This window comes from Myxine glutinosa, chromosome 4 (assembly GCF_964187855.1).
Source record: "Myxine glutinosa chromosome 4, kmMyxGlut1.1, whole genome shotgun sequence".
Classification (NCBI taxonomy): domain Eukaryota; kingdom Metazoa; phylum Chordata; class Myxini; order Myxiniformes; family Myxinidae; genus Myxine; species Myxine glutinosa.
In genome coordinates this window covers 203099625-203243803 of record NC_136264.1, presented here as the reverse complement: position 1 = coordinate 203243803, position 144179 = coordinate 203099625, and the positions used below count along the sequence as shown (strand labels likewise).

Genomic DNA, 144179 nt, shown 5'->3' with positions numbered 1-144179 from the left:
TGCAGCTTACACACAACAGTGCACTTCAACCTATTCAGTATGCAGGAGCAATCTGACGGTCGACACGTCCTTCTGCATGTGCATGAGATGAGATTCAAGACGACATCTGGAGCTGGTAGACCCGCCATCCATCGGATTGTGAGCGAACCGCCATCATCGAGTTCCCAACCATGTCCTGCTGATGGTGTTGGGACGTCTGGTAGGTTTTCAAGGCTGCGTCGCCAGATAGCCGCCTGATAGTTGGCCCTAAGCGTATGCTGCATCAAGGAGTCTTCACAAGGCGGCAATTGTCCAGATTCGATCTGGCCCTTCTTTGCACAGAACATGTGATAACGGAGCGAATTAACACCGACGATCTTCATGTTCTTGGCGTACAGCTGACACGTGAAGGCCTGAATGCTATTGAAGACGTCTGTTGGTACATTCCACGAAGATCCCAGATCTGTGAATGCTTGAAGATACAGCTCATTCGCTTGCACAAGCTTCAAAGCCTTTATCTTTCCTTGGCTAGCCAGAGCACTCACAGTGTCACACCCGCTCCATGCATGAAGCCCTGGCAATGCACTGCAAACTCCAGACCCCAATACCGCAGCCAACTTTCCAACGTCGATCATTCTGACTCGAACCTTTGTTCCTCGTCTGATGAAGAGCTGACTATCGATGGTTCTGCTGAGATGAAGACTGATGATCAGAACGTCGGTGTCATCTGCCACTAAGATGATCGTCTTGTAGTGGGTAGCGGCGTGCTTTGCGTGGAGAAACATACGCGTGTCTGCTTCCTCGTGGCTACATTCGAGTGCTTGCACCAACTTCCACCTATCGCGGGTCAGTACCAGACATTTTTCACCACAGGTGACATACAGTGTTCTGTTGCCTAGCTTTTCGCGATTTGTTTCATGTTTCCACGACTCCGCCAGAAACACAACCAGTTTCTCCTTTGTCTGGCTGCAAGCAAGGAGACGCCGCCAGTTCATGATTTTGTGTGCGGGTCTGATCTCGCTGAAACTGATGCCTTCATTTGAACCGCGGTTCACACGCTCAGCTGCTTTGATGGATTCTTCTGTGTATGTGTCAAAGACAACATCGATGCGCTCACTGCCTTGACCAGCGTGAAGCGCTGCAGCAAGGATGCGGTCAGATAGTTCTTCGAACGTGTCGTTCTCGCCATGCATCTTTTGTATGAGAGCCATCGCATCAATTATTGTTGCACTTCGCTTGTCAACGTTCTCGGCTGGTTCCACAAGACCTTCCATGTGTTTCGCAAGTGCAGCTTTGTTCGTTTTTTTCATTGACCCATCAACGTTTGCCAAAGACCATGGTAACGGCCCTAGTGGGTGACAAAGGACAAGTTGCATGTCGAGGTTCCTTGTCTTGGCGATGAGTATCATGGTGGCAAACAGTTGTCTGTCAGCTCTCAGGACGATCTCCTTGTTTGTGCCCTTCACAACTTTCTGCTTGATCTTACCAAAGGTCTTCAAGTTTAGCTTGTTCAATGTGTCATGAAAGCCTGTTCCCTCTTCAAGACGTTTCTGGAAGCTTTGATACGCCGCTTCCCCCTTTTGCAGGGTGTTGAGTAGGTCATTAGAAACGTCCTCCCTCGCAGCCGCTCCGGTAGATATACTGAGAAGACATGACGGATCATCGGCGAATGGATTGGTCCAGTCATTTTCCAGTAGATCACAGATAGCTGTGACGCCAGACTCATCACGTTTGATGCGAGAAGTAGACAAGTCAGGGTGCTTGGCGTGAGATGTGTCGCTGCCATTCACAAGGATAGTTTCTCGTAGTTGCCTCAGTGCAGTAGCCCGATTTTCTGCAGTTAGATAGTATCGTGACACAGCCCCTTGTCGAAGACTAAAACCTCGTGTTCCTCCAGCTGTTTGCGTATCTTTGTTTACTGTTTCTTCTGTTGTCTGATCAACAGCGATTCTGGCAAATGGATTCCCTGGTCTAAGCTGTACGGAGAAGTAGCCTTGATTGAAATGCCTGTACAACTCGGGGCATGTTTCGTGGAGTTGCGTCATCTGTGCATAGTACACTGGTAGATATCTAGCATAGTTCACCTTGTTCATTGCGAAACACCAAGGGATCACTCTTCTGACACAAGCCAAGTGAAGCATCCAGTCGCCTTCTCTATCCGCACGAATCAACCCCAGCAGGGTCTCTACCATATCAATATACATCATCCAGAAGCGAGCCAGGTCTCCATGTTTGCTTCGCAGAAAATGTAGGTATTTCGCGAACATGTCAAAGCTCTTTACACATGAATCATCATCGAGAGCAGCAGCGAGAGTCTCGTGGCAAACAACCTCCTTGATGCTGCGAATTTTGAGGTCAGTGCTTCGAATCTGGGGTTCCTTGTCAGGATGATTGCTTTCTATCCACACCTGGAAGCCCTTCCAAATGATGCGCATTAGTGCCTCGTACATCAACTTGTGGTCGCACAGCACGGTTGTATTGCTTGCCTTCCAGAACCCTGTTGATGGAACCTTCAGCGATTACTCCTGACTCAACAGCTACATCCCGAAGGCCTGCATCTCCAAACATTTTCCCAATGCTCGACATGAAGTTACAGATGGTATGGAAGTTCCCCATCATGAGCACGATTCTTCCATATCGATCGACATCTTTCCATGCTATTTCGGTCGCCTTAGCAAATAGTGCCTGGTCTAGCACCACCGGTATACGCTCAAGCTGAAGTGATGACATGATGTTCAGAGCTTCTCTGAGGATTTCTTGCACTGTTGCCATATCTGTGGCAGGCGCGTTTATAGTCGGCAGGTAGCCAACTACATCTTCCGTCACCTGAACACGATCTCTAGTCATGATGTTGAAACCAGTCCACGAACTGATTGTCTGGTCGCATGGTTCCAGCATGCGAGTCATAATCCATACGTGATTTCGGCGCTGCGCAAGGGATGTTGCGCCTGCAAGAGTGTCAGAAAGATCTGCAGGCTTGATTGCAGGTGGGCCCTCTCGTTTCCCACCGCTGTATATTGGAACTAAATCGCTGGATGACGGGATAGATCGCTTCTTATCTGCTTTGGATACTGCCGATGGAGGTTGGGGCGGCAAACACGAATGCGACTTCGGTTGGACGATGATACCGTTGACGCGATGCGATGTTCCGCCACCACTCAGCGATTCCTCTAGCCTGTCGATGTTATCGAATGCTAATACAGTCGGGACCGAAGGTTGCACATGTGACGGAAGTGGTACTGTATCTTTCTCCACACTTGCTAATTTGTCTATGCATAGCGCTGTCTCGATTTCTTCCAGAACTGTGTACGAACATCCGTGCCCGAGTCGATTCAATATTCTGATGACCTCTGTATTACCAGTGAGCGTTTTCATGACCCACGGAAGTAGGACATGCTTCGATGTTCTGATGGTACCCCGGTGTACAGCATTGATGATATCTTGAGCCATCGACCATACCAGTGTGTCGGCACGCGCAGAGCTACCCCCACTCCCGCAAATCAAAGTATGCAGAAATACACGAAGAGAATCTGGTATCTTCACGTAATCTGAAGTGAGTTCTGCTGGCTGAGGCGGCCAACGTTCATTGTAATGAGCATCTTTGATCTGGTGTCGCAGTGAAGTAGCTGCACGCACAATGTTACTTTCACCGTCCGTTCGTTCAAATGCTTTCACTTCTGCTTTCAGGTTTACGCACTCTGCAGCAATCTCTCGCTTTGTCAGATTATCGGGCATCAAGTATACACGGTGTTTCACATTGAAGAAGATGAGCGATTCTCCAAACTCTCTTTGTAATGTGCGCTGCAGATTCTTCTTGATGGAGTCACGAACATCAACTGAAAATGTATCTGAAGACAGGATATCTGTTGCAACATCAACTATTGGAACAATCCTCGGGTTCAAGAACAAGTCAGTGCGAATGAAATTGAATATACATCGTATCATTTCTTTTTTCTCGATATTATCTTCAATGTCAGTTTCTACTTGAGGTTTTTGGGGCCGTGTGTAGTTTCTATAGCAGGAGAAGTGGTAGTGAGCCTCAGCTGCAACCATATCTCGTGTAGTCAATGCCAAAACTCTCTCATCATTGCGAGCTGTCGCAGCATCTCTTATTGTCTTATCTGCTCGAAGTTCAACAGCCAAGACAACTGTTTCACGGGTACGACTGCCTTTTATGAATTTTGAAGCACGCTGGCAAAAAATGCATTTATCATCGTAGACCGTTGAAGTTGATCCTGTCTCTTCCCGTGATGATCGCCGTCGCACCGCATCGCCAGTATCAACTGAAGAACTTCTAGCTGCATTGGTCAAAGTAGCTAGGTGGTTTTTGTGAGTGAAGTCTGATCTACAAGCCCTATGGTATAATATTGGAATATTAGGAAGTTCAACTGCGCCTTCTTGGACTAGCTTTAGAATTGGATAAAAGTTTCTAACTGCGGCTGCGTCACACAATGTCTTCCAAGAACTGTTGCCCGCTGCCTTGCTTAGTTCAGAGAGTGGCGACTTCTTGCTGCACAGGATGCACGTTCCGGACTCAGGTTCAATCTTCGCCCGTTTCGCCTCGACACCGGCCATCTCAGCTGAAAGAACAAAAAGACTGACGTTAGATTACTCCGATATCCGAAAAGCTCGCCAGCTTACATAGACATACTCATCCAAGTCAGTGAACATGTTAGATGGCGCCACAATACAACTCTATAATAGAGTTGTATGTGGCGCCATCTAACATGTTCACTTTTAGTTCTTAAGCCACCCACCCCCCCCCCCCCCCCCCCTCAGAAATTAATCAGGTCACCGCAACAAATCTCAGACTGAGATATAGAATATAGAATATAGATATAGAATAGACTGACGTCACTTTCGGCACTGGGTTCTGTGGGTTGATTATCGGCGGGAAATTCCAACTGACATAGTTTCGGTTTGTGGAAAGTGCATGCCTTTTCATATATTTTTTGTGTACACTCGTGGTGGATGATATGTTTTAGTTTTTGAGTTATTTTTATAGACAGATAAACGGTGTAGCACAATGCATAATTTGGAAAATCATACCAGTGTTGTTTCACTAAAAAAAGTACAAGTCTAATAATAAAATATTGAAAAATATATGATTTTTTTTCGATAATTGATTTTTATAATAATTAATCTAAAACAAAATGCTTCATATTATTTTTTATTTAGACGGTACACATCGGACGTATATTTAGTCGTCAACCGCACATCGATAGCTAGTATAGAAGTCCAGATACACGTGCAACAATGTACCCCACCAAATGGGCATTTTCGAGCTGGGTGGTTTCAAAGATGGCGTCCATCCGGGCACTAAGCTACCGTTCTCAGATGTCCATCACACCTTTTCTGACACTTGAGACATTGGTCTAATGGAAAATCATAATGAGAATTACTCCCCCCCCCCGGAGCATTCACTTCAAAAAATGGCCGGTTGGCTCAAGGACTATACCATCGATGCTTTACTTGCATGCTTACAAGTATACGCTACCCCTTTCACCCTCACAAAACCTGGCGTTCCAACGCCGTCCGTACATTCCACCAACGCTCTCCCTGTTACACACCTCACCTCTCGCGCACACTTTGGTCCACACCTCTCCTCCGTTACGTCCTCCGTAACACTCACCATGGGCGTGCACTCTTGCATCCACCCACTAACGCGCTCACATGGGCTCTCCCACACCCGCGCCATGACCAACTCAGGTGTGCTTCCTCGCACACGTTCCACCACCACCTTACTCTCCGTGTCACACTCCGTACACCCCGACGTGCATTCTCGCTCGCACTCGGTTTCACACTCACACTTTATAGCACACCCACTCGCCGACGCACACTTTTTTTTCCCACGCGTGCCATTTCCACTCACACGGGACCCTTCACCAACGCCCGGGTGCCATATCGATCCCAATCGCGCGACAATTCTTTTGTCGCTAAACATCCATTTACAAAATCTCCCAGCACAATACACAGCACGACTCACCTTCGGGGTTCTTCTTCCTCCCTGCACCAAAACCTGCAAACTTCCATTCGGATTAGGCACAGCATCGTGATGTGAGCAGGGACTTTGTACATAATCCATTTCTCCCTGCAATTCCCGGGCTACCTCCGTCATCTCTTCAATTTTTATTCCCGCTACTGCTTTTTCTTTATTAACCTCGGCGACCGTTGGCTTTAATAAAACACCCTCCTCTACCTCAGCGGTCGCCGGCTTTTCCAAACCCCGTGTCGCGATTTCTACCCCCGTCATTGTACCCGTGCTTTCCTCCGCTTCGCTCAACCAGCGCTTTTCGACCCGCGTTACTTCCTTGTGCACCCATGGGACCCTTTCGCCCACCATGCGATCCATGGTCTCCCCACATTTTTGCATGCGGTCACCCATTCTGTTCGTTATTGCTTCAATTTGGTTTCCTATCCTGTTTTCCATTTCTAGCATGAGGGCCTCCATTTGTAGCACAAGGTTCGAATCCAACAATACTACGGTCACGGGCGCGGCAAAATTTGGTGCCGCTGTAACCACGTGCGCGAGAGCGCCATTTTGTGCACCTGATACCCCCTCAACCACACCTTCTTTACTCTCCTCCACCACTTTTCCCACTTCTTCCCTGGGGTCCTGGGTCGATTCTACCCCGTCTATCTCTCCCACCGGCATCCCGTCGCCTTGACCAGCCATGGCGCGATTTCAAAATTCAGGTTTTGTAAAACAAAACAAATTTCGGCCGCTCCAAATTTTGACCAAATTTTTTTTTTTTTCCTCTATTCGTTTTTTTTTTTTTTAAATTTGGTCGGGCCTCGAATCCCACTCCCAGACACCAATTGTTACCCTAATGGTACAATTGGTGTTCCAAAATTTGGGCTAAATGAATTTAGTCCCAGGTCCGAATCCGACACTCCTGACACCAATTGTTACAGATCGCGGTTTAAGATGTTAGTTACCGAGCGGTTTGGTATTGCCGCGACCTAACAGGATCCCCGACTCACCCGATTCCACCCAAACGTTGGCCGGGTCGCACCACAGCTAGTCAATAGGGAAAAGACAAAGGCGACGAATGCAAAGAGGAAAAAGAAGGCAAGAAAGGTTTGGAAATACGACTGAATTTATTGGCTATTTACACACAAGCAAAAAGAAAGCAATCAAGGTTTATTTACAACACATAAGACGCAGGTGACACAGTGCAAATACTAGCTTATAGTTATACAGACTTAACTTATTCCCAGGACGGAACAAACAAAAGACACTGACTCACGCGGGGAATGACAGGAGGTGGTCCGTTCAGCTGGCAAAGGCAGCCGGTTCGGCTCGTTCAGCCGTCGAGGTTCCGTTCCGACCTCGCGTCGTGGTTTAAAGCGAACACGACAACCGCTGGAACCAACGTGGTTGCGTCGACGCCACGACCCTCTCGCTCTCTCAGTAATGATGGGATTTCCTCTCAGGCAAGGCACGATCTCTCGCGTCAGGCAACCCTCTTGTGCTGTGCACTCATCACCTCTGTTGGTCTCAAGCCTTCTCTCTTCCCATCTCCTCATGCGCTCTTGCTCTGATGACCCAGCTCTTTGTGACCCTCCTTGTCTCAGCTCAAAGTGCATCTCTCTTTGGACACGCCCTGCCTTGGGTTATATAGGCCCCCGCCCCTCAACCTTTTCGAACCTCCCCGATCGCTCTTCCTCCGCCCTCTCTAGCCAAACCCCTGGCTCATGGTTGGTCGAGTGGGGCTGGCTCACTCCTCCCCTCTATGACGAGGTGGAGACACGCCTTTCTTCCCCGACTCGAGCCTCGTGGTCAATGGCGGTTATTGGAGGGGAGGTAATATGGGCAATCGAGGCTCGGCAATGACGAGAGGGGATGTAATATGAAATGGAGATTTTGGGGATGGGAAGGAAAGGGGATCTATTCTCTTTCACTGGTGCAATGGAGTATTTCAATTAATGGAAGACACAGCCTTACGCTAATACACATAATAAGGATATAACTGTCAAAAAAAAGATATATCGTGTCCTGCATGTATGTTTTATGGACTAACTACGGGAACGCCCTTTGACCTTTTATACAACCACAACGGAGGGAGGAGGGGTGATATTTTACAACAACCTTTTACAACAACATTTTACCACAACAATAAAATAAAAAAAACATTCTCATATCCACAACAATATATATATATATATATATATATATAATATATGTATATCAGAGAGTACGCTAGTCCTCGATGTAGGGATGGCGCAGAAAAAAATGACGGTCCCATCTGCTACATACAAAACTAAACTTGGATTATCTTCTTCAAAAACTCGCTTAGGCTACATATGAGAGCCTACCTAGACTGTTCATTTGATTGTCGAGGCAGGGATCACTTTTCAGTTATCCAGACCAAGGCAAAAGCAAAATAAAGCAAAAAAACGAGATCTGTCAAACCTGGGAATTCATCTTGTTGTTCATAATAATAATAATAATCTTCTCAAGACGGCACATTTCCGAGCTGCCTCTATCAATGGCCATGATTCTGCTACTATGTGTGTGTATATATAGTCATACATACATACATGTGAAGTGATTGATGCTGTGAAGAGGAACAGGTTGAGATGGTTTGGTCATGTGTTGAGGAAGGATGAAAGTGACTGGTTGAGAAGAGTGATGGAAATGAATGTAGAAGGAAGTAGAAGACGGGGAAGACCGAGAAAGACTTGGCTAAAGATGGTGGAAGAAGAAATGCGGGCAAGGGGGTTAACAAGGAGAGATGCAGAAAATAGGGCAAAATGGAGTAGATTGTCATGGGGACCGCAAGGCTAACCCCCGCTCTAGCAGGGAAAATGGCCTTTTAAAATGCATGTTGTTGTTGTTGTTGTATACATACATATATATATATATATATATATATATATATATATATATATATATATATATATATATATATATATATACAGTATATATATATATATATATATATATATATATATATATATATATATATATATATATATATATATATATATATATATATATATATATATATATATATACAGTGGAACCTTGACTTACGAGTTTAATTCGTTCCGTGACCGAGCTCGTAACTCAAATTGCTCGTATCTCAAATCAAATTTCCCCATTGAAATGCATTGAAATGCTATTAATCCGTTCCAGCCCGCCAAAAACCACACCAATTTTTTTTTTAATATACAGTATATATAAAAATATCTCGCGCTTTATATTTCACCTGTATGCAGCATACAAGTTGGCAGGATGGCCTGGACTGGAGGTACGCACACTTGACTCTAAAGTCTAAACTGTCCAGCCTGGGTTTGAATCCCGACCCAGCTATAACCTATCATGGGTGAATCACAGGCAGGGTGATTCATCAATGTGTGTACCGCTAAACTGGGCGCCCCGTTTGCGTCCCATTAGTTGTTGGATGTTAAGGATCTCACCGTGTTTTCCACAAAGAGAAGGCGAGCTATCGCCGTCACTCTGAACAAGTTGTGGCCTGGCATGGCATGAACATGAAAACATGAACATGAAATGTTCGACATGAACATGAAATTTTCCGAAATAACCAAAATGCGAAAACTAAAATGCATCGCTATACGACAGAGATACGTACTGTACTTGAACGGCAAGATAACCACGTGACCAGAACCTACCTGGCGGCGTAAACTCGAAATAACCAAAATGCGAAAACTAAAATGCATCGCTATACGACAGAGATACGTACTGTACTTGAACGGCAAGATAACCACGTGACCAGAACCTACCTGGCGGCGTAAACTCGAAATAACCAAAATGCGAAAACTAAAATGCATCGCTATACGACAGAGATACGTACTTGAACGGCAAGATAACCACGTGACCAGAACCCACCTGGCGGCGTGAACTCGAAATAACCAAAATGCGAAAAAAAAAATGCAGCGCTGCACGACAGAGATACGTACTTGAACGGCAAGATAACCACGTGACCGGGTGGCGAAAGCTCGTAACTCGGATCTCGGCTCGCATCTCAAAGCAATAAACTGCCGGAGCGACGGCTCGTATCTCGAAAAACTCGTAAGTTGGGGCACTCGTAAGTCAAGGTTCCACTGTATATATATATATATATATATATATATATATATATATATATATATATATATATATATATATACACAGGGTGATTGAAAAGTAACTCCCTATTTTAAAATACTTATAATTTAATTCTTAACTATAATTTTTACAAGAAATGGATATAAGAAGAAAGCGTATAGCATGAAGTTTTATTTAAAATTCGATATGGGCACCAGAATTCGCCACCAGCTTCTCAAGCCGCCCAGGAACCGCGTCAACTGATTTCACAAGGAACTCTTGTGGGATGGAAGACATAACTTCTCGTATTCGCCCTTCAAGTTCTTCCAAAGTCGTTGGTTTGGTACAGTAGACTTGCTCTTTTACCCAAACCCAAAGAAAAAAGTCACATAGTGTTAAGTCAGGGCTCCTGGCTGGCCACTCATACGGACCACGACGACCCATCCATCTCCCAGGGAAGTGGGCATTCAGCCATTCACGAACAACAATAGCAAAATGTGGAGGAGCGCCATCTTGCATGAAAATCAAATCTTCAACATTCTCCGAAGCACTGATAATTGGCCAGATTTCGTCTTGCAGCATGGTGAGGTACCTTTTGGCATTCATGGTATCGCGAAGAATGAAGGGACCTGCAATCCTTTCCGAAGTCATTCCACACCACACCGTTACCTTGGGCCGATATTGCGTTTTTTCAGAAATAACACGAGGATCTTCTCCTGCCCAGTAATAGCAGTTGTGACGGTTCACAAACCCACCGATGTGAAATACCGCTTCATCAGACCAGAGGATATTTTTAAAGAGATCAGACCAATCTTCATACCAAGCCAGCATCACCTCCCCAAACTCCATGCGAATGTCGCAGTCTTCAGCAGAGAGTGCTTGACGGCTTCCAAGCATGCCATTTAAGCTCCTTTTTGAGCACAGTTCATACTGTGTGAAAGGAGAGCCCACTTTCCCTTGCTGCTTGTCGAATTGACTTTCTTGGGCTATGTGTAAACATTTCTTGAACTGCTTACACTGTCTCCGGGTCACTGGACTTGGAAGGGCGACCGCTTCTTCGAGTATCAGATACAGATCCTGTAGCCATGAGTTTTGCATGACAATTCTTGATCGTCTTTGCCTCAACTTGAGCATGTGCTCCTTTAATGGTCCTCCACCATCTTTGCACTTGAACAACGGATTTCCAAACTTCGTAACGTGCCGCTAGCTGGGCACGCTCCTGCAGGGTAAGACGTCCAGCCATGTTTGTAGGGCTTCCGAATTTCAAACAAAAAATAATCTGAAAAAAAACCAACACAGATTAAATTCTCATACATTAAGGAACAAACACTAAAAATTTGAGAAAAATATTACAATAAATAAATAATTTCTAAATATTTTAAAATAGGGAGTTACTTTTCAATCACCCTGTATATATATTGTTACAGACGCGGTTGTGGATGTTGGTTTACCGAGCGGTTTGGTATGACCGCGTCTGCACAGTTTACCCGATTATACTCGAACGTTGGCCGAGTCGCGCTACGCTAAATCAATTGAGGAAAGGACACAACGGCTGGGTTAAAATGACACGACACCAGGGGTACAGTTCTCAAGACCTCCGGAGGAGGTTATAATATTTCGGAACGTTAGATTACAAGGACGAGAGAGACAGCATAGGAAGGTAGGCACTTAAATACGGTCTTATAGTAGCCCCGACAGACGACAGATAAACGGGACAAGACTGACTCACACCGGGATTGATGGCAAGGAAGGGCAGGTAGTCGAGGCTCAAGGTGCACCTTGGCTCAGGGGCAGAATCGACCCGGTCCGGTCCAGAGATGCGGGAGGTCTCTCAGCGCTCGGAGGTGGCGACTGGTTCTCTTTACTTCAAGCTCGGGGCGCATCTCACGTCACGTCCGGTAAGTGGCTGCGTATATCCGGCGGGGAGTGACACGCCCTCGGCTCGTTAGCTCCGCCCCAGATGGAATCGGCCCGCCGCTTCTGATTGGGTGCTGGGGGTTACCGGGCTCTGTCCTTGACGAGGGGCCGACAGTCAGCCCCTTCGTGGTAACCCCGCCGGAGCACTTGGGCAATGGCGGCTAACCAAGCCGGAGTGAGGACGCACACTCCCCGCGCGCTGTTGTTGTAGTTGTTGTTGTTGTTGTTGTTTCATGGGGAAGATGGGAGGAGGTATGGGGAGGTCCTAAACTCACTACTGGTGCCATACAATCACATTCTGGTGCAACGAAGAGTCAGAATTAATGGAAACGAGTCCTTAACTGACATAGACGAAGAATAACTAGCAAGATGTCCGAAAGTTGTCTACGTGAGATGCGGTGAACCTGGGCACGACATTTAATGGGGGAAAAGGGGGAAGGTCGGTTCTACAGAGTGTTGTTTACAGACAATGGGACTAGGGAATGGGGGATTGGGGATAGTTGGGGAGTATTGGGGAAATAGGGGAATATTTACAAGCGGATATGGAGGCCAAATCCCATATCCGCAACATTGCACCCTTCTCTACCCTCGGGGCGTCCCGACCCGATAAATTTTTACCTATTTTAGTGTGGCACTCAGATGTAGTTCCCTCTACTATTAACTCTACCCTGAGTGCGACAGTTTTACAGATATTCACAATTGAGTAAATATGTCCCCCTGCGACGTTGCACCCTTCTCCTCACAGAAACACACCCACAAGATAACCAAATCGCGGAAAGAATTCGCAAACTAAACATACAGCCGGTAGGGAGCATTATTTACACAAGACTACACTGATATTTACACTACGATCCAGGACCTGCTTTTGGAGGAACACATGCAGATGTTATGCATAGAGAGAGAGCACGCATGCCAGCATCGATACACCAACCCACGAGTGCTCTGTGGCCTTACGGCCTTTAATAATGTGCAGAGCACCCCTTCCAAGCACCAAAAGCACCACCCCATCATGTACAATCAGCACCATCCGGTGCACCAATAAAGTGTTTATAAATCACCGGTGGTGTCGCAGCCGGCCGATGTTCTGCCGCTGGTCTTGCCTTCGTGTGGTGCACTTGGTGTTCTGGCTTCCTTCAAAAAAATTAAGAAAGGCGCCAACCGCGTCCATTTCTAGGTTGTGGCCGTCTGGTGGCCAACTATTAGTGGTTCACCTGTATGGCATAGGTGCCACGTTGACCCATAGGTCCATCAACGGGTGGTGCTTGCCCGCAAAAGACTGCGGTCCATGGTGGGCGGCCACAAACATTGCGGTCCATATGGTGTATCGATCCCGGCAGCAAGCAGCGAAAGTGCAGGCCCACAACTGCGGAGCCAGCACCTCTCTCTCCTCTCTCTCTGCCCCAAAGTCAGATCCTCGGAGGTGGGAGACAAAAGAAGCAGACAAGTGAGTAAGGTGGTAAGGGCGCAAAAGTGCACGCAATGTAAGGTAATGCACACTGGGGGCACATGGGAACCAGGTGAGACAGGTACGTTCCTATCGTACGCGCCCCCCCCCCCCCCCCCCCCACCAGGTAACCTACATGGCCCCTCCCTTACCCCTTACAGTATCCACAAAACACAACACTATCCATAAACATCTATTTTACAAATCAACAAACGTCCCTACTGTCTTCCTCGTTCCTCCCATAAACCAAATTCGTCTTCTCTCCCTCCTAACCAATCAAATTTGCCATTTTCAACTCTCATCAAATTTTGCCATCTCCAACTCAACATCATAATTTGCCATCACCAATTCATTATCAGTCCCTCCTAAGGAGGGAGAGATGGAATCACCCCAATGTCTCATCCACGTCGTGATGCGTCTCACAAATCCAACTGCAATCCTTACTTCCTGCAACACAAAACAAAGAAAACACAGGTGTGGAGTCATCATCACCACAGGTAAGTGGCTGCGTATGGTGCGACAGGTTCATCAATCCTAACTATTTCCTAAATGACTTCAACAACTTTACATTACCCGGGGTCTTTCTCCTGCCAAACCATTGGCCCTCTTACACTATGGGTTCTAAAAACCAATTCCCATTGACCAAACTGTGGTGCTTTTCAATTTGGGGTCTCACTCCCCCGATTCATCTCCCGGTGCCCTCGCACAATTTCTGGGCTGTGGCGTGTACCTCTCCCAGCGGGTCTACCCACCTGCACACCTCCACCACTGCAGTTGCCTCCGAGCTTACCTGCTCCTTACCCTAACCTATCTACCTGGGGAAGGCCCTCTGGCGCTCTCCCCACTCGGTGCCCTCTCTGGCACTGGGCTACCCGGGTCCGTCCTCCGGATCCTCGGGCCCCACTGACACTAACGGCTCCCAGAGCCCACCTGCGGCCTCACCTGGCCGACATCCTCACAGTGGTGGAGTGCCCAAACCAACTACACACACTAACAGGCTACACGCCCAGCCATTTCCACAACACTAATGCACCCATCCACAATACCATTCTGCAACCGCACCACAAATGCCAATATCCAACCACAATTTACCTATACCCTCTACCTAACACTTACACTACCCGCCCCGGGTACTCGTGAAAGGGGTCCACTCTTCCCCCATCCACACCTTCGCACCATGCACACCACTCAGTACCACTTACTCCAACCCTCTCCACACCACTCATTCTCTGCTCCATATATTCCACACACCTGTACTTGCACACCTGTGCTCTCACACCTGGTGCCACCTGCACCCTTCTCTCCCCAAGCACATTCGCGCTGATCCACAACACTCACTACTCATCCACTGCTCCACACACCTGTCCAGTTCTCACACACACGGCATCATCTCATCTAACTACTCCCCTCTGAAACTCGTGCTTCCCAGTCGTCCCTTTAAACTATTGCGCTCCCTCGTCATTATCAGCCATACTAATCTACCTGCGTCCCCACTACAGGTATCAGTCACTAACTAACCTTAACGTCACCTAATGTCATCTTCGCTAGATCCCTACACACGATATATAACCTAACCCACCCGGGCTAGTTTTCACTGCCATACACCCCATAAACTATAGCGCATTTGCCCCACCTTGGGAAGGGTGGCAGGGATGCCACCCTTACCCACCGGGCCCATCGCTCACTACCAATTTTGCACATCAAATTTCAACAAATCAAAAATTTGCCAATCCTACTCATCATCTGCCAATCATTACTGCCAATCCTTTGCCAATCATCAAATTTTGTTTTTCTCTAATTTTGGGTCCAAAACACTATCCTCGTCATTACAGTCTACTTACTAATGCCTCTCGGTGCGCCAATTTACCTCTAAAGCTCGGCTGCGTACAGCCAAGCCATGATTGCGGGTTGTTTGGTGCCAGCGGCTGGATACGTCCCGCATTCGGTGCAGGGAAGGAGGTTTACCCGGGCCGAGGTCCCACGCACCCTCTCGGCACGGAGCCATCCCATGGCCCGATCTCGACCTGCCGGAATGCCTCAACAAAAGGTGGTCGCCATGACGACCCTTCCTATCCAGCTGCCCGCTCCGCCTAGTGGAGCACGGACGCGGCCGTTCAAAGCGAGGCCCGGCATGCACCGAGGGCCCGCTTCGGCTAAAAGTCGACCTAACCTCTAACCTGGTTACCGTCGATGCTTCACCTGGATTCTTACACGCATACGCTACCCCTTTCGTGCTCATACATCCAGCCGTCTCCATGCTCCTCGTACCTTTCCTTACACACCCAGGTACTCTCATTCCACTCACAGACTTGGTCACACACCTGACCACCGAACACCTTGGCACACATTCGTCACTCGCACACCTTACCAACACACCTCTTCACGCCCCTTCCTCGGTCACCTCCTCTGTGACAATCACAGGGGTGCTTTCACTCGCACACCCAACCACGTGCCTCACTACCAATTCCAGCGTGCATTCCCACTCACGCTCTACCATTCCAGGTGTGCTTCCTTTCTCACCTGTCACCACCAACTCACGCTCCGTGTCACTCTCACTACTCTCACCTCCATTCTTGACAGCGCACTCACCCTTACTCTTGACAGCACACTCTTTCCTCATGCACCCGTCCGTTACACACCTCTCTCGCGCACACTCTTGCGCACACTCTCCCGTCACACCCTCTGTAACACTCACCACAGGCGTGCATTCTTCCTTGCCTTTGACAGCGCACTCTTTCCCCATGCACCTGTCCGTCACAAACCTTTCTCGCGCACACTCCTGCGCACACTCTCCCGTCACACCCTCTGTAACACTTACCACACCGCGCTTCCATGTGCTCCCTTGCACACGCGCTACGACCGACTCACTCTCGCCAGCACCCTCACTCCTTGGCACGCACTTTTTCCTCACACACCCCAGAGTCGGACTTTCTCGCACACCTCCTTTTTCGCACACCAGACCTGTCGCACACTTCACCCACGGCCTCTCACGAACACCCGGGTCCATCTCGACCCCCAAGCTTCTTAAATCCCCTGGCGCATCATACGCACGACCATATTGGTCACCACTTACACCGGGTCCTCTTCCTCTTCGCTTCTCCTCCATCACCTGCGAATCCCTCATCCGGTTAATGAGCACATCATCACGATCCGAACACAGACTTCGGACCAATTCTTTTATCTCCTCCTTTATCTCTTTCTTATCCCCTCTCCGTCGCTTCTTAATTTCGCTCACCCCTTCTTCCACTTCTTCTAATTTCTGCCTCACCTCTTTTATTCCCCGGTACGTCTCCTCAAGCTCGTCCTCCAAGGCTACCTTGACCGTTTCCATGTGCGTCCTCACCTGCCGGTCCTTCGTCTCCATTACCTCTATCACCTCGTCCAACCTCGTTGTCAGTCCCTCACGTACCATCTGACATTCCCTCTTCGTCGCTATAAAGTCTTCTTTTAGTTCATTTTGTGTCGCTTTTAACCCTCCTATTACCGCTGTGTTCTTCTTTACCTGGTCCGTTAGTTCTTTTTGTCCCTCTGTCAGTTGTTCTACTTCCTGCGTCAGGTCCTCTATACCCCCTTGCAATTTTACAGTCCCCTTTCTCACCTCCTTCTCCATGTGCTCCTTACAGTGCCTCACCTCCTCGCGCACTCCTCCAACCTCCTCACTCACACCTCTTCTGATCTCCTCTCCCATCACTTGCATCTCCTGCCCAGATGCCACCCTCATCTGCTCCATTTCCTCCCTGTGAGCATCCAGTTTGGTCTCTACCCCCATTCTGACCCCCTCTATCTGCTGCCCCATTTGTTTAACTTCCCTTTCCGCTTGGTCCCTCATGTCCCTCAATTTGCCTTCCATCCTGTTTTCTAACCCCTCTAACCCATTTTTCACTCCCTCTATCTGATTCTCCTGGGCAGCCATTCTATTTTCTACCCCCATTAACCCATGTTTCACCCCTTCTATCCCATTGTCTAACCCCTCTAATTTCTTGTCTAATCCCTCACCGGTACCCCTCGCTTCGTCCCTCATTACCCCCATTTGGCCCTCTAATCGCTCACTCTGAGCATCCATCCGGTTCCCCATTTGTTCCATAAGGGCCCTCATTTGCAGGAGGAAAAGGTTCGAATGCACCAGCGGCGCTACCACGGTCGCGGGCGCGGTCGCCGTGGCCATGTGCGAGGCGCCATTTTGTGCGTCTGCTACCCTCACTGCTTCGCTCTCCTCATGTCCCTCATTTTGGTCCTGGATCGACCCTGCCTCACTCTCCTCTACCGGAACCCAGCCGTCTTGGTCTGCCATAGCGCGACTTTCAAAATTCGGGTTTTTATTTTTTTTGTAAAACACAATTAAATTTCGCCGTTATAATTTCGAGCGCGGGAAACGCGCTCCGGATCGAATTCTACTTCCCGACACCAAAATGTTACCCTAATGGTACAATTGGTGTTCCAAAATTTGGGCCTAACTGAATTTAGTCCCAGGTCCGAATCCAACTCCTCGACACCAAATGTTACAGACGCGGTTGTGGATGTTGGTTTACCGAACGGTTTGGTATGACCGCGTCTGCACAGTTTACCCGATTATACTCGAACGTTGGCCGAGTCGCGCTACGCTAAATCAATTGAGGAAAGGACACAACGGCTGGGTTAAAATGACACGACACCAGGGGTACAGTTCTCAAGACCTCCGGAGGAGGTTATAATATTTCGGAACGTTAGATTACAAGGACGAGAGAGACAGCATAGGAAGGTAGGCACTTAAATACGGTCTTATAGTAGCCCCGACAGACGACAGATAAACGGGACAAGACTGACTCACACCGGGATTGATGGCAAGGAAGGGCAGGTAGTCGAGGCTCAAGGTGCACCTTGGCTCAGGGGCAGAATCGACCCGGTCCGGTCCAGAGATGCGGGAGGTCTCTCAGCGCTCGGAGGTGGCGACTGGTTCTCTTTACTTCAAGCTCGGGGCGCATCTCACGTCACGTCCGGTAAGTGGCTGCGTATATCCGGCGGGGAGTGACACGCCCTCGGCTCGTTAGCTCCGCCCCAGATGGAATCGGCCCGCCGCTTCTGATTGGGTGCTGGGGGTTACCGGGCTCCGCCCTTGACGAGGGGCCGACAGTCAGCCCCTTCGTGGTAACCCCGCCGGAGCACTTGGGCAATGGCGGCTAACCAAGCCGGAGTGAGGACGCACACTCCCCGCGCGCTGTTGTTGTAGTTGTTGTTGTTGTTGTTGTTTCATGGGGAAGATGGGAGGAGGTATGGGGAGGTCCTAAACTCACTACTGGTGCCATACAATCACATTCTGGTGCAACGAAGAGTCAGAATTAATGGAAACGAGTCCTTAACTGACATAGACTAAGAATAACTAGCAAGATGTCCGAAAGTTGTCTACGTGAGATGCGGTGAACCTGGGCACGACATTTAATGGGGGAAAAAGGGGAAGGTCGGTTCTACAGAGTGTTGTTTACAGACAATGGGACTAGGGAATGGGGGATTGGGGATAGTTGGGGAGTATTGGGGAAATAGGGGAATATTTACAAGCGGATATGGAGGCCAAATCCCATATCCGCAACAATATATATATATATATATATATATATATATATATATATATAGTTACAGACGCGGTTTTGGATGTTAGTTTACCGAGCGGTTTGGTATGACCGCGTCTGCACAGTTTACCCGATTATACTCGAACATTGGCCGAGTCGCGCTACGCTAGATCAATGAAGGAAAGGACACAACGGCTAGGTTAAATGACACGACAACAGGGGTACAGTTCTCAAGACCTCCGGAGGAGGTTATAATATTTGTATGCAGAGCGTTGAGATTACAAGGACAAGAGGTACAGCATAGGAAGGTAGGCACTTAGACACACTTATCTTATCCCCGACAGACCACAGATAAACGGGACAAGACTGACTCACACAGGGATTGATGGCAAGGAAGGGCAGGTAGTCGCTGGACAGCACAAGGTGCACCTTGGCTCAGGGACAGGATAGCGCGGTCCAAAAGATGCAGGGAGGTATCGTCGCGCTGGAGGTGGCGTCTGGTTCTCTTCAAGCTGGGGGCTCATCTCACGTCACCTCCGGTAAGTGGCTGCCTATATCCAGCGGGGAGTGACACGCCCTCGGCTCGTTAGCTCCGCCCCAGATGGAATTGGTCCGTCGCTTCCATTGGGTGCGGGGGTTACCGGGCTCCGCCCTTGACGAGGAGCTGACAGGGAGCCCCTATTTGGTAACCCCGTCGAGCACATGGGCAATGGCGGCTAACCAAGCCGGAGTGAGGACGCACACTCCCCGCGCGCTGTTGTTGTAGTTGTTGTTGTTGTTGTAGTTTCATGAGGAAGATGGGAGGAGGTATGGGGAGGTCCTAAACTCACTACTGGTGCCATACAATCACATTCTGGTGCAACGAAGAGTCAGAATTAATGGAAACGAGTCCTTAACTGACATAGACTAAGAATAACTAGCAAGATGTCCTATAGTTGTCTACGTGAGATGCGGTGAACCTGGGCACGACATTTAATGGGGGAAAAAGGGGAAGGTCAGTTCTACAGAGTGTTGTTTACAGACAATGGGACTAGGGAATGGGGGATTGGGGATAGTTGGGGAGTATTGGGGAAATAGGGGAATATTTACAAGCGGATATGGATGAAGGCCAAATCCCATATCCGCAACATTGCACCCTTCTCTACCCTCGGGGCGTCCCGCCCCGATAAATTTTTACCTACTTTAGTGTGGCACTCAGATGTAGTTCCCTCTACTATTAACTCTACCCTGAGTGCGACAGTTTTACAGATGTTCACAAATGAGTAAATATGTCCCCCTGCGACGTTGCACCCTTCTCCTCACAGAAACACACCCACAGGATAACCGAATCGCGGAAAGAATTCTCAAACTAAACATACAGCCGGTAGGGAGCATTATTTACATAAGACTACACTGATATTTACACTACGATCCAGGACCTGTTTTTGGAGGAACACATGCAGATGTTATGCATAGAGAGAGCACGCATGCCAGCATCGATACACCAACCCACGAGTGCTCTGTGGCCTTACGGCCTTTAATAATGTGCAGAGCACCCCATCCAAGCACCAAAAGCACCACCCCATCACACAGTCAGCACCATCCGGTGCACCAATAAAGTGTTTATAGTCACCGGTGGTGTCGCAGCCGGCCGATGTTCTGCCGCTGGTCTTGCCTTCATGTGGTGCACTTGGCCTTCTTGCTTCTTTAAAAATAAAGAAAGGCGCCAACCGCGTCAATTTCTTTATTGTGGCCGTCAGGGGGCCAACTATTAGTGGTTCACCTGTATGGCATAGGTGCCACGTTGACCCATAGGTCCATCCATGGGTGGTGCTTGCCCGCAAAAGAACTGCGGTCCATGGAGGGTGGCCACAAACATTGCGGTCCATATGGTGTATCGATCCAGGCAGCAAGCAGCGAAAGTACAGGCCCACAACTGCGGAGCCAGCACCTCTCTCTCCTCTCTCTCTGCCCCAAAGCCAGATCCTCGGAGGTGGGAGACAAAAGAAGAAGACAAGTGAGTAAGGTGGTAAGGGCGCAAAAGTGCACGCAATACAAGGTGATGCACACTGGGGGCACATGGGAACCAGGTGAGACAGGTACGTTCCTACCGTACGCCCCCCCCCCCCCCACCAGGTAACCTACATTGCCCCTCCCTTACCCCTTACTGTATCCACAAAACACAACACTACCCATAAACATCTACTTTACAAATCAACAACCGTCCCTACTGTCTTCCCCGTTCCTCCCATAAACCAAATTCGTCTTCTCTCCCTCCTAACCAATCAAATTTGCCATTTCCAACTCTCATCACAATTTGCCATCTCCAACTCAACATCAAAATTTGCCATCACCAATTCATTATCAGTCCCTCCTAAGGAGGGAGAGATGGAATCACCCCAACGTCTCATCCACGTCGTGATGCGTCTCACCAATCCGCACAGCAATTCTCATTTCCTGCACACAGAACAAAGAAAACACAGGTGTGGAGTCATCATCATCACCACAGGTAAGTGGCTGCGTATGGTGCGACAGGTTCATCAATCCTAACTATTTCCTAAATGACTTTAACAACTTTACATTACCCGGGGTCTTTCTCCTGCCAAACCATTGGCCCTCTTACACTATGGGTTCTAAAAACCAATTCCCATTGACCAAACTGTGGTGCTTTTCAATTTGGGGTCTCACTCCCCCGATTCATCTCCCGGTGCCCTCGCACAATTTCTGGGCCGCGACGTGTAGCTCTCCCAGCAGGTCTACCCACCTGCACACCTCCACCACTGCAGTTGCCTCCGAGCTTACCTGCTCCTTACCCTAACCTAACTACCTGGGGAAGGCCCTCTGGCGCTCTCCCCACTCGGTGCCCTCTCTGGCACTGGGCTACCCGGGTCCGTCCTCCGGATCCTCGGGCCCCACTGACACTAACGGCTCCCAGAGCCCACCTGCGGCCTCACCTGGCCGACATCCTCACAGTGGTGGAGTGCCCAACCAACTACACACACTAACAGGCTACACGCCCAGCCATTTCCACAACACTAATGCACCCATCCAAAGACCATTCTTTCACCCGCACCACAGATGCCAATATCCAACCACAATTCACCTATACCCTCTACCTAACACTTACACTACCCGCCCCGGGTACTCGTGAAAGGGGTCCACTCTTCCCCCATCCACACCTTCGCACCATGCACACCACTCCGTACCACTTACTCCAACTCTCTCCACACCACTCATTCTCTGCTCCATATATTCCACACACCTGTACTTGCACACCTGTGCTCTCACACCTGGTGCCACCTGCACCCTTCTCTCCGCAAGCGCATTCGCGCTGATCCACAACACTCACTACTCATACACTGCTCAACACACCTGTCCAGTTCTCACACAGCATCATCTCATCTAACTACTCCCCTCTGAAACTTGCGCTTCCCAGTCGTCCCTTTAAACTATTGCGCTCCCTCGTCATTATAATCCACACTAATCTACCTGCGTCCCCACTACAGGTATCAGTCACTAACTAATCTTAACGTTACCTACTGTCATCTTCGCTAGATCCCTACACACGATATCCTAACCCACCCGGGCTACTTTTCACTGCCATAAACCCCATAAGCTATAGCGCATTTGCCCCCAATATGGGAAGGGTGGCAGGGATGCCACCCTTACCCACCGGGCCCATCGCTCATCAATCCCCCAGTCCTCTGGCACTAATAAGCCCCCCTTATTCAGAGGTACTGGGTCCCGCCTCGGCATCTAAAGCCGAGGCAATCCACGGGGGCGCCTGCTCGCCGGTGTAAGGCCTTATCCGGTCGGCGTGGACGATCCGAGGGAGGGCTCATGGCCCCATTTTGATCTTAATGACCACGTCACAGATTTGCGACAGGACGACTCCTGGGCCTTGCCAGGGGGAGGTGAGTTTTGGGCACCTTCCCTTCCGCCTCCGGGGATTAAAGAACCAAATCTTCATCCCCGGAGCGTATTGACTCCCCTGGCTCCGGTCGTCGTACCTGCGCTTCATCTTTTCCCCCGCCAGATGGAGTTGGCGGCGGGCGAAGGCATGGACTAGCTCCATGCCTTCCTCTAGGTGACGTGCGTACCCCTCCCTCGGCGGGTTAACCACTGTGTCTGGCACGGGACCGCATAGCAAAGTCGGCGGGAGCCCGTAACTCCCGCCCATACATAAGCAACGCTGGACTGCATGCGGTGGCCCCGTGCTGGCTGGTTCGGTAGGCCATGAGCAATAAGGGAGATGTTCGTCCCAGTCATCCTGACGGGTGGCGGTGAACAGTGCCAGTTGTTGGATTAGAGTTCGGTTGAATCTTTCCACCATCCCGTCAGATTGAGGTCTTAAAGGCGTTGTTCTGGTTTTCCGAATTGACAGGAGACTGCACACGTCTTTTAGCAATTTGCTCTCAAAATTTCGTCCCTGGTCGGTGTGCAACTCCTGTGGAATCCCATGCCGGCACACAAATCCTTCCACGAAGGCCTGCGCTACCACCCCTGCTTCTTGGTTGGGGAGGGCGTAGGCCTCCGGCCACTTGGTGAAATAGTCCATCACAACGAGGATGTACTTATTACCTAGGCGGGTGCGGGGTAGTGGGCCTAGGATATCCATGGCCACCCGCTCTAGGGGGGCCCCCACCTGGTGTAATTGAAGGGGGGCCCTCATCCTCCGTGCTGGTCCCTTTTTGGCAGTACAGGCGTCGCATCTCCGACACCAGTCCTGTATGTCGCGCCCCATATTCACCCAATAAAACCTCCGGCGTACCTGCGATGTCGTCTTTGTCCTGCCCAAATGGCCGCCGGGGCGGGTACCATGCACCTGTTGCAATATATCGGTCTTAAATTTATTTGGGACTACCACCAGCCAGGAAGTTTTATCAGAGGGAACCTCCACCCACTTGCGATACAAGATGTTGCCTTTCAATTCCAGGGTCTGCCACTGAGCCCATTACGCCTTGGTCTGTGCCCCGAGGGGGGTGACCTCTTCCCCCTTAGGTCTTTGCCCCAATTTGACCCAATTGAACACTGGCCCCAGGACAGGATCCTCCTGCTGGGCCGTGCTCCATGCCAAAGTTCCGAATTCCTCATCTGCGGTTAGTGGCAAAATTGGCCCTCTCACCCGGGTTGCCCGGACAACGAGGGTCGGGTCCGAATCGCCCAATTGTTCCCTCTCCTCGTGTCTCGCACAAAATTTGCAGTTTTCCCCCAGACAAGGACGCCGAGAGAGTGCGTCCGCATTACCATGGGCCTTCCCGGCCCTATGGGCCACATCAAAATCGTACTGCTGCAACTTTTCCAACCACCTTGCAATTTGGCCCTCTGGTTCCTTGAACCGAAGGAGCCATTGCAAGGAGGAATGGTCAGTTCTAACCAAAAATTTCCGCCCGTACAAGTACGGGTGGAAATGGTTCATGGCAGCCAGCATAGCCAATAACTCTTTGCGAGTGACGCAATAATTTCTCTCGGGCCTACTTAAGGCCCGACTATAATAACCAATCACTCTCTCCACGCCCTCCTGTGTCTGAGACAAAACTGCGCCCAATCCTTCCTGGCTCGCATTCGTGTCCAGGGTAAATGCCCCGTTGCTAGTGGGGTAAGCTAGAAGGGGTGCGGATGTTAGACACCCCTTCAATTTTTGGAAGGCCTCGTGGCACTCCCGTGTCCAATTAAATCGCGTCCCCTTCTCCGTAAGCCGGTGGAGGGGACGGGCCAACTCCGCAAATTTCGCCACAAAGCGCCGGTAGTAGGAGCAGAGTCCCAAAAATCCCCGCACCTCTTTGATGGTACGTGGTGCGGGCCACTCCTCTACCGCTTTAATTTTGTCTGGGTCCGTTTTTACCCCCTCGCAACCGATGACGTGGCCTAAATAGGCCACCTCCTTGGCAAACAAGGTGCACTTACTCGGGTTCAGCTTCAACCCTGCCTGTCTGAGGCACCCGAACACCTGGTCCAAATTAGCTTCTGCCTGGGGGAACGTTTGGGCATGTACTAGGACGTCATCCAGGTACACCAGGCATGATTGCCATGGCATGCCGCCTAGTACATGCTCCATCAATCTTTCAAAGGTGGCGGGGGCGTTACACAAACCAAACGGCATCACAGTAAACTGATACAGTCCCTTACCTGTGGAAAATGCCGTTTTCTCCTTCCCTGCCCTATCCATCTCCACCTGCCAATACCCACTCTTGAGGTCCAAAGTTGAAAACCAATTTGAGCCCGCAACGGCATCGAGGGTGTCATCAATCCTTGGCAGGGGATATGAGTCCTTGAGTGTCACGTTGTTTAGCTGGCGATAGTCCACGCAGAACCGCGTGGTCCCATCCTTCTTTTTGACCAGCACAACAGGTGACATCCAAGGACTTCCCGAGGGCTCGATCACGCCTGCGTCGAGCATTTTTTCAACCTGCTCGTCAGCTTCCGCCCTCTTGCTCCAAGGGAGCCGTCGGGCGGCCTGACGAATAGGCCGGGCCTCACCGGTGTGGATCTGATGTTTCACCAGGCCCGTACGTCCAATATCCTCGGTGGACAGGGAGAAGAGGTCCAAATGGGACCCAACCAGTTTGTGTAAGGCCTCCCTCTGGGTACCTCCCAACTCTACGCTACTACGATTTACCATCTCGCAAATGGGATCGGGCCAATTCCTACTTATTATTGAAGGCTCCCCCCGGGGTCGGCTCGGCTGGACGTTCTCGCCCCTCACTGTCGCGACTTCCTCAACTGGGGTGCAGCCAGCTACCCTCGTGCCCCTTACTATAGTGCGTGGTTCTGTACTCATATTTATTACTCGGACGGCCACTACCGGTCCGTCCGTTTTTACAAAGGTGCGGCCCACGATTAAACCCGGTATGGACTGCGCTGCCACCGGTTCGACCAGGCCGCAGGACTCCTGCCATGTTGGGCGAGCTGCCCACCGGGCCGGCACTATCGCCTCGGCCCTTGGGGGGATGGTCACGGCCTCGGAAGCCTCCAGCTCCGCTCTCTCGGCCGTGCTCACTCCCCCTAACGGCAGCTCTTCTACTCCCACCTGCAGGATCCCCCGGCACAAGTCGATTTTACAACCGCTGGCAGTCAACAAATCCAACCCTATTAAACATGGGTCGCACACCTCCGCCACCCAAACATCTATCTCCCTCCTTACCGACCCTAACTTGAGGGTCACAGAACCACGCCCTATGATCGGGGCCGTTACCCCGGTAGCAAGTTGCAAACTATAATTTTGCAGGCGCTGGATCTTATCCCAGCCACCTGCGCTCGAATCAAGCACCACAGGGCTGATGATCGTGGCGCTAGCTCCTGTGTCCACTACGGCGTCTACCCCCACGCCGGCAATTTTGCATCTAATTGTCAGGCTACCGGTTCCAATTTGGCCACAATAAATGACCTGTCGCGTCAATGAGGGCTCTCCTCCATCCTCTTCTGCCGAACACCGCCCTACGTGCCCGACACCTTCTAGTTTCCCGGGGTCTGGCGGGGGGATGTCTGGGGTCGGCTAACCCGCTCCCCCCTGGGCGGAGTTGAGGACCTCAACCGCCGGGGATCATCCCGGCGCGTGGCTCGACAGTGCCGCGCCAGGTGACCCAGACGGTTGCAAGTATAGCACCTCACCTGATAAGGTGCTTGCCTCCGGAATTCCAAATTCCCCCCCCTGTAGGTCCGAATTGGATTACCCGCTCGTGGTCCACCGCGGGCCACCTCCGGGGCCGCCTGCCATGGTCCAGGTCCCGCCAGGCGCTGGTCCACCAGCCTCCGGACCATGCCCGCCAGGTCAGGACTCACGTCGGGGGCGGGCCCCCTAAGGGGTCCGCCCTCCATCGGGGGTCCCACCTGGCGGACCGCCATTGCGAGACGCTCGCCCCCCTGGGCCAGGGGCCTCGCTGCTTCCCAACGGGCCGCAGCGTCAGCCGCCTGGCTCAGAGTCTGCGGGCGCCACATGGCGAGCTGTTGCCGGAGCTCAATATCCGGGAGGGCCTGGATAAAATGGTCCAGCGCCAGGCTTTCCCGGGAATCCGCTGCCATGCTAGCATGTGCGATCCCCACTGCGCGGCGAATGTCGTGGGCAAGTTCCCCGATGGCTTCCTGGGGCTTGCGTTTTCACAGCGCGAGCTGAGCTTTAACAAGCTCGCTCTGCTGTTCAATGCCGAATCGATTAATCAGGGCGTCGCGGAGGGCTGGCAGGGTGAGAGCACCCGCTGGTAATGCCGTCAGCACCTCCGCCGCCGCGCAATGCGGCCACCAGGTGTACTCCACCTTCGTCCTCACCCCAACCGTTGCCCTTACACACACAGTCAAACTGCGCCAGGTACGCGCGTAGATCACTCTTGCCGTCATACGGCGCGAGTGGGACCTTGTGGGACCACCTCGTATGCGAGTCGTTGCCCGCCTGCCGGACCCCGTGCATCGCCCCTTGCGGGGTCAGCGCGGGGCCGAACCGGCCGGGCCCCCACAGTACATTACCCCCAAGGGGCTCTCGTGCCTCCCCGGTCCCTCCAACAACTACCCCTGTTGGTGTCGATGCATGGGTCACACCTCCGCAACCCGCTACCCATTCCATACCACCACAACCTTGCTCACCCACACCTCGCACCTCTCGTTCCATACCCTCCGGACCAGCCATACACCTCACTCTTGGCCTCTCACGAACATCCGGGTCTATCTCGACCCCCAAGCTTATTAAATCACCTGGCGCATCATACGCACGACCATATTGGTCACCACTTACACCGGGTCCTCTTTCTCTTCGCTTCTCCTCCATCACCTGCGAATCCCTCATCCGGTTAATGAGCACATCATCACGATCCGAACACAGACTTTGGACCAATTCTTTTACCTCCTCCTTTATCTCTTTCTTATCCTCTCTCCGTCGCTTCTTAATTTCGCTCACCCCTTCTTCCACTTCTTCTAATTTCTGCTTCACCTCCTTCATCTCCTCGTGCGCCCCTTTAAGTTCTTCCTCTAACTCCACTTTATTTTTTTCTATGTGCTCCCGCACCTCCCGCTCTTTAACCTCCATCACCTCTACCACCTTGTTCATTTTCCTCGTCAAGTCCTCATGTACCGTCTGACACTCTTTTTTAATTACCCCTACGTCCTTTTTCATCTCCTTCTGTGTCGATTTTAAACCCTCTATTACCGCTGTGTTCTTCTTCACCTGGTCCCCCAACTCCTTTTGTCCCACTGTCAGTTGTTCTACTCCCAGCGTCAACTCCTCTATACCACCTTGCAATTTTACAGTCCCCTTTCTCACCTCCTTCTCCATGCGCTCCTTACAGTGCCTCACCTCCTCGCGCACTCCTCCGACCTCCTCACTCACCCCTCTTCTGATCTCCTCTCCCATCACTTGCATCTCCTGCCCAGATGCCACCCTCATCTGCTCCATTTCCTCCCTGTGAGCATCCAGTTTGGTTTCTACCCCCATTCTGACCCCCTCTATCTGCTGCCCCATTTGTTTAACTTCCCTTTCCGCTTGGTCCCTCATGTCCCTCAATTTGCCTTCCATACTGTTTTCTAACCCCTCTAACCCCTTTTGCATCCCTTCCATTTGATTCTCTTGAGCGGCCATTCTGTTTTCTACCCCCATTAACCCCTCCTGTATTTCCCCTAATCTATTGTCTAATCCCTCTATTCTACTCCCTAACCCATGTTTCACCCCTTCTATCCCATTGTCTAACCCCTCTAATTTCTTGTCTAATCCCTCACCGGTACCCCTCGCTTCGTCCCTCATTACCCCCATTTGGCCTTCCAATCGCTCACCCAATCGCTCACTATCAGCCCTCATTTGCTCACTCTGAGCATCCATCCGATTCCCCATTTGTCCCATAAGGGCCCCCATCATTCTGTTTTCCATTTCTTCATTATTCTTGTCCATAAGGGCCTTCATTTGCATAAGAAAAAGGTTCAAATCCACCGGTGGCGCTACCACGGTCGCGGGCGTGGGCGCCGTGGCCATGTGCGAGGCGCCATTTTGTGCGTCTGCTACCCCGTGCGCGACGACGCTATTTTGCGAATCTGCTACCCTCACTGCTTCGCTCTCCTCTTGTCCCTCATTTTGGTCCTGGATCGACCCTGCCTCACTCTCTTCTACCGGAACCCAGCCGTCTTGGTCTGCCATAGCGCGACTTTCAAAATTCGGGTTTTTTTTTTTTTTTGTAAAACACAATTAAATTTCGCTGTTATAATTTCGAGCGCATGAAACGCACTCCGGATCGAATCCCACTTCCCGACACCAAATGTTACCCTAATGGTACAATTGGTGTTCCAAAATTTGGGCCTAACAAATTTAGTCCCAGGTCCGAATCCAACTCCTCGACACCAAATGTTACAGACGCGGTTTTGGATGTTAGTTTACCGAGCGGTTTGGTATGACCGCGTCTGCACAGTTTACCCGATTATACTCGAACGTTGGCCGAGTCGCGCTACGCTAGATCAATGAAGGAAAGGACACAACGGCTAGGTTAAATGACACGACAACAGGGGTACAGTTCTCAAGACCTCCGGAGGAGGTTATAATATTTGTATGCAGAGCGTTGAGATTACAAGGACAAGAGGTACAGCATAGGAAGGTAGGCACTTAGACACACTTATCTTATTCCCGACAGACCACAGATAAACGGGACAAGACTGACTCACACAGGGATTGATGGCAAGGAAGGGCAGGTAGTCGCTGGACAGCACAAGGTGCACCTTGGCTCAGGGACAGGATAGCGCGGTCCAAAAGATGCAGGGAGGTATCGTCGCGCTGGAGGTGGCGTCTGGTTCTCTTCAAGCTGGGGGCGCATCTCACGTCACCTCCGGTAAGTGGCTGCCTATATCCAGCGGGGAGTGACACGCCCTCGGCTCGTTAGCTCCGCCCCAGATGGAATTGGTCCGCCGCTTCCATTGGGTGCGGGGGTTACCGGGCTCCGCCCTTGACGAGGAGCTGACAGGGAGCCCCTATTTGGTAACCCCGTCGAGCACATGGGCAATGGCGGCTAACCAAGCCGGAGTGAGGACGCACACTCCCCGCGCGCTGTTGTTGTAGTTGTTGTTGTAGTTTCATGAGGAAGATGGGAGGAGGTATGGGGAGGTCCTAAACTCACTACTGGTGCCATACAATCACATTCTGGTGCAACGAAGAGTCAGAATTAATGGAAACGAGTCCTTAACTGACATAGACTAAGAATAACTAGCAAGATGTCCTATAGTTGTCTACGTGAGATGCGGTGAACCTGGGCACGACATTTAATGGGGGAAAAAGGGGAAGGTCGGTTCTACAGAGTGTTGTTTACAGACAATGGGACTAGGGAATGGGGGATTGGGGATAGTTGGGGAGTATTGGGGAAATAGGGGAATATTTACAAGCGGATATGGATGGAGGCCAAATCCCATATCCGCAACAATATATATATATATATATATATATATATATATATATATATATATATATATATATATATATATATATATATATATACATATGTATATATACAGACTTGGCATTTAATATGGAATATTTTTTTTGTGGGGATGAACTTACTTTTCAAGATGTCTTAGAACCAAAAGTTCATTGGAATTATGTTCAAATTATTCTAGATTTTGTTAATGTGACCTTTACAAGAAACAAAAACCACATTTGACATTTCGAAACAAATAAATTGATCCTTGAAAGTGATGTAAACTGATATCGAAACTCAATTCATGGACAGTACTGTGTTAAACTTCTGTCCGTTTTCCAGAAGTATCTCTTTATTTTGCACATTAGCCAATTTTTTTTTAAATTAAAACAAAAGTTAAATTACGACTGGGATTACGGACAGTAGAATTACAGTTCAGTACTTCGTGTAACCCCCACGAGCATTCAGGAGAGCACGTACACGTTGAGGCATGTTGTTCACGAGATTTGCCAAGGTTTGGACAGGAATCGCTTGCCATGCAGTGACAATAGCCTGCAGCAATTCACGCACAGAGGTCGGCTGCTGGTCCAAGTGGTCGATTTGACGCGTTAATTCTGCCCACAAGTTCTCTATCGGATTCATATCCGGGGACATGGCAGGCCACTCCATATGCTCTACACCACGGTCAGCAAGAAAGTGTTGGATCATGCGAGCACGATGAGGCCGTGCATTGTCATCTTGGAAGACAAAGTTTCCTCGAAAGGCTGCACGAGCAAATGGAAGCAATGTTTCTTCCAGAATGGCCCTGTACTTGAACTGGTTCAGGTTTCCATTCAGAACAACCAGGTCAGTTTTGCCCCCTGCATGAAAAGCAGCCCAAATGGTCACCCCACCACCTCCAGCTTGGACTCTTGGCACTATACAATCTTTGTTGTAGGCGTCATGCACTTGTCTGCGCACTCGGACGCGACCATCTTGACGATAGACCAAAAATCTAGACTTGTCACTGAAGATCAAGTGATTCCAGTGTCCTGGCTGCCATTGACGGTGCTCTCTGGCCCACTGCAATCAGCGCTGGCGGTGTTGTCTGGTCAGGCGTGGCTTTCTCAGGGGACGCCTGGCACGATAGCCTGACTGAACCAGTCGTTAGTTGACTAGCCTTCTGGATACAGGTACATTTGTCAGTTGCTGCCACTCAGCCCTAAGCCGATTAGCTGACTTGGTACGGCCATTGCGGACTAACCGGTGCAGCTGGCGATCATCCCTCCTTGTGCTTCTGCGGGGACGTCCTGGCCTCGGTATTGGAGTAGGGACACCCCTCTGAGCATTTCGTTTCAGGATCTTTGACACCTGACCTTGAGTGATGCCATACTGCCGAGCAATAGCACGCTGTTTCATGCCGTAATTTCGTAAAGCCACCACTCCATGACAAACAGCATTGTCGAGTTGACGGACCATCTCCAGAGGAAGCGGCAATAACTTTTTGAAACGTGCAGCAGTTGTTTTCCACTAATACAGAACGCAACAACCCTTGTGTGCCCGACTGTGAAGCCAATCATCAAATGCACCTGTCCGTACATTTTGCCACGCCACCTGTGATATAATCCTGTTGTTGACTTCTTGCTGCGACAGACAATCAGTGACATGGTTCTTTCAACAAATAAATCACCAAAGTGTAAAAGAAACTCACCAGATTGATATACTGAGTTAAGAAAGTAAACCCAAGTCAAGAAAAAAAAAATATTCCATATTAAATGCCAAGTCTGTATATATATATATATATATATATATATATATATATATATATATATATATATATATATATATATATATATATATATATATATATTGTTATAGATCGCGGTTAGATGTTATAGACCGAGCGGTGGTGTAAGACCGCGACCTAACAAAACTCACCCGATTCACCCAGACTTTGGCCGTATCGCACCCCAGCTGCTCAATGAGGGAAAAGACGAAAACGACGCAATGCAAAGAGGAAAACGAAGGCAAAGAAAGGTTTGGAAATATGACTGAATTTATTGACTATTTACACACAAGCAAAAAGAAAGCAGTCACGTTTATTTACAAGCACATAAGACGCAGGTGACACAGGGAAAATACTAGCTTATACAGACTTAATTAACCCAGGACAGAACAAACAAAAGACGACTCACACGGGGAATTGCAGGAGGTGGATGGCTGGAGGTGAACGCTTGGTGGAGCCAACGCGGAGCTTGGTGGAGCTGAACGCTTGGTGGAGCCAACGCGGAGCTTGGTGGAGCTGAACGCTTGGTGGAGCCAACGCGGAGCTTGGTGGAGCTGAACGCTTGGTGGAGCCAACGCGGAGCTTGGTGGAGCTGAACGCTTGGTGGAGCCAACGCGGAGCTTGGGGGATTGGTGTGACGGGTTCTCTCTCCTTCCTTAGTCCCACCCAGTCCAACAACTTGCTCTCTTGCTTCAGGACTCTTTCTCTCTCTTTCTTGGTCCCTCACTCTTTACCACCGACTCCTCACCGCAACCAACGCAACCACTTGACCACCACCTCTACTGACTGACTCTTCACCACTCTGCACTTGACGACCGACTCCCAACCAACTCAGACCAACTCAAAGTCCAACTCCAGGCCTTTCTGTCTTCTGCTCTCCTCTGTAAAAACGCATCTCTCTCCTGGACACGCCCTTGCCTTGGGTTATATAGGCCCCCGCCCCTCAACCTTTGTGACCCTCCCCGATCGCTCTTCCTCCGCCCTCTCTAGCCGAACCCCTGGCTCATGGTTGGTCGAGTGGGGCTGGTTCACTCCTCCCCTCTCTGACGAGGTGGGGAAACGCCTTCCTTCCCCCAACCCTGCCTCGTGGTCAATGGCGGATGAAGGGAAAAAACCGACCAAAATGCGGAAGGCGCTTCAAATTGCAATTGACGGAAAGGGGGGAATGGAAGGGAATCTATCTCTTTCACTGGTGCAATGGAGTATTTCTATTAATGGAAGACACAGCCTTACGCTAAAACACAGAATAAGAGATAACTATCAACAGGTATATTCTATTACTTGGCTGACGTGTATGCTTGTGGACTATGGGACGCCCTTTTGGTCTTTACACAGCTCCGGAGGCAGGAGGCACAGAATAAACAATAATCACAACAATACAGCACACAATCAAAAAAAAATATACAGTCCTCATATCCACAACAATATATATATATATATATATATATATATATATATATATATATATATGTATGTCACCATGAATTTTAAATAAATTTATTTATTGAACATTTGAAGTACATTTGATCCATTTTAATACATACACTAGTATTTTGTCGATTTGCCATTTGCAGATTTCAACACTTTTACTCTTTCAGGCATAGAACTAACGGGTTCCGAAATTTTCTCTTGTGGGATTTCTGCCCAGGCTTCACGCAAAACGTTTAGAAATTCTGCTCGTGATGCTGGTTTCCTTGACTTTTTCCGCACAGCTCGATCCAATAGGGCCCAGAGGTGTTCAATGGGATTCATGTCAGGAGACCGACTTGGCCATGGAAGTCACTTGATCCCATTTCTGTCCTGCTATTCTTTGGTCTTTTTTGCAGTGTGGCGTTGAGCTCCATCTTCCACGAACAGTGTTGTTTTTGACCATCTGACCAGGGGAGAAGAGAGGGAGACGTTCATCCTCAAGGATAGAAATGCGTATCGTAGAGTTGATGTTGCCAACACACTCCACAAGCTCTGACCGACCAGCGCTCCAGATTACTCCCCACACCATCACTGAAAAACCACCGTGTTTGACAGTTTTCTGCAATCAGTTCAAAGAAAACTCTTGACTGGGAAGTCTCCACACCCATACATGTCCACTGTCAGAAAATTGAGTAAATTTGGACTCATCTGAAAAAATGACAGTTTGCCAAAACTCCAAGGGTCTTCTGGCCATGTCGTCAGCCCACTTCTTTCTCCTTTGAATGTTGGCTGGTCTAAGAAGAGGTTTTCTCCTAGCTGCTCTCCCATGGTAGAAATGCGGAAGATGTAGAAATAGATAGAAATGTAGAAGAAGAAATGCAGGCAAGGGGGTTAACAAGGGGAGATGCAGAAAATAGGGCAAAATGGAGAAGATTGTCATAGGGCCCGCAAGGCTAACCCCCGCTCTTGCAGGGAAAATGGCCTTAAAATGCCTGTTGTTGTTGTTGCTCTCCCATAGTAGCCCAGTTGATGAAGGTACCGCACAGCAGTTCTTGAGCTAACTTGGACCTCTTCTGCAACATCTGCTGCCTTGCAACGGGGAGTTTTCTCAATGGACCGCTTGACAGGTTGAAGACATCTTTCTGAGGGCACAGGCCGACCAGAACGGCAAGATGTGGATTCCTTGCCTTCGTGGGGGAATTGCACAATCACCCGATTGACCATAGAAAGCGGATGCCAAGGTTCTGGGCTATCTGACGCTGGCCGACTCCACCGTCCGATTGGCCAACAATTAGTCATCTTTGAAAATCGGAAAGTTCGTGTACTCCCTAGGTTCGAAGCATAGTTAATCGTCGTACAAGACTCAGGAACTCGTTTCTGAAAATAAATAGTCGAATATTAGAACAAATCACTGAGTAAAACTGCGCTATACAGATGAAATGAATAAATTAAGGTGTCCATTTACTTCTGTCATGTCTCTGTATACAGTATATACCAGCAGGAGTACCGAGCAGTTTTCCCGGGGAGGAGGGGTGGGGGGTAGGGGGTGGGGGGGGGGGGGTGAGGCGGGAGGGAGGCATGAGGAAGGGAGTTGGGGGAGTGGAAGGGGGAGGGGAGAGACGGATATATACTACATATATATATTTTGGGGGCAGAGGGGGGGGCTTTGGCAGGCCCCTCCGTTTTGGGTGATGGGGGGGGGGGAGGGGGGAAGGAGTAAAATTTTTCCCATGCAACGAGTGTTTTAACCTGAGTGTTGCCCAGGTAAAAAAAGAAATGACATTGTAATACCCTCTGCCACAAACACCAGGTGGCGCAACATGGTACACATTCACATGAGGAATTTAGGCCCCTCCCCCGGCCCCCCGCATGAGGCTGCGGCCACAAAGCCTATGTTACCCCCCAGACAAAGTTGTATTTGTATTTGTACCCTGAGTAAAGTATAGAAGTGTTTATAGCTGGAGCACCAGGCGTTGCTCAAGAGAAAAAGAAACATTTACATCTATCTATAATTCCAGTAATCTCTGTACGTCTGTACGTCTGTTTGTTTGTCTGTGACCGCTGTTTCTCGACAACCACGGGTCCGATATACTTTTAACTTGCCAGGTATATTGCTGGGGACCCGAGGATGTGCCTTTTCAAGGTTTCATATTAATCGGACAATTACTTACCGAGCTATGTCCAAAAAACGATTCAACCAATCAGAGAGCAGCGAACGATCGCGTGTGCCGAACGTGGAGGACACACTCTGCCTCGGATGGCACATTTGAGAGCGTATTCATTTATTTCACGTTTGCAAACTATGTTGGCGTTAAACTATGTTTTAAAACTAATAAAACCGAATTTGCGATTCATTCGCTTTCCTGCGCGTTTGTGCACGCGATGGCGATTTCTTTACCAAACTCCGGAAGCCGTTCGCTTTGGACCAAACCATTGCATGTAAATAGAGGGGGGGGATTGTCACCGTACTCGCAAGCCGTTCGCTTTGGACCAAACCATTTCATGTAAATAGAGGGGGGGGATATAATTTTAGATATAGATATAGTACGGGCAATGCCCTAGTATTTGAAATGAGAGCAAATATAATGGAAAAGCAATTACATCCAAATCAGAATCCGTCACAAATATCAAATCATAATTTTACCTTTTCGTTGAATATATGCTGCTGAATGTGCCGTTCATCACGTTTCTCAGTTAAGTATGATGACGTTCAGAAAGATAAAGGAACCTCACCACCAATTTCTACCGCTTCTGGAATCGTTTTATGATTTGTGTTCAAATGTCTGGTGATTGCTTTGTATATATTCATGTGAATGTGTACTTGTATATAACTGTCATTAATCAAAAAGGCTTAGGTACTATCAAGCGACATAACAAGCAAAAGAAAAAGAAAAATAAAAAGGCTTTTTTTTTTTTAACCCAAAACATTCACAGGCACTCACTAATGAACCTCAAAGTTTGACGAACATCCGTTCAGCCATCTCCGAGAAAAATGGCAAAACAGACAGACCAACGGCTCTCATATAGAAGATATACACTACATGAGCAAAAGTATGTGGACACCCGAACATCGAAAATCTCATTCCAAAATCATGGGCATTAATATGGAGTTGGTCCCCCCTTTGCTGCTATTACAGCCTCCACTCTTCTGGGAAGGTTTTCCACCAGATGTTGGAACATTGCTGTGGGGAATTTCTTCCATTCAGCCACAAGAGCATTAGTGAGGTTGGGCACTGATGTTTGGCGATTAGGCCTGGCTCGCAGTTGGCGTTCCAATTCATCCCAAAGGTGTTCAATGGGGTTGAGATCAGGGCTCTGTGCAGGCCAGTCAAGTTCTTCCACACCGAACTCGACAAACCATTTCTGTATGGACTTCGCTTTGTGCACGGGGCCATTGTCATGCTGAAACTGGGAAGGGCCTTCCCCAAACTGTTGCCACAAAGTTGGAAGCACACAATCCTCTAGAATGTCATTGTATGCTGTAGTGTTAAGATTTCCCTTCACTGGAACCAAGGGGCCTAGCCCGAACCATGAAAAACAGCCACAGACAATTATTCCTCCTCCACCAAACTTTACAGTTGGCACTATGCATTCGGGCAGGAAGCGTTCTGCTGGCATCCGCCAAACCCAGATTCGTCCATTGGACTGCCAGATGGTGAACGCGTTTCCACTGCTCCAGAGTCCATGGTGGCGAGCTTTACACCACTTCAGCTGACGCTTGGCATTGTGCATGGTAATCTTAGGCTTGTGTGCGGCTGCTCGGCCATGGAAGCCCATTTCATGAAGCTCCCGACAAACAGTTGTTGTGCTGACACTGCTTCCAGAGGCAGTTTGGAACTCGGTAGTGAGTGTTGCAACTGAGGACAGACGATTTTTACGCGCTACGTGCTTCAGCACTCGGCGGCCCCGTTCTGTGAGCTTGTGTAGCCTATCACTTAGCAGCTGAGCTGTCGTTGCTCCTAGACGTTTCCACTTCACAATAACAGCACTTACAGTTGCCCGGGGCAGCTCTAGCAGGGCAGAAATTTGACAAACTGACTCGTTGGAAAGGTGGCATCCTATGACGGTGTCATGTTAAAAGGCACTGAGCCCTTCAGTACGGCCCATTCTACTGCCAATGTTTGTCTATGGAGATTGCATGGCTGTGTGCTTGATTATATATACACCTGTCAACAATGGGTGTGGCTGAAATAGCCAAATCTACCAATTAGAAGGGGTGTCTGCATACTTTTGGTTATGTAGTATATATATATATATATATATATATATATATATATATATATATATATATATATAGTAATCCCTCGATTTATGCGAGTTCATCATATGCGATTCCGCTATTATGCGAGAGACCTGTTTCTACCAGGAACTCGTTATATGCGAGCAAATTTCGCTGTTATGCGGTCCTTTGCGATCGCACTTGCAGTGAGTGCTGGGCTTTTCCCCCACCTTCCCGCAATGATGCGCTCGCTGATTGGTTGATCGGGTGACTGGTTGTTGCTGGTGTAGCTTGGGTACACGCGCCGCACTATACTGCCTGTTTCGCAGTAAACATTGTCGTGTGCGAATCTGTGCTGTTGTGTGCTGAGGATACTCCAGTTATTATCTTGTTTATTGCACCCTGCTTTTACTGTGCTTGTTATTATGGCGTCCAAACGTCCAGCAACTGCTTCTCCTACCCCTGGACCAGTAATTAAACGCAAGAGGACCTCTCTAACTTTGGAATTGAAGTTAGAAATTTGACGACGCTCTGATGCAGGTGAGGGATCATCAGCGCTTGGACGCGCTTACAACCTTGGAGAATCCATAATAAGGAGCATAAAGAAGAGTGCTGAAAGCATTCGTAATGCTGTGGCTCATTCTATGCCACTGCCTGCCAAGCTAACCACGAACATTAAGAACCCACAAATGGAGAATATGGAGAAAATGCTGTCGCTATACATTGAGCATGACATAAAGAAAACAAATCAAGCCTTAATAACCTGACGCTTAGGTCGAAAGCTCTCAAGCTGTCTGAGCGTTTCTGTCAAAAGGAAAATGCTGCTGAACCTGAGCCATTTCAAGCTAGTAAAGGATGGCTGAATAAGTTTATTTTTAGTTAAAATAAAGTCCCATATGCATCAAAACAATCTTTGTTAATGTTTGTATTCATTCAGATGTATTAATATGATTTCAGTGCAGTTAAAATGCATTTGAGACATTCTATTTGAAGTTGTTGCACACATTCCATTTTTCTCCATAAGTTTATATATTCGATACATGCGAAGTTTTCGTTTCCGTTTATGCGAGGTTTTCACAGATCCTAACCTTCGCATAAATCGTATACATATACATACATATATACATATAGATATACATACATACACATATATACATAGCATAGCCTGGTGTCGGTTTAGCGGTTAGGGTGCTGGCTTGGGATCCTAGGATCCTGAGTTTGAATCCCGGTCGATCGTTGCATTAACACCAGGGGGTTGACTCACCCTGTCATTCTTCCGAGGTTGGCAAAATGAGTACCAACTCATTGGATCCTCTCTCAAGGAGGTTGGTGGCAAGATTTGCACTCCGGCCGCCGTAAAACACCTCATTCTGTAACACACACAGTGGTGTGTGTCGGGATGGTGCTGAGGTGTTGTCAAAGGATCCAGCGCATGCTCCCATACGACGACGATACATACAGTACATATACATACATACATATATATATATATATATATATATATATATATATATTGTTGTGAATATGAGAATGTGTTTTTTTTTTATTTTGTGGTGGTGGTAAAATGTTGTAAAAGGTTGTTGTAAAAGGTTGTTGTAAAATATCACCCCTCCTCCCTCCGTTGTGGTTGTATAAAGGTCAAAGGGCGTTCCCGTAGTTAGTCCATAGAAAAACATACATGTAGGTCACGATATATCTTTTCTTTTGATAGTTATCTCTTATTCTGTGTTTTAGGATAAGGCTGTGTCTCCCATTAATTAAAAGTACTCCATTGCACCAGTGAAAGAGAATAGACCCCCTTTCCTTCCCATCCCCAAAAGCCTCGATTGCCCATATTACCTCCCCTCCGATCCAATTGCCGCCATTGGCCACGAGGCAGGGTTGGGGAAGAAAGGCGTGTCTCCACCTCGTCATAGAGGGGGAGGAGTGAACCAGCCCCGCTCGACCAACCATGAGCCAGGGGTTTGGCTACAGAGGGCGGAGGAAGAGCGGTGGGGGAGGTTCGCAAAGGTTGAGGGGCGGGGGCCTATATAACCCAAGGCAGGGGTGTGGCAACGAGAGATGAGTTGGTCTGAGTCGGTTGCCAGTGGAGGGTCAGTGGTTGCGGTGGTGAGGAGTGAGAGAAAAGAAGAAAGAGTGAGGGTTTGGACCAGACAGGCAGACGGGAGATGAGCCTTTACCGAGAGACGAGAGGGAGTCCAAGGAGTTGAGTCCAACCAAGAAGTCCAGAGTTGAACTGCAGCTCGAGCCACCGCAACTGCATTTGCTGCAGCTGGAGCCACCGAAACAGCAGCCACAGCAGCGTGAGGCCTGGACGGCAGTTTGGAGCACGGCCGTGGAGGAGCGGCGGCTGCCCAACGAGTCAATCGTGCTGAAGGACCAGTGGACCTCCCTATCCCGCCAGCCATCCATCTCCCGCCAGTCCTATCATCAATTCCCCGCGTGAGTCAGTGTTCTGTTTGTGCTGTCCTGGGTTAGTTAAGTCTGTAGATAAGCTAAATTTGCACTGTGTCATCTGCGTCTTGTACTTGTAAATAAACTGAATTGCTTTTTGTTGCTTGTGTGTAAATAGTAAATAAATTCAGTAGTAATATTTCAAACCTTTTGTCTTTCGTCTTGGCCTTCTTTTTCCTCTTTGCATTCGTCGCCTTTGTCTTTTCCCCATTGGGCAGCTACGGTGCGATACGGCCAAAGTCTGGGTGAATCGGGTGAGTTTGTTAGGTCGCGGTCTTACACCACCGCTCGGTCTATAACATCTAACCGCGATCTATAACAATTGGTGTCGAGGAGTGAGATCGGACCCGGAGCGCGTTTACGCGCTCGAAATTATAAAGCCGAAATTTGTTTGTTGTATAAAAATCCGAATTTTGAAATCGCGCCATGGCTGTTCAAGGCGACGGGATGCCGGTGGGAGAGATAGACGGGGTAGAATCGACCCAGGACCTCGGGGAAATGTATGTGGAAGAAAGGGAGGAGGAAAATGGCAATGTGGTTGCGGGAATATCAGGCGCGCAAAATGGCGCGCTCGCTCACGTGGTTGAAGGGTCCCAAAATAGCGGCGCCGCGGAGGGCGAGCCTGCGGTGGCGGCTGGGGACGCTGGGCAAACCGGGTTTGACCTCAGATTATTCTTGACCCAACTGAATGCAAAAATGGATAGGATGGAGGGCCAAATGGGGGTAATGGGAAACCAAATGGGGGTAATGAGGGACGAAGCAAGGGGTACCGTTGAGGGGTTAGACAATAATTTTAAGGGGTTAGACAATAATTTTAAGGAGTTAGACAAGAAATTTGAGGGGTTAGACAATGGGATAGAAGGGGTGAAACATGGGTTAACGGGGGTGGAAAATAGAATGGCTGCCCAGGAGAATCAGTTAGAGGGGGTGAAAAATGGGTTAATGGGGTTAGAAAATAGGATGGAGGACAAATTGCGGGAAATAGGGGAACAATCCGCCCGGGAAATCGAACAGATGGGGAACCAGATGGAGGAAATACGACGAGGGGTGAGTGAGGAGGTCTCGGGGCTGCGCGAGGAGGTAAAGCGAGGCGAAAAGCGTATAGAGAAAGAGGTGAGAAATAATACGGCAAAGTTACAGGGGGGAATAGAAGATCTGACGAAAGGAGTAGAACAGCTGACAGTGGGACAAAAGGAACTAACGGACCAAGTGGAAAAGAACACAGCAATCATCGGGGGTTTAAAAGCAACACAAAAGGACATAAAAAATGAATTAATAGCGACACAAAAGGAATGTCAAATGGTACATGAGGGATTGACGAAGAGGTTGGAAGAGGTGACAGAAGCAATGGAGACGAAGGACCGGGAGGTAAGGACGCACGTAGAAACGGTTAAAGTAGCGATAGAGGAAGAGATAGAAGGGGCGCACCGGGAGATGAAGGAGGTAAAGGAAAAATTAGAGGAGGTGGAAGAAGGGGTGAGTGAAATTAAAAAGAGACGGAGGGAAACTAAGAGGGAGATAAAGGAGGAAGTCATGGAATATGTACAAGGTCTGTGTTCAAATCATGATGCGGTGCTCACTGACCAAATAAAGAGTTTGCAGGTGGCAAAGGAGGTGCGGGGACGAGGTGCCAAGGTGAGTGGCAATGTACATGATGTGAGGAAAGCTTCAGTCGGCTTGGGGATTGGTTTGGATCCGGGTGTTCGTGAAAGGCCGTTGGTGAAGTGTGTGACAGGTCAGGTGTGCGAAAAAAGAGGTGTGCGAGAATGTCCGACCATGGGGTGTGTGAGGAAAAAGTGCACGCCGAGGAGTGAGTGTGCCGTCAGGAGTGAGCCGGTCGGAGCGCGTGTGCGAGGGGGTACATGGAAGCGCGGTGTGGTGAGTGTTACGGAGGAAGTAACGAAAGAGTGTACACCTGTGGTGAGTGTTACGGAGGAAGTAACGAGAGAGTGTACACTTGTGGTGAGTGTTACAGAGGATGTAACGAGGAAGTGTACGCCTGTGGTGAGTGTTACAGAGGATGTAACGGGAGGGTGTGCGCGAGAAAGGTGTGTAACGGACGGGTGCATGAGGAAAGAGTGTGCCGTCGAAAGTAAGGGTGAGTGCGCTGTCAAGAATGGAGGTGAGAGTATTGAGAGTGACAAGGAGAGTGAGTTGGTTGTGACAGGGGAGCGAGGATGTACACCTGGGATGGAAGGATGCACACCTGGAATGGTAGAGCGTGAGTGGGAATGCACGCTGGAGTTGGTGGTGAGGCACGTGGTTGGGTGTGCGAATGAGGGCACACCTGTGATTGTCACAGAGGAGGTGACCGAGGAGGGGGCGCGAAGCGGTGTATTGGTGAGGTGTGCGAGCAACGAATGTGTGCCAAAGTGTTCGGTGGTCAGGTGTGTGACCAAGGCTGTGAGTGGAATGGGTGTACCGAGGTGTGTCAGGAAAGGTACGAGGAGAATGGGAACAGCTGCATGTATGAGCAAGAAAGAGGTAGCGTATGCATGTAAGCCTGCAGGTGAAGCGTCGACGGTAACCGGGTTAAAGGTTAGGTCGACTTTTAGCCGGATCGGGCCCTCGGTGCGTGCCGGGCTTCGCGTGCCGCGAGAACCAGCGGAGATCCGAGCCACGGCGGGTTCGAAAGGACCGCCGTGCGCGATCCACGCTGGGCCTCGCGTGGAGCGGCCGCGTCCGGGCTCCACTAGGCGGAGCGGGCAGCCCGATAGGAAGGGTCGTCATGGCGACCACTTTCTATTGAGACGTGCCGGCAGGTCGAGATCGGGACATTGGATGGCTCCACGCCGAGGTGGTGCATGGGATCTCGGCCCGGGTAAGCCTCCGTCCCTGCCTCGAATGCGGGACGTATCCAGCCGCTGGCACAAAAGAACCCGCGTTCATTGCTCGGCTGTACGAAGCCGGGCTGTAGATGTGAATTGGCGCACCGAGAGGATGTAATAAGTAGACGGGTGATGGTGATAGTGATAGTAGTGATTTGAAACGAAATTTAGAAAAGTGAATAGAATTGGCAGTAAATGGAAAATTTTTGAATTGTTGGATTTGGACGAGCGAAATTGGTAGTGAGAGACCCCCGATGTGGTGGGATGGCAAATCCACCATCCCTCACAGGTGGGGGCAAATGCGCAATAGTTTATGGGGTGGCTATGACAACCGAGCCAGGGAGGGCTTGGATAATTGTAGGGATCTAGCGAAGATGACATTAGGTAACGTTAAGTTTAGTTAGTGACTGATACCTGTAGTGGGGACGCAGGTAGATTAGTGTGGATTATAATGACGTGGGAGCGCAATAGTTTAAAGGGACGACTGGGAAGCGCAAGTTTCAGAGGGGAGAAGTTAGCTGAGATGATGCCGTGTGTGTGAGGATTGAACAGGTGAGAATTGAACAGGTGTGATTGCACAGGTGTGCAACTGAACAGGTGAATGGAGCAGTGTATGAGGGAGTAGTGGTGATTGCGTGTTGTGTTGACCAAATGGTCCAGGAAGAGGAGGAGGGTGCAGGTGGCACCAGGTAGGATTGCACAGGTGTGCAACGACAGGTGAATGAAAGGCAGGTGTATGGAATAAATGGTCTGGAGGATTGGAATGGATGGTCGTGGAGTGAGAATGGTGGAAATTGTGGAGTGGAGTGGATGGTGCGAAGGTGTGAATGGGGGAAGAGTGGACCCCCCATCACGGATACCCGGGGCGGGTAGTGTAAGAGTTAGGTAGAGGGTACAGGTAAATTGTGGTTGGATATTGGCATCTGTGGTGCGGTTGGAAGAATGATGTTTGGATGGGTGCATTAGTGTTGTGGAAATGGCTGGGCGTGTAGCCTGTTAGTGTGTGTAGTTGGTTTGGGCACTCCACCACTGTAAGGATGTCGGCCAGGTGAGGCCGCAGGTGGGCTCTGGGAGCCGGTAGTAGTTGTTGTGGATGGGGCCCGAGGATCCGGAGGACGGACCCGGGTAGCCCAGTGCCAGAGGGCACCATGGGGTGACAGAGCCAGGAGAGGGGCTGTCCCCAGTTAGTTAGGTTAGGGTGAGGAGCTAGGTAAGCTCGGGTGGCAACTACAGTGGTGGAGGTGTGCAGGTGGGTAGACCTGTTGGGAGAGGTACACGTCGCAGCCCAGAAATTGTGCTAGAGCACCGGGAGATGAATCGGGGGAGTGAGACCCCAAATTGAGAAGCACCACAGTTTGGCCAATGGGAATTGGTTATTAGAACCCCTAGTGTAAGAGGGCCAATGGTTTGGCCAGAGAAAGACCCCGGGTAGTGTAAAGTGTGTTAAAATCATTTAGAGGATAGTTAGGATGAAGGATCTCCTCGCACCATCTGCATCCACTCACCTGAGGTGACAGGTACTCCGCACCATGCCATGTTTAATTATTTTTGATGCAAATGTTTTGGATTGTGAGACGCATCATGACGTGGGTGTGACATTGTGCTTTGATGTTCCATCTCTGCCTCCTTATGAGGATTGATGATGAATTGATGATGGCAAATTTTTGAAGTAGAGGGATTGTGGTGACGAATTTGATATAGGGGAAATATGGGGAAGACGTGACAGTAGTGACGAATTGGTAATGTGTAGGTTTTGTACATATGGGGTAAGGGCAAGGGTGGGCTAGGTAACAGGGGGGTGACGTACGGTAGGGACGAGCTTTCTCACTGCGCCCTCCGTACGCATTTCGCCTTGCATTGCCTTTTTGATGTGTACCCTTGAGACCTTACCCCTCGCTCATCTGTCTTGTCCCCCCTTTTTGTCTCCCACATGAGGACCTGAGCGCCGTTGGGCGCCGAGGGGAGCGTGTGTGGGTCGGCCATTGTGCGCCCGAAATTCCCAGAACCAGCTGTCTGCATCGATGCACCACATTATGGACCACATGTCAGTGGCCGAGCACCACTTATGGACCCCATGGGTTGGGGCAAGGCCCCTCTGCTGGAACCGGCCATGAGGGCCCGAAATCTTGCTGGCGGACCTTGGCCACAGGGCACCGATGCCCCACAGGTGAACCACACTAGTCGGCCCTGTGGGCCATAAATAAACGAAAATAAAAAGGACACCTTGGGCACACTTTATTACAAATAGGCCGCCAGTAAGCAAAGCAAAATGGAAATGACAACAACTGGAAGAAATAATAATAACCAGCAGAGGGAGCCGAAGAGCAAGAGACACCTGCAGGGTTGGGTTTGTTGGTTTTATTTTATTCATTGAACAATGGTGACTGCACCGATTGGTGCTTGGGTGTGTATTGGTGCGTTTTTGGGTGCTTTAATGGTGCATTGATGCAGAGCAGACTGTCCTCCCCCCAGAAAGAACAATTACAGGTCCTGGGTTAGTTTTGTAAATAAAAATAGCGTCAATTGTAAATAATGCTTCCCACCGTCAGTGTGTAGTTTGAAGACCATTCCGCAATTCGGTTAACTGTGGGCGTAAGTCTGTTAGGCAGGGTGCAATGGAGCAGCGGGACACATTTATTTATGTTTTAAAACTGTCGCACTCAGGGTCAGGCTAAAAGTAGAGGGAACTACACCTACATGCCACACTAAGGTAAAAGTAATAGGCCCGGGACGTGCCTAAGGGGAGGAGGGTGCAGTGTTGTGAATATGAGAATGTGTTTTTTTTTTATTTTGTGGTGGTGGTAAAATGTTGTAAAAGGTTGTTGTAAAAGGTTGTTGTAAAATATCACCCCTCCTCCCTCCGTTGTGGTTGTATAAAGGTCAAAGGGCGTTCCCGTAGTTAGTCCATAGAAAAACATACATGTAGGTCACGATATATCTTTTCTTTTGATAGTTATCTCTTATTCTGTGTTTTAGGATAAGGCTGTGTCTCCCATTAATTAAAAGTACTCCATTGCACCAGTGAAAGAGAATAGACCCCCTTTCCTTCCCATCCCCAAAAGCCTCGATTGCCCATATTACCTCCCCTCCGATCCAATTGCCGCCATTGGCCACGAGGCAGGGTTGGGGAAGAAAGGCGTGTCTCCACCTCGTCATAGAGGGGGAGGAGTGAACCAGCCCCGCTCGACCAACCATGAGCCAGGGGTTTGGCTACAGAGGGCGGAGGAAGAGCGGTGGGGGAGGTTCGCAAAGGTTGAGGGGCGGGGGCCTATATAACCCAAGGCAGGGGTGTGGCAACGAGAGATGAGTTGGTCTGAGTCGGTTGCCAGTGGAGGGTCAGTGGTTGCGGTGGTGAGGAGTGAGAGAAAAGAAGAAAGAGTGAGGGTTTGGACCAGACAGGCAGACGGGAGATGAGCCTTTACCGAGAGACGAGAGGGAGTCCAAGGAGTTGAGTCCAACCAAGAAGTCCAGAGTTGAACTGCAGCTCGAGCCACCGCAACTGCATTTGCTGCAGCTGGAGCCACCGAAACAGCAGCCACAGCAGCGTGAGGCCTGGACGGCAGTTTGGAGCACGGCCGCGGAGGAGCGGCGGCTGCCCAACGAGTCAATCGTGCTGAAGGACCAGTGGACCTCCCTATCCCGCCAGCCATCCATCTCCCGCCAGTCCTATCATCAATTCCCCGCGTGAGTCAGTGTTCTGTTTGTGCTGTCCTGGGTTAGTTAAGTCTGTAGATAAGCTAAATTTGCACTGTGTCATCTGCGTCTTGTACTTGTAAATAAACTGAATTGCTTTTTGTTGCTTGTGTGTAAATAGTAAATAAATTCAGTAGTAATATTTCAAACCTTTTGTCTTTCGTCTTGGCCTTCTTTTTCCTCTTTGCATTCGTCGCCTTTGTCTTTTCCCCATTGGGCAGCTACGGTGCGATACGGCCAAAGTCTGGGTGAATCGGGTGAGTTTGTTAGGTCGCGGTCTTACACCACCGCTCGGTCTATAACATCTAACCGCGATCTATAACAATATATATATATATTGTTGCGAATATGGCATTTGGCCTCCATATCCGCTTGTAAATATTCCCCTATTTCCCCAATACTCCCCAACTATCCCCAATCCCCCATTCCCTAGTCCCATTGCCTGTAAATAACACTCTGTAGAACCGACCTTCCCCTTTTTCCCCCATTAAATGTCGTGCCCAGGTCCACCGCATCTCACGTAGACAACTTTCGGACATCTTGCTAGTTATTCTTAGTCTATGTCAGTTAAGGACTCGTTTCCATTAATTCTGACTCTTCGTTGCACCAGAATGTGATTATATGGCACCAGTAGTGAGTTTAGGACCTTCCCATACCTCCTCCCATCTTCTTCCCCAAACAACAACAACAACAACAACTACAGCTACAACAACAACTACAACAACGGCGCGCGGGGGGAGTGTGCGTCCTCACATCGGCTCGGTTAGCCGCCATGACCATGCGCTCCACGGGGTTACCACGAAGGGGCTCCCTGTCAGCCCCTCGTCAAGGGCGGAGCCGGTAACCCCCCCGCACGCACCCAATGAGAAGCAACGAGCCGATTCCATCTGGGGCGGAGCTAACGAGCCGAGGGCGTGTCACTCCCCGCCGGATATACGCGGCGACTTACCGGATGTGAGGAGAGATGCGCCTGAACTACGGAGAGCAGAGGAAGCCACCGCCACCCCCAGCGCGACGATACCTCCCCGCATTTTTGGACCGGACCGAACCGGGTCGATTCTGCCCTGAGCCCAGGTGCACCTGGAGCCATCGATCCTGCCTTTCCTTGCCATCAATCCCCGTGTGAGTCCGTTTTTGTCCCGTTTATCTGTCGTCTGTTGGGGTTAATATAAGAGTGTGTCTAAGTGCTTGTCTTTCTATGCTGTCCCTCTTGTAGTTGTAATCTAACCTTCCGCCATAATATAACCTCCTCCGGAGGTCTTGAGAACTGAACCCTTGGTGTCGTGTCATTTGAATCCCAGCCGTTGTGTCTTTTTCCTTCATTGACCTAGCGTAGCGCGACTCGTCAACGTTCGAGCATAATCGGGTAAACTGTGCAGACGTGGTCATACCAAACCGCTCGGTAAACTAACATCCACAACCGCGTCTGTAACAATTGGTGTCGAGGAGTGGAATTCGGACCCGGGACTAAATTTGTTAGGCCCAAACTTTGAGGAGGTAGAATCGACCCGGAGCGCGTTTCCCGCGCTCGACGAAATTATAACGGCGAAATTTGATTTTGTTATACGGAAATAAAAACCCGAATTTTGAAAGTCGCGCTATGGCAGACCAAGTCGGCTGGGGTCCGGTAGTGGAGAGTGAGGCAGGGTCGGTCCAGGACCAAATTGAGGGACGCGAGGAGAGCGAAGCAGCGAGGGTAGCAGACGCACAAAATAGCGTCGTTGTGCCCGACATTGCGGGAGCGCAAAATGGCGCCTCGCTGGTCACCGCGCCCGCGACCGTGGCAGCGCCCCTGGTGGATTTGAACCTTTTTTTTCTACAAATGAAGGCCCTTATGGACAAGAATAGCGAAGAAATGGGAAACCAAATGGGGGCAATGGGGAACCGGATGGATGCTCAGAGTGAGCGATTGGAGGGCCAATTGGGGGTAATGGGAAACCAAATGGGGGTAATGAGGGACGAAGCGAGGGGTACCAGTGAGGGGTTAGACAATAATTTTAAGGAGTTAGACAAGAAATTTGGGAAGTTAGACAATAATTTTGAGGAGTTAGACAAGAAATTTGGGAAGTTAGACAATAATTTTGAGGAGTTCGACAAGAAATTTGGGAAGTTAGACAATAATTTTGAGGAGTTAGACAAGAAATTTGGGAAGTTAGACAATAATTTTGAGGAGTTCGACAAGAAATTTGGGAAGTTAGACAATAATTTTGAGGAGTTAGACAAGAAATTTGAGAAGTTAGACAATAATTTTGAGGGGTTAGACAACGGGATAAAAGAGGTGAGGAATGGGTTAATAGGGTTAGAAAACAGTATGGAAGGCAAATTGAGGGACATGAGGGACCAAGCGGAAAGGGAAGTTAAACAAATGGAGCAGCAGATAGAGGGGGTCAGAATGGGGGTAGAAACCAAACTGGATGCTCACAGGGAGGAAATGGAGCAGATGAGGGTGGCATCTGGGCAGGAGATGCAAGTGATGGGAGAGGAGATCAGAGGAGGAGTGAGTGAGGAGGTCGGAGGAGTGCGCGAGGAGGTGAGGCACTGTAAGGAGCACATGGAGAAGGAGGTGAGAAAGGGGACTGTAAAATTACAAGGGGGCATAGAGGTCCTGACGCAGGAGGTGGAACAGCTGACGGAGGGACAAAAAGAAGTAACGGAGCAGGTTCAAAGGAACACTGCGGTATTAGGAGGATTAAAAGCGACACAGAAAGAACTAAAAGATGACTTGGTAGCGACGAAGAGGGAATGTCAGATGGTACGTGAGGAACTGACAACGAGGCTGGACGAGGTGATAGAGGGAATGGAGACGAAGGACCGGCAGGTGAGGACGCACATGGAAACGGTCAAGGTAGCCTTGGAGGACGAGCTTGAGGAGACGTACCGGGGAATAAAAGAGGTGAAGCACAAATTAGAAGAAGTGGAAGAAGGGATGAGCGAAATTAAGAAGCGACGGAGAGGGGATAAGAAAGAGATAAAAGAGGAGATAAAAGAATTGGTCCAAAGTCTGTGTTTGGATCGTGATGAAGCGCTCATTAACCGGATGAGGGATTCGCAGGTGATGGAGGAGAAGCGAAGAGGAAGAGGACCCGGTGTAAGTGGTGACCAATATGGTCGTGCGTATGATGCGCCAGGGGATTTAAGAAGCTTGGGGGTCGAGATGGACCCGGGTGTTCGTGAGAGGCCGTTGGTGAAGTGTGACGGACAGGTGCATGGGGAAAGAGTGCGCTGTCAAAGGCAAGGAAGAATGCACGCCTGTGGTGAGTGTTACAGAGGGTGTGACGGGAGAGTGTGCGCGAGAAAGGTGTGTGACGGACAGGTGCATGGGGAAAGAGTGCGCTGTCGAGAGAAAGGGTGAGTGCGCTGTCAAGAATGGAGGGGAGAGTAGTGAGAGTGACAAGGAGAGTGAGTTGGTTGTGACAGGTGAGCGAGGATGTACACCTGGGATGGAAGGATGCACACCTGGAATGGTAGAGCGTGAGTGGGAATGCACGCTGGAGTTGGTGGTGAGGCACGTGGTTGGGTGTGCGAATGAGAGCACACCTGTGATTGTCACTGAGGAGGTGACCGAGGAGGGGGCGCGAAGAGGTGTGTTGGTGAGGTGTGCGACCAACGAATGTGTGCCAAAGTGTTCGGTGGTCAGGTGTGTGACCAAGGCTGTGAGTGGAATGGGTGTACCGAGGTGTGTAAGGAAAGGTACGAGGAGCATGGAAACGGCTGGATGTGTGAGCAAGGAACGGGCTGCGGGGTGTAAGCATGCAGGTGAAGCATCGACGTTACACGGGTTAGAGGTTAGAACGACATATAGCCGAATCGGGCCCTCGGTGCGTGCTGGGCCTCGCTTTGAACGGCCGCGTCCGTGCTCCACTAGGCGGAGCGGGCGGCCCGATAGAAAGAGTCGTCATGGCGACCACTTTTTGTTGAGGCATTCCGGCAGGTCGAGATCGGGACATTGGATGGCTCCACGCCGAGATGGTGCGTGGGATCTCGGCCCGGGTAAGCCCCCGTCCCTGCCCCGAATGCCGGACGCATCCAGCCGCCGGCACAAAACAACCCGCATCCATTGCTTGGCTTTACGAAGCCGGGCTTTGGACAGGAATTGGCGCACCGAGAGGCATTAGTGAGTAGACGGGTGATGAGGTTAGCGTTTTGGACCCAAAATTAGAGAAAAACAAAATTTGATGATTGGCAAGGGATTGGCAGTAATGATTGGCAGATGATGGGCAGTGATTGGCCAAATTTTTGATTTGTTGAAATTTGATGTGCAAAATTGGTAGTGAGCAATGGGCCCGGTGGGTAAGGGTGGCATCCCTGCCACCCTTCCCATGTGGGGGCAAAGGAGCAATAGCTTATGGGGTGTATGGCAGTGAAAACTAGCCCGGGTGGGTTAGGTTATATGTGTGTAGGGACCTAGAAGATGACATTAGGTGACGTTAAGGTTAGATAGTGACTGATACCTGTGGTGGGGACGCAGGTAGATTAGTAAGGATTATAATGACGAGGGAGCGCAATAGGTTAAAGGGACGACTGGGAAGCGCAAGTTTCAGAGGGGAGTAGTTAGATGAGATGATGCCGTGTGTGTGTGAGGATGGAACAGGTGTGATTGCACAGGTGTGCAACTGGACAGGTGTGTGGAGCAGTGTGTGAGTAATGAGTGTGTGGATCAGCGCGAATGCGCTTGGGGAGAGAAGGGTGCAGGCAGCACCAAGAATGAGAGCACAGGTGTGCAAGTACAGGTGTGTGGAGAGAGTTGGAGTAAGTGGTACGGAGTGGTGTGCATGGTGCGAAGGTGTGGATGGGGGAAGAGTGGACCCCTTTCACGAGTACCCGGGGCGGGTAGTGTAAGTGTTAGGTAGAGGGTACAGGTAAATTGTGGTTGGATATTGGCATCTGTGGTGCGGTTGCAGAATGGTATTGTGGATGGGTGCATTAGTGTCGTGGAAATGGCTGGGCGTGTAGCCTGTTAGTGTGTGTAGTTGGTTGGGCACTCCACCACTGTGAGGATGTCGGCCAGGTGAGGCCGCAGGTGGGCTCTGGGAGCCGGTAGTTGTGAGTGGGTGCCTGAGGATCCCGGGTGTGGATCGGGTAGCCCAGTGCCAGAGAGGGCACCGAGTGGGGAGAGCGCCAGAGGGCCTTCCCCAGGTAGTTAGGTTAGGGTGAGGAGCAGGTAAGCTCGGAGGCAACTGCAGTGGTGGAGGTGTGCAGGTGGGTAGACCCGCTGGGGGAGGTACACGCCACAGCCCAGAAATTGTGCGAGGGCACCGGGAGATGAATCGGGGGAGTGAGACCCCAAATTGAAAAGCACCACAGTTTGGCCAATGGGAATTGGTTTTTAGAACCCATAGTGTAAGAGGGCCAATGGTTTGGCCGGAGAAAGACCCCGGGTAGTGTAAAGTTGTTAAAGTCATTTAGGAAATAGTTAGGATTGATGAACCTGTCGCACCATACGCAGCCACTTACCTGTGGTGATGATGATGACTCCACACCTGTGTTTTCTTTGTTTTGGTGCAGGAAATGAGGACTGCTGTTGGATTTGTGAGACGCATCACGACGTGGATGAGACATTGGGGTGATTCCATCTCTCCCTCCTTAGGAGGGACTGATGATGAATTGGTGATGGCAAATTATGATGTTGAGTTGAAAATGGCAAATTTGATTGGTTAGGAGGGAGAGAAGACGAATTTGGTTTATGGGAGGAACGGGGAAGACAGTAGGGACGTTTGTTGATTTGTAAAGTAGATGTTTATGGGTAGTGTTGTGTTTTGTGGATACAGTAAGGGGGTAAGGGGGGGGCCATGTAGGTTACCTGGTGGGGGGGGGCGTACGGTAGGAACGTACCTGTCTCACCTGGTTCCCATGTGCCCCCAGTGTGCATTACCTTGCATTGCGTGCACTTTTGCGCCCTTACCACCTTACTCACTTGTCTGCTTCTTTTGTCTCCCACCTCCGAGGATCTGGCTTTGGGGCAGAGAGAGAGAGGAGAGAGAGGTGCTGGCTTCGCAGTTGTGGGCCTGCACTTTCGCTGCTTGCTGCTTGGATCGATACACCATATGGACCGCAATGTTTGTGGCCACCCACAATGGACCGCAGTTCTTTTGCGGCCAAGCACCACCCATGGATGGACCTATGGGTCAACGTGGCACCTATGCCATACAAGGTGAACCACTAACAGTTGGCCCCCTGACGGCCACAATAGAGAAATGGACGCGGTTGGCGCCTTTCTTTATTTTTTTGAAAGAGGCAAGAACACCAAGTGCACCACACGAAGGCAAGACCAGCGGCAGAACATCGGCCGGCTGCGACACCACCGGTGATTTATTAAACACTTTATTGGTGCACCGGATGGTGCTCACTGTGTGATGGGGTGGTGCTTTTGATGCTTGGAAGGGGTGCTCTGCACATTATTAAAGGCCGTAGGCCACAGAGCACTCGTGGGTTGGTGTATCGATGCTGGCATGCGTGCTCTCTCTATGCATAACATCTGCATGTGTTCCTCCAGAAACAGGTCCTGGATCGTAGTGTAAATATCAGCGTAGTCGTGTAAATAATGCTCCCTACCGGCTGTATGTTTAGTTTGCGAATTCTTTCCGGATTCGGTTATCCTGTGGGTGTGTTTCTGTGAGGAGAAGGGTGCAACGTCGCAGGGGGACATATTTACTCATTTGTGAATATCTGTAAAACTGTCGCACTCAGGGTAGAGTTAATAGTAGAGGGAACTACATCTGCGTGCCACACTAAAGTAGGTAAAAATTTATCGGGTCGGGACGCCCCGAGGGTAGAGAAGGGTGCAATGTTGCGAATATGGCATTTGGCCTCCATATCCGCTTGTAAATATTCCCCTATTTCCCCAATACTCCCCAACTATCCCCAATCCCCCATTCCCTAGTCCCATTGCCTGTAAATAACACTCTGTAGAACCGACCTTCCCCTTTTTCCCCCATTAAATGTCGTGCCCAGGTCCACCGCATCTCACGTAGACAACTTTCGGACATCTTGCTAGTTATTCTTAGTCTATGTCAGTTAAGGACTCGTTTCCATTAATTCTGACTCTTCGTTGCACCAGAATGTGATTATATGGCACCAGTAGTGAGTTTAGGACCTTCCCATACCTCCTCCCATCTTCTTCCCCAAACAACAACAACAACAACAACTACAGCTACAACAACAACTACAACAACGGCGCGCGGGGGGAGTGTGCGTCCTCACATCGGCTCGGTTAGCCGCCATGACCATGCGCTCCACGGGGTTACCACGAAGGGGCTCCCTGTCAGCCCCTCGTCAAGGGCGGAGCCGGTAACCCCCCCGCACGCACCCAATGAGAAGCAACGAGCCGATTCCATCTGGGGCGGAGCTAACGAGCCGAGGGCGTGTCACTCCCCGCCGGATATACGCGGCGACTTACCGGATGTGAGGAGAGATGCGCCTGAACTACGGAGAGCAGAGGAAGCCACCGCCACCCCCAGCGCGACGATACCTCCCCGCATTTTTGGACCGGACCGAACCGGGTCGATTCTGCCCTGAGCCCAGGTGCACCTGGAGCCATCGATCCTGCCTTTCCTTGCCATCAATCCCCGTGTGAGTCCGTTTTTGTCCCGTTTATCTGTCGTCTGTTGGGGTTAATATAAGAGTGTGTCTAAGTGCTTGTCTTTCTATGCTGTCCCTCTTGTAGTTGTAATCTAACCTTCCGCCATAATATAACCTCCTCCGGAGGTCTTGAGAACTGAACCCTTGGTGTCGTGTCATTTGAATCCCAGCCGTTGTGTCTTTTTCCTTCATTGACCTAGCGTAGCGCGACTCGTCAACGTTCGAGCATAATCGGGTAAACTGTGCAGACGTGGTCATACCAAACCGCTCGGTAAACTAACATCCACAACCGCGTCTGTAACAATATATATATATGACAAATACATGAGACAACACTGTACCTGACCTCAGACAAACAGCCACTGAGCTTAGGGTAAGTGACATCACTTCCCAGAGTACTCTGGGTACCAGCCACGTCATCTTTTTCATGTCGCTTTTCTCTCAGCACTAGGCAGGACAACTACGGAGGAATTTCCTCCTCCCTATAGGTACCAAACCTACAGGGTTCGATTTTGCCAAAGCTGCTCTAAATGCTGTTTAAATGCGCCATGTGAGGAAGCAGCTCTTACACGTACCGTATTTAAAGTCTTCGGCATGACTCGGCCGGGACTCATTTCAAAACTTATTTGATAAATGTGCTTTGACAAAATGTCAAATAGTCTAAAATCCCTCAATCATATAATAACCTTAGCATGCGTACTTCTGATGTAAAATAGACGAGCTTTCTATTTGACCAATGAGGTATTTACAAACACCATAAAAATATTGACGTCCAATTTTATCAAAAGGAATTCGTGTGACAAATACTTTTTCCAGAAGTATCTGTAACTAACTTCCGTGTGCTCCATGTCACTGTTGGATTGAATGATGACGCATATCCGGGTTATTTTGCAAGTTGTAAATAACTAGTTTATACGATTAGTCATTGCCACGTCCTACAAGTCCGCCAATTATTCCCAACCACGCTTACTCATTCATAACAATTTGATTATCTGGGCAATTATTTATTTTTTCTATAGTTTGATTATTTAATTTGATTGTACAGCTTCGGACTTGAAATCTCAACTTCAAATTTTGATATAACTTCGAGAAGAACTTTGCAGTAAATGGATTCATCTTGACGACATTGTGAGGATCATTTTAGTCTCATATATTGTATAATTTTCACAATTAGAGCCAACGTACAATTAGAGTTAAAGATCCCATGGTGCGTATTTCATGAGATGTCGGAGAGCTATCACAATTATCATTTTAAAATTTCTACGGGAAGAGTCGCTCCTATGGTCAAAATTTCCTATCCATCGGACTAAGAGTTGCAGAAAAAAAAAGTTTTTCTTACCGATCAGATCAAACATTATACTTGTCGAATTATGACGTCAAAATGAAGGCACGGATGACATCATTAACATCTCTTATTCCCCATGGGGAGTACTTGACAATGAGCACGATTCAATTTTTCCCATTGACCTATTTCGGAGATAGAGGCTTAACGTTTTTCCAAGATGGTGTCGGTACCACGTGACCTATGACTCAATTATGAATAAAAAAATTATACAGACGCAGGCGCTCCTCTGGAAAAAATTTGTGTCAATCGGACCAACGGTTTCCGAAAAAACGAGTTTTAAAAATGCAGACATGCACTTACGCACGTACGCCACATGTACTCAACCGAATGCCTAATCCTGCTTTTCGCTTCGCGAGCGCAGGGTAATGACAAACTGTAACTTTAGCCATTGTCAACTATGAACTCATTCAGGATAATGTCGAAGCATTTCATTCATCCGTCTAGTTATTTTCTTGCGGTGGAACGTTTAAATCATCATCCAAGTCAAGAAAAGAAGTTTCTCTTACGTGAATCCTCATATGTCTTTGACAATGTGCCGATCTAGTAAAGTCCTTTCCACAAGAAGGGCATTTATATGGACGTTCACCTGTATGAGTTCTTACATGCCTCTGACAATCCGACGAACAAGAGAAGGCCTTATTACAAAATGTACAATTGTAGGGACGCTCTCCGGTATGAATCCTCATGTGTATCCGACACGTCGCTGAATGAGCGAATGTCTTTCCACAGGTAGTGCACTTATGCGGACGCTCCATCGGGAACCGCTCGGTAGAGTGTATCCTCATGTGTGTCTGACAACCCGTCGACTGGGCAAAAGCCTTCCCGCAGACAGCACACTTGTACGGCCGTTCCCCCGTGTGCGTTCGCATATGCTTTTGGCAGTCGGATGACGAAGGAAATCCTTTTTCACAGTAAGAGCACTTGTAAGGACGCTCTCCCGTGTGGATCCTCACGTGTTTTTGATAAGCCGTCTGATGTGCAAAAGTCTTGCCACACGTAGCGCACTTGTGTGGACGTTCACCCGTGTGAATCCTCATGTGCGTCTGACATGATGTCGACTGTGCGAAAGCCTTACCGCAGGTGGTACACTTGTACGGGCGCTCTCCCGTATGGATCCGCATGTGTTTTTGACAAGCAGACGATGAAGAAAAAGCCTTCTCGCACACGGAGCAGGTGTAAGGGCGCTCGCCCGTGTGGATCCTCAAATGCGCAATGAAATTGTCCTTACGCCCTGAGCTGTAGGGGCAGAGGTTGCACTTGTGCTTCTTCTGTTTTGGTTTGTGATCATGAGTCTCCAAGTGAAGATGCAGAAGGTCTTCGGTTGAGAACTCCTCTTGGCACATGACGCAGGTGTTCTTGCTGATCAACGTCCCAGCCACCCCTGTCACAACATTTGACAATGACAAAAAAAAAAATGATTGAGTTTTATTCAATGGCAAAGATAGTCAAGACAGTGTAAACAAATAAAACATCCATTACTTCAGACACAATTATGAACAAGAACACAAATCCTTGTAATTGCTTCAATATGACAATGCGTCATATCCTTACGTTCTTAGCTGTTTCTTGAAAATCTACATGCTCAATGGTGCGTCGCAATGTGACGAAGATTGAAACAATAGCAGCATACAGTGTAACCCTCAAAACAAAACCTTGTGTTGGCTGAACAGTAAAGGTGGCTGGCTTAAGGGTCTTGAGTTTGAGCTCCTGCCGTACTGTTAACACCAGGTGGGTTGACTCGGCCTGTCATCCTTCCAAAGTCGGCAAAATGAGTACCAGCTGATACATCAGCTGCACAGCAACACTCCAGGCAATAATGCAACTAGCAGCCACAGGCTGCATACAAATATTTTTATCCCTCAAAAAAAAAAAATTCCCCCCACAAAAGGTAAATGCGAAAGGATTTCGATGTTCCTTGGTACCAAAGCTGCTGGTTCCAAAGGCACGCCGTGTGAAACTGGCGCTACGGACCTCAACTTGATATGGTACATGGTTGGTTTACTCTGTGCCAGTATTTCAACGCATCAACAACTTGAGGGTTCATAGAACACCTTACCCCATGCAGTATCCGAGTATATAATCAAAATAAAATAAAATAATGATTTCAAAGGTCGTATTAAAAAAATTCCAGAGGTTTAATGCTGCTGATGAAGTCTTATACACCACCTTTTTAACATGTCCAAGTTCTGCAAAGCTGGAGGTTTTTGGAAGCATTAAGAAGGTGATCTATGTTCTGCAGTATTCAAGTATATAATTAAATTTAAATAAAATAACGATTGTACAAGTCATAAAAAAATTAATTTAGGAAGTCTACCACCGTTGATGCAGGGTCTATTACACCACCCGAGCTAACACGTTGCATAATTTCTCAGTTCCTGGTGTTTGTGGCTTTACAATGTCCTTAAAAAAAAGTAAATTTCCTGTTTGGAATGATTTTCAATGATGTTTGACTGCAAGACAGACAGAGTAAAAATATTATCTCAGTCCTCTGCTATGCACAATCAGGACAATTAATTCAGAGCCAAACTACTACTAAACTACAGGTTCGTTTTCTGATTCACGTTCAAAATATAACACTCAATTGAAATGAAGTTGTTTCTCGATCATAATCTGACATTTGAGGACGGACAGACAGGTAACCCAATTTCTTAACCTCGCTTTTCACTTCATGTGTGTGGGGTAATGACCATGAAGGAATGGGGGTGGGGGGTGGTGGGGGCATTGGCGATATAAGCAGAATGAAAAATAGCCCCGTGGGGGACCGACGGATATTTCCCCATGGTTTCTGAGAAGATTTTTGAATAAATTACTTGAATTTGAGGGGAAACCCCCCTTTTTCAGCATCTTATAGGGGGCGGATCTGGATGGGGATCAGAACACCACTATACCTTACTAGTCTGATGGATCATACCAAATTTGGCCTGTATCGGTCATGTAGTTTGTGAGGAAAATATGTTTTAGTGAATATGAGGGATAAGGGGAGAGAGAGCCCATGGCCCCCTTTCCAGGGGAGTTAGGCCATGGGGAACACAACTTAAGGTTAGGGCATGGTCATGATGCCGCATGGCCAGTTTGGTCTGGATCTGGTTGTCTGTTTCTGAGAAGGTTTTTATATGAAACTAGCAGAAGTACCCGGCATTGCCGGGCGGGGGAGGGGAGGGGGAGGGGGAAGGGGAGGGGAATGGGGGGGAGGGGAGGAGAGGGGGGGGAGGGGAGAAGAGGGGGGAGGGGAGGAGAGGGGGGAGGGGAGGAGAGGGGGGAGGGGAGGAGAGGGGGGAGGGGGAGGTGGGAGGGGGAAGGGGAGGGGGGAGGGGGAAGGGGAGGGGGGAGGGGGAGGGGGAGGGGGAGAGGGAGGGGGAAGGGGGAGGGGGGAAAGGGAGGGGAGGGGAGGGGGGAGGGGAGGGGGGGAAGGGGAGAGGATAGGGTGGAGGGGGAAGGGAGGGGGAAGGGGAGGGGGTAGGTTAGGGGGAGGGGGAGGGGGAGGGGGGAGGGGCAGTGGGAGGGGGAGGGGGAGGGAGAGGGAGAGGGGGAGGGGGAGGGGAAGGGGGAGGGGGAGGTGGAGGGGGAAGGGGAAGGGGAAGGGGTAGGGGGGAAAGGAAGTGGTAGGGGGGAAAGGGAGGGGGAGGGGAGGGGAGGGGAAACGGGAGGGGGAGGGGGGAAGGGGAGAGGGTAGGGTGGAGGGGGAAGGGAGGGGGAAGGGGAGGGGGGAAGGGGAGGGGAAGGGGGAGGGGGGAAAGGGAGGGGGAGGGGGGAGGGGGAGGAGGGAAGGGGAGGGGAGGGATATAGATGGTTACTGGCAATTGATCACATCCACAAATGATGTAATCCATACAATTTCTGTACTTTACATAACGTTAATAGGAATACATGACCGTGTAGATGGGAAATAGTTTGTTTGAAATAAATCACAAATATCAGATGAAAAAGTTTTTTAAATTTAGAACCATTCTCACTCAGAGTTAAACATCACCGCAATATTACGCAGTTGCTTCAACGTTTTCTGTGAATTATATGTCATCATTGTGAGATTTTGTTGGATTTTTTTTTTTTTTATGAGATTTTTATATTTTAAAAAACGGCAAAAAAGCATCAGAACAGCTGTGAAAAAGCATCAAAACAGCAGTGAAAAAGTATCAGAACAGCAGTGAAAAAGCATCAAAACAGCAATGTAAAAGCATCAAAATAGCAGTAAAAAGCATCAAAACAGCAACAATTGTCCGGTGATTTTTCAATCACCGCAGCTAAATGTGTCGGAGTAATTAACTAATTTCCTTCATGCCTTTTTTTGTGTTTTTTTTTATACACATAAATACATAAAATCACATACAATACACATAAATACACATAAAAATCAGATCAGAATCAGAATCAGAATCGATATTCTCACAATTATCACAACACACCAGACACGTAGTTAATTACGCAGTGCTTCCTTGTAAACAATGTTCTTTGTCTTTCCTTGTTCGGATAGGATGTATAGATTGTTCTCTTGTCCTACCCGACTACATCCTATGTATAGTTGGCCATGGGAGAAGCACGGGGAATCAAGGTTCAGTCCGACCACCTTGAGAAATTGTCCTTGCGCCTTGTTGATGGTCATGGCAGAGCTGAGCCATACGGGGAATTGGAGCCTTTTGAACTTGAATAGCAGATCAGATGGTATGATTGGTATCCTCGGAATGAAGACCTGTTCCCCGCTATAGTTTCCCGTAAGTATGTTGGCCTCAATTACGTGAGGCATCAACTTTTTGATAGCCAGTCGTGTGCCGTTGCACAGTTTTGGAGGATCGATATTTCTCAGGAGCATGATTGGAGGACCTTCCTTTAGATGGAGTATGTGGGGAGGCACACCCAGAGGCTGTAGCGAATTCAGGAACTCTACCGGGTAATGGACAGTCTCGTGGTCGTTTTGGATTGGGTCGACAGATCGGTAAGTTCTTAGATCCCCAGGAATAGTCTGCAGAAGATCCAAATTGATTTTGTCCACTGCATCGTTCTTTGGGGCTAGAATTGCCCTTTCACAGGGCCAGGAGTGATTTTGGTAGTTGGCGGAGATGTTGGGGAAGACATTCGCCTTGAGTTCGTCAGCCGTGGTGACATTGTTGCCGCATGGTATGATGTCCAGTCCATCTTCAGGGCACGTCTCCAAATCTCCGTTTCTGATCTGTAACAGCTTCGCTGAAAAGGCGCCTGCTGCTACATCTCCATGAAGGGTGACACGCATGTTTGTGCTGAGTTTCAACTTCGTCACTTTTGACCATCGAGGAGATGCCTTTATACAGGAACGAAGTTCATCTGCCTTGGTTCCGCGTGGTATGACAGGCAGGGTCTGTCGGAAATCCCCTGCCATCGGAAGAGTAATGCCTCCCATGACAGTCTGATCGTTTCGAATATCTTGCAGTGTGCGGTCAACTGCCTCCAGTGCAACTCTGTGAGACATTGTGCACTCGTCCCAGACAATGAGTTGGCATTGCCGAAATACCTCTGCGGCAGCCGATGACTTGGAGATGTTGCACATTGGCTGCTCCGTGTTAGTGAGGTTGAGGGGGAGCTTGAAGGTTGAGTGGGCGGTCCAGCCCCCGGGGAGAAGAGTGGCAGCAATTCCGGAAGAGGCAACAGCCAGAGCAATCATCTTTTTCTGCCTGATTTTTGACAGGAGGAGGTTCACAAGGAACGTTTTTCCAGTGCCTCCAGGTGCGTCCAGAAAGAACAATCCACCTTCAGAAGAGTGTATGCTCGCCAGCACTTGCATGTAGATCTGTTCTTGCTCCACTGTCAGTCTTGGCTCGTTTTCATTGATGTAGTTTTCCAACTCTTGTGCGTTGTATGAAGTCTCTCGGAGTACTTCCCGAGCCAGGTGATTCTGTTGTTGTCGCTGTGTTACAGGAAGGCCAATGACCTCCAGCGAATGTCCTCCAAGAGAAAGCAGTTTGTCTTCTATGAGTACTAAGGCTTCATTGTAGATCGCATCGGAGTAGTCTGCTTCAGCATGAACCTGTCTTGCCCTGTGGAGAATGTCCTCGCTGAGATCGTCACGATGGTTATTCCACAGTTGTACTGGATTGGAGAGACCGCAAGTTTGTAGCATGATGGCAAAGAGATTTCTCAACAGGGCTGGAGAGCATGAGACTGCTGCTTCTTCTAGAGTGGCATCCCAGTGGCTGTCATCCTCCAGAAGGCCATGCAGGTGGCAGGCTTGGCGGAAGGTGTCGCAAACCTGGCCGTTGAACGTTCTCAGTTCTTGGAAAGAGATGGGTCCTTTGACATGATGGAGTAGAAGGCGCAGGAAGAAGCATTCGAAATTGTTTGGATGTACAGTGTAGACTCGTCCAATTGCATCTGAACGGCGAATATCGGGATGTCCCACAACTCGTGCTCCTTGTGTACGTCTTTTCCATGTCTTACTGCCAACCACCCAGGTGTAGTACTGTGGGACTTCATTGTAGATGAGTGTTTTGGCGAATTCGTCTTGTTGACACAATTGGAAGAATGCGGTAAGTGTAGTTGAACTTGGTGGTTCTGCTGCTTTTTGCCTTGCGTTGCCTTCTGTGAAATACACTCTCTGGCCATTCTCAAGATGTACGGAAAGGTGTACAACGGTTGGGTAGCGTTCGTGGATAGGGAAGTTGAGAACTCTCCAGATAGCTTCGTTACTACTGACGTAACGCCCCAGCTGATATGACTCGATCTCGTCGTTTTTGTTCCTCTGAAGGCCGAACATCGCCATGTCCGAACCTTTGTTGACGTATTTGCACACGTATTTGATTGATTTCACTGAGTTGCAGAACTCAACATTGAGATGAGCCTTGAACATTTCAGAGAGAAGTGGACAGTATGGTACAATCCATCGGTTGTCAACGTCTATGCTTCTGGTCTCGGAAATTGAAATAGATGTTTCAGATCCACCGCTTTCAGGCTTTCTTCTCCGGTAAAGTGGGTATCCATCCAGACCAGTCTGCGTTTCCTTGAGAAATGCCCTAGGATATCGCTTGGTGCATTTACCGTCCTTCATACACGGAGACGATGGATTCAGCCGGCTGCAAGGGCCATGCACCATCTGCGTTTTGATGATGTTGAACAGCTCTGGATCCTCATCAGGGTTTGGAAGTTCAGCACTGATAAAAGAGTCTACATTGGAAGCGTGGATCTTTTCTTCTAGCCACACCAGAATGTGGGCATGGGGCAGGCCTCGTTTCTGCCATTCAATGGTGTACATGAAGCATCGGACAGTCCCGAAAACTTTGGCCTTCTTAATTGTCTGCATGAGTTCCTTCTGTTTCTGGTGGAATACCCTTGTGACAATGTCATGGCGATGTGTTGGCTGCTGGTTGATCATCAACTCTCGCTTAATTTCTTCCCACTTCGGATTACAGGTGAAGGTAAGGAAAAGGTCGGGGCGACCATAATTGCGTACGTATGCCATCGCATCCTGGGTCCGCTCGTGCATGTATCGGGGACCTCCGGTGAACGTGGATGGCAAGATGACCAGTTGTCCCATGTTCTGAACATCTCCGTCATTGTTGACAGCATCCGTGAGGTGTGCGTACGATTCTGCCCTCAGTTGACGTTGGTGGAGCCGGATAAAGAGGAGTCTCTCACTTTCGATTTTGGCATACATGTCGATGATGAACTGGTGGAACAGATCACGGCACTGCAGGATATGATTCGTGGAATTCTTTCTGACCATGATGTGGAAGGCATAGAAGTCATTCGCAGATACTTTCTTTCCCCGACCGCCAGCTTGTTCAACTTCAAAATGATAGCCATCTTGTCCTTTCCAGAAAATCAGAGGGTACTGGAGGGCGTCATAGAATCGGTGAGTCTCCGAAATCCGCTTCGTGCTATTGTCGCGAAGATGCAGGACGATGTCGCGATTGTTGTACTGCTCTCCTACCATGACAACTGCAACGTCATTGTTGACTGGCTTGTTAAACCGACGTTCGTGCTCTCCGTGAGGACGTTTGTCAGCTCGAATTACGACCTTGTAATCAGGTGAAGGCATTCTCTCCAATGTCGACTTGAAGCTGTTGACCAGCGCATTATTTGAGTGGAGCATATTGTTGTGGATATGAGAATGGTGTTTTTTTTTTGTGTTTTTTTATTGTATAGTACATTGTAAAATATCGCCCTCCTTCCTCCAGTTGTGTATAAAGGTCAAAAGGGCGTCCCGTAATTAGGTCATCAACAATCACGTTAGCCAATCATAGATTTCCTCCTTGTTGGTAGTTTATTTCCTTATTCTGTGTATTAGGCTAAGGATTTGTCTTCCATTAATTAATACTCCATTGCACCGAATTCAGACAAGGTAGATTCCCTGCACATTCCCCTTTCCTCAATAGCCAACTGCATTGAGCGGTTCGCTGAATTCTGCTGCGGCTGTGGGTTGTTGTTTTCGCTCCAAGACTCCATTAGCCACGAGGTCGTCTCGGAGCCAAAGGTGGGAGGAGTCGGCCCAGCACCGGGGACAAGGCGTGGTCTAGCCAACGCCCCCTCTAAGGGCGGGGTCGGTGAGCCCTCGCGACCAATCAGGGCCGAGGCGAGCTCACCGATGGGCGTGTCCTAGCGGCCGGCGGCTTGATCGCCGGCGGGCGATATAAAGTGCGTGCGCATGCGTCAGGACGGTGGTTAGTAGTTGGTTGTTGGTGGCTGAAAGAAGAGACAGCAGGCCTTTAGAGAGAGGGGTTGGTGGTTGGTGGCTGAAAGTACCGTTGCTGCTGAAGGAGGAAGGGTTGATGCAGAAAGAGAGTGGCGTTGGAGGAGGACGAGTTGAGTGTGGCGTTAAGTGGCATTAAAGTGGAGCTGAAGAGCCCGGAGTCCAGCGCGACGCGCCCATCCGCTCGCGGTGAACGATACGCGCCGCTGCACACCAAGGCTTTCCCGCCAAGAACGCGGGTGGACTCCTGGAGCGGGACCTTGACGCCTGTAGTGGCCTGGGCCTTCCCAGGCCTCCTTCCAGCCAATCCACTCTGCAATTCCCCGTGTGAGTCTGTCTTTTGTTTGTTCTGTCCTGGGTTAATTAAGACTGTAGGTAAGCTAGCATTGCACTGTGTCTCCTTGATTCCTTCTGTCTTTATTTTATTATCTTTCCCTCTTCCTTGGTTATTTTGGTCCTGTAAATAGTAATAAATTATATTCGTATTTCCTACTTCTGTCTTCCTCTTCTTCACATCCGTGTCGCCTTTGTCTTTTCCCCATTGAAAACCTGCGGCACAATTTGGCCCACGTTTAAGGAATCGGGTCTTAGTACTTGTTAATCGTTCGGGCCGCGGCCCCCATCCGCTCGGCAAATCAACACCTTATCCGCGGTCCGTAACAATATCTTGTAAGGCGAGGATTAGTTCAGAGCGTAGGTTGGGGAAGTTCTGTCCTCGTCAGGCAGCTTCTTCTCGGTGGTCACCCATAAAATAGATTTGTAAAAATTTCGGTTGCTCACCTGGTTGAGGGTGGATAGAGCCAATGAGGTGGTATACCTGGCCTTGCACCTTGAATGTAGGCATGAATCCTTGCTCAGTGACGACGCGATCTGCTCCAAACAAAGTCATTTGGAACGAAGAGTTGTAATTATGGATTTCCTTCAGGAAGTGTCTGGATTGAGTCGTAGTTGATTGAAGTAGTTCTTTCAAAGGTTCCGGTGGAGATTGGAGAGAAGGCAAAAGGACATTGCCTCCCCTGCAACACATTCCTGGTGTTTCTCCCTTCCATTTCAAGGCATGGCAAAACTGACAGGTGAACGACATGGAGCCAATATCAACGTTTGAGGAGTAGTCAGTGTTCGGATTGTAACTGAATGCAGCCTTCTCCCATGCAATGGCCGGCTGCCGTCTGCCGTCTGCCTGATGGTTGCCAGTTGTTGAGTCGTTTTTGGCGCTGTTCTTCTGTCTCCTGCTGTCTGGCCCTCGCTACACTTTGTTGATTGGCATTTAGACGTGCCTCTGTCTCATCTTCTGTCTCTCGCTGTCTGGCCCTCGCCACACGTTGTTGATTAGCGTTCAGACGTGCCTCTGTCTCATCTTCTGTCTCTCGCTGTCTGGCCCTCGCCAGACGTTGTTGATTGGTGTTTAGATGTGCCTCTGTCTCATCTTCTGTCTCTCGCTGTCTGGCCCTCGCCAGACGTTGTTGATTGGCGTTTAGACGTGCCTCTGTCTCATCTTCTGTCTCTCGCTGTCTGTCCCTCGCCAGACGTTGTTGATTGGCGTTTAGACGTGCCTCTGTCTCATCTTCTGTCTCTCGCTGTCTGGCCCTCGCCAGACGTTGTTGATTGGCGTTTAGACATGCCGTTCTCTCATCTTCTGTCTCTTGCTGTCTGAATCTAGAGACACGTTCTCGATTGGCTTGTCGATGGTGAAAAGTATCTTCATCGGTTTCATGGAGTCTCCGATCAGCGATTTTCCTTGCTCGGGAGGTTGAACGCGACAAATTTATTTTCTTCAGTGCCATTGCCTTTATCACAGTCAGTCTTCCAGTCACTCACTCGTAGACAAATTCAATTTTTTTCACTTTTACGTTTACACGTGGTAATGAAGATTGCAACTTCTGCAATCAAACAAACGACGCAAACGCAAGATTGCAACTCTGCATCGTGTCGTGGGCGTGGCCAGCGTGGCCTCATGCTCCCAGGTGATTAGCTAACTCGAGCTCGAGCGAGCCATAATGCGCTACGTTATGGCAAAAAATATGGATCTAAAGATGAAAGAAAAAAAAACCTATGTGGTGTGAATGGCAATGGTCATTCGATATATTTTCACTTTTACGTTTTGGCTAACTCGCTCGCGAACCTGACGAAGATCCTGAGCGAGGATCGCTACGCTACACTACGTTATGCTAACGCTACGTTAGCTACGCTACGTTATGCTACATTCGCTACGTTATGGCTAAAAATATGGATCTAAAGATGAAAGAAAAAAAAACCTATGTGGTGTGAATGGCAATGTTCCTTGCTGAAATGTGAAAAAACGCAATCGCTTTTCGCTCTGAATTACGTGCGAACGCGTAACTGTGAGATTATGGCGGCAAGGATGGAACATCATGTGATCGCTCTGAGCGAATCAGCGCGCTGCTCTGCCACCGGCTCAGATTCCGTGTATAATATTCCTCGCTGAAATGCGCTGAGGTAAAAATATGGATCTCGTCAAATATTTTTAGGTAGGCCATGTTCTTCCCAGGCTCAATGGCCATGTCTATGCCAAATATCAAGCACGTGAGCCTCTCCGTTTAGGAGTCTATCGGTAACATTACACACACACACACACACACACACACACACACACACACACACACACACACACACACACACACACACACACACACACACACACACACACACACACACACACACACACACACACACACTGTGTTTTATATATATATATAGATACCAATATTTTAGGCAAACCCCTCCTTTATCCCCCTTAATTGGGAAAATCTGAATAGGGAACATGACCACATGAGACCTTACTGTCCTGATGCATTACACCAAATTTGGTCCATAATCGCTCATGTAGTTGTGCAGATGTTATAGTGAAAATGAGAGATTCGGGGAGGGGGCACGTGGCCCCCTTTCTGGGAGAGATACGACCATGAGAAGCACAACTTAAGGTCCCGATGCCTCATCACGAGTTTGGTATGGATCTGTCTAGCAGTTTCTGAGAAAAAGATTTTTGAATGAAACACCAATATTTGGGACAAAACCTCCATTTATAGGGGGCGCATCCATATGGGGAGCACAAACAACCCCATGAGACCTTGCTGTCCTGATGAATCATACCAAATTTGATCCATAATCAGACGGGTAGTTTGTGAGGAGATGTTTTAATCAAATCTGCAATCTATGATTGCTCTTTCTAGTTTCGTTTTTTGCATTTACTTTTTTTTTTTAAGACATTCCAATTTTGACATTTATTTCAACACACCAAAAAAACACCATTCCCATTGTCATTTACAAACCTCCCCTTACCGGATTTTGTATGGATAGAGTTGGTGACCTTCTTGATTTCAGCAACATACTGTTCATCATCGTCAGCACAGCTCCAAGCCTCCCAGGAGGATTGATCTTCAACGACACAACTTCCTGTTGTTCCTGAGTGCACATCATCTGCATGAAAGGACATTGTCCATCAAAATACTGACAACAATTGAGGAAACATCAACGGTATGAACAATGGCACGAACAAGTCAATTTGAGGACATTTGTCGGAGAATATTTAGCACCTGAGGCACGGATGCCTGTGGAATCCTAGGCCTGACACCTCTCCGAGGAAATTACTATTGTATAGTTGATACTTGTTGGTGCTTTTTCACCCTCAACTAGAGCGATTGAGCAGGGCACCACTGCATGGCGTCGGACGTACAGGCAATCATACCTAACCCTCTACATTTGTTGATAAAAACAAATCACCAATACATTGATGTTGTATGAGAAAGATATATACTGTCGGACCCCGCAATTTGCAGGGGATACGTTCCTGGGAAGTGCCGCAAATTGCAGGGGATACCTTCCTGGAAAGTGCCGCAAATTGCGGGGGATACCTTCCTGGAAAGTTCCGCAAATTGCGGGGGATACGTTCCTGGAAAGTGCCGCAAATTGCGGGGGATACCTTCCTGGAAAGTGCCGCAAATTGCAGGGGATACGTTCCTGGAAAGTGCCGCAAATTGCGGGGGATACCTTCCTGGAAAGTTCCGCAAATTGCGGGGGATACGTTCCTGGAAAGTGCCGCAAATTGCGGGGGATACCTTCCTGGAAAGTGCCGCAAATTGCGGGGGATACGTTCCTGGAAAGTGCCGCAAATTGCGGGGGATACCTTCCTGGAACGTGCCGCAAATTGCGGGGGATACCTTCCTGGAAAGTGCCGTAAATTGCGGGGGATACGTTCCTGGAAAGTGCCGCAAATTGCGGGGGATATGTTCCTGGAAAGTGCCGCAAATTGCAGGGGCTACCTTCCTGGAAAGTGCCGCAAATTGCAGGGGATACCTTCCTGGAAAGTGCCGCAAATTGCGGGGGATCGCTTCCTGGAAAGTGCCGCAAATTGCAGGGAATACCTTCCTGGAAAGTGCCGCAAATTGCGGAGGATACCTTCCTGGAAAGTGCCGCAAATTGCGGGGATACCTTCCTGGAAAGTGCCGCAAATTGCGGGGGATACCTTCCTGGAAAGTGTCCTGCGAAGTGCCGCAAATTGCAGGGGCTACCTACCTGGAAAGTGCCGCAAATTGCAGGGGATACCTTCCTGGAAAGTGCCGCAAATTGTGGGGGATACCTTCCTGGAAAGTGCCGCAAATTGCGGGGGATACGTTCCTGCGAAGTGCCGCAAATTGCGGGGGATACCTTCCTGGAAAGTGCCGCAAATTGCGGGGGATACCTTCCTGGAAAGTGCCGCAAATTGCGGGGGATACCTTCCTGGAAAGTGCCGCAAATTGCGGGGGATACCTTCCTGGAAAGTGCCGCAAATTGCAGGGGATACCTTCCTGGAAAGTGCCGCAAATTGTGGGGGATAACTTCCTGGAAAGGGCCGCAAATTGCGGGGGATACCTTCCTGGAAAGTGACGCAAATTGCGGGGGATATGTTCCTGGAAAGTGCCGCAAATTGCAGGGGATACCTTCCTGGAAAGTGCCGCAAATTGCGGAGGATACCTTCCTGGAAAGTGCCGCAAATTGCGGGGGATATGTTCCTGGAAAGTGCCGCAAATTGCAGGGGATACCTTCCTGGAAAGTGCCGCAAATTGCGGGGGATACATTCCTGGAAAGTGCCGCAAATTGCGGGGGATATGTTCCTGGAAAGTGCCGCAAATTGCGGAGGATACCTTCCTGGAAAGTGCCGCAAATTGCGGGGGATACCTTCCTGGAAAGTGCCGCAAATTGCGGGGGATATGTTCCTGGAAAGTGCTGCAAATTGCGAAACCGCGAATGGCGGAGCATTGCTTCAATGGAAAAAGGGGAGATTGGTTCCCGAATCACTAAAATCTGCGAATGTCGAGGCAAAATCCATGAATGCGTGCCATGCCATTGTTTCAAAGAGGAAAATGGAGACAGCTAATTGTAGTAATAGATACTGTGGAGTGTTTTCATTCTGTACAGTAACTCGCAGGGATGACGTGTTAGGCAGCTGGTGGAATATGTTCCTGGAAAGTGCCGCAAATTGCGAAACCGCGAATGGCGGAGCATTGCTTCAATGGAAAAAGGGGAGATTGGTTCCCGAATCACTAAAATCTGCGAATGTCGAGGCAAAATCCATGAATGCATGCCATGCCATTGTTTCAAAGAGGAAAATGGAGACAGCTAATTGTAGTAATAGATACTGTGGAGTGTTTTCATTCTGTACAGTAACTCGCAGGGATGACGTGTTAGGCAGCTGGTGGAATATGTTCCTGGAAAGTGCCGCAAATTGCGAAACCGCGAATGGCGGAGCATTGCTTCAATGGAAAAAGGGGAGATTGGTTCCCGAATCACGAAAATCTGCGAATGTCGAGGCAAAATCCGTGAATGCGTGCCGTGCCATTGTTTCAAAGAGGAAAATGGAGACAGCTAATTGTAGTAATAGATACTATGGAGTGTTTTCACTCTGTACAGTAACCCGCAGGGATGACGTGTTAGGCAGCTGGTGGAATATGTTCCTGGAAAGTGCCGCAAATTGTGAAACCGCGAATGGTGGGGCATTGCTTCAATGGAAAAAGGGGAGATTGGTTCCCGAATCACGAAAATCTGCGAATGTCGAGGCAAAATCCATGAATGCGTGCCATGCCATTGTTTCAAAGAGGAAAATGGAGACAGCTAATTGTAGTAATAGATACTGTGGAGTGTTTTCATTCTGTACAGTAACTCGCAGGGATGACGTGTTAGGCAGCTGGTGGAATATGTTCCTGGAAAGTGCCGCAAATTGCGAAACCGCGAATGGCGGAGCATTGCTTCAATGGAAAAAGGGGAGATTGGTTCCCGAATCACTAAAATCTGCGAATGTCGAGGCAAAATCCATGAATGCGTGCCATGCCATTGTTTCAAAGAGGAAAATGGAGACAGCTAATTGTAGTAATAGATACTGTGGAGTGTTTTCATTCTGTACAGTAACTCGCAGGGATGACGTGTTAGGCAGCTGGTGGAATATGTTCCTGGAAAGTGCCGCAAATTGCGAAACCGCGAATGGCGGAGCATTGCTTCAATGGAAAAAGGGGAGATTGGTTCCCGAATCACGAAAATCTGCGAATGTCGAGGCAAAATCCGTGAATGCGTGCCGTGCCATTGTTTCAAAGAGGAAAATGGAGACAGCTAATTGTAGTAATAGATACTATGGAGTGTTTTCACTCTGTACAGTAACCCGCAGGGATGACGTGTTAGGCAGCTGGTGGAATATGTTCCTGGAAAGTGCCGCAAATTGCGAAACCGCGAATGGCGGAGCATTGCTTCAATGGAAAAAGGGGAGATTGGTTCCCGAATCACGAAAATCTGCGAATGTCGAGGCAAAATCCGTGAATGCGTGCCGTGCCATTGTTTCAAAGAGGAAAATGGAGACAGCTAATTGTAGTAATAGATACTGTGGAGTGTTTTCACTCTGTACAGTAACTCGCAGGGATGACGTGTTATGCAGCTGGTGGAATATCCCGCGAAGCAATGTTTACCATGTGAATGGCTAGATGTCATGTGAAGCAATGTTTACCATGTGAACGGTGGGATGTCATGTGAAGCTATTCACAGTGTGAATGGCAGGATATCACGTGAAACAATGTTTACCGTGTGAATGGCTAGATGTCGTGTGAAGCAATGTTTACTGTGTGAATGGCAGGATGTCATGTGAAGCAATGTTTACCGTGTGAATGGCTAGATGTCATGTGAAGCAATGTTTACTGTGTGAATGGCAGGATGTCATGTGAAGCAATGTTTACCGTATGAATGGCTAGATGTCATGTGAAGTAATGTTTACTGTGTGAATGGCAGGATGTCATGTGAAGCAATCTTTACCGTGTGAATGGCTAGATGTCATGTGAAGCAATGTTTACTGTGTGAATGGCAGGATGTCATGTGAAGCAATGTTTACCATGTGAACGGCGGGATGCCACCTGAAGCTATTCAGTGTGAATGGCGGGATATCCCGTGAAAGCCATGAAAACACAAAGCACAGCACCACGAATGTAGAAGCAGGTCATGCTTGCTGCTCGTAGAAGATGTTGTTTTGCGTATGCCCAGCTGCTTTGTGTGTGGCTGATGAAAGATGAGTTTTATAGACGTGTCATGCTCGTGGCTCGTGAATTTTTGTTTTTGCGCCTGCGGAAAACCTCTAATTTGAGGGACACATGAACGCGAAGTGAGAAGCATGTCACAATTTATCAACCACAAATACACGGAACCCATGAATAGTGGGGTCCAACTGCATATTTAAAATTCTCAACACATCATTTGCCCAAAGCAATGTTCTCTTTCAGCCATCATGATGCCCTTTCTAAAGAATAGCTTCAACTTTGTGCTTCAAACTCCTTCCACAACACTACCACCCCACATTTGGAAAAGCCCACCACAGCACAATCACCCCACATTTGGCAATGCCCACCACAGCACAATCACCCCACATTTGGAAAAGCCCACCACAGCACAATCACCCCACATTTGGCAATGCCCACCACAGCACAATCACCGCACATTTGGCAATGCCCACCACAGCACAATCACCCCACATTTGGCAATGCCCACCACAGCACAATCACCCCACATTTGGCAATGCCCACCACAGCACTATCACCCCACATTTGGCAATGCCCACCACAGCACTATCACCCCACATTTGGCAGTGCCCACCACAGCACTATCACCCCACATTTGGCAATGCCCACCACAGCACAATCACCCCACATTTGGCAATGCCCACCACAGCACTATCACCCCCACATTAGGCAATGCCCACCAGAGCACTATCACCCCAAATTTGGAACGGCTCCTGCAGCACTACCACCCCACATTTGGCAATGCCCACCACAGCACTATCACCCCACATTTGGCAATGCCCACCACAGCACAATCACCCCACATTTGGCAATGCCCACCACAGCACAATCACCCCACATTTGGCAATGCCCACCACAGTACAATCACCCCACATTTGGCAATGCCCACCACAGTACAATCACCCCACATTTGGCAATGCCCACCACAGCACAATCACCCCACATTTGGCAATGCTCACCACAGCACAATCACCCCACATTTGGCAATGCCCACCACAGCACAATCACCACACATTTGGCAATGCCCACCACAGCACAATCACCACACATTTGGCAATGCTCACCACAGCACTATCACCCCACATTTGGCAATGCCCACCACAGCACAATAACCCCACATTTGGCAATGCCCACCACAGCACAATCATCCCACATTTGGCAATGCCCACCACAGCACAATCACCCCACATTTGGCAATGCCCACCACAGCACTATCACCCCACATTTGGCAATGCCCACCACAGCACAATCACCCCACATTTGGAAAGGCTCCCGCAGCCCTACCCCTTAATGTTTGGAAATGCCCACCACAGCACAATCACTCCACATTTGGCAATGCCCACCACAGCACAATCACCACACATTTGGAAAGGCTCCCGCAGCACCACCCCTTAATGTTTGGAAATGCCCACCACAGCACAATCACCCCACATTTGGCAATGCTCACCACAGCACTATCACCCCACATTTGACAATGCCCACCACAGCACAATCACCCCACATTTGACAATGCCCACCACAGCACAATCATCCCACATTTGGCAATGCCCACCACAGCACAATCACCGCACATTTGGCATTGCCAACCACAGCACTATCACCCCACATTTGGCAATGCCCACCACAGCACTATCACCCCACATTTGGCAATGCCCACCACAGCACTATCACCCCACATTTGGCAATGCCCACCACAGCACTATCACCCCACATTTGGCAATGCCCACCACAGCACTATCACCCCACATTTGACAATGCCCACCACAGCACAATCATCCCACATTTGGCAATGCCCACCACAGCACTATCACCCCACATTTGACAATGCCCATCACAGCACTATCACCCCACATTTGGAAAGGCTCCCGCAGCACTATCACCCCACATTTGGCAATGCTCACCACAGCACTATCACCCCACATTTGGCAATGTTCACCACAGCACTATCACCCCACATTTGGCAATGCCCACCACAGCACTATCACCCCACATTTGGCAATGCCCACCACAGCACAATCACCCCACATTTGGAAAGGCTCCCGCAGCACTATCACCCCACATTTGGCAATGCCCACCACAGCACTATCACCCCACATTTGGCAATGCCCACCACAGCACAATCACCCCACATTTGGCAATGCCCACCACAGCACAATCACCCCACATTTGGAAAGGCTCCCGCAGCACTATCACCCCACATTTGGCAATGCTCACCACAGCACTATCACCCCACATTTGGCAATGCTCACCACAGCACTATCACCCCACATTTGGCAATGCCCACCACAGCACTATCAGCCCACATTTGGCAATGCCCACCACAGCACAATCACCCCACATTTGGAAAGGCTACCGCAGCACTATCACCCCACATTTGGCAATGCCCACCACAGCACAATCACCCCACATTTGGCAATGCCCACCACAGCACAATCACCCCACATTTGGCATTGCCAACCACAGCACTATCACCCCACATTTGACAATGCCCACCACAGCACAATCACCCCACATTTGGCAATGCCCACCACAGCACTATCACCCCACATTTGGCAATGCCCACCACAGCACTATCACCCCACATTTGGCAATGCCCACCACAGCATGATCACCCCACATTTGGCAATGCCCACAACAGCACTATCACCCCACATTTGACAATGCCCACCACAGCACAATCATCCCACATTTGGCAATGCCCAGCACAGCACGATCACCCCACATTTGGCAATGCCCACCACAGCACAATCACCCCACATTTGACAATGCCCACCACAGCACTATCACCCCACATTTGGCAATGCCCACCACAGCACAATCACCCCACATTTGGCAATGCCCACCCCAGCACAATCACCCCACATTTGGCAATGCCCACCACAGCACAATCACCCCACATTTGGCAATGCCCACCACAGCACAATCACCCCACATTTGAAAATGCCCACCACAGCACGATCACCCCACATTTGACAATGCCCACCACAGCACTATCACCACACATTTGGCAATGCCCACCACAGCACAATCACCCCACATTTGGCAATGCCCACCACAGCACTATCACCCCACATTTGACAATGCCCATCACAGCACTATCACCCCACATTTGGAAAGGCTCCCGCAGCACTATCACCCCACATTTGGCAATGCTCACCACAGCACTATCACCCCACATTTGGCAATGCTCACCACAGCACTATCACCCAACATTTAGAAAGGCTCCCGCAGCACTATCACCCCACATTTGGCAATGCCCACCACAGCACAATCACCCCACATTTGGCAATGCCCACCACAGCACAATCATCCCACATTTGGCAATGCCCACCACAGCACAATCATCCCACATTTGGCAATGCTCACCACAGCACTATCACCCCACATTTGGCAATGCTCACCACAGCACTATCACCCCACATTTGGCAATGCCCACCACAGCACTATCACCCCACATTTGGCAATGCCCACCACAGCACAATCACCCCACATTTGGAAAGGCTCCCGCAGCACTATCACCCCACATTTGGCAATGCCCACCACAGCACTATCACCCCACATTTGGAAAGGCTCCCGCAGCACTATCACCCCACATTTGGCAATGCCCACCACAGTACAATCACCCCACATTTGGCAATGCCCACCACAGCACAATCACCCCACATTTGGCAATGCCCACCCCAGCACAATCACCCCACATTTGGCAATGCCCACCACAGCACAATCACCCCACATTTGGCAATGCCCACCACAGCACAATCACCCCACATTTGAAAATGCCCACCACAGCACGATCACCCCACATTTGACAATGCCCACCACAGCACTATCACCACACATTTGGCAATGCCCACCACAGCACAATCACCCCACATTTGGCAATGCCCACCACAGCACTATCACCCCACATTTGACAATGCCCATCACAGCACTATCACCCCACATTTGGAAAGGCTCCCGCAGCACTATCACCCCACATTTGGCAATGCTCACCACAGCACTATCACCCCACATTTGGCAATGCTCACCACAGCACTATCACCCAACATTTAGAAAGGCTCCCGCAGCACTATCACCCCACATTTGGCAATGCCCACCACAGCACAATCACCCCACATTTGGCAATGCCCACCACAGCACAATCATCCCACATTTGGCAATGCCCACCACAGCACAATCATCCCACATTTGGCAATGCTCACCACAGCACTATCACCCCACATTTGGCAATGCTCACCACAGCACTATCACCCCACATTTGGCAATGCCCACCACAGCACTATCACCCCACATTTGGCAATGCCCACCACAGCACAATCACCCCACATTTGGAAAGGCTCCCGCAGCACTATCACCCCACATTTGGCAATGCCCACCACAGCACTATCACCCCACATTTGGAAAGGCTCCCGCAGCACTATCACCCCACATTTGGCAATGCCCACCACAGTACAATCACCCCACATTTGGCAATGCCCACCACAGCACAATCACCCCACATTTGACAATGCCCACCACAGCACTATCACCCCACATTTGGCAATGCCCACCACAGCACAATCACCCCACATCTCGCGAGATCTCGCGAGATCACGGCGAGGTCACGTCTTTTCGAAGCTGCTCCATGCGCTCACGCTTTCGAAGCTAAGTGATATTTCTCAATTGTGTTTTTGTCGAGACTGTATCTATCTTTCGGTGTATGTTCCTACAGCGTATCTTTTGGAAAATTTTCGGTGCTAATTTTTCGTTCATGTATACACAATCGTCGGTTAATGGTATCAAGTATTCTGCGGCCTAGTACTCGTAGGCTTAGACTACCGTACCGTCTCCGACCTTGTGGTTTGTTTTTCTCTCAGCAATTCGACGAATGCGCTGAAATTATTTTCGTTCTCTGTTTCGTACCAGTCGTTCACCCCATACCTCCTTGTTTAATATCTGTACTCACAAAAAAAAAAAAAAAAAAAAAAACCCAAAAAAATATTTCCTTCCCAGGTCTTATTCGTTTATTTGTTCTTTTTGTTCGTTCGTTCTTCGTTCGCGATCACGCGGTTAGAAATGTATAATCTCTCCCCTGAACAACTATTTTCTCTCATATATTATAACACCCTTTTCTTCTTTTCCTACAAAAGGATGCTTTCGTCTTGCTCACCAAATCTATTCATTCCAAAAAATATATATATAATACCATCTCTTACAGTTCCTCCTTTCTACATTCCCTAAACTATCCAGAACTCCATCCCTCCTCCAGTGTCCTCAAACGTATTTTTGACTCGAAGGTCTCAAACTCATTTTGCAAAAAATGTTCGTTTCCCATGAATCGTACACTTTTCAAAATCCAATCTCACCCCTCCCCTCCAAATCCTCCCCATCACCCATCCCTTTCAAATCTCCCCCCTTGCCCCTTCCCTCCCCTCCCTCCTAAACTCCCCCCACACCCCTCCCCTCCGAGACTCTCCCTCGCTCCTCCCCTCCTAGACTCCCCTCTCACCCCTCCTCCTCAAAGCATCCTCCCTGCTTCTTCCTCCTTCCAACTTTCACCTTCATCTCCCCAAACCTCCTGCCTTGCTCTTCCCCCTCCTCAAATAACACCTCACTGTGCCTCACCCAATCTCCATCAAACCTTTTGTCTGCCCCATTCTTCCCTTTCTCCAAGCTATTCTGAAATCTCTGACACACCTTCAACAGCTCTCCCTACCTCTTCCTCCTCTTCCACATCTTACCCTACCCCTCCCCCCCCCTGTTCTGGACCCGATGCTCCCCCTTCCTCTTCATTAACGGTATGGACCTCAAACATCCGGGGCCTTCGCTCAAACTTGACTGACCTCTCCATACAGGTTGCTTCTGACAAACCAGATGTGATCTGCTTAACAGAAACTTTCCTCCTTCATGATGTCCCTGATGCCTTGGTATCTCTCCCAGGTTACTCCCTCCTCCGGTATGATAGACCTGAGCCTCGTCCTGGAGGTGGGGTTGCTATCTTTATAAAAAAACTCTTCCTCACTCGCCCTCCACTGCCCTCTCTCCACCTCACCCCCAGGAATACCTTTGGCTACGGCTTCCCCTTCGCTCCCACCTTTTGTTCATATGTGTGTTGTACCGTCCACCAATCAGCGATGACTCCATCTACATCTCACTGTCTGATAATATGGACCAACTTCTATCTACCCATCCCAACTCTCTCTTCCTCATATGTGGTGATTTCAATTGTCACCATGCCAGTTGGCTGGGTGTGGGTACCTCTCTCACCAGCCATGGCTCTTCAGCAAAGGACTTCTGCAACTCACTGGGACTGACACAATCTGTCAATTTCCCGACCCGGATCTCAGTCAACGGAGCATCTTCTCTTCTGGATTTGGTTATGACAAACTTCCCTGAAAATGTCTGCTGCTCTTCTTCTGCTCCAATCGGCTCATCTGATCATGTGCTTGTCAAAGTGGACATCTCTCTGACCATTCTCAGAGAGCCTCCTCAGCGTCGACGAGTCTGGCATTTCACTCAGGCCAACTGGCACGGTCTTCAAGCAGCCATCAATCATCTGGACTGGTCTCCCTTCTCTACCGCCTCTGACATCAACTCATCCTGGGAATTCTTTCAAAGTAAATTGCTCTCTCTCATGCACAGATTTATACCATCTCGTCTTCAGTTGTCATACCCTTCCTCCCGTCCATGGTACACGGAATCTTGTGGTGAGGCTGTTGCCCTGAAACAACTTGCTTTCGTCTCCTGGAAAGCAAATCCAACGGAAGGAAATCTCATTTCCTTTCACAAAGCCCGAAACAAGTGTGTGTCCACCCTCAGGAGAGCCAGGAAACAATATCTCACCATTCTCAAGACCGAACTCTCTTATCTGTCTCCCTCTTCCAAATCCTGGTGGCGTCTGGTCAAATCTGTTTCTGGTGTTTGTTCCCCCTCCATCCCCTCCCTCACCTCAAACGGCTTAACGGCTGACTCCGCACGTGAAAAAGCTGAATGCCTCAACTCTGTGTTTGCCTCTAAATCTTGTGTCCCAAACCCATTCCTCTCTGTACCCACCGTACCCAGTCGTACCCAGCTGCTCCTGGACTCTGTGTCCTTTCCTACTGACAAGGTGGAAAAGTTTCTCTCAACCCTCGACTCTGATTCAGCAACTGGTCCTGACGGCATCAGCCCACGGGTCCTAAAATCATGTTCTTCTGCTCTTTCACTCCCTCTTTCTGTTCTCTTCACCCTCTCTTTTGCTCAAGGTCATCTGCCATCTGCTTGGAAATCAGCCAACATCACCGCTTTGCACAAAAAAGGTGCAAAAACAGATCCCAGCAACTACAGACCAATCAGCCTTCTCCCAATTATCAGCAAAGTCATGGAATCCATCATTGCTTCAGATATTAAATCTTTCCTCTTCTCCAATGGCTTGATCTCTCATCATCAATTTGGTTTCAGACCTGGTCACTCTACTCTGGACATGCTGCTTCTGCTTTCTCAAAAATGGATGGAGGTCCTCAACGCCAAACAGGAAATTAGAGCTGTCTCCCTTGACATTTCACGTGCCTTCGATACGGTCTGGCACCCTGCTCTGCTCTCCAAACTCTCCTCCTTTGGTATCCATGGAAATCTCCACGCATGGCTGGCGGACTTCCTCTCTGGTCGTAGTCAACGTGTGGCCCTGAATGGGTTTCTCTCATCTCCTCTTCCTGTTCAGGCTGGAGTTCCCCAAGGTAGTGTTCTGGGCCCTGTGCTTTTTCTGGTCTTCATCAATGATCTCTCTGACTCTCTTGAAAATCCTCTCTATCTCTTTGCTGACGACTCTACTCTCTGTCGCTCCATTCCTCATCCCTCAGATCGGCAGTCTGCAGCCTCCTCACTCTCTGCAGACCTGGACAAAATCACAGACTGGTCAAACAAGTGGAACATGTCTTTCAATCCTGACAAATCTCACACTCTTACAATGTCTCTCCGAAAGGACCGACTGGACAACCCTCCCATCTACTTTCTCAACAATCCTCTCCAAGAAGTTCTGTCGCTCAAGCTTTTGGGTCTCACTATCTGCCATGATCTTTCTTGGGAAAACCACATTTCCAAGCTGGCCTCCAAAGCCAGTCGCCGACTGGGCATCCTCCGTCGTGCGAAGTCCTTCCTTGGCACACCTGAGCTCCTCACCACATACAAGGCTTTCATCCGCAGCTCAATGGAATACTGTTCCCCCCTCTGGGCTGGTGCTCCTGCCTCACACCTTGCTCGGCTTCACGCTGTTGAGGCCAAAGCTTTCAGAATCATTGGAATCTCCTGCGATGTAGTCAACGCCGAGGGCCTTTCACTCACTCACCGCAGGCAGGTTTGGTGGTCTTTCTGTCTTCTACAGACTCCTCTCCGGCCTTGCTCCCCCAGCTCTCTCTGTGCTCTGTCCCCCCAATATTCCTTCAGGTCGCACAAGATCTGCCTGCAACCCTCTTATGGTTAAACTGCCAAAGTCTAGGCTCTCTGCTCACCTTCACTCTTTCATTCCCCTTTTCTCCCACCTCTGGAACAAACTCCCCCACTCCCTTCAATCCCACTCCTCCCTCCAGGTCTTTAAAACAGCTGTTCACCACCATCTCTTATCTTCCCCCATCGAAAACCTTGATCTTTTCTACCCCCGGTAATTCACCCCAGAGTCCTTGCAGTGTTCATATGTTTTAATCCTCTCCCACCTCCCCCCAAGTCCTCCCGATGTCCCTGCTCTCAAATGTTGTGTTTGTGTCCTTCCCCTTCTTCCCCCTCTCTTTTGTGTCCTCCCCCCTCTCTCCCCATCTTGTCTGCCGCTCCCCTTGTTTTTTGTGTTTTGTGTGTCGGTTTGTCTTTTTGTGTGATTAATGTTTGCTCTTTCACGAGCCTCGATCTTGTATACAAAAAAACAAAAAAACAAAAAAAAAAACCCCACATTTGGCAATGCCCACCACAGCACAATCACCCCACATTTGGCAATGTCCACCACAGCACTATCACCCCACATTTGGCAATGCCCACCACAGCACAATCACCCCACATTTGGCAATGCCTACCACAGCACAATCACCCCACATTTGACAATGCCCACCACAGCACGATCACCCCACATTTGACAATGCCCACCACAGCACTATCACCACACATTTGGCAATGCCCACCACAGCACAATCACCCCACATTTGACAATGCCCACCACAGCAGAATCACCCCACATTTGGCAATGCCCACCACAGCACTATCACCCCACATTTGACAATGCCCATCACAGCACAATCACCCCACATTTGGAAAGGCTCCCGCAGCACTATCACCCCACATTTGGCAATGCTCACCACAGAACGATCACCCCACATTTGGCAATGCTCACCACAGCACTATCACCCCACATTTGGCAATGCTCACCACAGCACTATCACCCCACATTTAGAAAGGCTCCCGCAGCACTATCACCCCACATTTGGCAATGCCCACCACAGCACAATCACCCCACATTTGGCAATGCCCACCACAGCACTATCACCCCACATTTGGCAATGCCCACCACAGCACAATCACCCCACATTTGGCAATGCCCACCACAGCACAATCATCCCACATTTGGCAATGCCCACCACAGCACTATCACCCCACATTTGGCAATGCCCACCACAGCACAATCACACCACATTTGGCAATGCCCACCACAGCACTATCACCCCACATTTGGCAATGCCCACCACAGCACTATCACCCCACATTTGGCAATGCCCACCACAGCACTATCACCCCACATTTGGCAATGCCCACCACAGTACGGTGAGTGAGTGAACTTCCTCACGTGAAAAAGGCTTCCTTCCTCACGCTTCCTCACGTGAAAAATCGCTTCCTCACGTGAAAAAGCTGAATGCCTCAACTCTGTGTTTGCCTCTAAATCTTGTGTCCCAAACCCATCCCTCTCTGTACCCACCGTACCCAGTCGTACCCAGCTGCTCCTGGACTCTGTGTCCTTTCCTCCTGACAAGGTGGAAAAGTTTCTGTCAACCCTCGACTCTGATTCTGCAACTGGTCCTGACGGCATCAGCCCACGGGTCCTAAAATCATGTTCTTCCGCTCTTTCACTCCCTCTCTCTGTTCTCTTCACCCTCTCTTTTGCTCAAGGTCATCTGCCATCTGCTTGGAAATCAGCCAACATCACCGCTTTGCACAAAAAAGGTGCAAAAACAGATCCCAGCAACTACAGACCAATCAGCCTTCTCCCAATTATCAGCAAAGTCATGGAATCCATCATTGCTTCAGATATGAAATCTTTCCTCTTCTCCAATGGCTTGATCTCTGATCATCAATTTGGTTTCAGACCTGGTCACTCTACTCTGGACATGCTGCTTCTGCTTTCTCAACAATGGATGGAGGTCCTCAACGCCAAACAGGAAATTAGAGCTGTCTCCCTTGACATTTCACGTGCCTTCGATACGGTCTGGCACCCTGCTCTGCTCACCAAACTCTCCTCCTTTGGTATCCATGGAAATCTCCACGCATGGCTGGCGGACTTCCTCTCTCGTCGTAGTCAACGTGTGGCCTTGAATGGGTTTCTCTCATCTCCTCTTCCTGTTCAGGCTGGAGTTCCCCAAGGTAGTGTTCTGGGCCCTGTGCTTTTTCTGGTCTTCATCAATGATCTCTCTGACTCTCTTGAAAATCCTCTCTTTCTCTTTGCTGACGACTCTACTCTCTGTCGCTCCATTCCTCATCCCTCAGATCGGCAGTCTGCAGCCTCTTCACTCTCTGCAGACCTGGACAAAATCACAGACTGGGCAAACAAATGGAACATGTCTTTCAATCCTGATAAATCTCACACTCTTACGATGTCTCTCCGAAAAGACCGACTGGAAAACCCTCCCATCCACTTTCTGAATAATCCTCTCCAAGAAGTTCTGTCACTCAAGCTTTTGGGTCTCACTATTTGCCATGATCTTTCCTGGGAAAACCACATTTCAAATCTGGCCTCCAAAGCCAGTCGCCGACTGGGCATCCTCCGTCGTGCGAAGTCCTTCCTTGGCACACCTGAGCTCCTCACCACATACAAGGCTTTCATCCGCAGCTCAATGGAGTACTGCTCTCCCCTCTGGGCTGGTGCTCCTGCCTCACACCTAGCTCGTCTTCACGCTGTTGAAACCAAAGCGTTCAGAATCATTGGAATCTCCCGCGATGAAGCTAACTCCAAGGGCCTTTCACTCACCCACCGCAGGCAGGTTTGGTGGTCTTTCCGTCTTCTACCGTCTCCTCTCTGGCCTTGCCCCCCCAGCCCTCTCTGGGCTCTGTCCCCCAAATATTCCTGCAGGTCGCACAAGATCTGCCTGCAACCCTCTTATGGTTAAACTGCCAAAATCAAGACTTTCTGCTCACCTTCACTCCTCTTTTCTCCCGCCTCTGGAACAAACTCCCTCACTCTCTTCAATCCCACTCCACCCTCCAAGTCTTTGAAACAGCTGTTCACCACCATCTCTTATCCTCCCCCATCCAAAACCTTGATCTTTTCTACCCCCGCTAATTTCGGTCCCCTTGTGTTTTATACCTCTTCCCCCCCCCCCCCTCCCCCTCCCATGCCTCCTGCCCCCAAGCCTTCTCCCTCCCACACTTCTCCCTGCTCTCAAATGTTGTGGTTGTGTGCTTCCCCTTCTCTCCCCATCTTGTCTTCCGCTCCCTCTTTTTGTATATTTTGTTTGTCTGGTTTGTTTTGTTTGTTTGTTTGTGAAATAAATGTTAGCTCTTTCACGAGCTTCGATTCAGTATACAAAAAAAAAAAAAAAAGCACTATCACCCCACATTTGGAAATGCCCACCGCAGCACAATCACCCCACATTTGGCAATGCCCACCACAGCACTATCGCCCCACATTTGGCAATGCCCACCACAGCACTATCACCGCACATTTGGCATATGCCCACCACAGCACTATCACCCCACATTTGGCAATGCTCACCACAGCACTATCACCCCACATTTGGCAATGCTCACCACAGCACTATCACCCCACATTTGGAAAGGCTCCCGCAGCACTATCACCCCACATTTGGCAATGCTCACCACAGCACTATCACCCCACATTTGGAAATGCCCACCACAGCACTATCACCCCACATTTGGCAATGCCCACCACAGCACTATCACCCCACATTTGGCAATGCCCACCACAGCACAATCACCCCACATTTGGCAATGCCCACCACAGCACAATCACCCCACATTTGGCAATGCCCACCACAGCATTATCACCCCACATTTGGCAATGCTCACCACAGCACAATCACCCCACATTTGGCAATGCTCACCACAGCACTATCACCCCACATTTGGCAATGCCCACCACAGCACTATCACCCCACATTTGGCAATGCCCACCACAGCACTATCACCCCACATTTGGCAATGCCCACCACAGCACGATCACCCCACATTTGGCAATACCCACCACAGCACTATCACCCCACATTTGGCAATTCCCACCACAGCACTATCACCCCACATTTGACAATGCCCACCACAGCACAATCATCCCACATTTGGCAATGCCCACCACAGCACTATCACCCCGCATTTGGCAATGCCACCACAGCACTATCACCCCACATTTGGCAATGCCCACCACAGCACAATCATCCCACATTTGGCAATGCCCACCACAGCACTATCACCCCACATTTGACAATGCCCACCACAGCACAATCATCCCACATTTGGCAATGCCCACCACAGCACTATCACCCCACATTTGGCAATGCCACCACAGCACTATCACCCCACATTTGGCAATGCCCACCACAGCACTATCATCCCACATTTGGCAATGCCCACCACAGCACTATCACCCCACATTTGACAATGCCCACCACAGCACAATCATCCCACATTTGGCAATGCCCACCACAGCACAATCACCCCACATTTGGCAATGCCCACCACAGCACAATCATCCCACATTTGGCAATGCCCACCACAGCACAATCATCCCACATTTGGCAATGCCCACCACAGCACAATCACCCCACATTTGGCAATGCCCACCACAGCACAATCACCCCACATTTGGCAATGCTCACCACAGCACAATCACCCCACATTTGACAATGCCCACCACAGCACAATCATCCCACATTTGGCAATGCCCACCACAGCACTATCACCCCACATTTGGAAAGGCTCCCGCAGCACTATCACCCCACATTTGGAAAGGCTCCCGCAGCACTATCACCACACATTTGGAAAGGCTCCCGCAGCACTTTCACCCCACATTTGGCATTGGCAACCACAGCACTATCACCCCACATTTGGCAATGCCCACCACAGCACTATCACCCCACATTTGGCAATGCCCACCACAGCACTATCACCCCACATTTGGCAATTCCCACCACAGCACTATCATCCCACATTTGGCAATGCCCACCACAGCACGATCACCCCACATTTGGCAATGCCCACCACAGCACAATCACCCCACATTTGGCAATGCTCACCACAGCACGATCACCCCACATTTGGCAATGCCCACCACAGCACTATTACCCCACATTTGGCAATGCCCACCACAGCACGATCACCCCACATTTGGCAATGCCCACCACAGCACTATCACCCCACATTTGGCAATGCCCACCACAGCACTGTCACCCCACATTTGGCAATGCCCACCACAGCACTATCACCCCACATTTGGCAATGCTCACCACAGCACAATCACCCCACATTTGGCAATGCTCACCACAGCACTATCACCCCACATTTGGCAATGCTCAACACAGCACGATCACCCCACATTTGGCAATGCTCACCACAGCACGATCACCCCACATTTGGCAATGCTCACCACAGCACTATCACCCCACATTTGGCAATGCTCACCACAGCACTATCACCCCACATTTGGCAATGCCCACCACAGCACGATCACCCCACATTTGGCAATGCCCACCACAGCACTATCACCCCACATTTGGCAATGCCCACCACAGCACTATCACCCCACATTTGGCAATGCCCACCACAGCACTATCACCCCACATTTGGCAATGCTCACCACAGCACGATCACCCCACATTTGGCAATGCCCACCACAGCACTATCATCCCACATTTGGCAATGCTCACCACAGCACGATCACCCCACATTTGGCAATGCCCACCACAGCACTATCACCCCACATTTGGCAATGCTCACCACAGCACTATCACCCCACATTTGGAAATGCCCACCACAGCACTATCACCCCACATTTGGCAATGCTCACCACAGCACTGCCACCTCACGTTTGGGAAGGCTCCCACAGTACAGTGAAAGGGGCAGGATACATGAACGCAACTTGTGAAATTCAAATCACCAACAGAAGAATAGAAGGCCAACGGGTTGCCGGGTCGACTTCGAGGAAGCGCACCAATGAAGACACGCCGCTGTGGGTCACAGCCCACAGGTTGAGTGCTGAGTTCGGCTCCCAGACACTACACCTTGTCCAAACTTTGATCCCACCAAACCCACCCTGCTTAAGCAAGCATACAAGTCGGAACACAAGAAGGTTTCATCGCCATCTGATTGAACTGGAGATATGCTGCCAAGAGGAAGAAGAACCTGCAGGTACGAGTCTTCGTTTGCCCAGACAGTCCATCAAATGAGAATCTCACCTCGTTATTGTTTAAAGCAGGTATATCACAACTTCATCCGTATGCAGCACCAGGCTGCGAGGTAGCATCATTGACTGAAGGCACAGCCGTGCCGCTGATGCAGTGCCCTCTGCTGGTTATGGCAGGAATTGTTTGGGTTATGGTGGGAATTTGCCCATTGTGCTTGAGATAGCTCATCTACTCCTCGCAAATGACCGAGTGGGATCTTTAACGTCCACCAATTAATGCTGGCAGACAGGACGCCTGTTTAACGTCTAGCTGGGGGACGGCACACGCATTGATGAATCGCCCTGTCTGTGAAACACCGGGATGAATATTTATAGCTGGGTCGGGATTCAAACCTAGTACCTAGGTCAGACAGCTTAGAGGAGAGTGTGTGTACCTCTAGGGCGTCTAGGCCATCCTGTCAGCCCTGGTGCATCACAAGTGTGTTCAAGTCATAAATCTACAAAACAGAAATACATGTATGTATGCTTTCGTATCATGACAGACATCGAGAGGCACCATTGTCTACCAAACTCTCACCTCCACTCGAATCACTCGAGCTTGGACTGCTTGATTTATGGCCATAACGTGAGGCATCTCGAGTTCCGGGCAATCCTGCAGAAGCTTTCGGGTCACCAGTTTGGACAGATACGGCCTCTGAGGAGCTCTCGTCGTCTCTTGTTGCCCATTGCGTCTCAACAAAGCAACGGAACTCAGTAAATACCGACAAAGGAAGTTTTTGCCGAGCCAGTGACAAGAGTTTCGTCGCAGTCGTCGAGGTTGGCCCGGAGCAGGCCCGAAGCACCCCGAGGATCTTGATTCCCAGTTCCGTGACCACGATTCGGGCGGTCTCAGCTCTCAGACCTTGAGCCTGCAACCAGGCCAGGGAAGCCTCCGAGCCTTCATCTTGTGCTGCGGCCATGACCTGCAACAATCCCAACCACGGTTGTTTCCACAACAAGTCAAAGAACCAACGCTGTCATTTAATTATCCAGCAAAGCGATGCACTTGGGAAGATGGGAGGAAGACAAAATACGGAAATGCTAAACAGGGAGTTAAAAAGAGGAGAAGAATGAGTACACCACCTTTAGAGGCCATTTTTCCCTGCAGAGCAGGTGTTGGCCTTTTTCGGGCACCATGGTCCCCTTTTTGAAGCAATGTTTTACGGCCGGGTGCTCTTCCTGCCGCCAACACTGTTGGTCGCCTCTTGTGACACACAGGGAATTACCAGTGAACTGGTACTCAATTTGCCGACCCCGAAGGATGACGGGCTGAGTCAACCCCCCTGGTGTTAATTTAGCGATCGACCGGGATTCGAACCCAGGATCCTAGGCTCCCAAGCCGGCACCCTAACCGCTAAGTAGCAATCGACTGGGATTCGAACCCAGGATCTATAGGATCCCAAGCCGGCACCCTAACCGCTAAGCCAACACCAGGCTAGGACAATTAATTAAGGAGAAGAATGAGTGAAAGAGGTAATATCTTAACGCAAATAACACGTTGATTTCAATCAGTGAATAATGTAAAAACTTTCAACAACAATGTATCTGGGACTCCACGCAGTCTCAGTGTCTTCCATACGCCCTCGATATTCATACTGCCAAACGCTTTTTCAAATCCAACTAGAACGAGTACTCAGTAGAGCACATACCTCCCTCTGTCAGGCTGAACAGTTTACGTTTTGCACCCCAACGATAGGCCGGATCCGCTTCCAAACCTGAAACAAATTGTCATCACTTCTTCTTGTCACCTATCCAACACATCCACCAAGTTTTGTTATAATCCGGACATAACTTTTCGTGATATCATAACACATCATTTCCGGTCCCATCCCTTTATGGTGAAGAATCACTTCAAGAATTAAAAAATTCTAGTATCTGGATCCAGATCTTCACCAAACTCTAATCAATTTATCCTCGTCACACACACCACCTGCCCACCAAATTTCGTCCAAACCTGTCCACAACTTCTTGAGATATCCTGCTCACAGACAGACATATAAGGGTGAGAACTGAAAACATAAGCTCTGTCCACCTGCGGTGGTGCAGGTACGTAGAGAGGTCTTAGATTACATTACCCTGTGCTATCTTGAGAATCAAGGACATGGGCGTGTTCTGCGAGCGGCAAATTTGAATGAAACAGGGAAATATTTTGTCCAAGTACTGCTAAACAGAAGGGGTTTGAAAGAGTCAAAAATGCGAGTTGTGTTTCAGTGTTCAAGTATACAGACTTGGCATTTAATATGGAATATTTTTTTTGTGGGGGTGAACTTACTTTTCAAGATGACTTAGAACCAAAAGTTCATTGGAATTATGTTGAAATTATTCTAGATTTTGTTAATGTGACCTTTAAAAGAAACAAAAAACACATTTGACATTTCGAAACAAATAAATTGATCCTTGAAAGTGATGTAAACTGATATCGAACTCAATTCATGGACAGTACTGTGTTAAACTTCTGTGCGTTTTCCAGAAGTATCTCTTTATTTTGCACATTAGCCAAAAAAAATTTCAACAAAAACAAAAGCTAAATTATGACTGGGATTACGGACAGTAAAATTACAGTTCAGTACTTCGTGTAACCCCCACGAGCATTCAGGAGAGCACGTACACGTTGAGGCATGCTGTTCACGAGATTTGCCAAGGTTTGGACAGGTATCGCTTGCCAAGCAGTGACAATAGCCTGCTGCAATTCACGCACAGAGGTCGGCTGCTGGTCCAAGTTGTCGATTTGACGCGTTATTTCTGCCCACAAGTTCTCTATCGGATTCATATCCGGGGACATGGCAGGCCACTCCATATGCTCCACACCACAGTCAGCAAGAAAGTGTTGGATCATGCAAGCACGATGAGGCCGTGCATTGTCATCTTGGAAGACAAAGTTTCCTCGAAAGGCTGCACGAGCAAATGGAAGCAATGTTTCTTCCAGAATGACCCTGTACTTGAACTGGTTCAGGTTTCCATTCAGAACAACCAGGTCAGTTTTGCCCCTTGCATGAAAAGCAGCCCAAACGGTCACCCCACCACCTCCAGCTTGGACTCTTGGCACTATACAATCTTCGTGGTGGGCTTCATGCACTTGTCTGTGCACTCGGACGCGGCCATCTTGACGAAAGACCAGAAATCTAGACTAGTCACTGAAGGTCACGTGATTCCAATTTCCTCGCTGCCATTGACGGTGCTCTCTGGCCCACTGCAATCGGCGCTGGCTGTGTTGTCTGGTCAGGCGCGGCTTTCTCAGGGGACGCCTGGCACGATAGCCTGCTTGAACCAGTCGTTGGTTGACTAGCCTTCTGGATACAGGCACATTTGTCAGTTGCTGCCACTCAGCCCTAAGCCGATTAGCTGACTTGGTACGGCCATTGCAGACTAACCGGTGCAGCTGGCGATCATCTCTCCTTGTGGTTCTGCGTGGACGTCCTGGCCTCGGTATTGGAGTAGGGACACCCCTCTGAGCATTTCGTTTCAGGATCTTTGACACCTGACCTTGAGTGATGCCATACTGCCGAGCAATAGCACGCTGTTTCAGGCCGTAATTTCGTAAAGCCACCACTCCATGACAAACAGCATTGTCAAGTTGACGGACCATCTCCAGAGGAAGCGGCAATAACATTTCTAGACGTGCAGCAGTTGTTTTCCACTAATACAGAACGCAACAACCCTTATATACCCGATTGTGAAGCCAATCGTCAAATATACCTGTCCTTACATTTTGTCACGCCACCTGTGATATAATCCTGTTATTGACTTCTTGCTGCGACAGACAATCAGTGACATGGTTCTTTCAACAAAGACATCACCGAAGCGTAAAAGAAACTCACCAGATTGATATACTGAGTTCAGAAAGTAAACCCAAGTCAAGAAAAAATATATATTCCATATTAAATGTCAAGTCTGTATAATGAAATTTAAACAAAATAAAGATTTTACAGGTCGTAGAAAAACAACATTCCGGAAGATTACCCTCGTTGACAGCAATTCGTGTTGAAAATATGACATTCAATTTCAAATAAGTTTCTCGATCATAAACCGACGTTTGTAGACAGGACAGACAGTATGGACCCAAATGCTTAACCCCACTTTTCGCTTCAAGTCCGCAGGTACCAGGCCACAACATTCCAGAATTGCAACCTCATTGAGCAACCTCCAAATATGGTCCAAAATGGATGAAATTCGACATGGGATTTTTTTTTTGTACATTGGAAAAAAATGTTGGAGTTACAGGTTTGGAATATTTTACCTTTAAATTTTACTTGCAAATAAGGATTACCACACCTCGTGCCCATCACCACTCATTATTATAATACATGCCCATCACCAAGCACCCGTTTTATATATATAGTACGTATGCACATCACCCACCACTCGTTCATTTTATAGTACAGCCCTATCCTGACCATGGAATTTGAGTTCCCTTACAAGGAACTTCAATGCAGAAAGCCATGAGCCCATCAGGTCAAAGCAGTGGTTGTCAACCTATGGTTGTCTGTCCTTTTTAAATAGTGCAATTGGAACCACCGACCTCCATGTTGAAAACAGACGCTCTAACCATGGCACCACCGAATATGGTCTAAACTCTAAAGCTTAGGAAAGAGAAGGGAAAAATTGTATGGGATTGGGAGGTAAAACAATGGAAGAATTGATAAAATAAAAATATTGGGAGGAAGTCAGAGTAGGATGGGGTTGGGGAGGAGGCGAGGAAGGGTTTGTCTCGAGCATACCGTATTGGAGAGGGGGGGAGAGGAGGGAGGGAGTTAGGGGTCAACATTCCAACATTTGCGTACGTAATAGATAGATGACTGCCCCCTAAAGAGAAAGTGCAAGTGAAAAATAGAATTAGGAGCATTTGTCAACGCCACGAGGAGACTTATCGACCTCTGACTCAGGTTCCTTAAAACCGGAAAGACCTTCCCGCGACCTATAAATGCGTCCGTTTTTCAGATGGTTCCGTTCAAACAGCGCAAAACAAACTGCGGAATGTTGCATTGATTCTGTAAACACCGCAAAAACCACCTCACTGACATAGTCACGATAACACGCATTACCACGATAACACGCATTACCACGGTAACATGACATGTACACTTACAGTGTGTGTGTGACTCACATAAAATCCCCGAAACGCCACCACAACAAATCTGTATTGTTTTGGTTCGCTGGTTGGTTCGTGCCTGTGAATGTTTATTGAACAGCACACTCCGGCCCCAGTACTTTAATTATGAACACTGGTATCATTAATAATCTTACAAAACACTTGATACATTAGTGCAAAACGCATCAAACAATAATTAGAACAAGAACATTGACAAAGGAAACAGCGAACGCAGCCAATACACCGCACGCATACAGAACTCGGCCATTCCCTAAGCGTGCGTTTCCATGACTCCCATTCCCACGAACGATTGGGAAACCCAAATTGCGAACCTTTTTATAATTTCCCGCTCAGGTCATTAAAGAAAAAAAGTTCTCCATTGATTTTGCATAAATATGGTGTAGCCTCGATTCTTTCTTCTTCCCATTGTTTTCCTCTGGGTTGCGAGGTACAACTTGGGGAGTGGTGTGTGTAAAAAGTACCACGGAAAGCCCAGGGTTCCACCATTCCTCTGTTGAAAAATGTTGACTTAATTTTCAGTTATCATCCCTCAAACTCTAACACCAACAGTATTACCTCAAAATGACGATCCCACTAGGTGCGGTGTATGAAGATGAAGCGTTTGAGATGCTGTTTAGTTAGAAGCGTTGTTGTTGTTGTTTTTCTCACAAACTTTCCATTATCCGAGTTCTCTTCATACATGTCGTGTAGGATACATGTTTAAAATATATTTGTACCTCACAAGTCGATGAAAAACTCCATTGACGTCAAAGCGAGACGAAGAGGACGCGCTTTGGTTCACACGTACGAGTTACGGTCCAATCGATTGTCTCGGCGTTCGGGTGTCACGGGCCGCGCTGCGCGCGCGCTTTATGGTGCTTGAGGTTGCACGTTGCGCGCGAGCCGCGATCGCTCACGAGGTTTCCGCTGTGCACGACCGGGTCCATTAGGGTCGTGGTGGCTGGCACGGACCTGGTGCTGACGGTGGGTGCCAAGTTCTGTGAGTTTGCAAATGGCCCTCTCGGTGTGAAATGTAAATAATTTGGGGACATAGCGGCCGCTTCGGCTCCTCGGTCATTGGACCTGGAAGTGACGTTTGTATGAAACAGGTGTTGTGTTTGGCCATAGGTGTATGAAAACCTTACTGCTTCCTGTTGGGTCATGTCAAGAGCTCACCTTATTAAATATTATAACACCCGATTTATGTTCGTGGGTGTTACATATAAATAGATGAACCAAAGGACCATGAGGAAGGTTTCTTCCCATTCCAAGGTCGGTATATTCAATCCAGAACAAATGACTCCAAAGCGAGTACAGAGTACAGCACCCACCGACAGGTAAAGCACCTCCAGACCAAACTTCCGCCCCGTCCTCGTACTCAAAAACCAACCACCGGAAGTCCCGCCAAGAACATCCGGGCGTCAAATAACTAACTAACTAATTATTGTGTTTACATATTATAACTAACTATTGTGTTACACCATGTACAACCCCATGCAACAAAATACACACTGGCGTACGTTGGGAGCCGACATGGATATCTCTACCCTCTGCACTCTCACCTGACCCAATGACACCTCCGTGGGAATCCCAAGATGTTCGGTCTTTCCGGAACACACGTGGCACACGGATGACATCCGCTCACAGACTTCGTCCTTGGTGTCACGAAATCAGGTGTTTCGCACAGCAGGTTTGATGAGTCGTGGTTGATGTGTAACCGCATTATTGGAAGGTAGATCATCGAGGTACCAACTTTGGTAGTTGGTTGTGGAATGGGGAGGATGTAGGTGGTCAGGTTGCTCCAGCTTGGAGCTCTATATTATATCTGAAAAACAGGGAGGACCCTTTCATCCCCCTCCCTGACTTCCATCTTCAATTCGTGCTCCGACCTCCTCCAAACCTCCTTTCCCTTCTCTTCTCACTCCACACCTTATATATGGCCTCCGTTATGTGGATTGGTCGTTCCAAACTTTCCCCACCATCCTAATGACTGACCACAGTGGACATGATAATTCGACGAGCCTCGCGTATCGGATGGATATAATACAGGGATAGGTGTGTGGAATTGGACCTGGGGATGCGAAAATGTAGGTTTGACTGGGTATGTCGCGGTCACACATCGGACCGTCTTTGATCTTCAGTCTGCAGGAAAAAATGACCACGACTTCCATGGAGCGTCCGGGTTAGGTTTAAGGAAGATCAAATCCTCCTTGGGAGCTCGATCCCCCGGTTGGTCGACGTCCATCTGGGGCTCGTGCAGGAGCTCACCGTGCACCAGCACATGACCCGGTTCCACTGGGTGTTGTATGGGGATTGGTTCCCAGTGGAGTTTGCTGTGAATGTCCCTTGATAGCATCGTACTGTAGTCACTGGTAAGGTCCTTAACGTTTCTCAGACAAGTAAATCACTGGAAAGGTAATTATATGCTGACATAATTGACCAAATAGTTTGTGGTTTTATAGATATATATACTAGCTGAATGCAGCCGGCGTTGCTCGGGTTCTTTTTGAATGAATTTAATCTTCTGTACATAAGTCTGACGCGAGCCCAGTATCAGTTAGGGCTCAACGATTCCTTGTTCTTTAATCTGTCGGGCCCCGCGAGAGAGAATTTTGAAAGCATGTGTTGCAATCAGTCAGATATTCCTATTAAATGCATAAGTTGTACTTCAAGAGAATTTTGAAAGAAGAAGAAGATTTATTGCGAAATGGGCCCAGCCCGGCCGAGGCGGCCTCGACCGGCCTCGCCACCTAGCCTATAACCTTACCGGGGCCCGTCCCGACATTTTTTGTTTCAGAGGTTTCCTCCTATCTTTCACCGTTCAGGAGATTAGCGCGTGCAGACAAACAAACAAACAAACAAAAACGTTTTTTTTTTTTTTTGTTTTTTTTTAAATACAAACCGTTCAAATAAAAAGAGTTTGGGGTCTCTCTCCAAGGCTAACATCCTGCCTTTACATTCGCCAGTTTACCGGTGGGTGTAAAGGCAGGCTGGGGCAACGTCACACATGTTAGAGGCGGTGTAACCGCTAACGACAAGTCGAAGGGCCTGCGACCGTGCACCGCACCACGCACCGGGCCACACAGCAGACCACGTACCGGACCATGCTCCGTCCAATGCTTCGGGCTACGCTCCATGGCCTATGCCCTGCCGCACCCCTCGCGTCCTCGTCCACGTACCCCCATTCGGTGCAGACATGCCCCGGCGGTGCGGCTTTGGTGAATTTTTTCCCTCAGCCCTCCGTTTGTCCCCGAACCTTACCCTCGGTGACCACCGGCACCACACCCATCCATCCGATCAACCACACCCATGATTCCACCACATCCATTTTATTCCTCCACACCTTTTTTTTCAACCACACCCATTTTTTTTTTAACCACACCCATTATTTAAAGAAAAAAGATGAGGAAAAAAAAAAACACCGAAATGCATGAAAACACCATTTTATGGTTTGTCATGTCCTGGTCGATGTGTGAACCAACAACTCTGAGCCTATACACCACCAGCGTGTGTGCAAAGAAAACGCATACAAATCAAAATTGCATGAATATCGATATATTTAGACCTCTGCATGCACTGCCTGGACCCAAGATCTCTTAAATGAGGTATCATCCAGCATCTTACGTTCTGTGGTTATGACGTTTACCCTGTTCAGACGCAGTCGTGCGACTTTATAGAGGTATGTCGATACAACGTGACCCTGGAATCCCAGCATCATGAGCTACCTGCTAAAACAGGAGAACCAATAGGGAAAGCATTTTTAAATTATATTTTTATTGGTTGATATTTTGATCGCTGGTAAAGCTGATGTTCATTTTATTTTCACCAGACATGGCGAGTCGAAAGAAGAGCGAGGAAAAATACACGTTTGGTCCTTGGACCTTTGTCGCAAAGAAAACGCACATCTCTGGTTGTGAGGAAATTGAACAGTAAGTTTAGTTGCTTGTTGCCGACAACCCAATTGTTTCTTCTTTTGTTTTTCCTATACGATGTGTAGGCTCATGGAAGAGCCAGGTGGCGGAGTTTATGAACTGGTAATGGGACAACAGTTGCACACAACAAGCAAGGGGATGAATGAACAAGGAAGTAGCGAGAGAGATAGAGGAGGCAGGCGCAGTGTCGTATATGGAGAGAGTCTGGCTAACTCGCTGGCAGACGCCATTTTGCCTACCAAGTGAGCGGGGCCCGTGCAAGGTAACTCCTTGTTTAAAAGATATGCCATCCACAACCTTGTAATTTATTGAGATCATATCTGGAGAAATTCCTCAGAATCTGAGATTAAACCAAAGGTGGTAATATTGATCGTTTGGCTGTTGATACGATTTGAACCTGGTTGGATTACAAATTCTCGCAATGTCCACCGGTAGCACGAACCGCTATTGTTCGATAGTTCCTATCGTTTTTATCGAACTTAGCTCTCTGACAGGATTACTTGGAGGCACAAATCTATGTTAGAAAGGGTAATGTACAGTCTGCAATTTGATAAGGGACCGCTCGAGAGATTTGCACAGCGATAGAACTAAAAACATGACCACGGGTCTTGAAGGTCACCTGGATCAGGAGCAAGTCACTCAAACCCGCCCTCCTCCCTCCGCCAAACCCTCTCACTACCTGATATTTTTAATGCTGTGAACTAACTTTGTTACATCATGGGCGATGAAGGTGGTGAACAGGTTTCATTGAAATTGTGTGTGTGGTTTCAGAGAAGAGAGCACATACTTATTTTGGGGGGTCAAACACCTCCCACCGCACCCCGTAATCCCCCTTAATTCGTGCAGATTTTGATGTGGTCAACACACTGCCATTAAGCATCAGATATGCAGCTTGTGGCCAAGTTTCATCAACACCATGTGGGTAGTTTCGGAGAGGAGAGCAAATATATATTTTGGGGTCTCAACCCCCTCTCCCCCCCCCCCCCCCCCCCCACGCGTAGACCCTCATAATGAGCGCAGATTTTCATGTGGTCAATACACCTTTGTTAGGCATCAGATATGAAGCTTATTGCCGAGTTTCATCAACACCGTGTGGGTAGTTTTGGAGAGGAGAGCAAATATATATTTTGGGGTCTCAACCCCCTCTCCCCCCCCCCTCCCCCCCACGCGTAGACCCTCATAATGAGCGCAGATTTTCATGTGGTCAATACACCTTTGTTAGGCATCAGATATGAAGCTTATTGCCAAGTTTCATCAACACCGTGTGGGTAGTTTTGGAGAAGAGAGCAAATATATATTTTGGGGGGTCAACCCCCCCCCCCCCACCTCTCCCCACCCGTTGACCCTCTTAATGAGCGCAGATTTTGATGCGGTCAATACACCTTCATTCGGCATCAGATATGAAGCTTGTGGCCAAGTTTCATCAAAAGCGTGCACGTCGGGTAGTTTCATAGAAGAGAGACAATATCTATTTTGGGGAGTGACCCCCACCTTCTCCCCCCGGCAGAACCCCCGAATTAGTGCAGATTTTTATATGGTCAATACACCTTTATTAGGCATCACATATGAAGCTCGTGGCCAAGTTTCATCAACACCGTGTGTGTAGTTGAAGCGATAATGATAACTGAAACTGAAGAATTTACACTCGCTCACTCACGGACACTGCTCCATCGCATGAGCTCACCGGACTAAAGTACATTTGAGCTAAAAACAGTAATCTGTGGTGGTTCTCAGTGGATTTCAGTGTTTCAAAGTAATCGACCATCGACGATATGCCCCATATAATGAATACTATATTCAACGAGACAGGATGTAGTTGAAGCAGGAAATTTCAAGTGCAATGCAGGAATGAATGAAAGAAACAGACAATGAAGGATCAGAACGTTTGAGCCAAACCTATTGCATTTGCCTCCCTTAAGTTGGAGCCGTGTCGGCATCCGATGAGTTTTACTGCAATTGGTTCATAGCAATATCAAGTACATCATTCAAATTGATCATGAAACGCGATAGAACGATTCCAATTGGGTACTTACTGAACGCAAATACGAGTACGCAGAGGGGAACCATCCAACTATGCGCAGTTTAGCTGTCCGAATCACATGTTTGCTCTTGTCACGAGGGAACCTGTGCATTCTTCGGCCTCGCCTGGTCGAACAGGGCAGCCCCTTGCCGCACAGCACACCGTAAGTCCACCATAATCGAGCGAAATACTGTATAAGATGCCACTTTTGTGCAGATGCGAACCCGGAAGTAACTTGCTTGGAAGGGAAAATAGCTCTATGGAGACCACGTGATGCGCATTGACCAATCACACAGCCGGATCATTCTGTTCACGCAGAACAATAGAATAGAACAATAGAATAGAACAATAGAATAGAACAATAGAATAGAACAATAGAATAGAACAATAGAATAGAACAATAGAGTCTCTATATACAGCACTGGGCAGGAGGAAAGGAAAGCGAAGGGGAGAGAGAAACACAGCAACCTGTAAATATTAACGTTGGGTTAGGAAAGGTTAGTAGAGGCAGGTAGTAAAGATTGGTACATGTGGTCAAGGGCATGGTAATTTCCGGTTGCACCATGCCATGGCTGGTGCTGAGAGTACACTGCCATTAATTAGCTCCTTCATTCAATACATCCTTCAAGGAAAGGATTCTTGTTTTGGGTTGACGATGTCCTGTATATGTTTTGGAACAATTACCTACTTTGTTTTGATCAAAGTCATCCTTTTTCACATTCCAAGAATGACTCGGTCCTTGGGCCTGCCCGCTCTCCCCGAGATGTTGTTTGGTGGGAATTCCCTCTCGGTGATGCATTGCGCCGGACACGGTCTGGAGTTCCGGGCGCAGCCAGCCCTTGCCAAGGTGTCCCACCAGCAGCCTGGCCTCACCGTGGCCTGCTCGGAGACCTGGCAGCGGGGTTGGTGAGTGATGGCCCAATTTGATTTTGGAGTGATGAGACGTCAAAAATGGGCTGGAATTTATCCATTCCCTTGTTTGTATAAACTGTCGATAATTCCCCAAACGTATATTAGCGGCACAAACTGTTCTGAATGTTCGGCCTTCCTGTCCTTTTTGTTTGCATGACCCCCTCATTCACCTCTCCCTACCTCATTGCGCTGTGTCTCTGCATCCATTGTTGTCCTGATTATGTTTTGTCCTTTTCGTGTGTGCCTGTGCCCCTTGTCTGCCTGTTACTGCTCCATTGCCTTTGTATTGGCCTCTCTCTATTATATAGCTCTTCCGTGAGCCTTGGCCTCTGTAAATGGAACTCCCCCACACCCCTTTTCCACCTTTTTGCTCTCTTTTGCTTGTGAAAAATGGGATCCCCTTGTATCCCACACCCTTGTCATTACCCTCGCTTGAGGAGAGGATATTGCATTTGAGTCCGTTTGTTTGTCTGTCTATTTGTCTGTCGCACGGAATAAATATGATTTTCTCTGCAACCATTGGTCCGATTGACAGGAAATTTCCACCATAGGTGAAACTCCACCTGTATAATTTTTTATGATAATTATGACGTCATAGGTCACATGGTTTGGTCGCCATCTTGGAAAAACCGAAAAGCTTTGCACCTCTATATCTCCGAAAGTGCTGAATAGAAAAAAAATTGAGATATGGCTCATTGTAAAGAACTCTCCATGGGGAATAAAATATGTTAATGATGATGTCATAGGTGCCTCCATTATGACGTCATAATTTGACAAGTACAAAACTTCATCCGATCAAGATGAAATTTCTTGAGCGTCATGTGGGCATAAATTGGTGGAGAAAAAAATGATGACGTCATTGGTCACGTGGTTCGGCCGCCATCTTGGAAAAACCGAAAACCTTTGCACCTCTATATCTCTGAAAGCGCTGCATAGAAAAAATTGAGACATGGCTCATTGTAAAGAACTCTCCATGGGGAATAAAATATGTTAATGATGATGCCATAGGTGCCTCCATTATGACGTCATAATTTGTCAAGTACAAAACTTCATCTGATCAAGATGAAATTTATTGAGCATAATCTAGGAATAAATTAGTGGAGAAAAAAAGAATGATGACGTCATCTGTCACGTGGTTCGGCCGCCATATTTGTTTTAACACAAAAGCCTTAAAAACCACTGAAAATACATCCTGGCGAGGGTTTGCAATCTCTGATTGCTCTTTCTTGCTATCTTTGTTTTCCCTCTTTTCCAGCCAGGCAGCGGATGTTGTCCAACCATACGATTGGACGTATACGACTGACTACCGTGGTTGTCTGACGGGTTCAAGATGTATGCAGGTTTGAGTCATGCATACCACCTTTTATACTTCAACAAATACATTTTAGAACTTCATTATTTTGCTTGGAGGTGGGGCGCAGGGGGGGTTATTTATTATGTACGTGAATATGGTGGCACTTTTTACCAACCACCCAAGCCCCCTCACCCCATCTCCACCAGCCTCAGATGCTCCAAACATGCTCTTCCTTTCCTTCTCCCAACTCGCATCTCTCCCAAAAGTTATTTCCCATACCTTCCTCTCTTCTGTCACCCTTGATTGTTCACACTCCCCTAGTTAACCTCCTTCCTCTCTTATATCACCCTCATTTGTCTTCCTTTTTCCCATTAAATTTTGGCAGTTTAGACCTCAACCCTACATGTAGTAACGTAATCAGATATCGTGTTGAGTGTACAGCTGTAAATCCTTAGTGAGGCATTGGTGTTGCTGGTAGGTGGATGGAGTATGGGTGTCAGGAGAGAGGAAGTCTTTTCACAGTTTATAGCGAAGGTGGTGACTCCAACATTTCTCAATTTGCAAACATCCTTTTTCACATTCTGGTTGTTCTGGTTCATTCTGGTCCAGTTGTTCTGGTCGGAAAGTTAAGATGTAGCTAAAAGTCTGAAACCTTGAAGAGTTATTGAAGCATCGTTCTTTATCTGAAACCAATTTGACATAAACTGTGGAATTTCGATAAAGCTGAAACTCAGATGCAGTCAGTCTTGTGATGAGTCTAGCGCCCATCAAACGCAGCCTTATTAAAGAGCACCTTGTTTGTGGAATGAGGCAGGTGCTTTTTATTGGTATAAAATCTCGGCACTTGGAAAAGCGAAGAGACCGAGGGTAAAAGGGCTGTGTACCGGGTCAGCGTACTGACAGTGGACTGTGTCAAACTTTACCAAACTCGGTGGTATAATGGTTCGAGCGTCCCCTCTGAGTCTGGGAGGTCGGCCGTTTGAACCCCGGACGAGTCATATCAAAGACTTTTAAAATGGTATGTGCTGCTTCCTTGCTTGATGCTCAGCAATTTATAAGGATAGAGCACAGACAAACAAGCAAAAGTTAGCAGCCATTGTGTAGGCTTTGATGGGTCTAATGGCCTCCTCTTGTGTTGAAGTTCCTTGCAAGATAACGCTTATTATATTATGAGCTTATCTGGAATAGGAATTCCAGATAAAGTATTCACATCGTGCACCGTCCATCCGTCCGTCACCTATTTCGACTTTTCCGGCCATAGAGCTGGGCCGATCTGGCTGAAATTTGGCAGCAAAGTTCTGCTCCTGACTGGTAACGGGATTGCAAAGCTCGTTCCAGTCACGTGACTGCAAATGTGTCAAAATGGCAGGCTTAATAAATTCCTTCAAAAATCTTTTTCTCCAGACCCAGCAGTCAGAATGCTACTAAATTTGGGTTACGACATTATGCCAGGATAGGGAGGTGAAATTGCGGAGGCCATGCCGATCATGTGACCAGAAGTGCGTCAAAATGGCCAACTTAGTCAATTCTTTGGAAAAATCATCTTCTCCAGACCCACCATTCAGAATGCTACCAAATTTAGGTTGCAACATTAGGCCAGAGCCCAGATAAGCTGCAGGTCCAGTGGTCCTATTTTTACTATAACAAACAAGGGAATTAGTGATGAAGGTTGTTCGGGTGGGTTAATGGTGTGAAGGAAACCCCTTGTAGGCATTTGGGTGAGAGGAATGATGTGAGATGGTGGTGCACCGCTCGCTTGAACAGTGGGTTGAACCCTCTCCAGAAGACTTTACATAGATGGAAAAAAAGAAGAACAAAAGGAATTGAGGTGTCGGCCAGCCTGGATTTTGGAAGTTGGAGGGGGTTACTGGAAGACTGCGTGCCTCCTGGAGAAGCTGCAGAGGATCGGAGGGCTAGGAGAGCAGAAGGAGCGAGAGCGGAGGAGAGGCTGTATAAAACAGGCCTTATGATTTGGCCTCATCAGTGGAGATGTTAATCATGTTGTGACGTTTAGATTCCACAGTATCCAGGAGAGACAAATGTGATGCTGGTGTGCCACCCCATACGGGAGAGCAAGAATCCATTAAGCTACGGGCAAAGGCCTTATAGGCTGAGAGAAGTTCTGACTTTCCAAGGACTGACTTGAAGCAACAGTGAATGCCTAGTCCAGGGCTGATCTAGGAGGCCAGCTTTGCTATACAAGTTGGCCCAGGAGAGGTCATGGCTGAGGGTGATGACATGAAATTCAAGGGACTGAAACTCCTTGAGTGGCTCCCCATTGAGATAGCTCGTTGGGTCATTTTGACGATCCTTTTGGAGCAACAGGTTGAGACAGATTTGTCATTATTGAAAGAACCGTTCCATTTATCAGATCAGCATTTAATAAGTTCTAGATTAGCGGAGAGCGTGACACACCTGCCGTCTGTGTGCCGGTGGGAAGGGGTACATTTACCACCATGGGGAATGAGGCACGGTGGATGTTTGGGAGCGTTTGCCCTTTGTCAGAGGAACAAAGTCAAATTCTATGACCGAAGGCTAATGATCGAAGCATCCACTTTTATTTAATAAAATCCCTTGTCTTTTATTTTATTTTATTTAATAAAATAAAAAATTATACCCTCAAAAGTTTTCACTCCGATGACCCTGATGTTGAAAAGTGTGTACAGAATTTGAGGATACCTTGAAAAGTAAAGCGAATGTCATTTTTTGTTATAAACGTGCAAACTGAGTTGCAGGTATAAACAAAAGTCCAGTTCTAATTGGGAGCACCCTTTTGATATTTGCTGAGGTTAAGTTCCGGTTTGAGGCCTGTGTGCTGTTCACAGGTGCAGCCAACCACGGAAAGGATCGACCAGGCCAAGCTGATGAACCGGGAGCCGATTCTTTTCTTTGAGGATATTGTGCTCTTTGAGGATGAGCTTCACGATCACGGAATTTCTGTCCTGTCTGTGAAAGTGGTACGACTTAGAAACACGCCATCTCTGCGTGCAGGGACGTCTGTCCTTTTACACTCTGATTGGTGTGTTCGTTGTACCCTTTTATTTGCCATTTGGTAGATTGTGTCGGTGTTGTGTTGAATGGCATTCCCTGTACACCTGTTGTAGTTGGCTAACCCATGATTAATGTATTTGTCCGAATTTGTGCATTCCGTAGTTCATAGGTTATCGTCAAAAGGGAATCAAACCTTAATATCCGATTTAAGGACATTTTCTGGCCAAAATGCCATACAATGTGACCCATCTAACAGTCTGGAATGTTTGATTTATTTCTATCCTTTCTTCCATCCACCCATAACCCCTCCCCTTCCATCCACCCATAACCCCTCCCCTTCCATCCACCCATAACCCCTCCCCTTCCATCCACCCATAACACCTCCCCTTCCATCCACCCATAACCCCTCCCCTTCCATCCACCCATAACCCCTCCCCTTCCATCCACCCATAACCCCTACCATTCCATCCACCCATAACCCCTACCATTCCATCCACCCATAACCCCTGCCATTCCATCCACCCATTCCCCCTCCCATTCTATCCACCCATTCCCCCTCCCGCCTTCATCCACCCATTTCCCCCACCCCCTTTCATCCTCCGATCCCCACTCCTCTTCATCCACCCATTCCCCCTCCCGCCTTCATCCACCCATTCCCCCTTCTGCCTTCATACAACCAACCATTCCTACCCCCCCCCCCCCTTCATCCTCCGATCCCCACTCCTCTTCATACACCCATTTCCCCCCCTTTCATCCTCCGATCCCCACTCCTCTTCATCCACCCATTCCCCCTCTCCCATTACACCCTCCCCATTCCCCCTCTCCCATTACACCCCCCCCCATTCCCCTCTCTCCTGCCACCCACCCGCCCCCTCCACCACTTCCATCCACCCCTCCCATTTTCCATCCATCCGTCTGCCACCTCCCTTTTTCCGTGCAACCTCCCCTTTTCCATCCACCCCCCCCCCCTTTTCTGTCCATCCCTTACGTTTTCCATCCACTCATCACAACCCTCAACCCCCTCTACCATGGTTCCCACCCACAAACTACCCAAGAGGGTCATGCAAAGTGGATTCTTCCTGCTGCTGCGGTTTTTCCTTCGAGTTGATGGTGTTGTGATCAGAGTCAATGAAACTCGTATCTACCACCAGGTACACCATATATTTGCCCCCATTCACCCATTTTGTCATCAATATTTTTAATCGACCCTTGATTTCGAATATTGTATTTGTTTTCCCTCACAGGTCGATACTTCATATCTGATCAGAGAGTTTGTGACAAAGGAGAGGTACATCAAAGATATAGTGAGTCTTATGAAATAATCTTTTGACAAACCAGGAACTCTTGTTATTTTGTGACTATATTGCAGGATTATTTCTGTGGCTTTCTTTTGAGGCATTTGACTTAAAATGGTAGTTGGGTTGTGGGTGGAGGGTGGGAAGAAGTTCAGAGAGTTGCAAAATTCTCAGCTATTTGATATTTGGTGCATTTTTTTAAAATGTGCTTTTTGGGTATGTACATATAGTATTTTCTTTTTATGCCTTCGTATGGATGCCTTATGGAGACAAAAGGTCTGAAGGTGAATATCGGAAAGACGAAGGTGATGGCAAGTGGTAAAGCATGTGGTGAGGTGGAAAGAACTGGGAAGTGGCCGTGTGCTGTGTGCAGGAAGGGTGTCGGAGTGAACTCCATTCAATGTACAATGTGCGCTGAGTGGGTTCATCAAAAATGTAGTGGTCTGAGAGGGTCATTAACCAGTGTGGCAGCTACATTCAAATGTGAGGTGTGCACAGAGGGAGCTGCAGATGGAGGAAATGTTGAGTTGGATCTTGGACATGGCGTGAAGCTGGGAGGTGTGAAAACATTTTGCTACCTCAGAGACATGCTGAATGGAGAAGGTGGATCAGACTCGGCAACGGTTGCTAGAGTGAGATGTGCATGGAAGAAGTTTCGGGAACTGAGTGGCGTGCTGATGATGAGGGGAGTGTCGTTGAAGCTGAAGGGAAAGGTGTATGCTGCATGTGTGAGAAGTGTTATGATTTATGGGAGCGAGACATGGGTAATGAACGTAGAGCAGCAACGAAGGCTGGAAAGGGTGGAAATGCGAATGGTTCGATGGATGTGCGGAGTATCGTTGAGAGAGAGGAAGACAAATGATGAATTGCGAAAAATGATGGGAATAGAGCCTGTGATTGATGCTGTGAAGAGGAACAGGTTGAGATGGTTTGGTCATGTGTTGAGGAAAGATGAAAGTGATTGGTTGAGAAGAGTGATGGAAATGAATGTAGAAGGAAGTAGAAGACGGGGAAGACTGAGAAAGACTTGGCTAAAGATGGTGGAAGAAGAAATGCGGGCAAGGGGGTTAACAAGGAGAGATGCAGAAAATAGGGCAAAATGGAGAAGATTGTCATGGGGACCGCAAGGCTAACCCCCGCTCTAGCAGGGAAAATGGCCTTAAAATGCATGTTGTTGTTGTTGTTGTTTTTATGCCTTCGCCGACAAAGTTGCTGGAGGCATTATGTTTTCGGGTTGTCCGTACGGGCTAAACCTCGTTTTTATCAGCAAACATATGTCCGATTGAGACGAAACTTTCAAGGTAGGAGTGACATCCATGCAGAATGTTTTTTATGATAATTCTGACATCATAGGTCACGTGGTATGGCAGCCATCTTGGATTAAAAGCAAATAATTGAAAAATTAATTCTCGGAAACCGCTGATTGGAAAATTTGAAAGCAAATAATTGAAAAACCGACACAGTCGCATTCTTCAAGTTTTAATTGATACATGTGGGAAAATTACACGCCCAGACCAGGAATCGAACCCAGGTCCTCTGGAAAACCGTACCAGTGCTCTGCCATCTGAGCTATCTGGGCATCCCTGACTGAGCATGCAATTTTCCCACACATATGATTGCCACTCTCTTTCCGTCAATGCTTCCGGAGCACTCGCTGCCAACCATAGGAGCACCAACGGCCTGAACACGAGAGGGTCTTCCTCCAATTGGGGGACAAATGCAGTGGTGTTTATAATAGCGGACATGGATTTGTTTTTAAGGGCGTCAGTGGTTCACAGTCGTGGTTGTATTCTTCTTTCTCCCATGTCCTTGTCATTGCATCTCTCTTTCTCTTCCCTGTCCCAGCCCCTCTCTCTGTCGGAGCTCTCGGATCCAGCGGCAGTCTTTCCTCACCTTCACGTTGTGAAAGAGGAAAGCGAAAAGCTTTTACTCCCCTCGGATGTTAACTCAGAAGGTAAAGGAGATATTGTGAGGAGCATGACACAAAGCGTCCTGTGTTGTGATGGACGTAGCCCCCAGTGAGAGAGAAGTGGTGACGAAACAATGGAGCTAGCAAGTTGATAGAATAAGAGAATGTAAAGGAAGTCACGGCGGTTGATACTACCCCAAATATTTTTGGTACTTGTGTGTCCGTACGAGTTTGAACACATTGGCTGCATTAGATCGCACGGTTAAAATCCCAAATGTGCTCGTCCTCATGCTTTGGACATGCAATATGGCAGCTCTTGTTTTCATATGCTTGACTTCTAATTTTGTACCAAGCTGCAGGTTGCAGACACATCGTGCTGAGCGATCACTGTTGTCTTGTGCCCCGCGTGATATTAATTGGTACAATACCTTTTATCCGTCTAAAGTGAATTGTGCATTTGCTGAAAGGATTGGTCTGACGACGTGCGGGATGGGATGGAGGTCGCCGGAGGACGTTACCATGGACCACCACCCCAAAAGAGGGGCATCATGCAGTGATCACTTGGATTCGCCAAAGTTGAGATCGATGTGATTCTGGTCGGTCAAAGGCTCCATCAGCCGTATGGAGAATGGTTGAACATCCTGAGCGAAAGTCCTCGATATAAGATTGCAGGACATGACGAATGCGAGGGAGGGGAGTACAAATCCTGGGAATATTTACAGGTGAAGAAAGAGACTAAATACGGAAACGGATGAAAAGCCTGGAAAGATGAACATTCGACATACTTTGTACATCGTCGTCGTCATGAGTATGTTCGCCATTTTGCATGGAATGGCCATTTTGGATGGGAGTTAAAGGCGCGTGCGGTGAGGGCTACGGAGGTGAGGAGTCTGTGCGACATGCTCCTCGTTTCCCAGAATAGTCTCTCATTTTAAAATTACATTCTTCAACGCCGTGCTCTAAAGCAGTTGTACATAATTGTACGTTCGTCCGGTTCCCCTATAATTGATGTCCTCTTTAACCCTTCAGCTGTTCATATTGCTTGTTGTTTCTTCTTGTTTTTTTGTTTTTTTCTGTTCACATTAACAAATACAACTCTGTGTGTTGTAAGTGTTTATTCGATTTCTCATTGACTAAGTCACCTTTGCAGGTAAGAGTTTGAAATTAAAAAAATGGAGATGGAATCTTCTTCTTCACTATATATTAAGAAATTCGTTCACAATTGTTACAAACGAGCAGTGGAACTCCTCTGCACTGGTCAATAAACACTTTGCTGTTTGATATACCTGTTTATTCATGGGGTTTTTTTCTATTGTGTCTCTTGATACATTTTTTTTTCTTTACAAGATCAAGGCTCATGGAAGAGCAAGGTGACAGAGGTTATGAACCGACAGGAAAATAAGGAAGGAAATCTAAGAACGGGATACGAAGAGAGAAGGAAACACATCAAGCTGCAAGTAAGAGGTTTGGGTTAGGAAGGCCTAATGAAGATTGTGACTCTGGATGGCGTTGATGTGAGATTTTTTTTTTTTTTTTTTTTTTTTTTTTTTTGTATACAAGATCGAGGCTCGTGAAAGAGCGAACATTAATCACATTACAAGCGAACATTAATCACACATTTCATTAATGAAAGAGCGAACATTAATCACACAGAAAGACAAACCGACACATAAAACATATAACATCGGGAGCGGTAGACACGATGGGGAGAGAGGGGGAAGGACACAAACACAACATTTGAGAGCAGGGACCGAGAGACATGGAGACATCGAGAGATCTGAGAGAGGGCGAGGGCTTTGGGGGGGGGGGGGCATGGGAAGGGGGCGGTGGGAGAGGTATAAAACATATGGACACTGCCAGGACTTCCAGGAAAGAAGTTGGAATTTCAAACAAGGTGGATCTGGGGTGAATTAGCGGGGGTAGAAAAGATCAAGGTTTTGGATGGGGGAAGATAAGAGATGGTGGTGAACAGCTGTTTTATAGACCTGGAGGGAGGAGTGGGATTGAAGGGAGTGAGGGAGTTTGTTCCAGAGGCGGGAGAAAAGAGGAATGAAAGAGTGAAGGTGAGCAGAGAGCCGAGATTTCGGCAGTTTAACCATCAGAGGGTTGCTGGCAGATCTTGTGCGACCTGTAGGAATATTTGGGGGACAGAGCACACAGAGAGCTGGGGGTGCAAGGCCGGAGAGGAGTCGGTAGAAGACAGAAAGACCACCTACCTGCCTGCGGTGAGTGAGTGAAAGGCCCTCAGAGATAGCTTCATCGCGGGAGATTCCAATAATTCTGAAAGCTTTGGTTTCAACAGCGTGAAGCCGAGCTAGGTGTGAGGCAGGAGCACCGGCCCATAGGGGAGAACAGTATTCCATTGAGCTGCGGATGAAAGCCTTGTATGTGGTGAGGAGCTCAGGTGTGCCGAGGAAGGACTTCGCACGACGGAGGATGCCCAGTCGGCGACTGGCTTTGGAGGCCAGCTTGGAAATGTGGTTTTCCCAAGAAAGATCATGGCAGATAGTGAGACCCAAAATCTTGAGCGACAGAACTTCTTGGAGAGGATTGTTGAGAAAGTATATGGGAGGGTTGTCCAGTCGATCTTTTCGGAGAGACATAGTAAGAGTGTGAGATTTGTCAGGATTGAAATGTGATGGCAGTGAATCTGCTTTTAAAGCCTCGGATGGCGTCAGGAAGATGGTTCCACGCACGGTAGAAGCGAGGAGTAGAAGAGTTCAGGTGTGCAGTCAACCTGGATTTTATTTACTACTTCAACCCGAAAGACCTTTCAAGGCACCAAATCACGTGCCTTATGTCGGTAAACGAACCTCTATTGGAGTCTCTCTCCCTTAAATGGGTAATATTTTTTTAATTATTACAAAATATTGTTTCCTGTATAAAGTGATTGTTTCTGCATTACTGTACTTTTTATTTGAGGAAGCTATTGTAAGGCAAGGTACCTTAAATTAAAGTGTAGTTCATTTCACCGCTGCCATTTTGTTACGTAACGGGGAGCCAATGTGTACTGCTCATTGTATGCCAGTGTCGGGGTGTCGGTTTGTATCTCCAGAGAAGGTGCTGAGTTGAAGCAGCTAATACAATTACGGCTGCAGATGTTTTTTACCCCGCGCATACGAAGCGAAGAACGGGGTTATGCAATTGGTTAATTCCATCAGGCGGTCGACAATCAAGGAAGGACATGATTTCAATCGAATGTTATATTTGCAACACGAACCTGCAGTTTAGCAGTACTTTGGCTCTGAATTTTGCAAACTGTACGGAATCTCGTCCCGATCGCGCACAAAGCAGCGAGATATTTTATTTTTCTTACTCTGTCTGTCTGGCAGTCAAACAATTTTAAATAATTCCAAACAGCAAACTTAGTTTATAAGGACGTCATAAAGGACACAAACAACATTCACGAATAACTTGTGTAACGGGTTCAATAAGGTGGTGTAAAAGGCGCTGCATCAACGGCGGTAAACTTCCAGAATTTTTTTACAACCTTTAAAACTTCATTTATTTTGATTGAATTATATACTTGAACACTGTAGAACACAAATGTAGCAGTACTGTACTTGGATAAGATATTGCACCATCTCGCCGAATCAAATTTGCCGCTCGTTGTCTGTTTTGGGGAATGTCGAGATTCAGCCAAAATGGTGGCTTGTAGGAAATATAGATTGTGATTGGAAATTGTCCTTCTTTCCCAAGACGGTGTGGGATAAGGTATTCTATGAACTGTGGTTCTGGAGAGTTTTCAGGTCCATTGAGGGCCGTGGCATTTGCGGAGCAGTGGCGCTGCAGAAGCAGTCGTTTGGCAAAGCATGAATGCCGGTGGTGGTTTGCCATTGCTCTTGCAGCGGTAGGAATTTGGCCAACTTACTGGCATACAATGGCGGCCTCTTTAAAAAGGTACTCTTAGGATCAACAGCAAAGCCCAGGAGATAGCATATCGAGCTTGGTGTCCCAAAATAGGTAGAAGTGGGGGCAAATATTTTTGACATGGTTTGAACCAATTATGGGAAACTCCAGAGGGCAAATGAAGTGGCCAGAGAGCAGGAAGGGGTTCTACTTTATGAATGTCATTCAAACTGCTGTCCCCGAAACCAAGGAACTTGCCAATCGACTCCGTTGGAGAAAATAAATTAATTGTAAGTGGAGTTTGGTACTTAAGTTGAAGGACTTTGTTCCATCAAGGCCCGGTAGGAAATCCCAAACAAATCCACACACTTGTTTTCTTGGTTGATTTAGACTGCTTGGTGTTCCCACATGATCAGCGAAATAAAATGTGTGTTATTAAAAGTGTGTGTTTAAAATAGGGTTTATGTATTAATACGCTATCGAAAACCAGAATAGACAAAGCTAAAGAAAAGCAGACTTCGGGAAAGTTCTAGGTCCACCCCCAAATTAACCTGGGGGAGAATCGACGTGCCATACTTCCCTCACCCCAACCCTTCTCAGGGGCGGATCCAGGCAGGGGGTGCGAATCTGCTGAACTGTTGGACCAGGGAAGAACACAAGGAACTGCAGAAACTTCCAAGGACACACGAAATGCCGTTTCTGCCGATCATTAAAAAAAAAAAATCCGGGGGGAGGACCCCCAGATCCCCTTTTTATCCCCCCCCCAGCGCTATACTTTAATGCACCCCCCCCCCCCCCCCCCGTCTTGAAATTCCTGGATCCGCCCCTGCTTCTCTCGCCATCCTTCTCACACACAAGAATAGGGTCCAAGGGACATATCAACTTTTTAACCCTGGTGTTGGGCTAGCGGCTAGGGTGCCAGCTTAGGATCCAAGGATCCTGGGTTCGAATCCCGGTCGATCGCTGAATTAACGCCAGGGGGGTTGACTCAGCCTGTCATCCTTCCGAGGTCGGCAAATTGAGTACCAGTACACTGGTAATTCCCTGTTTATCGTAAAAAGGCGACAAACAGGGTTGGCGGCAGGAAGGGCATCCGGCCGTAAAACATTGCTTCAAAAAGGGGACCAAAAAACAACAACAACCACGGTCCCTGAAAAGGCCAACCCCCGCTTTGTGGGGAAAAATGGCCTCTAAACGGTGGTTGGTTGGTTGGTTGGTTGGACATATCAACTTTAAGCTCGCTCATTCGGTGGTGTCGTGATTAGTGCGTCCGCCTTGAGTCTGGGAGGGTCGGTGGTTTAAATCCCGTCCGAATCAACCCAAAGACTTTTTTTTAATGGTACGTGCTGCTTCCTTGCTTGACGCTCAGCACTTTGAAGGATAGGGCATGGACAAACAACACAGGGAAGGCAATGGCAGACCACCTTAGCAAGATGTACGGCACATCAAATCAAAAATAGAATCTGTTAGAGCGATATATAAAAAAAGATATGAACAAGAATGAAAGCCTCTGCTTCATTGACTTGTGTTCGTCTGCCTCCACCCTGTAGGTGCACCAGACGGACGGTGACAGCCGGGCTCTCGATTTAGCCAGACACCAGTGGGCCAGATAAAGGAGGCATGTGGTAGGGGCTGTGTATGTTTCAGTTGGGTTTTTATTACTATATGCTTGTTGTTTATTAACTTGGCACCTTGAATATGCTTGATGAGAGGAAGATCACAGCGTCTTCATGCTTTGACCACCCAGGATAACCACGATGCTTATGGGGAAAATTTGGAGATGTTAAAACTGAGTAAGGTTTGGAATGGAAATGGGGGTTGGAGGGAATTCTTACAGGGAATTTGTAAGTGTGGAAGGTGTGGGGGGGAGTGGAGGGGTCAGTGGGAAGAAGAGTCTGAGAAGGGGAGTTTATTAGACGCAAGGCCGGAGAGGCAGACTACAAGAGTGCTGTGGAACAAACTTGTGGATGAACTATGTCTTGCCCGGGACTGGAAGTATTTAGTTGTGAGGAGAAGGGTCGCGGCCTTCGAGCCACTGACCCTTTCGGTCTCGGAGATCTGGTGCTTGCAGTGCCTGCGTATGCTGCTGTGGTGTTCGATGGGTGAGCATTTTATCCTCTTCATAAAAAGGACTAACGGAGGCTATGTTGTGCTCGGTTTGTGCGGAATGCGGTTCGTAAATGGTGTTCAGAGGTAAAAACATGACTTTACTCCAATGACATCATGAAACACCCACCGTTGTGCAAAATGTGTGCCAATGGCTGGAAACGGCACAGACAAGGACGAACACCTGTGCTGTTTCCTTCATGGCCTGGACGGGAAGGTGGAGTTTTCTGACTGGTATTTAGATTCCATGAAAGGTACCAAATTCATTGTGACCCAAACACGCATGAGTTTGTCACTGAATATCACCTGTTGTGGAATGTTCATGAACAGTAAGCCCAAATTTGTACCACACAAAACCGGGCCTTATCGTGCCTCCCGAAACCGTTCTCTCCCTGCAGTGAGCTCAAGAATGTCTGTGCCACATGCTTCCGTCGGGCACCTTCGCTGCGCCGTTGTGCCGCCTGCCACGTCGCCCATTTCTGTGACCGCAACTGTCAGGCTGCCGGTTGGGCCCAGCACAGGGCAGAGTGTTCAGCCCTGCAGAGCCTCGACGGCACGACACCGACGGACAACGTGAGGTTGGTGCCACCACCACTACTCCATCAAGGCATCTCACTACTTGCCAGATATTCTTTTAACCAAAATGGTCTCTTGGTGTTTCCATATGAACCCAAGCTCATGCTGGAATTCTGCTGTGTTGATGTGTCCATCATCTCCTTATGGCCCTGCTCTGCACGTAATTTATGTTCAAGTTGCTTCATCTCGGAGACGCTTTTTGGGATCTGCTTCTTGCTCACGCTACACAGGTGGTGGTCTTTCACTTTTTTCCCCCCCCATTAGCTCTATGCTGGTCTTGTTCCTCGTGCCCTCTCGTCTATGTCCAACTCCTGCAACTCCATGTTGCATACGTCCTCCCAGAAGCATTTTCCTTGTTACCCCTCCCCATGTCTCAACAGCCACCTCCATTCATGCATCCCCTCTTCTCTGATTCTAGCTTGTGGGATTGTCTCCCAGTTTGTTGTCTTCAGCTCTTCCCTCCAGAATTACAAGTCTGCTGCCTACATACACCACCTCATGGCCTCCACAAGTCTGCTGCCTACATACACCACATCATGGCCTCTACCATTCTGACTTATGAGCTTCACTTCACCTACTGAGACCCTTTTCCCACCCTTCAACTGTAATCTTGTCCGACTGTTTTCCTTTTACCCAATTTTGGCTGTTTAACCCTTTACCCACTGTTATTCATTTTTTCCATGATCCTCGATGTCATATTTACCCTCGCCAGAGGAGAGGGTATTGCATTTGAGTCCGTTTGTCTGTCTGTTTGTCCGCACAGAATAAATATGATTTTCTCTGCAACCGTTGGTCCAATTGACAGGAAAATTTCACCATTGGTGCAACTCCACCTGTATAATTTTTTAATGCTAATTATGACGTCGTAGGTCACGTGGTACAGGCGCCATCTTGGAAAAACCGAAAAACTGCACCTCAAAATCTCCGAAAGCGCTGCACAGCAAAAGTGAGGCATGGCTCATTTTAAAGAACTCTCCATGGAGAATTACATATGTTAATGATGGTCATAGGTGCCTCCATTATGACGTCATAATTCGATAAGTACAAAACTTCATCCGATCAAGATGAAATTTCTTGAGCGTCTCGGGATAAATTGGTGGAGAAAAAAAAAGATGTCTTCAGTCACGTGGTTCGGCCGCCATATTTCGGTTGCTCAAGAATGCTTGGAACTAATGAGGAAGATGCGAAACATTAAGGTGAGTAATGTCTCCACAGGGCTGACAGGATGGCTTTGGCCGTAGAGGTCGCTTTTGCCGTTTCCATGTAATTCCGTTACCTTCTTGGTTTTCCTCCTAATTTACCAGGAATTTATTTTCCGCTCCTCTCCACAATCACCTCCTGCAGGCTGGCTGCGCGCATACTGCGTCGTATGCATCAAGACGGCGAAGCGCCCCCACCCGGGGCACTCGTTGGAGTACGGGAGTTGGAGACCCACGTTGAGAGCATGAGTGAAGAGCAGCGGCAGGTGTTGGATGCGGATGTACAAAGCCTCACAAAATTCCTGCTTTTGGGAGACATCGAGTTATCCACAGACCTCTTCAAACACGTCCTTGGTCTGGTGAGGTTCAACCTGGGGTGGTCTGCAAACTTCCAACCACTCAAACATTCCTTAATGCATGAGACTACTATGGACTGCTGACTTGGACTGATTTTTAAAATTAATTTAACTTGCCGTGCCTGCGCTTCCTGGAAAAAAAAAAAATTTGGATGAGAAGGTGAAATGATGGACTTGATGAGTTTAAACTTTAAGTTCTTTCGTTTCCTTGTGTACGTTGCAAGATATTCTGGCTTTTCCACTTCATCCCAAATTGTCCCCCGGCCCTCTCCTTACCCTCGATAGATCAACTGCAACTGCTTCACGCTGAGCGACCAGGGCGGCCTAGTGCCGGTCGGAGTCGGGCTTTTCCTCAACCTCTGCCTCCTCAACCATGCATGTTGGCCTAGCTGCTCTGCTGTGTTTTCTCCGAGGAAGTAAATTGCACACCAACATCACCGCATGCATCCAATTTTCTACCCGGTGCTGGCTTCCCTGTTATCGATCGATACATTTATCAACCTACGTAATTTGCTGCCAGGCTAACTAAACCCGTTCTTGATATTTCAGGGAGGAAGCTAGTGACTCCAAAACGAACACAGAAGCTTGGTAAGTTTGCCCAAAGCAGGCCTTCAAAGAACTTTGCTTCAATGGTTCCTCAATAAATTCAGTTCAGTTGTCCGGCTTATGTCCGTATGTAGTGACTGAAGAAAATAAAGAACGCTATGTATTCTGATTTAATACATAGATGATAACTGGATACAATGGTGGCTGGATGGTGAGGACAATGGACAAGTATCCCCATTGTCCTCACCCCTAGGTCCAGTGGCATGTAAGGTTGAGAACCCCAGAGGTAGTGGGGTCCAATGGATACCAGGCGCAGAAATATGCATCCACTGCCGTGTACGTGTTTGTCACACTGTGTTTTCTCTGGGTCGATGCAGTATCGAAGTACGAGCGGTGCAGGCGTTGTCTCCTGGCGAAGAGCTCACCGTGTCCTACATAGAAGTTGGGCGCCAAAGCAAGGAGCGCAACGAGGCCCTGAGTTCTCAATACCACTTCACGTGCCAGTGCGCTCTTTGTCTGGGCCACGTGGGAGACGACACCATGATGGCCACGTGTCCAAAGCCTGACGGAACCATGGTGACATCATCAATGCATCCGATTTGTTGTACAATATTTATATTCTTGCATCTGTTATATACGAATTGCACTATCAAGTTATCTTTGTGATTTTTTCAAGAAAGTCACACCTTTATTGTATTTGGACGTCGTGTCTCCAAGCCAACAGAGGCAGAGGTGCAGAAGGTTCTAGAAGAAACGCACAAAAAGTGGGAGAAGGTGGAACAACTCCGGGCGGAACATCACTGGGCAAAAGTGAGCCAAAGGCTTTGTCACTTTCACTCTACATCCTTTATAATTGCCATTTATATTTACGACTTAATCCTACTAGATTATTTAATCAAACTCATCTGAGTCTGACAGGTCTGTGATTCGCACCCTGGGCATGGGCTGAGTCTTACCAAAGACTTAAAAAAATTATATGTGCTGCTTCCTTGTGTGACACTTCAAAAATTAGACCATGGACAAACAACCATAGCGCAGGCTGGATGGGCTGAACAGCTTCCTCCTGCATTGAAGTTCCTTGTTTGTATAAGGGAACACTTCTTTTTTATGCATTGGATTAATTACCTCTGCCACCGAAGGTGGGTGGAGGTTATGTTTTCACCCCTGTCTGTCTGTCTGTCTGTCTGTCTGTGAACAAGATATCTCAAAAGGTTGTAGACGAATTCGGATGAAATTTGGCAGAGATGTTACGTATGTGAGCAGGACGAAATGATTAGATTTTGGTGACGATCCGGTTTCGGATCCATTAGAATGTTTAGGTGATTCTTCACCATTGGGCGATAGGGCCAAAAACTATATATAGCAGGATATCTCAAAAAGTTGTGGATGGATTTCGACGAAACTTGGAGGAGAGGTTGGGTGTCTGAAAATGAAGATTCGATTAGATTTTGGTGAAGATCTGAATGTGGATTCGGATACGAGAATTATTTAATTTTTGAAGTAATTCTTCACCATTGAGAGATCGGGCGAAAGGCAATACATACTAGCAATATATATTGCCCTGTCCGGGGTCAATGAAGACCAGCCTCAGACGAATAGCCGAAACAAGCTTTAACTCCGAGGCATATTTCGAACCTTGGCGGGATTGCCTTTGGCGTGCGGGAAAGGCCAGATACCATATCGAATCAGGAACACACGGGGTAAATCGGACGGAAACCACAACACAAAGAAACGAAACAAGGCAAGAAAAGTAAAATTCAACAAATATAAATTTATTTACAGTAATGTAAAAGACAACGAAAGGTGAGGTAAACTAAAATTCCTAGGTTGAGGATCCTACAGTCCGACTCATATACAGACAAGGGAATGATAAAATAAAATAAAATGCGCTTATAATCGGCAGACACTCAGCTTTGAGTTCGTACGAGGACGTTTGGGCACCTGGTGGTCGTTGAGTGGGTCCCAAAGGTCGGCAAATGTCCCGACCATCGACTGGATCAAGAGGGCGCCGAGTCGCCCCTTCACTGCGCCACAAACGTGGGGCAATCCATGCGGACGTCTCCTTTCGCTGTCCACTCCACCCGAGACGCCACGAGCTCTCCGAACCGTCGCTTTATTACTCCTCTTCGACGGCCGCACCAATCTCCTCCTGGATAGTGCCAACAGTTTACAAAGGCTCCGAAATCACCCCACTAGTGCACACGGGCACAAAAACACAGCCGTTCCCTAACGCGAAGCCAGGACTAGGACAAAATTCGACCGCCTTTAACGAATGCCAGAACAAAGAGAAAAATGGTGAGACGGCGTCTTTTTCCCTTCAGCTCTCGAATGTTCGACCGCTGACGTCACAATCTGTCCAATCACCGAGCGCTACTCAATCATCCCATCGTGCCTCCACCAATCAGGAAGGCTGGGGCGTGGCCTCCTCGTTACGAGTCGTCGGGGGGCGGAGTCTAATCTGTTCGGGAATGTTCGGATGACGTCAGGGTTTTCTTGCCGATTGGAAAATGTGCTGTTTCTGTTGGCATGGTGAGCGAATGAGTCCATTGCCTGGCCAGCTGAGTTTTATAAGAACACTAGCAGAGGGGGAGGGGAGGTGAGACGGCGGGAGGGGGAGGGGAGGGGGAGGAAGATGTGGGAGGGGAGGGGAGGTAGGGGAAGGGGAGGGGGAGGGGAGGTAGGGGAAGGGGAGGGGGAGGGGAGGGGGAAGGGAAGGGAGAGGGGGGAGGGGGAAGGGAAGGGAGAGGGGGGAGGGGAAAGGGAGGATGGATGGGGGAGGGCGGAGCGGAGGTAACATTACATTACACACACACAAACTGTGTTTTATGTTCAATGGTCTGGCGGCGGGGATGGAACATCACGTGATCGCTCTGAGCGAATCAGCGCGCTGCTCTGCCACCGGCTCAGATTCCGTGTGTAATATTCCTCGCTGAAAAAAAATATGGATCTAAAGATGAAAGAAAAAAAAACCTATGTGGTGTGAATGGCAATGTTCCTCGCTGAAATGTGAAAAAACGCAATCGCTTTTCGCTCTGAATTACGTGCGAACGCGTAACTGAGTTTATGGTGGCAAGGAACATCACGTGATCGCTCTGAGCGAATCAGCGTGCTGCTCTGCCACCGGCTCAGATTCGGTGTATTATATTCCTCGCTGAAATGCGCTGAGGTAAAAATATGGTAAAAATATATTATGAAATAAAATATTTTTAGGTCGGCCATGTTCTTCCCAGGCTCAATGGCCATGTCTATGCCAAATATCAAGCACGTGAGCCTCTCCGTTTAGGAGTCTATCGGTAACATTACACACACACACACACACACACAAACTGTGTTTTATATATACTAGGGCATGCCCGTACTATATATATATCTAAAATTATATCCCCCCCCCCCCCTCTATTTACATGAAATGGTTTGGTCCATTCGTAAAGCCAAAGCGAACGGCTTGCGAGTACGGTAGAACCCCCCCCCCCCCCTCTATTTACATGAAATGGTTTGGTCCATTCGCAAAGCCAAAGCGAACGGCGAACGGCTAAATCGCCATAGCTCGGTAGCTCGCTGCTCTCTGATTGGTCGAATCGTTTTTTGGACATAGCTCGGTAACTACTTGTCCGATTAATATGAAACCTTGAAAAGGCACATCCTCAGGTCCCCAGCAGTATATCTGGCAAGTTTCAAGTATATCGGACCCGTGGTTGTCGAGAAACAGCGGTCACAGACACACAGAGATTACTGGAATTATAGATAGATATAGATTAGGGAAAAATCACCGGGAGGCAAGCACGTACAGGGGAATTTAACCTTCCAGACCCTATAATTAATTAGCACAAAACCACCCTCCTTATGGTGACATGCAAATACTCTTAACCTGAACATTTATCCTGCTTATGTACATCAAGATGGGTTTCTCCTTCTTCTTCGCGACACGGGCCATACGAAAACCTACACACTCTGAACTTTTTTTTTTCTTTTTTCATACAAGATCGAGGCTCGTGTGAAAGCTAACATTAATCACAAAAAAACAAACTGACACATAAAACTTATGATAAAGGGAGCGGGAGACAATATGGGGAGAGAGAGGGAAACACACACGTACAACAGTAGAGAACAGGGACATCAGGATATCTGTGGGAGGAAGAGGGCTTGGGGGGAAGAGGCATGGGAAGGGGCGGGGAGGAGGCATGGGAAGGGGCGGGGAGGAGGCATGGGAAGGGGTGGGGTTGGGAGAGGTATAAAACACATGGACACTGCTAGGACTTCCAGGAAAGAATTCGGTATTTCAAAAAAGTGGATCTGGGGTGAATTAGCGGGGGTAGAAAATATCAAGGTTTTGGATGGGGGAAGATAAGAGATGGTGGTGAACAGCTGTTTTAAAGACCTGGAGGGAGGAGTGGGATTGAAGAGTGAGGGAGTTTGTTCCAGAGGTGGGAGAAAAGAGAGGAATGAAAGAGTGAAGGTGAATAGAGAGTCTTGATTTTGGCAGTTTAATCATAAGAGGGTTGCTGGCAGATATTGTGCGACCTGCAGGAATATTTGGGGGACAGAGCACAGACAGAGCTGGGGGAGCTAGGCCGGAGAGGAGTCGGTAGAAGACAGAAAGACCACCAACCTGCCTGCGGTGAGTGAGTGAAAGGCCCTCGGAGTTAGCTTCATCGCAGGAGATTCCAATGATTCTGAAAGCTTTGGTTTCAACAGCGTGAAGCCAAGCTAGGTGTGAGGCAGGAGCACCAGCCCAGAGAGGAGAACAGTATTCCATTGAGCTGCAGAAGAACGTCTTGTACTTGCCTATGAAAACTTTCAAATGATACTTAATGCCTACCCCCCCCCCCCCCCCCCACAAACGCAACACAGCCCCTCGCACCTCCCCGCCCCCACCCCCCTCCCGGAACCGTAGCTTCTGCAAAGGTTCAATGCAGACGTTACCATTCAAGCATGATGACGCTTACCGACTCCCATTTAATTAGCCTATGAAATAAATTAGGAGGGTCTGTGGGAAGCGAGCCGTAGCTAACTTACCTGTTCTCCTTACCATTCTACAGCCCTTAACAACAATTCAAATACTTACAAATCTTGAGTTCCTCACTCCTAAGTCCTGGGGTGGTTAAAAAAATGTCAACAACACACAAGAATCTACCTTAACCACAAAACTTACTAAAAATTTCAAAACATTTGTACTACCCCCTTCTAAAGACCACGTTCCCCAGTGGATGCCACATTGCCACAATGCCCAATGTTACCTGTGGAGCCATCCCAATTTGCCCAAATTTCCACGGGCCCTGTCCTTCTGGTACAGGTTAGTGACATGGCTCAGTGGATATTCCCCCATTCACTCACACATAAACCCCAATAATCCAAAACACTAATTCCAAACCTTGCAAGACCATGGCATAGTGTGATCCTCAATTAGGCAGTGAGGAGGTACAGTACAACCAGATGGTGGGGGCGCTTCAGGCTGTGGTGCCCACAGTCCAAAAGTAAGGACTCGACTTGTTCAACTTCTTCAGCGCCCCCCCCCCCCCCCCTTCTCTCGGCCCCTGACAGCCATACAGCTCCCTAGATGTACGTCCCTCCGGGGAGGGTCTCCGCACCAACCAGGCTCTCTCGGCCTCAGGCTCTCATAGCCTCTTCTGGGTCGCCATACCCGCTAGTCGCCCAACAAACCCACCTCCGACAGATTTCCAATTCCAGACACCACCGGCACCGGCCAGGGACAAATTACCTCGGGGGCTGCAGTCACTGCTCCTCCAGAGTTTGATCCGTACCTGCAGACACACACACCTTCACCACCCACAAAATCCAAAATGCCATTCCCTCCCCCACTGCCATTGAATTCTCAAACACTGCAGTGCAAAAGATCATTTGTGTTCCTACACTGCCATGGCCTGCTTACATGTGAATTCCCACATTCACACTGCAACCACGACTCAGCTCTTTTACACGACAAACATCAACACAAGACACTTTTTGTCAAATGTAAACCGATCCACCCACCGACCATGTCGTCACTCTCACCCACCCCCACTTCAAATTACTCATGTCCCAATTTGTGAGCAAGAACCGAACACTCGGGACAGTAAACATCAAAGCACCTTACCTTATGTGCAGGTGGTCGCAGGTTGGACGGGTCCAAGAGTGTCACCCACCCTGCCGAATTCCAAATGTATCCCATGGGGCCAATTAATTTCCCCAAATTTCCTTTTATCCGGCTGTACTAGCAAGCATGTGGATCCGCCTCCTCCGGTGACATCTGCTACGCTATTACATTTTGCTACGACAGCTCTGCCCCTTTACCGTGCGAAGGCTATTGGATAAGTTGAACAGCCGAACTGCCAACATAGGCGCACGAGTGTCCACAAGGGCACGACCCACCATCTAGTCAGGTTCACTATGTTAACAAATATAATTTCGTTCAAAATTTTGGTAGATTAGCAAAACTATACATTTTTGGAATATTCAGAGCATGAGGAATCCCAAAATTAATGTTTACATTTGCGTACACACCTTTGCGAAAATGACACTCAGGACAGTGATGAAGATAGTCAGGTTCACTATGTTAACAAATATAATTTCTTTCAAAATTTTGGGATTAGCAAACCTGTACATTTTTGGAATCTTCAGAGCATGGAGAATCTGAAAAAAAATGTTGGCATTTGCACAGACACCTGCATGGCCGCCATTTTGGATTTTGAAAATGGCCACCATAAAATACATATTTTGCGTGATCTCGGCTTCTAGTCAACCTAGAGACTTAATTAAATATGCTAATCCTATGTTTTCTGGGTCAAGGAATCCAATAAAGGCCTCAAAATAGTGCTCAGGATTATAGAAAAGCAACAAACAAAGGTAATTGAAAACCATTGTCTTTATATTTGTGATAATAATAATAATAATTCATTTATGTTGTATAGCGCTTTTCAAGAAGCCCAAAGGCGCTTTGACAGAGTGCAAAACATAATGCATAACAATACATGAAAACAACAATTGCAAAAAGACAAGAATCAATAGGGAAATATTTAAAGCAAAAGGAGGGAGAAGGAGAAGAGATAGTCAGGGGTTAAATGCTGTGGGTTGAATGTTGAATGCAGTGTTGAACAGGTGGGTCTTTAGTGATGTTTTGAATGTGGTGAGTGAGGAGGAGTCTCTGATGGTGTGAGGTAGTGAGTTCCAGAGGGTGGGAGCAGCGATGGAGAAGGCCCTGTCCCCCCAGGATCTGAATTTGGTCCGGATGGGGGGGGGGGGGGATAACTGTATTACATAATACATGATATTGCAAGTCCTTTGAAGTTATAGGTTGTTATAGGAAGTTATAGGTAGTATCAGATTGAACTATAAGTCCTATACACAGGATCTACGAGGTCTATACCGTTCAGGAATATGCTTTTACAGATCTTCATCGCTGTCCTGAGTGTCATTTTCGCAAAGGTGTCGACGCAAATGTAAACATTAATTTTTGGATTCCTCATGCTCTGAATATTCCAAAAATGTATAGTTTTGCTAATCTACCAAAATTTTGAACGAAAAAACATAGTGAACCTGACTAATCCATCCTTCGGCCCCCTGTGAGGACCACGGCTCCACTAGCCCAAGCTGGCCAATGCGGTGAGCAAATGCTGCCAACTCCACCATATCCAAGGCCTTGGATCCGGGGGGCACGGTCTCAGTGCGTGGTATCCCCAGCCACGTCCCCTGCACCTCCTCACATACCCCAGTCCGACAAAATGCAGCCCCTCAGTGCCCAACCACATATGACCTCGCCCAAGGCCCAGTGGACTGTCGTGTTCCACCAGGAGACTCAATCCCAGAAGACACTGGTCACATACCTCGGCCACCCATACCACCACATTGACCTTCAGACTGCCAAACTCCATCCCAACAACCCCGCATCTCAATATTGGCGCTATCGACCCCGTAGCCAGTTGGAGGCTGTCCTGTTAACCTATCAATTTTGTCCCAGCCTCCAACACTTTGGCCTAACCCTTAAATTTGCATCTAACCCTCAAATTACCCATGCCAATTTTTCCACAATTCACTACTTTCACCAAAGAAGGGCGCTTCTCTATACACTTGCCAGCCAAACATGGCCCCGTATGCTCAGCTCATTCTAATTTACCAAATTTATTCCCAGGGCTCTCTTCCCAAACCGAGAGTCCCCAAATCACAGCGGAACATCTGTGGAAGACCATGCTCACACCATCACGTTCCACATATCCACATATACTCCAATGGTTGTCCGGTGGGCTATCTCATTCCTGTCCATGCGGTTCGACACGCGTCCATAGACCAGCATAGCATGGCAGGTCACCACATGGTGGCTGTGCCAGAGTCTCAGGGAGAGGCTGTCAGACCACATGCCCAGGCGGTCACAACATCAGGCCCTTATTGGCCCTCCATGGTGCCGCCACCAAAGCGCGACCCACAACACCTCCACCTAGTGATCCTCATGGTGCACCCTGCTAGATGCCCATGAGTCACCACCTCGGACCCCTGGAGGCCTTAAGCTCCTCCAGGGTCCGGTGACCCTGCCGGCCCGAGACACTCGCTCTTTCGGCGCCCCGATGGACCAGGGACACCACACTCCACCAGACTCCCCATGTGGCCTGGGTCGCACCATGACACCTATGTTGGACCCCACGTTCAAAAGCCTGCCAGTGCAGCCCCCCAGCTGCCTGGCATATACCAATTTCAAAAGAGGCAAATTTCCCACAAGGCCGACCCCAATGACCTCTCCTGTGGTCCGAATTATGCAGCCCAGGAACCAATTCCCTCCAAGGCTGTGCCAAATTAAATTCCCATTTAAATTTCAATTTAATTTTAAATTTACTTTAAAAATTTTGACCTCATGTGCCCAACCGCAGCATGTGCCCAAATTTGACCACCCTTCTTTGGGTTTTTCTGCCCCTCCCTGCAGCTGTTCCAAATTCACTATGGGGGTCACTTTGTCCGAGGCTTTATTTCCCGACTCACCCATGTCCGAATCCAGGTCTGGGCCAAAACACCCCCGAACTGGGTACTAAATTTCGGAACTTCCTGTGCCCAATTGTGGCTCGTGGTGAGGGTCCTCTGGGTCACCTTAATCTCGTCCTGGGGATGCTTACCGGACCGACTCATCTCGTCTCCCAGACTCTGTTAGACTCGAGCAACCTCTCGCTTGACGGTACTGTGCAAGGTGCTCGGCCGCCCTTGTATTGATGGTGATGAAGTCCGAGTCTATGCTTGGTGGTGAGCAGGTGGCTACTTGCTTTGTGGCGGTGAGCTGAGATAACCGATTGGCCATGTAATGGGAATAAAGGGAAAAAAATTCGTAGAACACCTTACCCCATGCAGTCTTGAGAAAAAGGACATGGTAAGGGTCTCTTCAACTCTCACTTTGCGTTTCCGAACACGGTCTACATTTCCGAGCATGAGCAGGCATTTTGTCTGAATCTTGATAATCTTAAACACTGAGAGCGTGAGCGGAAAATTTGATAGGTCGACATGGATTGCAGTGGCCTGATATTTTGTCCAAGTACTGCAAAACTGGAGGTTCGTGTTCCGATTCACAATCCGATTCGTGTTCTAAAGTGTTCAAAATATATAATTAAATGTGAATTAAGTAGTTCATCGATCATAGACTGACATCTGTAGATGGAGAGTGAACCCATTGCTTAACCCCGCTTTGCGCTACGTGTGCAGTTGCGCTTCCATTTTCTCATTGCCGATTTGATAATCTGGACTTTGCTCTGCAGTCAAACTTGAAGTGCATGCTGGGACACTGCTTTGTCCTTCCTATTGATCACATCGATCACGTGATGCAAATGTAAGAGGATTGTGGAATGTTTCTTGAATCGACTTCTGTGCATTTCCATCGAGTTTTGAGGCAACTGCATTCAGTCTTCGTCTCCAGTTTTAGTCGTTTCCCTCCGATTGCAAGTTTATCGAGTTGGTAATATTTCCTTTTTGTATATAGTTGGCATTCATCATTCATATTTCCTTACAAACAAATAAAAAGAATTGTGCATTCCTCAAGATATTTGATGTAATTTGTTAAGAATCCCATGAAAAAAGGGGTACTTTTTAATCTCTTTGTGAGATTTGAACATTTATATGATGATTGTCCATTGCAGGTGGTAAAGCTTGCCAAGGAATGTTGGCAGCGGCAGCGGCCCGTGCTGGCTGACAGCCATATTTTGCTGCTGCGATCGGCCACACTGCTCGCAGACAGCCTAGCCTACTTGCAATCTCCTGAGGAGGCAACGCAATTTGCTCTCCTCACCGTCACTGGCTACCGGTACTCCAACCAAACGTATTTGTACACCTAGGAGCCTTCATGCATACCTGCAAAAACCGCACTTGCTGATGCAACTTCACTGAATGAGGAACATCCGGTAGACTCATGGAACCTGATTACATTGAAAAATGGGTTGTGGAGTCAAATTCCAAGACCGTATGTAATATCAGATGACTTACATTAGTTACACCTTTGTAAACTCAGGGAGATATGCCAGTAAAACAAGTGTTACGCTTCGGTCCCCCGTCGGTGAAGTGATGCGAGTTGACAAAGTGGAAGACGCAAGGCGGCCATCTTGGATTTTGACGTGGCGACCCAATTTTCAAGTGTTCTCCCTTATGCATAGATACACCCACACACCAGATCAGACGTTAGTAGTTCGTTTATTTTTCAAGATATTTCGCTCACAAGGTTCAGACATATTTATGGTGGCGGCCATCTTGGATTTTGACGTGGCGACCCAATTTTCAATAGCGTTCTTCCTTATGCCTATATACACCCACACACCAGATTAGAAGTTGGTACTTTGCTTACGCACGCATGCACGGACGGACGCACACACGGACAGAGGGGAAACCCATAGTCCCCCTTTCGCTCCGCGGTGCGACGGGGGACAATAAGTTGGGAGAGATTAAGTAAAATGTTCCCCTATCTTTCTCTTTTCTCCACTTTTTACCTTTGCCACCTAAGGTGAACGGAGGTTATGTTTTCGCCCGTTTGTCTGTCTGTGAGTAGGATGTCTCAAAAAGTTATGGATGGATTTGGCCAAAACCTGATGGACAGGTTGGGTGTGTGATGATGAATTGATTAGATTTTGGGGAAGATCCACATCCGGATACTGGAATTTTTTTAGTGGTTCTTCACCATTGGGAGATAGGACCATAAACGATATGTAGCATGATACCTCAAAAAGTTATGGACAGATTCGGACAGATTCGGATGAAACTTGGACATGCTGGGTGTGAAGCGAGGTGGTTGGTCTAAATATAACAGGTCTAAATCGAAGATTTTTCAAGTATATTGGTCGGCTGCGTTTGTGACTCGCCTACAGGTCACAATTCTAAACCGATCGTCATAAAACTTCACCAAGTTGTTGAGGTCACAACAACACGCATGCACGGACGGACGCACACACGGACAGAGGGGAAAACCATAGTCCCCCTTTCGCTCCGCGGTGTGACAGCTGTCGTCACAATTGAGAAGCCTATTGATTTTGAGGTCAAAGATCATCTGGAGGTCAAATTTGTAAAATTGCCATTTTTCATCCGATTGACTTGAAAATTAAACAGCATTTACACACTGAGTCACTGAACTGGGAAACCAACTATTTTAGGTCAAAACGTCAAAGGTAAACTCAAGGTCAAACGTACAAAATCATCAATTTTCATCCGATTGACTTGGAAATTGAACAGCATTTGCACATCGAGTCACTAAATATGGAAAACTATTTTTGAGATCAAAAAGGTCAACACAAGGTGAAACCTCCAAAATCATCAATTTCCATCTGAAAAACCATCAATTTCCATCTGAAAAATCATCAATTTCCATCTGAAAAATCATCAATTTCCATCTGAAAAATCATCAATTTCCATCTGAAAAACCATCAATTTCTATCTGAAAAATCATCAATTTCCATCTGAAAAACCATACATTTCCATCTGAAAAATCATCAATTTCCACCTGTAAAATCATCAATTTCCACCTGAAAAATCATCAATTTCCATCTGAAAAATCATCAATTTCCATCTGAAAAACCATCAATTTCTATCTGAAAAATCATCAATTTTTATCTGAAAAATCATCAATTTCCATCTGAAAAACCATCAATTTCCATCTGAAAAATGATCAATTTCCATCTGAAAAATCATCAATTTCCATCTGAAAAAACCATCACTTTCCATCTGAAAAATCATCAATTTCCATCTGAAAAACCATCAATTTCCATCTGGAAAACCATCAATTTCCATCTGAAAAATCATCAATTTCCATCTGAAAAATCGTCATCAATTTCCATCTGAAAAATCATCAATTTCCATCTGAAAAACCATTAATTTCTCTCTGAAAAATCATCAATTTCCATCTGAAAAACCATCAATTTCCATCTGAAAAAACCGTCACTTTTCAAACTATTAACCCGAGCTGTGATCAAGATGGTCAATTTTAATCTTGATAAAATGGACAATTTGATGGATTAATGGCAACCTTTTTTGGGGTTGTGTGGATTTTGCAAGTATCGTGCTCTGCATGACGTCTTCTTGTTTATTTATCAAGTGATTCTTCACAATTAAGAGATGGGGACAAAAATAAGTTGTGGATGGATTATGACAAAACTTGGTGGATGAGCGGGTAGGAGACAAGAGCAAGCCGATTTGATATTTGGTTACTGTCTGGATGCAGATCCAGCCGATCAGTGGGCTACGAAACGTAAACTGATCATCAGACTGGCGGAGGTGTGCACTCCACCTGAGTGCCCTCCTAGACTGCTTTGGAATCACCTCTCTGCATGCCCCATCTCTGACCGCAACGTATCCCTTCTGAGAATTTCACATTTCGATCAACATCCTTGGTTATACTCCAGAGCAGATGGAGAGGAAATTAATTAAGTTACTAATTTTCTGGTTTTTTTTTTGTTTGTTTACAAAGTCAAAGCTTGTGGACGAAAGAGCTCGAATAGAACACAATGGAAAACAGGGAAGCACACCAACAGCAAGGTAGAAGGACACTTGGAGGAAGAATGAGAGCAAGAGTAGAGGGGAGGAGGACACAGGAGATGAAGTAAGACACAAGCTCAAGCACAGCGAGAATGGGCTGAAAGAACATGAAGAGATTGAACATACTGAAGAAGTTTCACCAGAAGTGGGTTCCTGGCAGACTGTGTGGGCCCTGAAGAAACTTGGGGGTTCCCTTCGTGTTCACTGGCCCTTCTATTTGTCAATCCCATTCCGGTGCCCACTTGTACTCAGCTTATCATCACTGCGCCGCTTTTACATCAACCTTCGTACTGAGAGCGAGTGGAGCGAAAGCCAAGTATCGTGCAAATATAGTAAATGAATTATTGATCAACTTTGAATAGCTAACTTATCGCTAGATTAAACAGGTGTTTGTCAGAAGATTTTATTTTATTATGATGTGCCAAATAAACATGTGTGCCAGCGACAGAAATGCATGTTTCGGGGAGAGGGCATCTCTTCAAGCATTCTATCATTCCTAAACTCCATTTCACTTCCAGGAAGATCTACCCTCCATTCCACGCCACGTTGGGGCTCGCCATGCTCAGGGCAGGAGTGACTCATTGGCAGGCAGGTTGTATAGAGGAAGCTCACGGGCTGCTCTGCCAAGCCGCGTCTGTGCTCTTGGTCACTCATGGACCTTTGCATCCAATCACCAAGGACCTTCAGGTAAAGTCAAAACAGCTGCTCAATATCATTGTAGAATGTTAAACGATGACCTTGTGCAGAGATGCATTGACATTGGGAGATGATGGACAAAGACACAAAATTTGAACCCAGCATCACATCATGCACTCGGTGCTTGAATGAGAATGCCAAACAGTCCAACCCATTGGTTGTTGTTGTTGTTGTTGTTGCAGGCCCTCCGTGTGCAAACAGAGATGGAGCTGCGGATGTTTCGTGAGAACGAGATCTTGTATGAGCAGATGCGTCAAAAAGCCCTACAGGGTGGGAAGATGGTCATGATGAGCGAGCCATCATCTGCCCCTCAACCACTCTTGGGTTACTCAAAGTAATTCACCGGGTCTCAGAATATCCCACTGGAATAACTCTGACAACAGCTCTGCGTGAGTTCAGAGATACCTTGTGTCAAATTCTATTCACAGCTTCATTACTGAAGGAAGTGTTTGACTCTTACAAATTGGGTCTTCCATACATTGGGAGCTCTCTCTGAAGTCTCCACGATAATGAAAATATCCGGTAGTAGTGATCTCAGGTCTATATTCTTAGCTTAACAAAGTTCCAAAACGCACATATGGTAATGAGGCATTTGAGCTTCAAAACACAGGAAAGTTTTTTTTTGTTCCAAGAAAAGAGAAATGTCTGCAGCGACCCGTTTGCTGATGCTGCGGATAACATCCACACGTTGTGGTTGTATGGTTGTTGCTACAGGTACGAGATAGTTTTCACAACGCAGAGCAATGCATTCTCGTGCTGCACCAATGGCGTGTACTCGACTCAAACCGTGTGACCTTTTTCCCCCTTTTTCACCAGGACCAATCCCTTCATCTGGGGATGAAGGGGGAGGTGTTTACACAGGTGGGTCAAAAAACACTTGCTGGGTGACAGAAGGCAATCTTTTCTGGCTGTGTGTGATCCGGCTCTACTCGTTACCTCCGCCACTGAGGGTGATCGGAGGTTATGTTTTCTCCACAGTTTGTCTATTTGTGAGCGGAATAACTCAAAAAATGAGCGGACTCAAACGACACTTGGTGAACAGGTTGAGGTGTGTGCCAAGGAAGAATTAATTAGATTTTGGTGAAATCCAGATCCAGCCAAGAATTTTTGAAAGTGATTCTTCACTATTGAGAGATGGGACTAAAAACGATATTTAGCCCAATATTTCAAGAAGTTGTGGACGGATTCAGATGAAACTTGGTGGACAGGTTTCGGTGTGTGACGAGGAGGAATTTGATTTTGGTGAAGATCCAGATCTGGATATTGCAAAGAAAAAAGTTTTCAAATACCATTGAGAAATGGCGCTAAAACGATATACAGCCTCACGGTGTGGCCCCGTTGTTCTTGGGCGCTGCCCCTTCCCCCTCCTGCAGCTGCTGCTGCTGTTGAGCCTTCCGCTCCTCCAACCTTCCTATGTTGTCATGTGTGGCCAGCTGCTATTCACTCACAGCTCCTATATTAATACAAAAAAAAACATTTAAGTACCGATTGGGGCTCCAACTGACATTCTAACACTGTAACTTGTCACTTTCTAATTGCGATTTTCCACCACGGTACCGTACCGTAACCAAAACCCATTTTTTCATTGCCAAGCGAACCGTACCGTACCCAAGTACCCGTGCTAAATTTGGTTCCTGCTACGGATAGGTATCAAGCGAGCTGAACCCAGACCTATGGGTGGAGCTAGCAATACTGCAGACCGTGGATTGGTCAATCACAATCGGCACAGAACCATCACGCTATGTTCAGACCCAACCGCCATTCTGCAATACCACAATTCCGGAGAGAAGATAGCTAAAGCATAAGTGATAAGAATCAGAAAAAAAACATGGAAAACCTGGAGTGTGAAATGACGTCACCACAGCGGTCGGTTGTTTTTTTTCATCAATTCAGATAACTCCGCCGATTTTCACGGTTCTATTGTGCGATGGAAAAACGACACAGGGATTACCGTACCGTACCGAACCGTACTGTCCAGTGCCGCACCGTACCGTTCTGTGCAATGGAAAAGCGCCATAATATATCTGCCTCTTTTCCTTCCTTTTTTATGATTATCCATAAATAGATTCCAAGTACATCTGTAATGATTCGAATCCCTTATGAGAGAGACCTGTCCGAGAATATGGTTACCCGGCATCGGGTCCTGCATGTTTGACCCAAATTCACTGGAAAGGGTTCAGAGAAGAGCTACAAAGCTTGTATCATCTCCACGGTATCTTCCACATCAAGACAGGCTTCATATCGAGTTGGTTTAGCCATATATACTGTAACAATTGTACACTTCTTCATAAAAGCACCAAACATGGTAAACATGTTCAGGAATTTATATTGAATGATTTTTTTTACACAGAGGCCTCTTGAAAATTACTCCTGGGCAGCCATTTTCCAAGATGGAAGCATGAATATATCGGCCAGTATGTTGTTTATTTTCCTCGTTTTAATGGCTATGTATATGTTATCATGTATGATTAATTTATAAATGAATGGTCAGTGACGTTTCGACTCGACGTTATGCATGTAATAGGCGGCCATATTGGAAAGTTATGAGTTATTCCTCCTGCTTGAGATAAGAAGACTTGTGATCATTGTACTTGATGTGTGGCTTGAAGTGTGAATCCCATTTCAAATGTAAGATGTGTCTGTTAAACATAAAACATAAGCCTTGTCGTTTCGTATAGTTCATATCTTAAGTGATCCGGTAGATAATTTAGAGTTATAGGATCGACATTCTGGAATAAGATTCCTTCACTGCCACCAATGAAGTGATCTATGTGTAAATGATTTGAAGGCCTGTGATGAAGAAGATTGAGAATCATGTAATCTTGTATTCATGAGTGCTTTTGTTTTGGGATTTTTGCAACAACATATGCCAAATAAATTCATATAAAAACGTTGTCATTGGTCTAATTTGTGGATATCATTTTGTTTGCTTAAACTTAAGGAAGCGTTTAATTTAAACCTTTACTGCATTGTATAGTTTAAATTGATCAAAAAAAACGAGCGTACGTACGTATCTTTAACTTTCCCACCGATCGCCATCGATAGGCTGGATCTGCATCCAGACCTGAATAAAAATCAAATTGGCCCGTTCTAGTTACCGAACCAACTCATCCACCAAGTTTTGTCGCAATCCGTCCACAACGTTTTGAGACATCCTGATTACAAACAAACAAGATGTCGCATGATGCTTGCGAAATCCAATCAAACAATCGTTGTCAAGGAAACAGCAATTAGGTAATTTCGAAAATTTGACCGATCAACTGTTTTAAATGATTGAATGTAGAGATATGGGATTGACATTCTAATTGCGGCCAAATCGGTCGTTCATGTTTTGGTTCACCTTGACCTTTGACTAAGTGTAACCAAATTTTCTTCACATATTCTGCACATACGTACAAATACTTTCAATTTGATATACTGAAAAATTCCTGAGGTATCGTAATAAATTCACAAAAGGCCCTTTTGATTATATCTAGTGGGGTCACCCATGGGAATCCCACGGGCATGGAGGTGTATCGTTGTGATCGGTGCAGCCGTTTTTGCGGTACCTCGGACAATAACGTCATGCGGGAGTCCAAACCTGAAAATGCTGGAGACCAAAGCTGAAATTGGAAAAACAAATAGCCTATTTTACTCTAGGGGGTCCCAGGATTACCCACCCAAAATATCGTTGCGATCGGTTCAGCCGTTTTTGCGGTACCTGGGAACGGACGGACGGACAGACATTTGGTGAATTATAGTATACTAGTGGGGTCACCCGTGGGAATCCCACGGGCATGGACGTGTGTGACATTTCGACATATTGAGTTAGATGCTGCACCTGTTTCACAATAACACACACACACACACCTCGTTTTTTCATTTCTGTATCTCACAATTCGGTCTCTCTCTTATTCACACACCCACACAAACACACACACACACACACACACACACACACACACACACACACGTACACATACACACACACACATGCACGCACACGTACACACACATGTACACCGACACATGCATATACACATACACATATGGATACACACACATACACACACAGACACATACACATATACACATACACACACACAGACACACACACACACACATGCATACACATACATACACATACATACATACACACACACATGTACACCCACACACATGTACACCCATACATATGCACACACATATATATACACATACAGACACACATATATACACATACAGACACACACATATATACACATACACACATATATACACACATACACATGTGTACACACACACATGTACACCGACACACATGCACATACACATATACACACACATATATATACACATACACACATGTACACATACAGACACACAGACATATATATACACATACACATATATGCACGCACACACACACACACGCACACACACACACACACACACACACACACACACACACACACACACACACACGTCCCACATGTATATAATTATATCCCACATCCCACATGTATATACATGTTTAAAGTGTACGTGCCCTCCCCCGCCCGGCAACGCTGAGTACTTCTGCTAGTAACTAATGAAATAAAAACGAAGAAATATCTCTGGGTAATTTCCTGAAACTCGGTGAAATTCGCTGAAATTCGCTGAAATTCGCTCGGTGTATCGGTGAAATATTTTATTTGGGCGGTGTATAATTACTTCGAACGAAATATCTCTTAAGCAATTTCCCATCTGTGTTTCATGTCCATGCACACGTGAAATGGAGTTTGTTTTTGCACACGTGCAATGAACATGTGAACCTTTACTTCCGGATAATAATGTTGAATGAAATAAAAACGAAGAAATATAGTGGGGTCACCCGTGGGACATTTCGACATATTGAGTTAGATGCTGCACATTCAAAATGGTTACTGGCAATTCATCAGATCCAGAAATGGTGTAATGAACACAATTTATTTATTTCACATAATATGTGACCCCTCACTCCTCTCCACCTGACACTCTCCTCTCTCCACCTGACACTCTCCTCTCTCCACCTGACACTCTCCTCTCTCCACCTGACACTCTCCTCTCTCCACCTAGCACTCCTCTCCTCTCCAATCCCTCACCTCTCCAATCCGTCACACTTCTCTCCTCTCCCTCACTCTCCTCTCCAATCGCTCCTCACTCGCCTCTCCAATCGGCTTTCCCCGTCTCGTTTCTCTCGTTTTTCTCCCGTCTCGTTCTTTTTCTTGCTCCAAATCGGCCCGTCTCGCCCGTCGGCCCGTCGGAATCGGAAATCGGGCCGTCTTGCTTTCTTGCTTGCGCGTAAATAAATTGTGTTCATCACACCATTTCTGGATCTGATGACTTGCCAGTAACCATTTTGTAAAAATGAATGTGCAGCATCTAACTCAATATGTCGAAATGTCACACACATCCATGCCCGTGGGATTCCCACGGGTGACCCCGCAAGTTTGCATTGACGTTCGTCGACGCACTCGTTCGCCCGTCTCATTCGTTTTCTTGCTACATCCTGTTCAAGTCTGCGTTCTTCATCGAACGTCTCATTCATTTTGGAAATATAAGTTTCCACGCAGCGCATGAATTGTCACGATCCTCAAGAGGAATTTGTCTCGTAATCATCAAATGATAAATGGCAAGTAAATTATATTGTGAAAAATTAAAGATTTCAAATAAACCTATTTAAAGTGTATTCGCACATAACTAATTTTAAAAAACGAAGAAATATCTCTCGGTAATTTCCTGAAACATATTTTACTTCCGGCTAATAATGTTGAATGAAATAAAAACGAAGAAATATATGTCGGCATCATTGTTGACGTTTTTGTGACGACTGTCATCAAACGAAAAAGTAATATATCTTAACGGAAAAGCAAAAGCGAATTTTTAATATATATCGACACATTGCCGTCGGTGTCATGTTGGGCGGTGTATGATACACCATGACGCGATTTTTAAAAATATATCTGCATTTTCCCGCGTGTGTGGAATGTTCTCAATTATTGCTGACACCGAGTCTAAAAGTAAAACCATCGATAAAAAATGAAATCATATGGTGAGTTAGATTGGAGATAAAGGCGTGAGAGACTCAATGGCCTTGAAGTTACAGGCGTTTGAGAATTCATTTCGTTCTATAAAGGGCAACTTTCATTGTATTTTCTTCCCGTTTTTTTTCAACCGAGTCTAAAACTATGTTAGCGACTGTGAAAAGTGAAATGATATATCGAATTTGATTTGAAATAAAACTGGGAGAGAGCAAGACACCACGGGCCTACAAAACAGGCCTCAAAGCTATGCGAGTTAATAAAATGGTGGATATTTGTTTATAATTACATGAAGGCACTCCCAGAATGGGTGGAGCTATGGGTGGAGCTACTCTGCAAACCGAGTAAGCCACACTCCGGACAGACACCCAACAGAATCATCTACGGCTATTATAATATAGATAGATATGAATGATCGTTTTAGGGCCATTTTCCCCGCTAGAGCAGGGGTTAGCCTTGCGGGCCCCATGACAATCATGGTTCCCTGTTTGAGGCAATGTTTTTATGGCCGGATGCCCTTCCTGACGCCAACCCTTAGTCGCCTCTTCCGATGCACAGGGATACGGTGTGCCTATTCTAAGCCGGGGTACACACTGTGATCATTCATCCCAGCAAGCTGGTAGTCAATTTGCCGACCTCGGAAGGATGACAGGCTGAATTAACCCCCCTGGTGTTAATTCAGCGATCGACCGGGATTCGAACCCAGGATCCGAGGATCCCAAGCCGGCACCCTAACCACTAAGCCAACACCAGGCTCTGGTGAATTTATAGTAAGATGGGGTGAAATTGTCATGGAAACGATTGACATGTCAAAAAGGCTAAATTTGTCGTTCTGATTTTTGGGGAACCAGGTCTGTGACCCTGTTCAAATTTTGTCAATCGAATGAAAATTGATGATTTTATCTGACCTTGATCTTTAACCTCAAAAACGATGATTTTAGGTTTCAATTGGTGAACCAATTCATTGACCCAATATGCAATTTCTGTTCAACCTAGTGGAGTACCCATCCTCCGGGTGAGTGGAAATTGCGCATTACTTGCTTTAAATGTCTCGTACATATATCGCAAGAAGACTTTATAGATGTTTGTGTGGTGTGTGTATAACAGGTCTAAAGAGTCTAAGGGATGGAAAAGTTTAAAGGGTCTATGACTATGTGGTCCAAAGGGTCCAAAGATCTAAAGGATATTTTCCAATAGACCCCTTGATCCATTATACCCTAACTACTAAGTGGTATAAAAGGTGTAAATGTCTTCATGAGACAAAGGGTCTTAAAAGGTCCAAAGGGAACCAACTTCCACATCCTATTCAATCTCATTCTTCCCTCCAGGTCTTCAAGACAGCTGTTCACCACCATAACTCCCCACCATGAAAGGTTTCTCCTGCAGGGTCACTTCGAAGGTGGAGGTGTCCGATTAGACCCCAAGGTGTGGGCATCTTCATGGTTGAGGTCCAGAATCTTGTTATTTTGCTCTCAGCTCGTCCGGAAGAGCGCTCATTAACTCTTTGCTGTTGGAGGTTTTTTGGGGAATGCAGCTTATTTGTGGTCAAAGCTTCCCTGGTACGTTTGGTGAGGCTGATTGTCATGAGCGAATCTGGCAGAGAGTTGAATCCATCATTGACATAAAAGTTGCGATGGATGAAATCCGTCACCGTGTTACCATGAGCGATTCTGCATTCGTCCGCGTCCATTGTCAGGCCGAGTGTCGCTACAGCAGGTGATGAGATGTTGCCAAACAGGTGAACATTCATTCTAGACTCGATGATGGACTTTTGCACCACAAGAAGCATTGGAAGCCCTAATGTTCCAGGTTTCCATGAAAGTTGCGACATCTCCCATTATGTCGACATCACCCAGTCTGAACCTGAGGAGAATCCCAGGTGGGCTGTTCATCTGGTCGGGTCCTGGGAAGAAGTGATTTGTTCAAATAAATCGTGTGGAATTCCGCACTGGCGTCAAAAACGACTGATGCTCGGTTTCTTGGGATGCTGAATCCCAAAATGTGGAAGGTACCACACCGTTCCCAGTGGGACGATGAGCTGGTCTTCAGGTACCACATTGGCATGGTCACCGATTAATATTTTCTCCAAACATGTGATGTAATCTGACATTTTCGGTTTTCACCACAGGATTGTTAGGTTGTCGAATCCAACTGGGACCTGAGAGTAGTTGTTTGCTACATTAATCCGCCCTTTATTGAGGCGTTAGGGGAACTCAAGGTTCCCTTCCGAGTTGGTGTGGGCCCCTCATGTCATGATGTGAATGAAGTGTCAGTCACCGACAGACAAAGCCTCAAAGTTATCCTGTGGTGTTTCTCTGTCGATGTCATTTATGTCTACATTGTTCTGGTGAGGTGTGGAGAGAATCTCTTTCACGTGGATGTGATTTTCACGTATTTCGGTCCGGGGGGTATCAGGGTATGATCGAAAGATGATGCGGTTGACCGATGTGTGCGCGTAATCTCCTGCCCTGCTCGTGCAGACCTGGCCAGAGACCTGAAAGCAAACAGAAGTGGGAACATGGCGTTCTCGCACACAGTCAGCTGTGGTGCCATTTGTAGTGAAGGGAGGGATGGAGACGGAGCATACTACACAGACCGACTTAACAAGGCACTACCAGGTCTTGAGGAATGACACAGGTTTGAAAGGTAAGCCTTGAGGTTGGCGAGTTGTTTTCTGGCTCTCCAGAAAGGGGACGCACCCTTGTTGCAGGCTTTGTGGAATGATCTGAGGTTGTCTTTGATTAGATGTGCCTTCCAGGAAGTGAAGACAACTACCTCACCACAAGATTCAGTGTACCAGGAGCAAGAAGATGGGTATGATAATTGCAGACGAGATGGGGATAACTCTGTGCATATGAAAGAGACAGAGAGAACAGGCTTCTGTGGAAGAATTCCCACGCCGCATTATCAGTGATAGTGGACAGAGAATATCAGTCCTGAAATGAGATGTCAGGAGTGAACTACATTCTTACTTACATTCCCCGTCAGTGAGCCTTCAGGAGTGAACTTACATTCTTACTTACATTCCCTGTCAGTCAGCCTTCAGGAGTGAACTTACATTCTTACTTACATTCCCTGTCAGTCAGCCTTCAAGAGTGAACTTACATTCTTACTTACATTCCCTGTCAGTCAACCTTCAGGAGTGAACTTACTTTCTTACTTACATTCCCTGTCAGTCAGCCTTCAGGAGTGAACTTACATTCTTACTTACATTCGCTGTCAGTCAGCCTTCAGGAGTGAACTTACATTCTTACTTACATTCCCCGTCAGTCAGCCTTCAGGAGTGAACTTACATTCGTACTTACATTCCCCGTCAGTCAGCCTTCAGGAGTGAACTTACATTCTTACTTACATTCCCTGTCAGTCAGCCTTCAGGAGTGAACTTACATTCTTACTTACATTCCCTGTCAGTCAGCCTTCAGGAGTGAACTTACATTCTTACTTACATTCGCTGTCAGTCAGCCTTCAGGAGTGAACTTACATTCGTACTTACATTCCCCGTCAGTCAGCCTTCAGGAGTGAACTTACATTCGTACTTACATTCCCCGTCAGTCAGCCTTCAGGAGTGAACTTACATTCTTACTTACATTCCCTGTCAGTGAGCCTTCAGGAGTGAACTTACATTCTTACTTACATTCCCCGTCAGTCAGCCTTCAGGAGTGAACTTACATTCGTACTTACATTCCCTGTCAGTCAGCCTTCAGGAGTGAACTTACATTCTTACTCACATTCCCTGTCAATCAGCCTTCAGGAGTGAACTTACATTCGTACTTACATTCCCCGTCAGTCAGCCTTCAGGAGTGAACTTACATTCGTACTTACATTCCCTGTCAGTCAGCCTTCAGGAGTGAACTTACATTCGTACTTACATTCCCCGTCAGTCAGCCTTCAGGAGTGAACTTACATTCGTACTTACATTCCCCGTCAGTCAGCCTTCAGGAGTGAACTTACATTCTTACTTACATTCCCTGTCAGTCAGCCTTCAGGAGTGAACTTACATTCTTACTTACATTCCCCGTCAGTCAGCCTTCAGGAGTGAACTTACATTCTTGCTTACATTCCCTGTCAGTCAGCCTTCAGGAGTGAACTTACATTCTTACTTACATTCCCTGTCAGTCAGCCTTCAGGAGTGAACTTACATTCGTACTTACATTCCCTGTCAGTCAGCCTTCAGGAGTGAACTTACATTCTTACTTACATTCCCCGTCAGTGAGCCTTCAGGAGTGAACTTACATTCTTACTTACATTCCCTGTCAGTCAGCCTTCAGGAGTGAACTTACATTCTTACTTACATTCCCTGTCAGTCAGCCTTCAGGAGTGAACTTACATTCCCCGTCAGTCAGCCTTCAGGAGTGAACTTACATTCCCCGTCAGTCAGCCTTCAGGAGTGAACTTACATTCTTGCTTACATTCCCTGTCAGTCAGCCTTCAGGAGTGAACTTACATTCTTACTCACATTCCCTGTCAATCAGCCTTCAGGAGTGAACTTACATTCGTACTTACATTCCCCGTCAGTCAGCCTTCAGGAGTGAACTTACATTCGTACTTACATTCCCTGTCAGTCAGCCTTCAGGAGTGAACTTACATTCGTACTTACATTCCCCGTCAGTCAGCCTTCAGGAGTGAACTTACATTCGTACTTACATTCCCCGTCAGTCAGCCTTCAGGAGTGAACTTACATTCTTACTTACATTCCCTGTCAGTCAGCCTTCAGGAGTGAACTTACATTCTTACTTACATTCCCCGTCAGTCAGCCTTCAGGAGTGAACTTACATTCTTGCTTACATTCCCTGTCAGTCAGCCTTCAGGAGTGAACTTACATTCTTACTTACATTCCCTGTCAGTCAGCCTTCAGGAGTGAACTTACATTCGTACTTACATTCCCTGTCAGTCAGCCTTCAGGAGTGAACTTACATTCCCTGTCAGTCAGCCTTCAGGAGTGAACTTACATTCTTACTTACATTCCCCGTCAGTCAGCCTTCAGGAGTGACCTTACATTCTTACTTACATTCCCTGTCAGTCAGCCTTCAGGAGTGAACTTACATTCTTACTTACATTCCCTGTCAGTCAGCCTTCAGGAGTGAACTTACATTCTTACTCACATTCCCTGTCAGTCAGCCTTCAGGAGTGAACTTACATTCTTACTTACATTCCCCGTCAGTGAGCCTTCAGGAGTGAACTTACATTCCCTGTCAGTCAGCCTTCAGGAGTGAACTTACATTCTTACTCACATTCCCTGTCAGTCAGCCTTCAGGAGTGAACTTACATTCTTACTTACATTCCCCGTCAGTGAGCCTTCAGGAGTGAACTTACATTCCCTGTCAGTCAGCCTTCAGGAGTGAACTTACATTCTTACTTACATTCCCTGTCAGTCAGCCTTCAGGAGTGAACTTACATTCTTACTTACATTCCCTGTCAGTCAGCCTTCAGGAGTGAACTTACATTCCCTGTCAGTCAGCCTTCAGGAGTGAACTTACATTCTTACTTACATTCCCTGTCAGTCAGCCTTCAGGAGTGAACTTACATTCTTACTTACATTCCCTGTCAGTCAGCCTTCAGGAGTGAACTTACATTCGTAGTTACATTCCCCGTCAGTCAGCCTTCAGGAGTGAACTGCCAGAATCACCGGTGCACAGGTGTCTCTGACAGTAGTCAGAGAGATGTTGACACGAACAAGTACGTGATCAGATGAACCATTACCAAGTCCAGAAGGGAGGATTTGCCATTGGTAGAAATCTGGGTCACAAAGTTCAGGTTGAGTTAGGTCCATGATTCACAGAAGTCCACAGAGTTAGGGACTGTTGGCAGCTTGGGGGTGAAGGGTGGGGTGAGGAAGAAGATGGGGGCAAAGTGGAAAAGTTTGTGCAAAAACAACTCGAGCTAATCTCCAACTATATTTGTTTTTGCACATTGAACCTTCCATTGCCCTTACTTGCGTGTCATTGGAGCACAAAGAATGATGGAGCTGGATTGTGGTATAACACCGTACCTGGTATGTTCTGCCATCTTATCTGCTGCAGCGATTTACCTCCAAAACGGTGGAAAATGTTAAATAACAGGGAAATATCAAGTTACCATCGGACAATTAGTTCGTATGCAGCACAAGGCTGCAGAGTGGGCGTGGCTGTGCTGCTGATGCAGTGCCCCCTTTATAATTTGTCCATGGTGCTGGAGATAGCTCGCCGACTCTATGTGAAGGACACCGTGGGATCTTTAACGTTTAACATCCACCAACAAATGCGGATAGTGCTCGTTACGACTTTGCATCGCCTTTTATAGTAATTTGATTCCTTCTCGGAACTCGGATCGTTTCATCATCTGAACGGATTTTCACTTCGTTGGCTGCATTATGTGGTACAAGCAAGCAGGTGTCCAATTGCGGAGAACAAAGTATTTCTCCGATCGATGTTAAAAAAATCAAACACAAGCTGCTACACGACCAGCATGAACTTCCAGCACAACCATTCGGATCCAATATTCCAACACCTCAACGGGCGCGAAGACCAACAGTGACACAAATCAGGTTTCAGGCGTCGACGCGGGTCACACTCAAAATGCAAAAGCAGAACCACACAACCACAAAATCCCCTTTTAAAAAAGAGAAGAATAAAACTGCTTTATAAAGAGGTTATATCAGATTATTGTCCCCCGTCGCACCGCGGAGTGAAAGGGGGACTATGGTTTTCCCCTCCGTCCGTGTGTCCGTCCATCCGTCCGTGCGGGCGTGCGTGCATAAGCGAAGGACCGCATTCGAATTTGGTGTGTGGGTGCAATCCACGTCAAAATCCAAGATGGCCGCCGCCATGTATGTCTGATGCCATGTATGTCTGAAACTTGTGAGCGGAATATCTTGAAAAATAAGCGAAGTACCAACTTCTAATCTGGTGTGTGGGTGTATCGAGGCACAAGGAAGAACCCTATTGAAAATTGGGTCGCCACGTCAAAATCCAAGATGGCCACCACCATATATATTGTTACGGATCTCGGTCGTCGGCACTCCCCTTATCAAGGGGGGGTTAATCCCCTTGTCTTTTTATCTGGCCGACCCGAGTCCTTAGAAGTTATAACGTTCCTTCCGGCCGGTGGTAAGTAGGGTTGTTGGTCGAGTCTTAGTCCAATTACCTAAGTACTAACACCGGCCGTAAAGCAAGGAGATAACTCCCGCTCGAACTACAGATATGATGGAAAATGCCGGGCGGATAGCAATCCGCGATCCGAGCAGTTAACAAAGTGACTAAACCCGATTCTGAGCGGTTCCTAATCGTGCCACGTTTACCCAATTAGAGAAAAGACGAATGCAATCGGACAAGAGGAAACCAGAAAATAGGAAGAACAAAGATTGATTTATTAACAATGTACAAAGAAAGAAGAAGAGGAATCGAAAGGAATATACAAGATAGGAAGAGGAAGAAGCAGCACACAGGGCAGTCTTAAAGCAGTCTTATCCTTAATATCCAGGACAACGGGCCCGTCTCAGACACTCACACGGGGATTGTAGATGGTAGGGCGGAAGGTCCGGCGATGGGGTCCAGGCTCCGGTCCAGCGGGCGAAACCCGGCAGGCAGCTCCGCGTGTAGTTGAACACGACCGGACAATTATATAGCGGGGGGAAGCTGGTATCCTGCGTATGTAATATGTGCACACTTGTGCCAAACGCCCTCTCTCTCCCCAATGTCCTCTTTAACAAGTGCGCCCTTCTTCTTCTCAGTCCTTCTCCAAGCCACCCTTCCAACACGTCCTCTTTAACAAACGCCGGCGCATGAGTCTCCCGAAAGGGCTTTACGTTCGTGCTTTTATAACGCAACGATCGCTCCGCGAGCCCAAAAGCCACGCCTACAAGCGATGTCCCTTCAGCCCTGGTTGGTTGGTGAGGGCTTACCGACTCCGCCTTTGACGGCTGGATGATGTGGCCACACCTTCTTCTTGGCGTTCCGTCCCCTTTTTCCGGGCCTCACCGCGTGGCTTATGGCGACGTTTGAGCGAGATCCAGCTCAAGGCAGCGAACGCTGCTAACAAAGGTGCGTAACAAATTGGGAGAGCCATAGGGCAGACTGGAGGGCACGTAATGGCGTCGCTTGGAGAGGGAGGTTGCAAACTGAACGGAATGGGGCCTACCTCTTATTTGATTGACACAACGCAGATTCAACTATTGGAAACACGGCCTTATCTAACACATACAAATGAAATAACGAATTCTAAGGTGGCCTACGTGTTGCTTGTGGACTAACTATGGGGTGCTACCTTTAACCATTTAATAATGTCATATTTACACAAGTGAAGGTTCTAAAACCGCAACACTATGTCTGAACCTTGTGAGCGAAATATCTTGAAAAATAAGCGAAGTACCAACTTCTAATCTGGTGTGTGGGTGTATCTAGGCATAAGAACGCTATTGAAAATTGGGTCGCCACGTCAAAATCCAAGATGGCCATCGCCATGCATGTCTGAACCTTGTGAGCAGAATATCTTGAAAAATAAGCGAAGTACCAACTTCTAATCTGGTGTGTGGGTGTATCTAGGCATAGGGAAGAACGCTATTGAAAATTGGGTCGCCACGTCAAAATCCAAGATGGCCGCCTCCATGTATGTCTGAACCTTGTCAGCGAAATATCATATCATAGCATGTTTTCTGCGTCTTCCACTTTGTCAACTCACATCAGTTCCCCGACGGGGGACCTAGGCGTAACGCTTGTTAGAACATCTAGCTTTAACCCTATTCAGCCTGAGGGGAGGGGGGGGGAGGGGTTTTCAAAGCATGTTCGTCTTTTGAGCCACACCAAAATCCCCCCACAAAGATTTCGGAGATGGAACTTCCAATCGACATAATTCGGTGTGTAAATACAAAATCAAAATTAGTGATAGAACATCCAGTTCATTAAATTATTAATTAAGCAATTATGTTCATTTTATGCATATTTTCTATTTTTCTTGCATGAATTTGGTATTAAAAGACTTCAAACAAAACTTTGGCAATACTTCAAGGAAAACGAGACACTGCGACCACAAAGCGATCGGTAAGCCTCCTCCCGGCCTCCCCTTGGCGATCGCCCGCAACTTACCCTTGGTCCACGATACAATGACAGCCATATTTTGTTCGGACCGCCATTGACCGAGCTCTTTGACCTTGACCTTCAACATTTAGGGTTAGAGTGTAGATTAAGAAAATGTGTCCCCATGTTCAATCTCAAAATCATGAAAATTATTCAAGTTATGATCAAAAACGTGTTTGTTGTTAATTAGGTCACAATCCGAAAAAAGTAGGTCGAGGACATGAATCAAATATCAGCTGCACAACTTCAGGTCCACCATTTTGATGCAAGAACATTTTGGTAGGCCAAGTGGTCTTTGAAATTCCACATTGGCAAAATCGAGAGATTAGAAAAAACACGTTATTTTATTTTCAGACCGCCATTGGACGTTTAACTCGGAGGGGTATGGAACCACCTTTAGAGGCCATTTTTCCCCGCAGAGCAGGGGTTGGCCTTTTTTGGACACCGTGGTCCCCTTTTTGAAGCAATGTTTTATGGCCGGATGCCCTTCCTGCCGCCAACCCTGTTAGTCGCCTCTTGCAACACACAGGGGAATTAATTACCAGTGAACTGGTACTCGAAATTTGCCGACCTCAGAAGGATGACAGGCTAAGTCAACCCCCCTGGTATTAATTCAGCGATCCACCGGGATTCGAACCCAGGATCCTCAGACCCCAAGCATGCACCCTAACCGCTAAGCCAACACCAAGCCAACTCGGAGGGTTTTGATGTAAATTAACCATAAACGTGACTTGCTCTATGCTATCTGGATATGGCAATTTAGTTCCGATTGGACAAACCTTAGTCAAGTTATGGTGAAAAACACACAACAACAACAACAGGCATTTTAAGGCCATTTTCCCTGCTAGAGCGGGGGTTAGCCTTGGTCCACCATTTTGATGGACCACCATGACATGGTCCACCATGACACCATGGTCCACCATGACAATCTTCTCCATTTTGCTCTTTTCTGCATCTC

At 47.9% G+C, this 144179-nt stretch overlaps 3 protein-coding genes across 11 annotated transcripts; 2 read left to right on the top strand and 1 right to left on the bottom strand.

Annotated features, from left to right (window-relative positions):
* Positions 1–53577: 53577 nt before the first annotated feature.
* LOC137425652 (uncharacterized) lies at positions 53578–91548 on the bottom strand. Of its 2 annotated transcripts, XM_068114288.2 has the most exons (5): positions 91487–91521; positions 87466–87817; positions 86921–87305; positions 67537–67674; positions 53578–56964 (listed from the first exon to the last, which is right to left on the bottom strand). In XM_068114288.2, the coding sequence occupies exons 2-5, from the start codon at positions 87517–87519 to the stop codon at positions 56024–56026; spliced, it is 1518 nt and encodes a 505-aa protein (XP_067970389.1). In that variant the 5' UTR covers positions 87520–87817; positions 91487–91521; the 3' UTR covers positions 53578–56023. The 2 variants fall into 2 exon arrangements, with proteins under 2 accessions (XP_067970389.1, XP_078633049.1); XM_078776923.1 differs by lacking the exon at positions 87466–87817 and having other exon boundaries at positions 91469–91548.
* A 566-nt stretch (positions 91549–92114) lies between these two features.
* TIPRL (TOR signaling pathway regulator) lies at positions 92115–107107 on the top strand. 7 transcript variants are annotated; one of them, XM_078776921.1, is made up of 9 exons: positions 92115–92455; positions 95301–95400; positions 98150–98329; positions 99591–99675; positions 102455–102586; positions 103676–103771; positions 103865–103924; positions 105761–105869; positions 106292–107107. In XM_078776921.1, the coding sequence occupies exons 2-9, from the start codon at positions 95303–95305 to the stop codon at positions 106300–106302; spliced, it is 771 nt and encodes a 256-aa protein (XP_078633047.1). In that variant the 5' UTR covers positions 92115–92455; positions 95301–95302; the 3' UTR covers positions 106303–107107. The 7 variants fall into 7 exon arrangements, with proteins under 7 accessions (XP_078633047.1, XP_067970386.1, XP_078633048.1 ...); XM_068114284.2 differs by having other exon boundaries at positions 92241–92471; XM_068114285.2 differs by lacking the exon at positions 106292–107107 and having other exon boundaries at positions 92232–92455; positions 105761–106068.
* A 4204-nt stretch (positions 107108–111311) lies between these two features.
* Positions 111312–131032, top strand: SMYD1 (SET and MYND domain containing 1). 2 transcript variants are annotated; one of them, XR_013623277.1, is made up of 11 exons: positions 111363–111775; positions 112178–112357; positions 113700–113913; positions 114196–114326; positions 114460–114498; positions 114834–115032; positions 115174–115266; positions 124560–124723; positions 127953–128121; positions 128313–128519; positions 130481–131032. XR_013623277.1 is itself a non-coding variant. In XM_068114282.2 (10 exons), the coding sequence occupies exons 1-10, from the start codon at positions 111648–111650 to the stop codon at positions 128466–128468; spliced, it is 1473 nt and encodes a 490-aa protein (XP_067970383.2). In that variant the 5' UTR covers positions 111312–111647; the 3' UTR covers positions 128469–131032. The 2 variants fall into 2 exon arrangements, 1 of the variants encoding a protein (XP_067970383.2); XM_068114282.2 differs by having other exon boundaries at positions 111312–111775; positions 128313–131032.
* The last annotated feature ends 13147 nt before the right edge of the window (positions 131033–144179 follow it).

What these genes read in the sequence shown, in the direction of transcription:
- TIPRL (XM_068114285.2), top strand. Translation starts at nt 95,303, where the DNA reads ATGGCGAGTCGAAAGAAGAGCGAGGAAAAATACACGTTTGGTCCTTGG. An exon ending in GAGACCTGGCAGCGGGGTTG is followed by an intron (nt 98,330 to 99,590) that starts GTGAGTGATGGC and finishes CCTCTTTTCCAG; the next exon opens with CCAGGCAGCGGATGTTGTCC. An exon ending in CTGTCCTGTCTGTGAAAGTG is followed by an intron (nt 102,587 to 103,675) that starts GTACGACTTAGA and finishes AAACTACCCAAG; the next exon opens with AGGGTCATGCAAAGTGGATT.
- LOC137425652 (XM_068114288.2), bottom strand. Translation starts at nt 87,519, where the DNA reads ATGGTGCCCGAAAAAGGCCAACACCTGCTCTGCAGGGAAAAATGGCCT. An exon ending in GGGAAAAATGGCCTCTAAAG is followed by an intron (nt 87,306 to 87,465) that starts GTGGTGTACTCA and finishes GGATTGTTGCAG; the next exon opens with GTCATGGCCGCAGCACAAGA. An exon ending in CTCGAGTGATTCGAGTGGAG is followed by an intron (nt 67,675 to 86,920) that starts GTGAGAGTTTGG and finishes CCTTTCATGCAG; the next exon opens with ATGATGTGCACTCAGGAACA.
- SMYD1 (XM_068114282.2), top strand. Translation starts at nt 111,648, where the DNA reads ATGTCTTGCCCGGGACTGGAAGTATTTAGTTGTGAGGAGAAGGGTCGC. An exon ending in GCTGCTGTGGTGTTCGATGG is followed by an intron (nt 111,776 to 112,177) that starts GTGAGCATTTTA and finishes CTCTCCCTGCAG; the next exon opens with TGAGCTCAAGAATGTCTGTG. An exon ending in CGGAACATCACTGGGCAAAA is followed by an intron (nt 115,267 to 124,559) that starts GTGAGCCAAAGG and finishes TGTCCATTGCAG; the next exon opens with GTGGTAAAGCTTGCCAAGGA.